A 144,179-nucleotide genomic window follows, 5' to 3' on the forward strand; every position below is an offset into this window, starting at 1 on the left:
CATGGCATGTTCAACTTTGACTACAAGGTAAGCCTTTATCAAGTGCTTTGGTGGTATATCTTAAACTCTTATTAATGCATAGCAAGTGAATAATATCTTGGCATGTTTTCACATTTACTTGAGTGTTTATGATTTTGAACATTATGTTCTTAATAGTTATCATAGGTATTAACATGTTTTATTTTTTTATGGCAGAAAAGCAGAGAGAAGTAAGATTAGTTTGTTGGCACATGAAGCTGATTGGTTGATTAATTCACTATTGAGTGATTCCATTGGTCCAGTGATGAGAGAGATTTCAGCTAATCATGTCAATGATTGGGCAACTTGAACTTTTGTTTCTGTTAATGAATATTAAAAGCTATCATATACTTTTATTTGACTGTGTAATTGTAATTATAATTGTTTGAGTGATTTCATTTGCATTGTTATTGTTTGAATTTTGTTAAATATAATGTTTGAATAGCTATTATTTAAGTGATTTCAGTTGCATTTTTATTGTTTGAATTTTATTGAATATAATATTTAAATTGTTATTGTTTGAGTAATTTCATTTGCATTGTTATTGTTTGAATTTTGTTGAATGTAATGTTTAAATTGTTATTGTTTAAGTGATTTCATTTGAATTGTTATTGTTGTATTGATATTGTTTCATATGCAAATTTTGTATGCAAAAAAAAATTATAGTCTACTAATATAAAATTTTATTTTTGCAGGTTTAATGCCTATAACGGTGACATTCTTGCATCGCCATTATAGGTCTTAAATCTGTCATAGCCTATAACAGTGACTATGAGGTTGCCGTTATAGCATATAACAGTGACTTCATGCATGCCATTATAGGCTATAACATAATTTAATTCTTGTCATTATCTTCTATAATGATGGCTATGAAGTCGTGTTAAAGTCTAATCACCATTATAGGTTCATCGCCGTTATAGGCTAAGTCATCGCTATTGGGATGTATCCTTTAACGACAACCTATAATTGTCGTTGTTATTACTCAATGGAGGCTAAAACTAGACAACCACTTTTTGTCGTTGTTATAAGTCTATAACGGCGACAAATAGAGCAATAGCGGCGACTTTCCTTGCCGTTATTGACCCTCATCCTTGTAGTGTTGACTAGAACAATTATTCATGATGCAATCATGTGCAGTCAGTTCAAGCAGTTGAAGACTAGGTTTGCATCAGACCCTTTTACATTGTGGGAGTGTGACTTTATTGCACCAGACCCATGCCCCCCTCCGCCCCCCAAAAAAACCTATAAAATTAATTAATAAGACGTTTCAACTAGACTCAGATCCAACTTACCAGGCTTATTTGCTCATCTATTTGGATATCTGCAATCTAGACCTACTGGACTCCTAATTTGTTTTGTCAATCCATCAATTAGACATTTCATCTCTAATAGTAATCCTTATTTAGTAGTCTGTCACTTGTTCAAGAACAGGGGAATTTTATTATCTGGAGGGTCAGACCTCCAGATTGGGTTGATCGAGTTAACTCTATGTAAAAGGAGGGGGGCCTTAATCCCCCAGCTCTGTTACGAAAAAAAAAATCAGACATTTCAGAATCACCGAATTAGTGAAGTACTATTTGGGTGAGTTGAGATCAAAGGAGCGGCCAAGTGCCATGGCTATTAGACACTGACCAATCACATGACAACATTGCATGGGGCTCACAGCTATAGAGTGCAAGCTCCACATGAAACACTGTCATGTGATTGGTTGTGTCAAAATTGGAGTTTGGAAGGTGGCAGGTAAAGCATTAATAATGAATTCTTGGACGCCATGGCAGCCATGGAAACTGGAAAGCATGGCATCATCCTGATATGGATACATCTTCCACATTTGTCTCTGGAACTTTAGACGACAGACTTTTTTATGGGAGTTGCCGATTATCTGAGTAGTAAACTGATAAATATTGATGCTTATACGGGAAACTCCGATAGAGTTTGGTTTGATTGAGATAAAAAAATTTATCTCATGGTTCTTAAAATATTATTTACGCCAAAGAGAGAATGAACTCTTAACCATTCAAAAAAATAGATATCCCATTTTCTGCTCCAAATCCCATCTGCTCCAGAAGAGCCCTCGGAGTATCCCATGCCAATGAGGAGTCGGTACTAATTATTAGAGTCCACCGCTGCCTGGAGTCATACCTAGGTTGAGACTTTGGTGGGATGCCCCTCCTGGAATCTCATTTAGGGTGGGATTGTGCATGTACTCTTACCTTTTTACCCCTTTAAGTTTCTATAAATAAGCATCTATAGCTACTTTATTCTTTAATGAGATTTATTGAGTTCAACCTCTAAACTTTGAGAGGGTGGTGTATGTTCGCCTCCGATGATTCATTGAATCCCACGTCTGTGTTCGGGGGATCGAATGAGCGCCACGTATTCATGCACATGGGGAGTTTTCTAGAAGGAGGGCATTTATGTCCGTTCGAGGAAGAGGAAGCGGATGGCGGTAAAGGGTACTTAAGTCTTTGTTGCGGCACCAAATTACGATGCAGTATGATGCGGACATACATCGGGATCCATGCCGGTCTGGATCTTATACGTGGCGCTATTTGGAACCCCCGAACATGAGATCTCAGTACCGGCCCTGTTCGGGGGGGGAACATATAACCTGCTTCGCTAAACTTTGTTCTTGGTTCTGGTTTGGTATGTACCTTTGAAGGAAAGACTTTTCTCCCTCACCCATCCATCTTCGTTCATCGTCGGCTTGTCAGAAATATGTTTCTCCCTTCCAGCCATTCCTTTTGCATTTGCAATGTTTTCCGAACCCATAATATGAGACGTCTCTCTCTCTCGTCTTGTCAAATTTTCCCTTGGTCGTGTCTGTTGCCCTAGGACACACCCTTATGATATGCCTCCTCCACGTCATCTCTGGCAGTGTCCCCTACCTAGGACACCCCTCTCAACCTGTCTCACCTGACCATATCCTCCACCTTTGGACACGTGCCCGACCTCATGCTTGTTGTCATTGTTGCAAGTCCTACTTGTCGAACATGCCTCGTTATTTGTGTTATTTATAGCATCAATGCAACCTACTGCTCAGGCCATGCCCAACCCTAGCTGATCGGATGTGGTTGCCTTTTGAGCTTTGATCCTTGCTCCACAAGCAGAAGCCACAAGACTAACCCCTTCGAGAATCATATCCCTACATTTGGTATCAGCTCAGTTCAATCCTACGAGCCACGCCGACCAACATACTATCGTGGTCGACACAACAAGGGCCTACACCATTCTCGCTTTCGCTCATGTATGATTCAATGCACGTGTTAAAATTCTGAATTATATTTCAATTTCATTGTATCAGATTTTATCGTGTAGAGTGTTAGTTCAGATCCAACGTTGATCTAACCTGAATCCGAAGGATTCCTTTTCATTTTTCATGCTCGTGATGTTTGTTGGGCCTCTAAAGAGCCGAACAATAGTATTGGTGACTCTATAGATGTGTGACTCAATTTTTTTTCAACCTGCACAGAGTTGAATATGTATTTTGATGCAACCTAGGCATTTTGGGGAGGGTTTGACCAACACAGGTGCTTGACCGTTGTTCTAGAACATGTTTGTCTTGTGTACGAGTGCCTCACATCTACTCAACCGGTTGCATGCATGACGCTACCGGTATCGTTATTGTAACTCTTTTTCGTATCACAAGTATATTCAACAAGGGCCCACACCCTTCTTATTTTTGTAATCTTGAAAACCCATGATATGACTCAGGCACATGAAATGTATGGTGAACTCCACATCGCGTTTGAAGCGAGATTTACTCGAATCGATGACAACTCGTTCAATTGGCCAAAGACATTGTTACACTCAACGAAAAGTTGGATGAGTGATTTCGGCAACTCCTTGTGCGTATCGATGGACGCAATAATGAGCGAGATAATCATAACATGGAATCTAGCTCGAGCAGCTAGGCCTCAAAGTCCACCAACGAACACTATCAGGCCCGCCAACCTTGACTGAAACTTTCTAAATTTGCAAGGGTCAGTAATATTTCAGGATTGGCAAGATGCCTAAGGAGGATCGGGTGGCCTTCACCTCGATTTACCTCGAGGAATAAGCTATCTGTTAGTATCACTAGTTGGAGTCCCAACTAGCGATGCCTACGTGAGAGGGCTTTTCCATAGCCCTAATGGTGCATTTTGGATAAGCTGCCTATGCAAATCACCATGTCTCATTGTCCAAGATCTGCAAATCGAGGCACAAGATGAAAGACCTATATTCTCGATACAAAGTTTTGAATTGGCATGTGTGGCAAAGGAAAAACTGTCACGGATGAACTCGCGCTAGACCCGGTCAGGTGGGACGTCCAGTCAAAGGTACATGCCCCATGAGAACCTGACCTTTAGCAGGACCATGTCCCGACCCACACAGGAGACTGCTCCTTCTCTGTGTAACGAACGGGCCATAGATCACTCAAAGCAGAAGGGGAGGGTGACATATGCACGACCTAAGTTTCAGGTGAAGTGGCTCTCTCACGAGAATATGGAGGAGCACCACAAGATGGGCCTCTATTACCACTATGATAAGGTATGGACTAGGGACCGCAAGTGTAAGGCCTTGAGTATGTACATGTGTGACAGTCAGGTCAAGGACGGTGAGGCCAGTGAGGTTGATTTGTCTAATTCGATTGAGAATGCCATGGAGGAGGTTATAGTGATATTGTACCATGTGCTAGCTGGTGTAGAGAAACCTCAAACGATAAGGGTAGCTAGTAGAATCGGTCAGTTGATTATTTCAGTGTTGATAGACACTGGATCGATGCACAACTTCATGTGTGCTCATACGACTAAACAAGCTAGGATGACACTGCAACACTCCTTTGAAGTGGTGGTAGGGAACAACAACAAGCTCAGATGCACTTCCCTTTCACTACAAGAAAAATGCTAATTAGCGACAAAAATTTGCGACAGATTTTTTCCATCACAAATTTGCGACGGATCAGCGAGCGAAAACTATTTGTCGCTAACATTTGAAATATTTGCAAAATTAGCGACGGAAATATTTTCTCGCTAAATCCATCGCTAATTAGCGATAGATTAGCGACAATTTTTTTCCGTCGCCAAAACACTACAAAAAAAGGTTGATTAGCGAGGGAATTTTTCCGTCCCTAATTCCGTCGCTAATTTTTTATTTAAACTGTCCCGCCTAAGGCACGAAATTTTCCCTCCCCCCCCCCCCCCCCCCCGTTCGAAATTTTTCCTCCCTCTATTTTCCCTCCCCCCGTTCGATTTAAACCATCCCCACCTTCCTCTGATGATGCGCAACGACCTCTCGCACCACGGAGGTTGACCTTCTCAGGCACCTCTCGCACCACGCGCAGCTTCTGCAGCGATCCCTCCGTCCCTGTCTCATCGTCCAGCCCGACGACACCTCCATCCTCCATTCTCAGGCACCTCTCGGTGGAGACTGCTCGGGCACCAACGACACCCCCATCCTTCGTGTCGTCGTCCAGCCTGACGCCTCCTGCAAGTTCTCCCCTGTCAACCCTGGCTACGCCGCCTGCCTTGACCGCTCCTCCCGACGGTGCCCCTCGGCAGTCTCCACCGCCAGTCCCGCCTCTCCCTCGCTGGATCTCGTCTCCACTACGACCCCTTCTCCCACTGTGATTGGCTCGCTGCAAAAGAGCGTCTCGACGTCGGAACGCGCCGGTTCTGTGCAAAAAAATTTGCTCCCTGTTGGAGAACGCGCCGACAGCGAGCAAAATTTTTTTTTTTAAATTTAACAACGGATTAGCGATGGATATTATTCATCGCTAATTTAAAATAGTGAAGGACTCACGATGGATCATATTCGTTGCTAATTCATCGCAAATTAGCGACAAAATTAGCGGCGGATAAGTTCTGGCACTAAGCGTCAAAAAAATTGTGATGAAAGTTATCCGTCGCTAAACTGTTTAGCGATGGATTAGCGTCGGATTAGCGACGGATTTAGGTCATTGCTAATACACAGATTTCTTGTAGTGTTTGTCCTAGGGTCTGTCTGGAGATCCATGGAATCATCCTAACTACAGATATATATGTACTGCTGATTAAGGTTGCAGTGGCTCCAGTATTTGGGTTCTGTTTGTTAGAACTTCAAGGACATGATGTTAGAGTTTGAGTACAGGGTCCATCATGTCTTGATCTGAGCTCCTCTCAAGACCTTCTTCCCTTGATGAGTCTAAACAACTCTTCAAGGTTGTTTGGGAGGGCGTCTCCACTACCATACGATCCCCATTGAGCTACAAGCCAAGCCCACAAATGTACGACTTTATAGGTATGTGCATACTTAGAAGCTAAAAATTGAGTGGTTTGTCAAGGAGATGCATTCTGACAGGTTCATTCAGGTTAGCAAGAGTCTGTATTCTTCTCTAGATCTGTTGGTGAAGAAGGATGGATCATAGAGGTTCTGCGTCAATTACCAGGCCCTTAATCAGATTATGATTAAGGACAAGTACTTAATTATGGTAATCAATGAGTTACTAGATGAACTCCATAAGTGCATTATTTTTTGAAGTTGGACCTATGGTTCGATTATTATCAGATTTGCAAGGTCCTAGAAGATGGCATTCCAGATGCACGATGACCACTATAAGTTCATGGTGATGCCTTTTAGTCTCACCAACGCTCCAACAACTTTTCAAGGCCTGTTGAATGATTCATTTTAGCCCTACCTATGGCAGCTCATACTAGTCTTCTTCGATGACATCCTGATCTATAACCCTTGGAAAGACCATATGTGTCGCCTGCAGATTGCTTTGGAGACCCTCATTGAGCATCGATTATATGCTAAGTGGACCAAGTGCAGCTTTGGTCAGTCTCGTGTCTATTACTTGGGACATGTTATTTCGAGTCAAGGTGTAGAGGTGGATCTCGAGAAAGTTGAGGTGATGCAGAGTTGGCCAGTACCCTAGTTGCTCAAGGGACTACAGGGATTTCTCAGCCTTACCAGATACTACAAAAAATGCATTCAAGGGTATGCTCAAATCGCCCATCCCCTGACGGCTCTCTTGAAGAAGTGCACCTTTCACTAGAGTCAGGAGGTTATCACGGCCTTTGAGTCTTTGAAAGAGGCCATGACTCAGGCACTTTTTTTGGCTCTACTGGATTTCATGAAGACTTTCATGGTTGACACTAACACATCTGGGCTCGGTATAAGGGTTGCTCTCATGCATCAGGAGCACCTTGTCATTTATTTCAGCAAGGTCATCACAGTTGAAAAGTGGGGCATGTCCACATACGAGGAGTTCATGGTCGTTGTCCTAGTTGTAGACAAGTGGCAATCATATCTAATTGATCGACACTTTATATTCTAGACAGACTATAGGAGTCTATATTCAAAGTATAGATTCAAAGGAGATAGGCTTCCAGACTCAATATTCAAAGAAATTTAGTGATGCATTGTGGGTGAATAGTAGTTTCTCTCGAGTTTGATTTGATGGCCCTTCTTATGTAGCAGTACTACGTGACTCCTACAATGGATCATGAGGGAGTCCAATGGACCTATCAACGTTTAAGTAGGGAGTTTGCGTAGAGGGGCATGAAGAATTAGGTTCGAGAGTTTGTAGGGCGATGTAATATGTGTCAGAGGGTCAAGTACGAGATCGCTTCTCCCACCAGATTGTTGCAGCCTCTTCCAGTATCGGACCACGTTTGGCAAGACATATCGATGGACTTCATTAATGGGATTCCCTCAATGCAGGGATCTACAATCATGGTTATGGTAGACTGCATGTCCAAGTATGGGCACTTCTTGGTTGTGATTCACTCGTACACTACCACGTCCAATGCAAAGTTGTTTGTACGAGAGGTGTTTTGCCTGCACGGGATGCCTCATACTATCGTCAATGATATAGACCTGGTATTCATCAGTACCTTTTGGGTGGAGTTCTTTCAGTAATATGGTACCAAGCTAGCCATGAGTACCGCGTATTATCCCCAGACAGATGAAAAAACAGAGGTACTGAGTTGGTGCTTGGAGGATTACCTTTATGCCTTTATATGTGACAGACCCAAGGCATGGGTGAGGCTCCTTCTCTGGGCTAAATGGTCCTACAACACAACCTATCGTTCCTCCATTCAAGCATCCTCATTCTAGGCTGTGTACAGATTTCCCACTTTGACCATAACCAACAATGTTGGTGGAGTTGTGTGGGCAAACGCAGTTGAGTCAGCCTTGCTAGAGAGAGACCACCCTCTATGCTTGTTGCGTAAGAATATGGCTGCTGCACAAGAACGGATGAAGCGAACATATGATCAAAGACATTGACCACAACAATTCCAAGTGGGTGACCTTGTACTCCTTAAGTTGTTGACCTACTAGCAAGAGATCGTATGACTAGTACAATAGCAAAAGCTAGCACCCCCGCTTCTACGAGTCTTTTCTCATTTTGGAGAAGGTCATGATAGTGGCTTATCGCTTTGACCTCCCTACAGAAACCCAAGGACACCATGTGTTCCATATCTTGTGCCTTAAGCCATATAAAAGAGAGTTGCCCGACGGATGTCTGGCTCTGCCCAACCTCGGGAACACCTCACCCCAGCCGATCAGGGTCCTTGGAAAGTGAATGCAGAGGAAGGATGGTCGCCTAGTTATGGAGATATTAGTCTAGTGGACCAGCAACAAAGTTGATAAAGCGACGTGAGAAGAGGATGATTAAATGGTTGAGGAATTTCTGCCTTGAGAAAAAGGTGTGTTTGGGAGTGGTGGATTGTTATGGACCTTTTTCTGCTTCGGGTCTGATCCACCCCACTATTGGATACGCCTCAGAGGAGCACCTTGAAGTATCCCTCACTAATGAGGACTTTGCACTAATTATCAAAGTCTACCCCAGCCTAGAGTTCTATCCATACTAAGACTCTGGCGGAAACCCAGCCCCCAGGGAATCTCATCTAGGGTAGGATTATGCATGTACCCTTACCTTTCTACCCCTCTATATTTTTTTAAATAGGCATGTATAGCTACTTTATTTCTTAATGAAATTTATTGAGTTCAACCTTTAAATTTTGTTCTTGATTCTGCTTTGGTGTGTTCCTCCTCTAAGAAAAAAACTTTTTCCCCTCACCCATCCATCCTCACTCATCGTCGGCCTCATTTTTCGAACCCACAAGATGAGAAGTCTCTCTCTCTCTCTCTCTCTCTCTCCCTATATATATATATATATATATATCGTTTTTTTCCTTGGCCATGCCCCATGCCCTGGGACACACCCTTACCATATGCCCCCTCCACGTTATCTTTGGTTATGTCCCCTACCTGGGACACGCCTCTCTCCCCCTCTCACCTGACTGTGTCATCCACCCTGAGACACTCACCCAGCCTAATGCCTGTTGTCGTTGCTGCATGTCCTACCTGCCAGACATGCCTCATTATTCGTGTTAGTTGCTGCAACAACGCAACCTGCTGCCTAGGCCATGCCCAGCCCTAGCCGATCAGGTGCGGTTGCCTTTTGAGCTTTAATCCGCGTTCCACAAGCATAGGCTGCAGGATCGACCCCTCCGAGAATTGGGTCTTGACATCACCTTTCCCGCCAGAACAACCAATTAAATTAGGTTCGATTGAAGCATGTGTTTACTTTTAAATAAATTAGAAAAAGCACATGTTTATGATAAAGAAATAAATTCTTTAATAAAATCACAAAATTATACAAATGCATTTTTAGTATGTCTAGGAGATCAAATTATAGATCTTGAGAAAAAATAACCCAATTAAATGAGTCAATAAATTTAGAAATTCAACAAATAACTGAATTAAAAAATAAAAATATATATAGAAAATCTAACAATATAGCCTGCTATGATTCAACCACCTATGGAGGTTATAGAAAATCTACAAGTGAATTTGTAGAAATACTTGAAGAAAAACTCAAGAGTTCACATCTTAGAGTAGTAGAAAATAAATTAGAAACTAATTCTAAAGATGATTCAGAAATAGAAAATCTTGATGAATTGGCCTAAATATATCAGCAAAAGTTTGATATAAATAGAGTTAGGAATGAACCTAAACCATTAGAAAAATATTACTATAAAAGACCTTATCCCCAGGACATTTTATACCGAGTCATTAATTGAAAACGCTCAATTAATTGATTTTTTATTGAATTTTTAAAATTCTTAGAATCTTTAAAACAAATGGACTATTCCATCAGACCAAATCAGATATTAAGATATATAATACAGGAATGTTTGTTTTGGAGTCACGTTTTGATATTAAAACTTTAGAGCAAGCAATCCAACTGTCTGGATTTTCCCACCCTTAGACTGTTAAGTTTAAAAGACTTACAATACTAATATGGAAAATATAAATTCCTTTATATAGGAATGATCCAAATAGCTTTTAAACCGTTAACCCAACTTGGACTCAATGCTAGCATAATGTAGGCATGTAAGGTGTATGGCTTTCTAACCTTCCATGGAAGCTATAATAGAAACCAGTCTATGCCATGGACCGATATACTTTAATGTTTCTCACAATCTAAATTTATCAGACTGATAAAAACCTTTTAGATGCAGTCTAGTTAGCTGTGCATATAGATGTGTATAATTTTTTATCAGACTTTATAGATGTGATTTACATGCATTTTTTAGTAGAAAGTAAGTTTTTGATCATGTGAATATGATGTACACAAGTTTTTTAAGATCTTCAAAATCAATGGCTCACAATGTACCAATTTTTCATGACTTAATAATCTTATTTTTATCTCTAAAAAACATGATTCAAAGCATGATTCCTATCAAACAATGTTGAACACATTTATGGGGTCTGATTGGGAAGATGTTTCATATACCTATGATTTCTAGAAGGTGAGAGAGAGAGAGGATCGATCAATCTTCTGTCTCAAACAGAGGGAGAGGTGGTTCGAGCATACCAAAGAGAGAGAGAGAGAGACTTGGAAATGGTGCCGGGTGGAAGAAAGATAAAAATGGAGGAAGCTTTTCTTGTGGCAGCCCTAAGATGAGAAGTGTTGTGGGTGAATGATTGCCCTAATTAAAATTCTCCCACCCACTAAGTGGAGGAATTTTTCCTATAAAAAAATCACACTTTTTTAAAAAAAAAAACTTTTTAAAAATTCTTTCATTTGGAATTGTTGGAAAAGTTGTCTTTTTTCCTTTCCTGCTTGCATTTTTCATGCATTTTCTTACTTTCAAACGTGCCCTAAAGGTAACAGGGAAAAGGGAAAAGAGAAAGAGAGGGTTTCAGAGAAAATCACATCAGGACTAAACAAACTCAAGACTCGATAAATCAACCCAAGATCAGATTAGATCTCAGATTTGGATTGCACATAGGATGCAACCTATGGAGACGGATTGTATGCAAGTTTTCTTTCACCCCATGTTCTCCTCATAGATTTATGCATGGGTGGCTATAATCAAACTGGTTCTGGATTCGCTACTAAGTATGCATGACAATTCATATTGAGCTGTTCCATTGGATCTGAAGTTCTTTTTGGATCTGGATTGTGGTTGTTCTGGATTGTCCCTACATCGTTCTCCCGTCTGGAGCGGATTCAGCCCTGTCAAATTGACTTGTTCATGCTAAGGGTATAGGTCACAAACATTGAAAATTGACGAGATTTGCCAATATTCAGAAAACTCAATGAGGACCTTAAAAAGATAATATTTGCGTTGACTCAATTCATTGAATCCCTACAGAAAATGCTCTGGATGCAAATAAACCATAACCAAACCACCCACAGAAAAACTAACATCATGACGACTCTAATCCACATGAGATTTATAAATAGCATAACTCTTTTCAAGCTTTTTTTTAACTTGGGTGTGGACTTCCTGCATGCATTCAACAATTTCTTGGGCTGCAGGCGTTTGGCATAAGAAAGCTTCTCGCTAAAGAAAGCTATCAGATGTAAATGCCACTGAAGCAAGCAGCGGCAGTTTTACGATGGCACTGTAGGTGCTGTCGCTGTTGGCAACAGTGGCAGTTTTTATGATCTACAGAGGCAAGTATAACTGCTACTGTAGGTACCCTATAGCAGCAGTTTCATAATTGTGTCATTACCCTACAGTGGCAATCTGCAACTGCCATTATAGGTCCTACCTGATGCCCGTTTTGGACTGACACTGTTACCAACAGGCAGTTTAAACTGCCGCTGTAGGTACCTTATAGCAGCTCTTACAAACTGCCACTGTTGACTACTCAGCATCAGACAAACGGTGACAGTTTGTAAACTGCCACTATTTCCACCTATACATTTTTTTAAAATAATTGTCTGTAAAAAAAATAATACATAAAAAAACACAAAAACATAATCTTCACAATTAAGACTGCTTCTAACTGAAACATGGTTGAGCTCTAATTTATATGTTGAGATTGGTTGGGACCTTCACTGCTGGATATAGGAGATTCTCTGCACAATCAAGAAAGTTACTGTGTTTGTCAACAAAATAATCTTCTAAAAGTGCAACATTGGGCCACTTTATTTAGCCCTGCATTTAGACTCACTGCCATAAGCATCACAAAGTAGAGACAGAAATAGCGAAGTCACAGTCTTTTGGTAGCAATATGGATATAAGTATATACTGATAAGGGAGCTAACCTATGAATAAGAAATCTAAAGATTTCATATGATGGCTTCTGAAATAAAAATGAACAATTTCTAAGAGAACTTTTAACAGACATTAATCCAGAGTTCAAGAATACAGGGAGAGCGAGAACATATTTCTGTCAGAAATCCCTCATAAAAACAGTTCTAGCATTATCATGGATAGTTGAAATTTTATTCCTGAACCTATATTATTCAGGAAAAATTGTGCCAAGGACTTGCATATGCTATGCCATAAGGAAGGATCTAATGCATACACAAAGGAGAGAAAGTCAGTGTATAACACAATATCCTATCTCCAAAAGAAGGTTTCATAACCTAAGTCACATGGACTCGGCTATAAGGTCGACGCACTCGCGTCGACACGCCCCGACACAGGTGCGGCTTCGGACACGGGGCGGACACGGTCAACCAAGTGTCATACTCGGTCAACGTACCAGAGCCGAGTCCGTTTATATTTTGGACTCGGTCAACTTTGACCGAATCTATTTTTGTCTATTTTTAGGGCAAAAGACGTATAAAAACTAAAAAAAAAATGATCTTTATATATATATATATATATATATATATATATATATATATATATATATATATATATAGTTGTGTCCCCGTGTTCAAAATTTTTGAAATTGCTCACCCGTACCCGTACCAGTACCCGCACCCATGTGACATAGTTCATAACACAGATAAGTGAATCAGAGCATATCTGAAGAGAGGTAATAGCCCACCTTATTCTCCTCCAAGTGAACTTGCCTCAACTTTTTGTAGTAGCATAATTCATAAGACCACCAACCTTCCTGTTGAACACGGAAATTATGAGAACCTGAACTCTGCTGACCATGCAAGCATGTGTAGCTTAGAAACAAAATAGCCACATTCAAAACACGTATATGCACAACAATTAATGTGTTTCTTCTATTTCTTCCATATTAAAAGAAAAAGAGAAAAAAACAGATGTCTAATAACTAGTTTCTTCATTGAAAAACAGCGGCCTGTCATCCAAGATCTTGAGCAAAAAGATAAAAGCATCCATGTGAGAGACAAGGGTAATAAAAACACAGAATGATCAACACATATTTGAGCTTTGCCATTCAGTAATGAATGATCCAAACATACTTGAACCTTGCCATTGGGTTCTCCACCAAAGTATGATGGCATACAATGGAAGCAACAGAGACGTCCCAGCCATGATAACCGCTAGTCCAATAATGTCCCGGTCCAAAATGCCAACTAACCATCTCCCCCAAGCAACAAGCAACACAACAGGAGAAACCACAATTATCCATGAAGAAAGTGACAAAATTCCACATAAGGCTCTTAACTGAGGGCCATATAGTACTTAAAGCCATTTCCTAGCAAAAACCCATCTGTAGATGCATAAAAAGAAGGTCAAAACTTTAGTGGGAACTATGTTTGTCACGGGCTTAGAAGCGAAGGCCTCCGCAACGTAGCTTCGGGAATTTGCAAACACTGAAAGCAGGCCTTTTAAGCGCACAAGCAATACACAGCACACGCGCACGAGCGGAAGCAAGAGTACGTGCATGCACAAACACAAAGACAGCAAAGAGACAAGGATGCAAAAAGCTTTTTTATAGATACTTGAAAGCAAAGTACATCAAGAGGGGAAGAGAGGGTCAGAATACACGGGGTTCTTAAGCCGTAAGGCCTTGTGGGGCACTCTAGAGTGCCAAAGAGGTATATACATCAGAGCAAAAAAGTAAAAAACATAGTGGTCCGAAACACGCTCCCCCGCCTAAGTTGGTGTTGTCCTCAACGCCAATTGTTCATGGTAGCCTTCTACAATATGTCGATGTTGAAACATGTTGCTGGCCTTCTCCCAGGTAGCTTCACATTCTGGCAATCCCTTCCACTGCACTAAGTACTTTTTGACTTCCCCTAGATAATTGTTAGAATGGTTTAGGATGACCTCTAGCTCTCTACCTGGTACACTGACTGTTGAGGGAGTCTGCTGCGGGATCGGAGCACATTGAGGCATGCTCCGTTGAGGATCTTCTTCATCTTCATGAAATGACTTCAGGTTACATATGTGGAATACCGGATGCACTTGAAAGTTTGTTGGCAAGTCCAGCCGGTACGCCAAGTTTCTCACACGTTTGATAATGGTGAAGGGACCATCATACTTGCGAATAAGGCCTCGGTGGTGGCCCCGAAAGATAGTTGTACGGTCGAAAAAGAGCTTGGCCAACACTTTGTCTCCAACACAAAATTTTGCTGGACGACGCTTCTCATCTGCCCATTTCTTCATGCGCTTGGTCGCCTTGTTTAGGTATGCCTTCGCCAACTCTGTTTGTTCTTGCCAGTTCTTGACGAACTGGTATGCATAAGATGCTTTTCCACGTCCTTGCGCAGCAAGGGAGTGCAGAGTCTGCGGCTGTTGTCCGGTTGTGACTTCAAATGGACTGTGGTCGGAGGACTCGCTCTTTTGAAGGTTGTAGCAGAATTAAGCTGCATCAAGTAAATCAATCCAAACCCTTTGGTTGGCACTGACAAAGTGCTGCAGGTATTCCTCTAGCATACTGTTTATTCTCTTTGTTCGTCCATCGGTTTGGGGGTGAAAACTTGTATTGAAATGCAAGTTTGTCCCCATTAAGCAAAACACTTTTCGTCAAAACTTGTGAGTAAAACGTGCATCACGGTCACTGACAATGCTCTCAGGAATTCCCCAATACTTGATTACATTTCGCACGAACAACTTCGCAGTATCTGTAACCGAACAGGTGGCAGGGGCAGGCATGAAGACAACATACTTTGAGAACCTATCCACAACCATGTAGATCAAACTACAACCTTGTGCTTTTGGTAAGCTCACAATGAAATTCATGGTTATGCACTCCCACGGATGACTTGGCATAGGTAGGGGCTCTAGTAGTCCACCGGGTCTCTGATTGATGGGCTTGTCTTGTTGGCAAATCAAGCAAGTCCGCACATAAGCATCTACATCATTGCACATTTGCGGCCTGTAGAACATGCGTTCTAACAACGCTAAGGTCCTTTGTTGCTCTGGGTGACCCGCCCAGGTAGTATCGTGACACTCGTGCATCAAGCGCCTCCTCAAGGTATCCTGTTGTAGAATATATAAACGGTCGCCCGCTGCGCGGAGCAAATCGTCCTCTAGCCAAAATCTTTGTGTCTTTCCTTCCTTCACCAATGTGATCAATTGTTGAGCCATCGGGTTACTTTTTGTAGCTTCTTGCACCTGTTCGAGAAGATCGCTCATCAATTGGCTTACACTACCGTCCCAAGTGAGCAAAGCTGCGAGTTCCGCCTTTCGACTCAAGGCATCAGCCACAACATTGGTCCTACCTGGCTTGTATTCGAGGGCCATATCGAATTCTGCCAAGAAATCCTGCCAGCGCGCTTGCCTTGAACTCAACTTCTTCTGAGTCTAAAAGTAGCTTGTCGCAACATTGTCAGTGCGCACAACGAACTATGACCCCAAAAGATAGTGCCTCCATGTGCAGAGACAGTGCACGACCGCCAACATCTTGCGCTCGTGCACAGTGTATCGATGCTCAACGTTGTTCAACTTTCTGCTTTCAAATGCGATATGATATTCTTCTTGGAGCAACACCCCACCAATAGTGAAGTCAGACACATCGGTCAGCACTTCAAACGGTTGTCGACAGTCGGGCAACTTTAGTACTGACTCCTCTGTCAGGGCATGCTTCAACCCATCAAAAGCCTTCTGACAGGCATCAGACCATAGTCATGGTATGTCTTTCTTCAACAGATCGGTGAGCGCCACAGCGATTTGCGAGTATCCCTTAATGAAGAGTCGGTAATAATTTTCAAGCCCCAAAAAGAAGCGTAACTCTGGAACCTTAGAGGGTGGCTCCCATGCTTGAATAGCCTCAATCTTTCTGTGGTCCATTTTGAGAGTGTCTCTTCCCATAATATGCCCAAGAAAATTGACTTTCTTTTGGCCGAATAGGCACTTTTCCCGCTTGACATACAGCTCGTGGCCATTCAGAGTCTGAAACACAATCTAAAGGTGCTGAACATGTTGCTCCATCGAGTCACTGTACACCACTATGTCATCCAGGTACACGACGATAAACTTGTCAAGGTGCTGGTAGAAGATCTTATTCATTAAGGTTGAAAAGGTAGCGGTCACATTCATCAAGCCAAATTGCATGACAAGGAATTTGAACACCCCATATCGCGTTACACAGGTAGTCTTTGGCTCATCCCCTTCTACAACTCTGACTTTCCAGTAGTTAGATCTCAAATCCAACTTAGAGAAGACCTTCGTCTTTCCATGTTGATCAAACAAGTCTACGATCAAAGGAAGCGGGTACTTGTTCTTCACAGTCATTTTATTCAGTGCCATATAGTTGACGCACAACCACTTCGACCCATCATGCCTTGCTTGAAACAACACGAGCACTCCAAAGGGAGCTTTGGATGGTTGGATGATCCCTGCTTTGAGCATATCATCCAATTGTTTGCGTAATTCTTCCAGCTCAAGAATTGTCATGCGATAAGGATCCATTGTGGGTGGTCATGCACCTAGTACTAGTTCAATCTGATGGTCTACATCACACCTCGGAGGTAGCTTCTTCGGCATCTCGACGGGCATAACATTGCCAAACTCCTTCAATACTGGCGCTAAGGCCTCTGGGACATCCACGGCTTCTTCTGACTCGTTTGTAGCATGGATTGTGACAAGAAAAGTCTTGTCATCGCTTTTCATGTCTTTCTTCAACTGGAGCGCAGACACCAAGCGCTCACAGGGCTTTTCTGCTATCACAGTAACCATGCAGGGTTGATTCTCACTCTCAAAGCTGACAACATTGAGGTGGGGCATCGGCGCTGCCTTGTTGCTTCTCAAGAATTCTATCCTGGGGATGACTTTAAAATCATCCATAGGTGCGACTGATAACATGATCCTTCCTGACCTGTTATGGATCCGCACTGGTGCATCACGAGCGACATCGTAAATGGCCTTAGCCTCTGAATTAACCGCTTTCATGCAGCTCTCTTTTCGTTCCCACTGTAATTCCAACTGTTCTGCTTCTTTACGCGAGATGAAGTTATGTGTGACACCAATGTCTATCAATGCCTTGGTAAGTCTTCTGTTGAGCAAAAGTTCCAAGTACATCAACTTTTTGCATATTGTCAGTTCCGCAACAGTTGTGACTTTTACTGCATTCATCATCTGCATTGCGCCAATTATTCGCGCCTCTGCAGGTTGATCCTCTTCCTCACACTGAACAACATTCGCAGCTTGGGGTGCGTGGTTATCTCCATTCCCTTGACTGCGGTTTCTGTTGGGACATGTATCCTGCCAATGATCCCCGTGGCAGATACAACAGTCACAGCGATGATAATTGTCGCCCTGAAAGTTATTCCAATTTTGGTTATTGTTTTGGCCATTTTATCGGCCATGATTCTGCTGGTTCCCTCGACCAACATTCTATCCTTGGTCATTCCTCCGATTGTCCCTTCGATTATTGCAATCATTTCCCTGTTGTCTGCCTTGAAATGCAGGGTTATTCCTATCAAGCTTAGCAAGTTTTTTTGCAACCACAAGCGCCTTAGCTAGCGTTGTAGGGTCATGCCAAATGAGTTCTTGGTTTGCCCATCCTTGCAGCCTGTTGCCAAAATAGAACAATCGATCATGATCATTCATTCTCTCAACTTCTAGTATTATCGAAGAGAATGCCTTGACATAGTCATGCACTAACCTTGTCTGTTTCAATGCCAGCAACCTTTTGCGGGTCATTTTCTCTTGATTTTTAGGTAGAAAGTAGTCTCGCAATTCTTTTTGGAGATCCTCCCACGAGACTATAGCAACCAATCCTCGTCGAACATCACTCAAGTGACGTCTCCACCAGAGAGTCGCTTCATTCGCAAAGTACATTGTTGTGGTCCGCAGCCTATCTACGTCCTCCTCTATCTTTGCAGCTTCTAAAAACTTGTCCATCTTATAGATAAAATTCTCGAGATCCTTTGAATCTCGCGTGCCTTTATACTTTGCGGGCTCAGGTAGCCTGTAACGTGGTCTATCCATGTATGTCGCAACACCGCCAGCGGGGGTAGTCCTCAACTGTCGCTCCAACTATTCATTTTTTCGTCGGACAACATCTAATTCAACAACCATAATGTTGAACCGACCCAACAGATCATCAAATCTGGTGAAAAAGTCCTCCACCAAGTAGTTAAGTTTAGTGGCAAGATTTTTCATCGAGTCTTCCATTCTCTCTACTGCAGTCTTGATCTCTGCATTGAGATCATTAAAAGTGACACAAGTTCCATTAACCAACTTTTTCATGTTGATCATTGTCCCAGTCAGCTCTGCAACATCGCGCGAGATGGCTGACACTCGATCATCGGCCATGAAATCTTCTTCAGCAGGAACCATACTGCCTGAAAAGGTCATGGCATTCTTCTTTAGTGCCATTGTTACTCTTAATGTTGACAAAGCTCTGATACCAACTTGTCACAAGCTTAGAAGCGAAGGCCCCCTCGACGTAGCTTCAAGAATTTGCAAATACCGAAAACAGGCATTTTAAGCGCACAAACAATACACAGCACACGCGCACGAGCGGAAGTAAGAGTACATGCATGCATAAACACAAAGAGAGCAAAGAGACAAGGATGCAAAAGCTTCTTTATAGATACTTGAAAGCAAAGTACATCAAGAGGGGAAGAGAGAGTCTGAATACACAGGGTTCTTAAGCCGTAAGGCCTTGTGGGGCACTCTAGAGTGCCAAAGAGGTATATACATCAGAGCAAAAAAGTGAAAAACGTGGTGATCCAGAACAATGTTAGTCTTATGAGAAAAACAAGTCCTATAAATCAAGCTAGTTAAAGGAGCATAAACATAGCTGATGATGTAGAATAAGAAAAAATTCTCATGTTGCTGAAATTGCCAAAGAAAATACTCATTACACACATGCACACACAAAATTGTGGAAGGGAGGGAGCCCTCCCACGAGAAGATTGGACCCAAAAAAATATATTTCCTATAGCAGAAGTCTCAAACTGCCGCTGTAGGTACCCTATAGCAGCTTCCCCAAATTGCCGCTTTTCGATCTATCAGTGGCAATTTTTCTGATTGGCCGCTGTACAAATTGCCGCTTTTTCCTTTTTTTGTAGTGTATTCTGGCTAAGAACAACGACAATTCCTACATATGATGCATCACACTCAACTTTGAATACCTTTGTCGACACAAAGGCATGTATCATCTTTTCTTTGATAGTGCAAAAAGCTTTCTCGGCTGCAGAGGTCCATTAGAATTGAGTATTCTTAAGGTACTTGGTAATCGGTGCTATGACAATACTAAAATTCCTAATAAAACGGTGATAGAAGGTGGTCATTACATGAAAACTATGAATCTCTCCAAAAGTTCAGGGAGTTTGTCAATCTACTATTGCTTGGACCTTTGAGGAGTTGGCCTTGACACCATCTATAGAAACCATAAATCTTAAAAAGACAAGGCTAGACGTCAAGAAAGCACACTTCTTGGGTATTAACATACAACTCCCAACACTTGCCTAAGATGAGTCACATGAACAATCTCAGATGGGCTAAAAACAAGAATATAATTGAAGTACACAACAAGTTTGCCCAAAAATGATCAAAGTACTTGAGTCGTCTGCATAGAGGCCTACTGGTTAGGGATGGTTTGGCAAGAGCATACCTGGTTTTTTTGCACTTCTCAAAGTGGATCGTATTCAGCATGTTCATATGGCATATTGTAAATACATGATTCAAGCAACAGAGCAAGATTGAAAAAAGTGTAAGCAGAATTCAAACTTGAGGGCAAGACTTCACCAACCAAGGAGAATGATGCAAGAGCCAGACTCCACCAGGTATACAGGATCCATCTTATTTATTTGTGTGTTTTTTTTTAATTGTCTTGTTGGACATTAGTTTTTGGATCTTGTTCAGATCTTAGTTGAGTTTCATATTTATCTCCTATCTATTTTAAGATTAGGGTTTCTAGGTATTTTTTATATTCTTTGCTATATATACTCATTGTAGAGGTGCAAAAAGGGAGATTGATGAATGATTTTTAGTTAATTTTCCTGTTTTTCATGGTTTCGTAGCTGCAATCGTCCCTGATGTATCAGAGCTGCAGCCGTGGCTACTTTTTATTGCCTAGTAAAGTGCACATCATAAGGGGTTTGTTCCTTTTGGAATCTTACATAGTATAAATAGATTTAGGAGATTTTGTTCAAACTTTGTAACCAGGCCCAGTAATTCAGTGGCCTATAATCTTGCAAAAATGGCTAGTCAATCTCTGGAGCGCTGGTGGAAAGATCGGCCTCCAGATTGGAACCCGCCTATGGAAGCCTTGTACAGAATTTTGAAAAAGTAATACACTGGGAGGGGTCTGCCTAACCCCAGCTTGCATATCGGGAAACAAAAAAAGAGAGTGCACATGATAAGCTTCAAAAGCGTGGTGAATCTTATGTTTCACGCAATTAACGTTTGTCTGAAGTCTCCTTTTATCAACAGCGATATGCTCTTGCTAGCCATCCAAGACCATTGGATTTGATTTTGTGACAAATAGCCGCACTTTTCTAATGGGACACTGAGCAACCTGAGGGTGACCTGGCTCCTGGTCAAATCTGTTTGGAGGCAGTTTTGGCTTGTGCATAAACCCTACCATCCTAAACCATTACGCTGACTCCACCAGAAGGGGTTAAAGACCTGGTTAGGAATAATTCTAGGAAGGCTGTCCAAGCTTGCTGACCAATACGAGCTGTAAGAGCGAGCACATCTTCGAGCATGGCCAACATTTTGGCTACCTTTTGCTTTTTCTTCTTTTATGGCTTTCTTGGTGCTCGTATGTTTGTAGGCCTTGGTTAAAAGGTTCTTTGGTGTGTGTGTGTGTGAGAGAGAGAGAGATTACGACTCATGAAAATCAACAAAATGTTGAACCCATGAACCGAACAATATAGAAAACAAAACAAAAACATAGAAAAATAAAAAGCTAAAGAAAAAGAAACTACAAACAGATAACAACAGACAACAAAGCCAAGCTCAACCAGGATCCGCTGGATTAGAAGAAACCACCAATGAGTAAGGGAATGAGAGGTCTCTAAGATGCATACGTAGAATCACATATACATCAACCAAAATTTTATGGACTAGATTATTAAGGACGACCGGAATTTGACGAAAAGTAGCATCATTGCCAGTCATCCAAACAGAGAGAGAGAGAGAGGAAAATCACTCAACATTCATGTTAACTGCTCGTGTTTGGCAAAACTTGATGATTTTAATTACCCACCATTCTAACTAGTGTTATTAAGCTCAAGAATTCCAAGCCCCTGTGACTTGTAAGTGTATGCTAAAGCATGACATCCCGCATCAACACTGACGAATTGTTGCCTCATAAGATGGGGGAAAGCAGGAAGGCAGAAATAACAGAGGAGAGACAAGTCATTCCAAGGATCTTAAATGGACTAAACGAGAGAGAAACAACACATCCAAATCCAAGGATTTTCCTTCCACGATTATTTCTTTGGACTTCTATATTAATATAATTCATTAATCACGTGAACAAGGCATTGCTTGTGGGAACCAAAATTCGGCTGTAGGCCCTAAGAAGCTGCAAGGAATTTTGTGGACGCAGTTTTCACTTATGATACCATAAAAGATGTTATTATCGATTTTACATGGAAATAAACATCAGAAGGACGATCGCTCCTTAGGTATATTAATTCATATACCTGTAGCCCTTACGGATATTTTTTCTCTTCCCTTATTTTCTGATGAATTGTTCAATGATGGCTATGCCCACTTTCTTTGACAGTCGCCAAAACCACTGTCCAGGCTTTTCTTGAAAATTTCAATATTCCCCACATGATGCTTTACTTTCAACCAACTGAAAATATACAATGACTGATTACTCGGTTCAGTGATATCTAAATGCATCAATATGATAAATTTGTATATTACAGGGGAAACTCCTTCTGGAGAGCATCAAGATTCCTTGAATTGCAAGCCTCTAACATGTCATTTCGAGAAGCACAGCTGTGAGAAGACAAAAAAGAACAGATAAGCCAAGTTGAATGTCCTTATAGGATACTTTGTGCAAATTTCAGTTTTCCTCTCATATAGGTGAAATCAGTAAATGTATTCATTTTAGCTTCTTTTGTAATTTATTATGCAAAAAAAAAAGAAGAAATCTACAAACCTAAGAGAAATCTGCAAATACTGCCATACATTTTCTGCCTTGGGATTCATTGACAGAGCACGGACATAATATTGAATTGATTCTTCATATCTCCCCTGAACATGCAGAAACAAAGAAGCCACTGAATGGAAAACAAGGTTCACTTCTCATTAACAATCAGTCAGAAAGAACACGGTTTGCTATATACATTTCAAGATAACATCGTGGAAATCAATGCTTAATGATATAACAGACCCACTCGAAATAAAGTTATCACCACATGCAGGATGCACGTAGCTTTCTATTTTCTAACATGAATGTGTCAGTGATAGTTGGGAATAGCCAATCACACAATGCAATAGATGTTCTCAAGATTACTGACACTCATTAAAGCACAAGTCATTTATGAGAGTAGGTCAAGGCCTACATATATGTCAAAGCTTTCGGGGTTAATTTTTAGTTCAAGTTATTGTTCTCATTGAACTTAATCCCCTTTCAGTTCTAACAGCCTATTCAACAGCAAGCTAAACCAATTCAGTAAAACCCGCAACCAGGTCATGGATCAGGCAGAACACCCAAAAGTTGAGATACCTGTGCCTATTACTGCCCACCCCCACCCCAACAGAGAGAGAGAGAGAGAGAGAGAGAGAGAGAGAGAGGGTAAAAACAAACTCCCACTTACACATCAGGCTACATGAGAAAGAATCAAGAATCATGGATGTGGGAAATGCAGCAGTGAATATAGAGATACAAGGTAATAAGTAAAACTGAAGTCTTAGGTACAGGGTTCCACGTTATCACCTAGACCAAAGGTTCAGATTTCCTGCAATAAATGGTGGATGGATTGACTATTACAAATTTTTGCAAGTCCAATTTTAATGGTAAGAAGATGCTAGTATTTAACATACAAAAGGTAGAAACATAGTATAAACTGTAAGGGGAGCGTAAACAATAACATTTCTTATGAGTGGATTTTCTCATCTGCTTTTCAAGTCATAATTTTGATCTAGAAAACTACTTTATGGAAGTATAACTGAAACAAAATGTTCTATGCACTTTTCTACATATCATGTCTCTTGCAAATTCGAAATTGCATTTTAACAATATTTGCAAAACTATGTAAAAGCAGCAAACCTGATTGGCAAAACTAATGCCCATATTTGCCCATGCACGAACATAGTTGGGCTTCAAATCTAATGCCTGCATGGAGCAGAAAAGGAAAGAAGGAATTAGATAGCTATACAAACTATAATACAAAATAAATTCGCAAAAAAAAAAATGTTCATAAGGATGATTTGGAAGACCAAATTCAACTGCTTGGAAGTTTGGAAACCTAAAAGCAAAGTTGATTTCCGATAAAATTGGCTAAACATAGCAAACCAATTAAAAGATCTGTTTTTAAGATCAACCATTGCAATGAATATAAGATCTTTTGCCAACTAAACACAGAAAACACTATGACCAAGATATCGAGTAACAAGAAGATTCAATCAGACATTGAATTATTTTTGGTCCAAGAAAAGAAAAGGTCGGCTTCCATGATTCCATCTATATCGAATCTTTCTTACATCATATTATATAGAAGGTCAACTCTGCAGTAGAAAGTAGGGCAGGTAAATGAGCCGAATGAACTGAACAGGGTATGTTTGGGCTTGTCTCATTCACCAGTAGATTGAGCTCATGACTCGGCTCATGTACATGTTTAGCCGAGCCCGAGCTCAGATCATCCCTGAATGAGAGGAGCCGAACACAAGCTGGTTCACCTAAAAAACACTCCATGTTATTTATACATGGAATATATTATTACACTTAAAAAATATATTTTTTATATATTACACTTGAGAGTTCATATTTTATGTATATATTCTCTATTGCATCCTTCTCTTCATATATATATTTTATGCATTCTTCTTTTTAAATATCACACTTACAATATATATTATAAACAAAAAAGATTTTTTTATCTATACAAGTTCTCGCGAGCTGAGCCAAGACGAACATCATATGTTCACGCTCAACTTGTTTAAGCTAAACAAGCTGCACATGGCTCGGCTCGCCATCTATACAAATCGATCATGAATGAGTTCATGGCAAGCCGAACCGAGCCATCACGAGCTGCTTAGTTAGTTTACCAGCCCTAGTGGGAAGGCTTGGCACCTCACAGCAATACTAAGTGTCACCATGATTACTTCATTATGATTAACAAAACTCTGGTCCTAGAAGATGTGAGTGAGGCTAGGTATTCACATTTCCACCTTGGATTCCATCTCTCTCCTGCATACGTATAAACCATGTGCAGGCAGCCAGAAAACTCATCAAACTCATGAGGGTTTGACAATGGAGAGAGAATAAAAAGATTGAGAAAGAGGCAGACCCAATATATATATATATATATATATATATATATATATATATATATATATATATATATATATATATATATATATATATATATATATATCTAGAGAGAGAGAGAGAGAGAGGAGTAGCTCCTAAACAGTTTGCCTAAATCATCCTAAATGCTTCTGAAAAACATAGTTGCAAAATATTTTTTGCTTAATCTTAACCTGTAGATGTGTTCATCAATGCTCATTCACTAAAAAACCATGCTTTGGATCAAATTTCATCGATGAGAAACCTCAATTTCTATTTCACCAAGTTTTGGTGCAATATAAGCCATTGATTTTTTATTGCTCTAAATGTGCATCTAAACATGAAAAATGTTTAATCTAATACTATGCTATAGAGAATACGCCGATGAGTTCGGATTAAGCAAACACCCGAGACTTTGTCCCTTTGATAGGAGATGAGATAAGACTGTTTAGGAGCTACTCTCTCTCTCTCTCTCTCTCTCTCTCTCTCTCTCTCTCTCTCTCTGTATATATATACACACTGATTCACGTCTGCATCTATGACGTGCATGCTGAAAAAACTTGTGTGGTTGCTCCAGCACTACCTACAGCTGTCCTAGATAAAGAATGAGAAAAGATGAAAAAAAGTGCTGAACACATCACTCTCCATCAAGATCCACTAGCATTTTTGTCCTTAGTCCTTACCATCCATATGATGTTATCTTGTCAAAAGCACCATGAGCTGCTTGGCAGACATACAAGAATGCCCTGGCAATACGTAGGCATCACCTAACACACCAAGCTTAAAAGAAAGAGAATGAGCACATGTACATGTGTGTGTGTCTATCTTCCCATCTTCCAGTAACATCAAGTTACTGAAGTTGAGAGAATATCTCGATCTGAGGACAACAAGAACAAAACCAGTTGCAACTAGATTTAGCAGTTATGAACCTATGGTACATTTGTATTCCAAGCCCAACCAAACCTCAGTTAGCAACTAGAACAGAAAAATGAATTTGAACATGAATGCCCAACTTCAGGCATAACCATGACAAACTTCGCACATTAGCAACATCCTTGTTAGCATTCTTATTCATGTACCGATGAACATTACATAACACAGTACACTTGTAAAGAAAATAAAATACTCAGAATGACAACTACTCATACTTTGATAAAAACAGCAAGAAACTGCCATGAATACATAGAACAGCTACCTGCTGATAAGCAAATAAGGCATCAGTACTCTGAACACTGTTTGCTTGAGTTGCACCAAGTTTGTTCCAGAGAGAATAATCACGTGGTTCCAGTTTTAGTGCTTTTTGGAAGGATGAGATAGCTTTGTCATATTCTCTAGATAAGTTATGTAGGACACCAAGAACTATATGGATGTCAGCATCCTCAGGAGACATTTGAACAGCTTCATTGAATAGCTTAGCTACCTGCAATCAGGATCATGTTTGGAATTAGCAATCAAAATCAAGAAGCCAAAACAATTATGTTCTATAGTAGATTATATATTCTACAATAACCACAATCCAATTAATAAGAAACATAATATGTTCTTTATTAATAAGAACACCCAATTCTCACCAGAGCATCCTCTTTATTATATATAGTTAAATTTAAGTAAAATTAAATTCACTTACATCATTATAATATAGTTTATCTATCTGCTCTGGTGGGATGAGAATCCTGTACTTTGGATGCTGTTGAAGCCACCTATATAGATATTTCAGTGCCGCTGCCTGTTCTAGCTCTGCAAAAATACCAAGAGCCTTAATATCAATGAATGAAACAACTAGGACATAGTAGCCAAAACTCTTACAATGTTACATAATGGTAAACTTTCAGAATAAAATAAATAGACCAAAACAAAAAGTCAGGGCCCTCATAATGGATAGTCATTGTAACGGTATATATACCTTGAATATCCAAACCAGAAAGAAAATATGGATAAGTCTGGAACACAAAAAGGAGAATGAGCATGATAAGAGGACTATGACAACATTTCTGGGGATATTCCAGAAGGTGTATGCTCGAGAAGGTGAATTCACACTTTCGCATGTTCGGGTGCACCATCAGACACCACAAGAGTCATCGGGAGATTATGTTCTCCCTGAGTTAGCAGAGGAGTGCGTTTTCTATGGAGAATCAGGGCACACCATGGATGTCTGCCTCCGCAAAGTCGAGCACGATGGCAGGATCACAATTTCGACTGCAGGCGAGCAACCACCACCTCCAGCAGACCCAGTGAGCAGTGTATCACCCACATACACGTCTGCGACTGATTCTTCAAGTTATAGTCTTGGCTCACCGGAATATACTCCGGTGACGCCCTCTACGAGCAAGAGACCTCCTATGGGGAGCCACCTCCCTTCACCCCTAAGCGCAGATTCAGGCGCATAGGCAATAGAAGGGAATATCTTAGGCAGTACTCTAGCCGTCCCTAAGGAGAGGTAGCACCTACCAAGTTTTTTTGGAGTCTGTGAACTCATTTATCATTACAGAATAGAACTTTTTGCTTGTGTACCAGCACTACTGGATTCGAAATAAATGACTTTCGTAATAAAGACCTATATTTTTGCCTTTGCTCCTATACTTATGTTTTCTTGTGCTTCTTCAATGTTTTTTACTATTAACCTTGGTTACTTTTTAAGGATGACAGGGAACTCAAGCAACAACATAGCTGATGAGTTGCGTGAGCAGAGGGGATTCATGATGGATACCCTCAACTCTTTGGCAGAGGCGATTCGTAGTCAGGGTCGCTCCGAGCAGGATCCGGGTTCCCTTATTGGGAATACACCAACCGCCACATATGAAAGGACACTACCCGAGAAGTGCAGTTCCCAGGTGCTGAGGTAATCCCTTAGGAGGCCTTCCGGAGGGCTTTCCTCGGAAACTACTTCCCTCCTCATGCGAGGGAAAAGAAGGTGGAATTTCTAGAGTTGTGCCAAGGCAGCTTAAGTTTAAACGAGTATATCGTCAAATTTCAACGGTTGGAGCGCTACTGTCCCCACCTGTTCAAAGATGATCATGAGCGGGCTAGGAAGTTCATTCGTGGATTGAAAGAAGGACTCAAGCATAGGGTTCTCACCAGCATGCCCGCGACTTTTTCTGCGGCTATAGAAGTTGTCACCCTACTGAACGAGGATTGGGAGCGTTCAAAGAGTGTACAGGCGAAAAAGCCACCTGTGACAGGTGATGATCAAAAGAGGACCTATTCCAACGGCCCAGGGCAGCAACCACCACTACCTGTGAAGACCGAGGGAGGGAAGAAACAGTTCCCTCCGGCAAAACACCAACAACAGCAGGGCCATCCACCGCCCAGTCAGCCGTCTAGAGATAGTTGCCCCAAGTGCAAGAGGCCTCACGTAGGACAATCTTGTCTGCGGGACACTGGCGAATGTTTGTACTGTGGCAAGATGGGTCATTTCATACGCGACTGCCGAAAGAAAGCAGCAGATGACCTCAAGCAAACCGGCAACGTATCTCAGCCTCCTCGACCACCTCATCAGCAGCAACGAGTACAACCAAGCAGTGTCAAGGAACAGGGTCGAGTTTATGCAACCACGGTCGAACAATTGACAAAAGGGGATCTCGTTCAAGGTATCATTCTTGTTGCTGGTCAAGCAGCTTTTGCACTCTTTGATTGTGGTGTCACCCACTCGTTTGTTTCAGAAAAAATTGTAGAACAATTGCACATAATTGTAAAACCACTTGACAATGCTTTAGATGTGTATAACCCCGTTGGGAAGAACACGGTTTGCATCACTTTCATACCTGAATTGGATGTAGTTGTGGCAGAGCGGCATTTGCCTGCTTGTGCCATCTTGCTTGAAATGACAGAATTTGACGTCATCCTAGGCATGGATTGGTTGCACAAGTATCATGCCAAGATATTTTGCCGTGATGGCAAGATCGTTTTATCACCTCCAGGATCTCCGAGAGTAGAATTCAGAATTCTCAGACCTGTACGAGCAAGTCGGATGATCTCGGCGCTAAAGGCGCAAAACTTCTTGCGGAAGGGATGCACTGCCTTTTTGGTTAGTGTTATCCAATCGGAACCAATGCCTATTCCCATCGGTGAGCTGGATGTTGTTTGCGATTATCCCGACGTTTTTCCTAAAGAGCTGTCGAGACTTCCGCCATCTCGTGAGGTAGAATTCAATATTGAATTGCTACCAAGTACGACTCCAATCTCTAAAGCACCTTACAGGATGGCGCCAACTGAGCTTGAAGAGCTCAAGAAGCAGTTGCAGGAGTTGTTGGATCAGGGATTCATTCGCCCCAGCGTATCTCCTTGGGGAGCTCCTGTGTTTTTCGTGAAGAAGAAGGACGGGACCTTGAGTATGTGCATCGACTATCGAATGCTCAACCAGGCCACGATAAAAAACAAGTACCCATTACCGCGTATCGAAGACTTGTTCGATCAGTTACAGAAGGCAAAAGTTTTCTCGAAAATCGATCTTAGGTCTGGATACCATCAACTCAGAATTAGGAATGATGATATTCCTAAGACGGCCTTTCGGACGAGATACGGACATTACGAGTTCACGGTCATGCCGTTCGGACTGACCAATGCCCTTGCAGCTTTCATGGACTTAATGAATAGGGTGTTCAAGCTATTTTTGGACACCTTCGTGATCGTGTTCATCGACGACATCTTGGTGTACTCAGAAAGTCGAGAACAACATCGGGAACACCTAACCATCGTGTTGGAGACCCTGCGAAAGGAACGTTTGTATGCCAAGTTCTCTAAATATGAATTTTGGCTCGAGGAAGTTATGTTTTTGGGACACGTTATTTCTAAAGAAGGAGTGTCTGTGGACCCTGCAAAGGTTGCGGCTGTACTCAATTGGCAGCTATGTCACATGGGTGCGGGTGCGGGTGCGGGTGCGACACGGGTGCGGCGCAATTTCAAAAATTTTGGACACGGGGACTCGGCTATATATATATATTAAAAAAAATAAAAATATATATATACATATAAGACTCGATCAAAGTTGTGCCCATTAGGGGACAGGTGATGAGTTGTGAAGGCATTCTGTACACTTTCTTCATACAGGAATAATTCACTTTTGGGCACTTTCTTCATACACTGTAATGATTCACTTTCTTCATACAGGAAAAAACCACAAAAACTTGAGTTGTGCCCATTCTGTACTTAAAACTTGAAAGTGTACAGGTTTTTTAGTTGTGATGGGTTTTTTTCCTTACAGCTGTAGCCCAAAAAATTAAAAAAAAAATCAAAAAAAAAAATCCAAAAAATGGACCAAAATGACCCTGGGTGCGTTGACCACACCCAGGGTCGGGTTGACCGAGTCCGAGCCGCACCCGTGTCCGTGCGTGTCGACGCGGGTGCGGCGACCTTGGAGCCGAGTCCGTGTGACATAGGTTGGCAGCAACCGAAGAACGCACGTGATATCAGGAGTTTTCTTGGACTAGCGGGTTACTACAAACGATTCATTCAGGATTTTTCAAAAATTGTATTACCCCTGACGAAGTTGCTGAAGAAAGCTGATTCTTATGGGACGAGAAGTGCGAGGCGAATTTTCAGTTATTGAAGGAGCGACTTATCAGTGCTCCTATTTTGACCTTACCTTCTGGTAAAGGCGGATTCGTGATTTATACTGATGCCTCTGGGTCAGGCTTAAGAGCCGTGTTGATGCAGAATGGGAAAGTGATCGCTTACGCCTCTCGGCAACTTAAAATTCACGAGAAGAATTACCCAACTCATGATTTAAAGTTAGCTGCAATTGTGTTCGCACTAAAGATTTAGCGACACTACTTGTATGGGGAGTAGTTTGAAGCATTCACCGATCATAAGAGCCTTAAGTATCTATTTTCGCAGAAAGATTTGAACATGAGGCAACGACGTTGGCTTGAATTCCTCAAGGATTACAACTTCACCCTCTCCTACCACCTAGGAAAGGCGAACGTCATAGCTGACGCCCTCAACCGCAAAGCACTGGAAGTTTCGATTAATGCCTTATTTGCTGGATGGAGGTTGGTCGAAGACCTAGCCTCTTGGGAACCTTTCGCAATCACTAAAGGTTCAATCGGGTTATCCCATCTTGTGGCTCAACCTGAGCTACTAGCTAGGATCATTAATGGGCAGAAGACAGACGTACGGTTCGAGAAGTTGAAGGCTCAAGCGATACTGGCAGATACACCTTTTCGTCTGAAGGAGGATGGAAGTATATGGCTGAAGGAGCGCCTTTGGGTTCCTGATGACCCGGTCTTACGAGATGAAATTCTTGCCGAAGCCCACAATTCTAGATACACCATTCACCCTGACGGCACGAAGATGTTCAGGGACCTACAACGGAGTTATTGGTGGAACGGTATGAAACGAGACGTGGCTGAGTATGTCTCAAAGTGTTTGACGTGCCAGCAGATCAAGATCGAACACCAGAGACCCGGTGGGGTCATGCAGCAGATAGAGATCCCTTTATGGAAGTGAAAAGATATCACCATGGACTTCATAGTCGGCCTATCGAGGACACGGAGGAAGCATGACGCGATTTGGGTGATTGTCGATAGACTCACCAAGTCTGCTCACTTCCTACCTATCCATCTCAACCAATCATTGGATAGTCTCGCCGATCTCTATGTTAGAGAGATTGTGATATTGCACGGTGTTCCGGTTTCGATTATCTCTGATCGTGATCCTAGATTCACTTCGAGGTTTTGGGGACAACTTCAACTGGCTTTGGGCACAAAATTGAAGTTCAGTACTGCGTTTCACCCTCAGACTCACGAGCAGTCAGAACGTACGATTCAGACCTTGGAAGACATGCTTCGAGCTTGTATGATGGACTGGAAGGGAGATTGGGATTCCCACATCAGTCTGGCGGAATTCGTGTATAACAACAGCTACCATGTGAGCATCAGGATGGCCCAATACGAAGCTTTGTATGGGAGGCCGTGTCGATCACCTGTTTACTGGGACGAGGTTGGCGAACAAAGATTAGAAGCACCTATAGTCTTGTAACACTATACTCAACAAGTGCAAATGATTCGGGAACGACTCTGTACCGCTTAGAGTTGGCAGAAAAGCTATGCAGATAGACGCCGACGAGAGCTTACCTTCGAAATTGGTGAAATGGTTTTTCTTAAGGTATCTCCGACGAAGAACGTATTTCGGTTCGGGAAGAAGGGAAAGCTAAGTCCTAGATACGTCGGACCGTTCGAAATCCTGGAGCGGATTGGAAAAGCAGCTTATCGAGTGGTGTTACCTCCTCAGTACGCTCAGATCCATAATGTTTTTCACGTATCCATGTTGAGGAAGTACGTTCACGATCCATCGCACATCATTCATTACGACGATATGGACATTAGAGGGGACTTGACATTCGAAAAAAAAACAGTGGAGATCGTAGATCGTCGTGACTAAGTGCTAAGATCAAAGACTATTTCCTTTGTAAAAGTTCGGTGGCAACATCATGGAATTGACGAATGTACTTGGGAACCTGAGAACGATATCAGGGAAAAATATTCTTACCTGTATTTTGATTCTTGAAGGCAATAAATATTTCGCGAACGAAATTCTTTTAAGAGGGGTAGGATGTAAAATCCACGTAAAAAAAATAGTATCAGACTCGGGCCTGCGATTTCTGATGGATTAGGGAAACCCACCGGGGTTTCCCCATTTACCCCCCCCCCCCCCCGAGCTCTTTAAGAGCATCGCAGGAGGGCAAGGGGAGGCACGCCTCCCTCTCGAGCCTCCTCCTCTTCGCTCTTCTCGCGCCGGCTCTCTCCTCCTTCCCTGCGCACTCCGCCAACGCCGATCGCCGCCGCCGATGCAACCACTGCCGACCGACGACGCCGACGGTCCTCTTCCCAGGTACGCCCTTATCCTCCCTCTTCACCTCCCTCTTTTCCCCCTTCTTAAGGGTTTTGCCGGGAGGTCGACAGGCGGCGCTCGGCCCCTGCCGCGCCCTCCCGCTCCCCCTGTGACCATCAGAGGGTCAACAGGGAGCCTACATGCCCTTGTCGTCTCCCCCTTTCCTCTTGGGGTTGTTAGAGAGCAGCAGGGGGGCAGTCTCCCCTGCGGCACCCCCCCCCCCCCCCCTCTCTTCCCTTTGGGCTATCGGATGACCGACGAGAGGTCGTCCGTCCCCCTGCACCCTCCTGCTCCCCCTGTGCCATGCTTTTCTTCTCTTTTTTTTGGGTTGTCGTTGCGACCCTGTCAGGCAGGGGCCGAGGCCCCTGCCATTAGTCGGTTCTTCAGGCAGGGGTCGAGGCCCCTGCCATCCCTTGTTTCGTTAGGCAGGGGCTAAGGTCCCTGCCATTTCCCTTTTCAGACGAGCAAGGGCCCCTGCCGTTTATAATTACGCCAGGCAGGGGCCGAGGCCCCTGCCATTTCCTGTTCTGTCAGGCAGGGGGCCCTACCATTATTCGTTCATCAGGCAGGGGCCTCGCCCCTGCCATTTCCTTGTTTGGTCAAGCAGGGGCCGCAACCCCTGTCGATTGTCGTTTTGTCTGGCAGGGACTGAGGCCCCTGCCATTCATTGGGTTGCAAGGGCCGAGGCCCCTATCATCCAGTTTTGTCAGGCAGGGACCAAAGTCCCTGCCATTTGTTACTCTTGTGAGGCAGGGACCGAGGCCCTTGTCGTTGGCTGTTGTGTATGGCAAGGGCCGAGGCCCCTCCCATTTATTGCTTTCTTCAGGCAGGGGCCGAGGCCCCTGTCGTTGGTTGTTTTGGCAGACAGGGGCTGAGGCCCCTACCATTCGCTGCTCTGTCTGGCAGGGATTGATGCCCCTGCCATCCGTTGTCTTGTCATTCGTGGTTTGGTCAGGTAAGGGCTGATGCCCCTACTGTTCGTCGTTTGGTCAGAGATCGTGGGCCACTACCGTTCTATTTCTTTTTCTATTATGCAGGAGCCTTGACCCTGCCACTCATCAGTTTTCGCCGACAGGACAGGTCTTACCATTGCCCTTCTGTTCTTTTGACAGCTATGTCATAATAACTCTCACACTTTTGCAGACTTCGCATCGAACCCCGCTTTGGCTCCGCGGCCTGAGCCTCGTATCATCTACACTCGGAGACGCACACAGTTGCACGACATCCCGAGGTAGGGGAAAGTCGCACGAAGGGTTTGTATGAATGAAATAAAATATAAAGATTCTGTGATAGAATAGTTTATTTGGCATACATGCTTACTTGTAGGATTACTTAACTTGTGATTTTTTGTTTTGTGTTTTCTCATCCTTATTCTTTTGAAATTGCATGCTTAATGTAAAACTCTATGGGTAGACTCATTTCTAGAGAGAAACCCACGACAATTGCTATTGTAACCGGACCTTAAGACATGTACGGTATAAGTTTTACGAGAGGTAATGAAGTACCCTGAAGTGGGCAATCAACCCCTTATAGATATCAATGAGATAATGTCGGCCTCCACAGGCCAATTGCTCAAAGAGCAATACATGTCATGTATGAACTAAAAGAATCATAAGACATTAATTGTTGCTCTCTCATCGTAGTTGTACTTTTAGAAAGGTACGACCGTACTTTTGAACAAGTACGTTCCATGTGTGTTACGATGTTTGGATGATGAGGTTGTAGCAACCTCGATACGTGCATTTAGCACAATGCTGAGATCACATAATGGTGACAACTCGCCTTCACAGGCAAGATGCTCAAGTGGGTCTAACAGACCAGAGCATGTAGAATGGGGCAGCGGTTAAGAAACCCCTGTCGTACTCATTCGACCTTCACGGTTCATCAAGGGAGAGGATGGATGGTACAAAAACTCCGATGGACAGGTTGTTAACAATCACTCCACGGGCAAAAGACTCGATTTCCCCAATCATCGGAGTTAGGGAAATTAGGATTACCATAAATTATCCTAGGTGGTAACTCTCAGGTACTTCTGCAGAAGTTGGATGCATACATGGGCCACGAATGCCTTTGGGGATTTACTGTCTTGGTCACTGACCATCCCCTTAGGAGCGGACTCAGTCAGTCATCCAGTTTAATAAAAACACCTGACATAATAAACCCCCAGATCGGTCTCGGCAGTTTCTACGTTTCACGTCTGTGCGTACCCACAGGCCAGTTAATATCAGAACTTAAAGGATATCTTTTTAAATAGTTGTAGATGATTGAGAGTTACACTGCTTGAAATGTTTCAAACAATAGCTCCTTATATATGTTACATTTGTTAGAATAGATTACAATTGTATTTGTTGTTTTAATACAATAAAATGCTTATCTCATGAATGTCCTGCCTTATTTTATTCTACTTATCTATTCGTGCACCTACTGGTTTGTTGTGAAACTGACCCATTTCATGGGTAGGTGATGAGTAGGACTTCACAAGCGGCCGATGGCATGGTACAACATGGCTCAAGATTTCTCTTTTTTCTGCTGGCATCTTGGCTCTGAGTTTTGGAGTTTTTCTTAAATTATTGAACTTTGGGAAATTGCTCATTTTGTAATAAACTGCAGATTTTATTAATAATCTATTACATTATTTCTTCAATTCCTTTTACGTAGTTGTTCATGTGAATGATGGTTTTTCAGCTAACGTACCCAGGATTGTTGACTTGTGCTCCTTTCTAAATGTCTTCTGTTGTCGCTTTTAAAAGTGAAAACTTTAAATCTTTGAAAGGTTTTTCGATAATGTTTTCGAAATCACAAGTTGAAATTTTGGGGCGTTACACCTTTAGTCCCTATTGAGGCATGCATGTTTTACGCATTCTATGATCAATAAAATATTATTTTTTATATTGTGAGTGTGTTATTGTGACTCTTGTGAGTACGCCTTTGTGGGTTGTGTTGTGATCTTTCCCTAGTAGGCATTGTGTTTGGCTCTTGGAGATATCATTACATGGTATCAAAGTCATTGGCTCTTGTTACCTTGTTCTTGCAATTGTAATCAAGAATCAGTGGTCTCTACTTTTTTAAGTGCTCATGTTGCTCGCGTTCAAAGTGCATGTGGTGCTCGTGTGTTGGTGGTGTCGTTTTTTTATCCTTGCATCTTTCATCTTTCATCCTTCTCTCTCTCTCTCTCTCTCTCTCTCTCTCTCTCTCTCTCTCTCTCTCTCTCTATATATATATATATATATATATATATATATATATATATATATATATATATAACATCTCCATGGCAAAAAAGGAGGTTGTCACCATCATCCCTATCAAGTTCGATGAAAACAATTACAACATGTGGGCCACGATGATCAAGCGATTCCTTGTGGGAAAAGAACTATGGCACTTAGTTGATGGTTCTACTATGAAACCTCAACTTTTACCAAAATTGTGAATGGAGTTGAAGAAGCTCTAAAGGATGTTGAAAAGGAGAAGGCTATGTGAAAGTCTTAAAAGAATGAGAAGTGAGTCATGCAAAGGTCCTCTCATAGTTCATGAATAGCATGGACCAAGATTCATGTGCTAATAATTTGAGTTTTGAGAGGGTCGATGAAGCATGCACTTTTTTAAAAGAGATGTGCACTCAAAAGGATGCCGCCTACTTGTGGGAGCTTAGAGACAAGATTCACTCATGCAAGTAAGGTGATCAAACCATTAGAGCATATTATGGAAAATTAAATAGGTTGTGGGATGAGATGGCTAGACATGATCCTATATGGGACACACCTAATGACTCAAAACAATGGAAGAAGTGTGTTCAAGAACAACTCTTTCAATTCAAGAAAGGATTGAGACCCGAATAATTGTGTATAGCCATCATATATCGTCATGTGACTCGTGAAACTCTCACTATATGAAGTTTTGGCAGAAGTCTGTGTTGAGAAGTAGGTTTTCACGTGTAGGGCAGTTTTGTCATTATTTAATATGTTGGGTCTCTTTTGGTTATTTTATTTGTGGCAAAGGGTATGAATGTAAATAGTCTAGTCTATTCTTTTGTCTAATCCCTATTTAAAGGAGATTAGACCTAATGGAAAGCATTCTTTTGCAGTCTTCAACATGGTATCAGAGCAGATTGCAGATCTGGGTGTCTGAACTGATCGAGTTTCTCCTCCTCCTTGGGCAGCAGCAACCTAGTTGCTCAAACCATCTGTAGCAACTAGGTTTATGCGTGGGAGCAGGAAGATTTTTCCTTTTCGGCCTGCATCTTGAATCTGATGCCAGATTCTTGGATCTGACATCAGGTTTTATTCATGGTGTGGACGTAGAGGAGAGATCTGCAGTCGACATCAGTGTGGAGGTCAGTCGATGGATGGAAGTATGTGATTTCTGCGTTGTGGTCATCTGGTATGTAAACAAAAAAAAAACAAAAAAAAAAATAAAGATTGCAGTCGTTGCTTGAAGTCGATCTGGTGTTGAATGTCCAGTTTTTTCTATCCAACTCTGCATTCAGATCTGGGTGTCGATCTGATGTTGAATGTCACAGTTTTTTTATGATCCAAGTCTGTGTTCAGATCTGGGTGATTCAAATCTACTTGTTGTCGTGGTTGTGGGTTTCATGTTGTGTGTCGCAACCTTTCTTTTTGTGATCTAAATCAGATCTGTTGTGTCGATGGAAGTGTTTGTGGGTGGTGGTTTTAAATCTGACAATGGAAGTTGGAGATCGTGTGGAAAATCAGATTTGATCAGCGTCTCTTAAATCTGATCAGATCTATTAGTGTTGGAGTTGTAGATCGGTGTTGGTCAGATACATAGTCGTTGGTGGACATCTCAGATCTGAGTTCATGGTCGTGTTTTAACCTATTTATAACTGGTTATTGGCTGCATTCTTTCACAGAAAAGTATTTTTTTTCTGCGGCAGACTGTGTTGTGTGGGAGTGACTGTGCAGTGGAACAAAGCTACTGTCCAATCTCATGGCTGAAACGCAGAAAACAGATTTGAAGAATGACTCAGTGATTGATTATAAAGATTTTGCAAATCCATTCTCCTTTGGACTATCCGTAAAGCTGGATGAGACCAACTATGCTAGATGGTCTCGTACGTTCATGATGTCTGTCTCAGGGCATCACAGAAAACATATTTTGCTAGAAAGTGAGCCTAAAGACAAAACGGGAAAGTATGCAACATGGGAAGAGGATAATGATATCGTCGTGTCATGGATTATGAACAGTGTGCAACATTCTATAGCTGATGGGCTAATTTATTACACAACTGCAAAACAAATGTGGGACAACTTGCAAGACACTTACTCACAAGAAACTAATGTGAGTCGCATTCTTCAAGTGGAGCAGGAAATTTAACAGTTGCAGTAAGGTGAGCAGACACTGGCCCAATATTACGCCTCTATAAAAGAGGCATTAGAGAGACTGAATGCATATAGACCATTGTGTTGTGATAAGCAGAGACTTCACCAGGAACACACCATGGTTGCACGGTTCCTTACTAGGTTGTCAGCTGAATTTTCAATTGCCAAAGTTCAGATGTTGACAAGTTCAGATGTTCCTACTCTAGCTGATGCATATAATCGGCTAAGCAGGCTTACCATGTCCATTCCTTCATCTCAATCTGAGTCTCAAACCTCGGCTCTTTCTGTTTCCTATAGTCGAGGTTGAGGTTCTATACCTAATCCATTGGGACGTGATCGTGGTCAAGGCACAGGAGGAAGAGGCAAGCTTCAGTGTACCTATTGTGGGAGATTTGGGCATTTAGAATATAGATGTTTGGATAAGCATGGTCGACCTCCTGCACCTCCCGCTAAAGTTACTCCTAAGGCTCAGGTTGTCAAACCAGATATAATTCCTCAGAGTCTCTTAGTGATTCAATCACACTTACTCGTGCTGAGTATGATGAGTTGTTGGCCTATCGTCCATCGAGCTTTCCCATGGCTGATGTTGCATGTTCCGTATGTGATGGATTGTTTTGTCAAGGTAGTAGGTGGATTATTGATTCTGGGGCATCCAGGCATTTATGTGAAAATTCATTAGATTTTTCCAGTTTGAATTATGTTGCTAATCATAAGAAGGTTGTTCTTGCTGATGGCAGTTCCTCACCCATTATTGGCCAGGGCAATATTTTTATTTCCCCGACTCTACAGTTGTCAAATGTTCTTCGTGCCCCTTCATTTCCTCAAAATTTGTTATTTGTTAGTCGTGTTGCCAAATAAATGAATTGTAGAGTAATATTTGACCCTGTTGGTTGGACATTTCAGGACTTGTTGACGGGGAAGAGGATTGGTGGAGGCTATGAGGAAGGTGGAGTCTATTATCTACACCAACCGGTTGGTTCTGTTTATTCGGTTGTTGAGTCTTCTTTCAATCCATTGTTATGGCATCATCGTCTTGGTCATCTTCCATCGCCTACACTGCGTTGAGTCATCTCCCATATCTCTCCTTTGACTACCTTGCAATGCGAGACATGTCAGGTTGAAAAGCATCACAGGAGTTCATTTTCGTCCAGTCAAAGTCCAAGTCACAAGATGTTTCATCTTCTTCATGTTGATGTTTGGGGTCCTAGTCGAGTTCCCAGTCGTTCTAAGTGTCGTTATTATTTAGTCATCGTGGATGACTTTTCCAGACTATCGTGGGTGTTTCCATTAAAGGAAACGTCTGAAGCTCCAATTGTTCTCAAATCCTTGATTATTGAAATAAAAACTCAGTTTGATTCCTATGTTAAAATTGTTCACACTGATAATGCTCTTGAATTCAAATCCTCTATATTACTTCAATTTTATAAAAATCTTGGCATCCAACCTCAGACTACATGTCCTCATACCTCGCAACAAAATGGCGTAGCTGAGCGCAGACATCGACAAATTCTAAATGTTTCTCGTTGCCTTATGATCCAGTCCAATATGCCTGCATCCTATTGGGGAGATGCAGTTCTAACTGCAGGATACATGATAAACCGTATGCCTTCGACCTCTGTGGGGGATCGAATTCCCATACAAATTCTTAGACCTGAAGCCCCCCTTTTTTGAATCTCTCCAAAGGTATTTGGCTGTGTTTGCTTTGTACACAAACTTGGTCCCAACCGCGACAAATTGTCCGCTCAGTCTATCAAATGTGTTTTTGTTGGGTATCCCAAGAACCAAAAAGCATATCGCTGTTATGATCCCATCACCCAGAAAGAGTATGTTAGAGCAGATGTTTCCTTCTTTGAGTCTATTCCTTACTTTTCAAGTACTTCTCCTCGGATACATGCTAATCAAGGTGACGCATTTCCTCTACCTGTTCCTCCCTTTCCCTTAGAGTATGTCTCTCCTGAGTCTATTGTTCTGTGTCAGAGTGAATTACGTTACCAGAATCCTCCTGTGGTGTACACACGTCGTGCTCCACCTGACTCTATGCCTGCTCCATCACCTTCTCCCATGGTGAGTGTACCCGACTCTACTGACTTGCCTATTGTTGATGATGATTTACCTATTGTCCTCTGGAAGGGTAAGAGGCAGTGCACACTTCACCCTATTTCTCAGTTTGTTTTAGAGGCCAGACTTGGACATATGAAGACTTTTATATTAGCACTATCTGCATCATCAGTTCCTCTTAATCACCATCAAGCTCTGTTGGATCCTAGATGGATGACCACCATGCAGGAAGAAATGGATGTCCTACTCTCTCGTGGCACTTGGGAATTAGTTGATCCACCTTCTGAGGTTGACATTGTTGGTTATAAGTGGGTCTATACTATTAAGTATAACTCCGATGGCTCAATTGAACGGTTTAAAGAGCGCCTGGTGGCTAAAGGCTATACTCAAACATATGACGTGGACTTCTTTGAGACATTCTCTCTTGTGGCTCGCCTTGGGACTATTCGTCTTATTTTGTCAGTTGCATTGCACCATGGGTGGCGTCTGTGTCAGCTCGATGTGAAGAATGCCCTTTTATATGAAGATTTGCAAGAGACTGATTACATGCAGTAGCCTCCGGGGTTTGAAGTTCAAGGGGAGTGTCAGAAGGTATGCAGGTTGAAAAAGGCAATCTATGGTCTTAAACAGAGTCCACGTGCGTAGTTCTCCAAATTGTTTGAGGTAGTGGTAGCCTTTGGCTTTGCACGGTCAGCCTCTGATCATTCGTTGTTTATTAAAAAGACTTGTGCAAGGATTGTTGTTATGGTAGTATATGTTGATATTATAGTCACAGAAAGCAATGACAAAGACATTTTTGAGACAAAGGCTCATCTTCAAAAACACTTTGTGACTAAAGATTTGGGGCCTCTCAGATATTTTTTGGGCATATAGGTTGCTAGAAGTAAAGAAGGATTGGTTTTGTCACAGCGTAAGTATGTCTTGGACCTACTGAGCGTAAGTATGTCTTAGACCTGTTGAAGGAGACAAGAATGTTAGGGGCAAAACCTACAAGGATTCCTATGGACCCTAAGGCTCGTCTATTTGATGAAAAATCAGATTTTGTGGACAGTAGCAGTTATCGCTCCTTGGTTGGTAAGTTGTTGTATGTAACTCTAACCAGACCTGATATATCCTTAGCTGTGAGCAAGGTAAGTCAGTTTATGGACAAGCCTACAAAGGCTCACTGAGAGGCCACAATGATGATTCTAAAATATCTAAAGTCTTCCCACGGTAAAGGACTATTGTTTAAACAGAATTCATCTTTAGATATTGTTGGCTATTCAGATGCAGATTATGCCGGGTCTATTGATGATAGGAAGTCAACTACTGAATTTTGTGTGTTTGTTGGAGGGAACTTGGTCATTTAAAGAAGTAAGAAGCAAACTGTTGCCAGGTCGAGTGTTGAGTCAGAATATCGAGCTATGGCTCAAACTGCTGCAGAAATGGTGTGGATTAAGTCTGTGTTGACTGATCTCCAAGAGACACTTTCCTTGCCAATGTTGATAATGTGTGACAATAAAGCCGCTACTTACATTGCCAACAACCTGATATTTCATGAAAGGACAAAGCATATTGAAGTGGATTGTCATTATGTGCGTGATCTAGTACATACTGGGTATATTTGTACAAAGCACATATCTTCAAAAGATCAAGTTGTTGATGTCTTCACCAAGGCTCTAGCTAGTTCTGGTTTTTCCAGGTGTTTATGACAAGCTGAGCATGATTGACATTTATGCTCCAGCTTGAGGGGGAGTGTTGAGAAGTAGGTTTTCACGTGTAGGGCAGTTTTTTCATTATTTAATATGTTGGGTCTCTTTTGGTTATTTTATTTGTGGCAAAGGGTATGAATGTAAATAGTCTAGTCTATTCTTTTGTCTAATCCCTATTTAAAGGAGATTAGACCTAATGGAAAGCATTCTTTTGCCGTCTTCAACATTATGTATGGAGGAAACAAGGCTCAAGTCATATATGGAGCCAAAAGAACCCAAGGAAACAATCTTAGTTGTATCTAGAACCGGCTCCAATATTAAAAGCCTACAAGCCTCCATGCTTCAACAAATTCCAACAAGATAGTGATAGGAAGAAAAAGATTATTTGTTATTTTTGTAGAAAACCGAAGCACATCAAACCATATTGCCCTAAGTTGAAGGTGGACAAAAAGAGTGTACCTTTGGTTCCTTCCCAAGGACAAAAGAATGGATTTGATGATGGTTTCAAAAGCATCAAATCTCTCTCTTTGTCTCAATTGGCGGAAGCTCTACAACCACTTATCAAAGCTTCAGCCACCACCACTGGTGCCACAATCACTACTTATTCCCTTCCCAGTATGAATTCTTGGCTCTTGGATTCAGGGGCATCTTTTCACATGACCCCAAATGGTAATCTTATTTTTTATTGTCGCACCAATGCATGACTCTTTTGTCACTACGACCGATGGAACTTCTTTACACATAAAAGGTATAAGAAATATTGATAAAACTCTTGAAAATTCTAAAAAGTTTCTGGTTTCAAATGTTAAGCATATTTCAAAATTAAATTTAAACCATCTTTTAGTTTCTTAAATTTTTTACCATGGGTGTGATGTTTTCTTCTAATTGAATGGTTGTTAGGTGCAAGATCGCCGGTCAACGAAGCTGATTGGGCAAAGCCATAGAGAAGTAAGCCTCTGCTCCATGGACTTTATTGAACTATCCAAAAAATTTTGTAATATTTTCATACAATGATTTTGAAGTTTGTGCAATCGTAGAATGCCATTGCGGTTGAAGGGAAAGTTTTATAGGACGACAATTAGGCTCGCTTTACTATATGGTACGGAATGTTGGGCTGCCAAGAGATATCATATTCAAAAAATGAGTGTAGCTGAGATGCGTATACTTAGATGGATATGTGGAATACAATAAAAGATAAGATTCGAAACGAGGAGATACGTAAGAAGGTAGGTGGTGCATCCATTGAAAATAAGATGAGAGAATCGTTTACAGTGGTTTGGACATATTCGGCGAAGGCCTAATGATGCTCCAGTTAGAAGGATGGAGAAATGGGAAAATATATTAGTTAAAAGAGGTCGGGGTAGGCCTAAGAAGACTTGGATGGAGATGATAGGAAAGGATATGAATGCTTTGAACCTCACCGAGGACATGGCATTGGATAGAAATGATTGGAGGAGAATGATTCATGTGGAAGACCCAGAATGATTTTCTTTTTTAGTTCATATCGTCGACCCCAATTGTTTTGGGATGAAGGCGTAATTGTTGTTTGTTGTTGTTGATTTTGAAGTTTGGCATAAACGATTAGGTCACCCATGCGTATCTAAAGTTTCATATTTTCCTCATTTGGAAAATTTTTGTAATGATGAAAATCTTAATTGTATTGATTGCATATTTGGAAAAATGAAATCTCTTCCATTTGTTAAACGCAATCTCATTTCTTCTCGAACTTTTGAATTGCTGCATTCAGATGTTTGGAGTTCCGCCTTCATTGCCTCCAACGGAGGTTTCTCTTATTATGTTATATTGTTGATGATTTTTTTAGATATACTTGGATTTATTTTCTTAGGCATAAGTCAAAAGCTTTCCACTACTTTAAAAAAATTTATGCTACGATAAATCAATTTAATTCTAACATATATATTTTTTGAAGCGGTTCAAGGGAAAGTATGCTTCAAATGATTTCAAAATTACCTTGATTTAAATGGTATTTCTCATCAAAGATCTGGCCCTAGCACCCCTCAACAAAAAGGTTTAGCAAAACGAAAACATCAACACATTATAAAAATTGTTAAGGCCCTTTTGATTTCAAACAATGTACCAAAATATTTGTGGGTGTGAGGCTGCCCTTACAGTTGTTTATCTCATAAACAGAATAACATCCTCTTAAAAAACATCCTCCATGTTGAAAATTTATTTGGTACTCAACAAGATTATAATAGGTTTAGAGTTTTTTTGTTGTAAATGTTTTGTTTTGAATGAAAAAAGGGACAAACTTTCACTAAATGTCATTCCTTATGTTTTTATTGGCTATGCTGAAAATAAAAAAAGATTTAAGTGTTATGATGTTAAAAATAATAAATTATATGTTTTAAGAAATGATTATTTTGTTGAAAAAGAAAGCTATTTTGACAATAGTATGTCTAAGAAAGATAATAAATATTCATTTCTTTTGGATTTATTGCTTAAATAAAGTATTGATGATGATATTGATGTGCTTGATGAAAATGAGAATGTTACTAATTTGGAACCTTAAGTGGATATTCATGATAACAATAATAAAATGTCATCATAGAAGTTAACCTCTTATCCTCACTTATTCTAAAAGAACCACTGAGAACCAACCTAGTGTTTTAGAAGGATTTTCCCAAATAGAACAAGATGAAACTACCAACCTTAGGAGATCTACTAGGATTTCAAGACCTAATAGATTTGTATCCTATGAATCCTTCTCTCCACAATATAAAACATTTATAGCCCACATATATTTCTACTTTGAACCCAAGACTTGTAGTCAAACTAAGGATCATCGAGAGTCAATAGAAGCCATGAAGATAAAACTGAAAGCCTTAGAAAAATCTAAAATTTGAAATAATGTGAAATTACCAAATGAAAAAAAAAACCAATAGGATATAGAAGGGTATATAAAGTTATAACCAAAAGCGATGAGACATTAGAAAGACATAAAGTCAAATTAGTTGCCAAAGATATGCTCAAGAATTCCAAATAGATTATGAAGAAACCTTTGCCCCTATATTGAGAATGACTACCGCTAAGACTCTCATAGCACTAGCTTCCATTAAAGGTTGACCTATATTTCAAATGGATGTGAAAAATATCTTTTTAAATAGAGATTTGAAAGAATAAATATACATGGACCCGCCTCCAAGTCTTAAGGTTTCACCTGGTTACATTCTCTAAGGAAAGCTTTATATGGTTTAAAAGAGACTTCTAAAGCCTGGTATGATAGATTCAGTAATGTCAAGTTAAATCTTGGATATAGATTGTGTTATACTATCACAACTTTATTTGTCAAGGCATCTGATGCATGTACCATTATTGTACTTTTGTATGTAACGACATGATTATAACTGGTGGAGACAATCTGGGAGTTAGTCATATTAACAATATTCTTAAAAATAGCTTTGAAATGACAAATCTTGGATTTCTTACATATTTTCTTGGTACTGAGGTCACATACCTTGTGGGTATTTATTGACCCAAAATAAATTTGGAACTGAGACCATTGACAGGATCGGAATTACTGACAAGAAAAAAGTCGACACTCTAGAAGTGATTAATGCAAAAATGAAAATTGGTAATGGAATGTCTCTGGAGGATCCCACACTATACCGTTAGATTATTGGAGCTCTCACATACTTTTCTATTACACAGCTGAGAGCAGATCCTGTCAAACGATGGGTGAGATTAGCAATCTCACCCAACGTTTACAACCATAAACCCCACCCTTATTTATTGTAGCTCAGTACAAGTGGGACCCACAGAGTGGTGGGGTTTATGGTTGTAAATGTTGGGTGAGATTAGCAATCCCACCCAGCGTTTAACAGGATCCACTATCCACCCAACCTGACATTTTTCATTCAGTTCATAATGCAAGCTAATTCCAACACTCACCAACTACTATGCACATGAGTGCAATTATGAGGATAATTAGATATATTCAAAAAACTACTTCTAAAGGAATTTTTTATCATCTTCCTCCTCTTTTGATTTAGTTGTGTACTCTTCTTCGGATTGGAGAGGGGATCCTAGTGATCATCACTCAACTAGTAGTTTTTTTGTGTTTCTAGATGACTTGCTTGTGTCGTAGAAGTGCAAAAAGAAACAAAAAGTTTTTCTTTCATGAACGGAAGTTTAGCACCGAGCAATGACTACCACTACATCAGAAGTTATATGGTTGAGACGACTACTTGAAGATATAAGAGTACATCTAATGACGCCCTCAAAGCTTTGTTGTGGTAACAAGAGCATCATTTACATTGTCGACAACTGTACGTTTCATAAGAGGGGACTAAGCACATTGAAATTGATTGTCATTATGTTTGAGAGGAGTACTTGAAGAATACTACATCATTGCCTTATGCAAGCTCTGAATATCAATTGGTGGACTTCTTCACCAAGGTGCTACCTCCTAGATTTTATTTTCACCTTGACAAACTTTCGGTGATATCACTGTAAGTTTGAGGGGGAGTGTTAAAAGATGTATGTTTATGCACATGCGTATATATCTTTATTAGATTGCAGTTAGGATTTATTTGTTTTTTGTATTTTATTTTAGTGACCAAGGGTATGCTGGTCATTTTGATCAGCTAGCTGTTGGGGCCTCCCAACAGCTAGATATTCTAGTTGTTGGGAGCTCCCCAACGGCTACTTGGTCTCTCTCCCTTCTTTCTATCTTGTATAAATATGGGACCTTTGGTACCTATTGAGGCATGCATGTTTTATGCATTCTATGATCTATAAAATATTTATTTTTTATATTGAGTGTGTGCTATTGTGACTCTTGTGAGTACCCCCTTGTGTGTTGTGTTGTGATCTTTCCTAGTAGTGATTGTGTTTGGCTCTTGGAGATATCATTACATGGTCTTCCACTAGCAGTTGAATGATTTGGGGCTTTTACAAGTTTCATTCCATTAGAGTTTTTTGTTCATACATTTACACTATTTTTTGATAAACCATTTCGACCTTAGTTTTGTTTTAAATTCAAAAAATTGTAAGCTATCACTCTCTACTAGCAATATCATTTTGCTCACCAATCAAAGCAGACTATCCATTCTTCACACATGACAATAATGTAACTTTTCCAAGCATAAAAAATATGGTAAGGAAAACATCTTACCATTAGTGTGACTCACACCAAGAGCAAGAAGTACTTCCAAGTTATTTGGATCAACTTCCATTGCGCGCATCATTGACGCGATAGCCTGCAAAGATAGTAGTCAATGTTATCCATAGAAAACTTTCTGAAAGATTTAGAAAGGGCAACCGAAGCTAACTTTGACATCCACTCCATTCATTTCATACTTGGTGATAGAAAATGGCGCATTGTTTCACCAATTAGTTAGAAAATGATGAGAAAAATGGCATCTAGTAATCAGATTTCTTAGAATGGCAAGAAACAAGACAACTCTGACACTCAGAAATACTCTTTCTGCAAGAGAACTCACATTTAGACTAAGCATCTCTAAAAGTCAAAAAGAAATGCAGCCTTATATTGCAGCACAACAGGTTTAGTAAATGATCTAGCCCTGACTTAGCGCCACAATGTTCAAGAGAGTAATGAAAAGCAGGCTGAATGTAAATTTAGACATTGATTTAGTCTACTCGATCATAGCTTGTAACCTTAAATAACATCAGATAAATATTTCTATTCATTTTCTTGCAACGAGTTCCGAGCATTTCAAATTCACATAGAACTTTACAAACAATACAGAACATTTGAAACAGAATAATTTTGATGATCATACACTTGGCACATTCCTCACTAATGCTAGCCATGAAATGGTACAGATCCTACAAATTATTATTTTATTTCTCTGACATTGGTAAATCAGATAGCTGGTTTCCCTTCAGTAGCTTTGTTCATGAAGTCTTGGATTAAGTTGATTGTTGATATTTGAATTTTTAATCAGTTTAGTTTTGTACATCTATCAATTTTGAAATTCAAATGCTAAATAACAACCAATTGCTCAAGCTGACATGCAACCATGAGTTGTTTTTCTTGATCTAGATCCAATTTTGGGCAGTTTATTATGTTCATTGATGTTTTCCCTTTGTATTTCATTATTTTCCTGTATTTTTTATATTGTTTTGGGTTTTACAGCTTTGAACCACTTTGACACCTGGACGACCATGTTGATTCAAGATCAACAGTATGACGGTGAAAACACTATGAATTAAAAACTTCACTAAGAATTTACCTGTTGATCATCATCATTTTCTGCATGTGTTATTCCAAGCAATCTCCAACCTTCAGCATTGTCAGGATTCTTCAAAACCTCAGCTTCCAAAGCAAGCACAGCTTCACTTAGAAGACCTTTGCGGAATAGCTCCTGGCCTTCTTTCAGTGGATTAGGATGCCCAACATAAGGATTTTGGTCAGAAAAAACATAGATTGTTCTTGAGGAATCTGAGTGCTGCTGACCAGCCGCAACTTTTTCTTCTACAAACCTGCATATGCATGTAGAAAGGTATTATGAAATGCTGTGTTCTGATAAATTTTTTAATGTAGGACAAAAAAATTATAAGAAAAAAAATCTAATGAAGACAAGGAAATGTGAACTGATGAAATGCACAATCTTTATGAGATACATAGCATGAGTAACGGCCATTTACAATAGCAACTTAGACATGTCAAGGAGAAACAAAAGCAAATTTTCAGAAGACTTCCAATCACTTTCATGTTAAAGTTAATGAGGCAGTTAATCACATAAAAACAATTTTCATCACTATATTGAGGAGAATTGGCAGTTTTATGTTATTGTGTGTTTGACAGTCTTGCATAATCTTGACAAATTTTATACTCCACAAGATAACAAGAAATTTGCCATAACTATCTCATGCATAATACACAGTACAATATTTTTCTATTAGTTTACTTATACATGCGGACTTTGGAGACATTTATATTATAAAAACATAAACTAAAGTTATCAATATATTAAAAATATACATTTGGTTTTACAATAAAATCCATAATAACCTAGATGTCAGACTCGCACAACTGGCACCCATAAATTACAAAAGTTCCAGCCAACTCTTTATAAAGCACATTCGGCCTTGGAAAAGAAAGGCAACAAAGAAACGACATTGCATCCTTTCATCTCATGCTTAAAGGGCTTCATGTGAAGCTTCTTTCATTAAAAAAAAAAACGTGCAACAGTGAGGAGTGGAACAATGAATATATATATATATATAATGTTTGCTACCCTTGTGGGTAAGGAACCCCTTAGTAAAAACCTGTAATTTTTTAATTTTTTAATTTTTTTATTTTTCTGCACATCTGACGCTCCAGATGTGATCTACATGTGTGGTTAGTAGAATTTGGTGCTTGGATCATGTTATTCCAACGTGCATATAAGTTTTTTGTAGGGGTTCAAAAAATTAATAGCTTATAACGTACCAATTTTCAACCCTCATAAAATCATATTTTTACATTGAAAAAACATGATCAAGGACTCTATTCCTACTATTTTAACCATGCTGAACACATACAAGGGGTTAGATTTGGTCAAAACAACCCCCCACTATGAGTTTCAACTATGTGGTTCCTAGCACACGAGGGTACCAAATACTTTCCCATATATATATATATATATATATATATAGGTGTGTGAAAGTATTTGGTATAGTAATGTGCATCTTTCAGACCATTTATCTCCGAAATTGTCCCAAGCCCCTTTAAAAAAAATACATGCATGTGTTTTTCGTAAAAATTCAAATCCATAGATGTGAACTCAATGCTTTGTTTAGTATAAAACATTCATTAGTTTAAACATTTTTGACGTTTAGATGTATTTAGCTCCACAAAAAAACCAATGGTATATATTGCACCAAAAACTTGATTAACTAAAAATTAAGAACTCTTATTAAATTAATTCAATACATAGCATAGTCTTTAGCAAATAAAAAATAATAAACACCTCTACAGGCTTAGATTATGCAAAAAACTCATGCAAGTATGTTTTTTAAAGAGGTCTAAGACAGTCTCGAAGATAAATGGTCTGGAAGCTATATATATATATATATATATATATATATATATATATATATATATATATATATATATATATAGGTAAGGGAGACCATCCAACCAAAGAAAGGTCCAAAATCTACAACCCATGATAATCAACAACATTCTGTCTCTAACGATCAAGTTTTTCATCGATCGGACTTTACATAACGAATTTTTATCATTCATTTAGTGAGCGACATGTTTTGGATTATGAATTTTCGATGTTTAGATGCATTTTTTAAAGCGCTAAAAATCAACGGCCCACAATGCTTTGTATTGTAACGTTTTAAATGCATTGAGAGCCATCAATTTTTTACGTTTCGAAAAACATGGCTATATGTCGTAAAGTCTTCGTGTAAAGCATACTTCTTACTAAATAAATTATAAAGAACAAATATGTGAGGTCTGATCTATGAAATGCTCAAGCATTGGAGGAGAGTTGTTCAATCATTGTTGGTTGTAGATTTTGGACCTTTCTTTGGTTGGACAGTTTTATATATATATAGGTTTATCCAACATTAAACTAGTTGTATTTAACAATAATTACATTCAACCATATTAAACTGATTAAAGTACCCTTAAAATAATGGCATTTTTTTAAATGCATGATTACTTTTTTGGGCATTATAAGTTTTTTAAACTTTAGAGGGAAATGAAAAGTCAAACACCTTTTCCAAAAAGGTAACTTTATGAATCTATCAAAGTTACCCTTTTTACCTCAAAAAATAAGCATATATTTTTCAAAATGTAATTCTTTTAAGGGTATTTTAGTCATTTTAAAAAGGTTGAATCCATCTAATGTTAAATACAACTAGTTTAATCCTATATATATATATAAGTCCCAATGTTTTGGAAGTACACTGAAACCTAGATGACTGAAGCCCCTTTTATAGCCAATAGCAAATTTTTTTAAAATTTCAAGAAAAATTAATGGGATATTATTTTGTTCTATTGATTTACTCCAAGCAAGTTTCAATTTAATATGGCCAATGAAGGTGGTTAAGCATTTCCCTCAATATGTTTAATTTGCTTTTAAGTGTATCTTACTTGTCCATTCCCCAACAATTTCAAGGAGCAAGAAGCTCCTTAATTGTAGAATTTATTAGGTTTCATTGAGCCTTGAGACTCTCGCACCATTTCCTTTTTAACGAGTCTCACAATTCATGGATACTCTCTCTCTCTCTCATACAATGTTGTGAATAGCGTCGAGGCATGGCAAGGCGTAAGGCATAAGCTTCACAAAAAATATCAAAGAATTGACCAAATAAAAAAACAAAAATAAAGATACAGCATTTATGTAATATTAATGAATAATTGGTTATTTTAATAAACAATCTTCAAGAAAATCACAATAACTAGCAAGAACCACTCTACATATTTGTATAAAGAACAACATAATGTTATACACCACACACAGTGATACATAGTAAACACAATTACATGATAAATAATAGTAAAAGCAAACTAGTCACACAAAAAATATTAGACTCAATACTTGAAGTTTTGCCTCAAAACTAGGCTTTTACAAACCTGTTTTGTCAAAACCTGGGTTATCAAGTGTTCTGGTGACCAAAAACATCAATTTCAAGTTTTTGGTCTCAAAAATAAAAAAGAGGCTGGCTATTTTCAGGCCAGGCTGGTGTTGCCTTCACTGGGCTACACCGGCCTGACCATTTTCTGGCCGGTGGCTGCCAAAAAATGGCCAGGCAAATGAAAAAACAAAAAGAAAAGGTTACCGTTAAACACAAAGAAAGGATGGCCAGCTGGGGGAATGGTCGGGCCCGTATCGCCCGGCAACGACAAATGTTAAAAAAATAAACATAATAGTTTCTGGCCATTTTCAGGCCGATGGCTGGCCATCAAAAAAATTTTAAACATAAAAAAACAATGTTTTCCGACCACTTCCCAGTCAGTGGCGGGACCGTATGAGAGTCGAGAAGGTTTATAGGGAAGAAGGGGAAGGGGTTGAGAAACAGCCCCCCACCCCCCATAAACCAGGTTGAAAAAAGAGAAGGTGGGGCCTGTTTTGCAAAACTGGATTGAAAGCCTAGTTTTGCCCCAAACCAGGTTGGCCCAAAACCTGGTTTAACATCCCAAACCAGGTGAAAACCTGGTTTTGGGTGTCATCCAAACGGCACCTTAATGTTTTGAAAAATCAATTACTAGTAAAGAACTTTAATTGCATGCTTTATCATGTCAACATAATGATTAGATACCAACATATGTTAGCCTATGTCACAGGGATTCGGCTAGCAGGGTGCCGCACTCGCGCCGGGGGGAACCCCCGGACCCCCCTTATATATATATATACCCTTGCCGCACCCCCACACCCGGGTTTTTTGGAAGTGTCGAATCCCCGCACCCGCTGTAACGCCCCAAAATTTCAAACTTGCGAACCTTTTAGAAAACAGGCAAGAGACTAGAAAAAATCTCTTTCCTCCAGAGTTTGTTCATAAAATCAGCGGAAGACTATTCTTTTGTTAATTCAGAAGGCAGGCTGACAACTTTGAGCACGTTAGCTAAAAGAACCAAAACTCACAAAATTCGGATATCCCAAGAAAAATCCGTTACAAACCCAAAACATCCAGAACGCGAGCTAAGAGCAGAAAGAAGAAGTCTTGAAGTCATCTTGTCATCGCCCGTGGTGTACCTAATCATCACCTCTACCCATAGAATGGGTTAGTTTCGCGAAAAACTAGTAGGTGCACAAGAGAGACTACAAGAAACCGAATTAAGTACATTTAATTTAGTATGCTAAGCAGTTTAAAGCAGATATGTAGTTAAACAGGTAAGTCGTGCAAGCGGTAAGCAGTGCAAGCAGGTAAGCGGTGCAAGCGGTAAGCAGTGCAAGCGATAAGTGGTGCAAGCAGGTAAGCAGTTCAAAGCAAGCAGTGCAACTGTCAAAACGTAGCAAGACGATTCATTTGATCGTAAGCTGTGGACTACTGCGCAACAAGCTTGTTTTCGTTCCTAGAACAGGGTTTCTGCATTTAATCATTATCAGGATATCGTTTGTCGCTCTCACTACTTCTAACAAGCGCTTTGTCCTGAACCACCTTAAACTATTTTGATCTCTCAAGGCCTTACGTGGCCAACTGTCACCGGTTATGACTCACTAAGGCATCATACTTTCTCAGAAAAAGCTCACCCTTCTATAGAAGGTCCAAACATGATCTAAAATCAAATAAAGATTTGATTCACACATCAGGGTTCAGCATGTAATCATGTTAAAATAGAAAGCCAAAACTATAGATTCATAGTTGGCTATCTAAAACAATCTCAGAAGATCATCACAGCTCACCATAACTTTTTATGATAAGCAAAAACACAAGTTCCACGTCGGATCGCTAGGTCAGGGAAAAAGTATGACCTCACAAGGAATTACCGCCCTAGATGGTATACCTGGTCTTAGACCATACACTTCATCACAGGAGTTCACCGTCTTTGCGGCTACCCGCTCGTGGACAGTGTGCATCCTCACAGAGGTTCTACCACTCTAGCCAGGTCACCTAGTCTTGATCGTCGCTCTAGATGGTATACCTGGTCTTGAACCATACACTTCCTCACAGGAGTTCACCGTCTTTGCGGCTACCCGTTCGTGGACAGTGTACATCCTCACAGAGAAACCTTTGGAAACCCCGTCCCCAACAAATGCCATATCCAATGAAAATCATTGTGATACACGCATCAACACAAACGACCACTCTCAGGGTCGATAGCCACTATTACAATCAACAAGATCAACGCCGGATCACCTGGTTTGGGAAATGTATAACTTCATAAGGAATTCCGCCCTAGATGGTATATCTGGTCTTGGACCATACACTTCCTCACAGGAGTTCACCCTCTTTGCGGCTACCCGTTCGTGGACAGTGTATATCCTCACATAGAATCTACCACTCTAGCCGGTTACCTGGTGTTGATCATACACGCCCTCGCAGATAATCCTTTAAAGATCAGGTCCTCAACAAATACCATACTCAGTGATACATGCATCAATACAATCGACTGCTCTGAACCATCGACCGCTCTTGGGGTCAGTAGCCACCAATATGGGCACAAGCATGTATATCAGCAATATGCATCGTATCACTTCACAAGGTAAAACAAAACACAAGATCACCCATTCCTCCAATAAATTTTCATGCCCCATGAACATATTATCGCATACTCTCAACATTTCTTATCACTTAGGCACATCAATCATATCACACAGAAGCATATAATATTACGCATTGAATTATTGTCACAAGGAACATTGCAATCCTCAAATAGGACCTCAAAGCATGCGTAAACAACACATGGGAACACGCAGATATGGCAATCCAACTGATTCTATAGGCGAAGAGTAACTAACTTTATCCGACAGCCAAACAAAAAACTGAATAAGACAAGCACTCATAACAATGCTCGCAAGTCATTCATAAGTTATACATGATAAGCAATCATACGGCAGCAGTTATCTCACAATATGTAAGCAACTTATAAGACAAGCGGCCACATCAATCCTAGTTGCCACCAGTTCGAAGATTACGAGTTGTATGTAATCACATCAATCATAAGAGATGCAAGCCAACAAGTGCTACGTTACAACAAGCACCAAGCAGTTCGACCAAGGAGTAAAGCAAGTCACATGCTAATATGTAGCAACTGGCATAATGTTATTATTATAAGCACTTAACTAGTATGAGAAGCTAGTTATTACTCAGCAAAGAACTGTGTAAGCAGTTTAACCAAATAGAGTAACGCCTTGATAGGCGTGCATAGCTCAACGAGTAGCATACTGAACTATCGAGCAAGCGAGCAATCAACCAGTGTGAATAGACTTTATGTTTCGATATTACTGACCTGCGGGTACGCGCAAGCAAAACGTAGAAACAACTGAGACTAGTTTGGGCGTCTGTTATTTTATGTATTTTCAATAACCCGAATAGCTAGTTGAGTTCGCTCCTAAAGGAACGGTTTTAGCCGAGAGAGGATTCCCCAAAGGCAGGTAAGCAGTGCCACGGATGCATCCAACTTCTGCAGAAGTGTTGAGCTAACTATTGTAGCCTCTTTTTCCTAACTCCAATGACTGGGGAGGCCGGATCATTGCCCGTGGAGTTGTTAACAACCTGTCCATTGGAGTTTTGTACTGCTTTATCCTCTCCCTTGACAGACAACAAGAAGCGAATGGGTGCGTTAGGGGTTGCTTAACTAACGACTCATTCTATGTTGTAGTCACTCGAGCATCTTGCCTGTGAAGACGAATCAGTCACCATTTAAGTGATTACAGCATTGTGCATTTAACACTATTCGAGGTCGCACGACTGTCTCATCCGATCATCGCAGTACTAGCGTGTAGTGCACGACTACAAGTACTCTAGGATGAAAGGGATATAGCTCCTCAATAGGAGCCTCAACAGGAGTGTTTCACAAAGATGTAATGTTTATCAAACTTTACTTTTGACATTCTTTATCTTTTAAAACAGCCAGCAGCTTGTGCCAACACTTTGCATGCAATTTTCTAGAATCTCATCCGCTATCGGGGTATCTACATGCCTCGCATGACTCGATACCGGCCTCGATAGACGGGATACGGGTTTCTCAACAGAACCCCCGCTAAGAAGTCCGCTCGAACCCCAATTCGGGATCACCCGAGATATGCCGAATAGACGAACAGAATCAACCAATCACATCCTTCCAAATGCTTTGATTTGAGCAGTCTTTGATGCTTTTCCGCAGCTCCCTAAATCTAAAGTCTACTATGCAGGAACTGCGTACACGAAGAGCCAGGATCTTTGCGAGGTATCCCTCTCCTTAGACGAGGATGTATCGCTAGCTCCCGACTGAACTCTTGTCGCAAGAGGGAGAGTGGTAGATGTTTCTTGCATCCTCCACGAGGATGCCTCAAAAGCGTATGCAATGAGCGAAAACCTGAGCGTCATCTGCAATAGCAAGGCAGTAACAACACATATGCAAAAGCAAGAGCCTAGGCGCAAAGCGTGACGGCAAAGTAAAGACTGTAAGCAGGAGTGCAACGCAAAACCTTTGCGCAATGCGCGACAGCAAAGTAAAGACTGTAAGCAGGAGTGCAACGCAAAACCTTTGCGCAATGCGCGACGGCAAAGTAAAGACTAACAGAAAGTAAAGGACAATGATCGCAAATCCGCGTCCTTGAGTTAAATGTGTACTCGTATAAATATATATATTTCTATATATATATATATATAATATATATATTTATTTAATGATCATTTTTAGTTAATTAAACTTAATTCAATTGTCCAAGTCTTCCGTGCAATCTTTCCCTACCTTGGAGAGTTGCGAGCTTGCTGGCGTTTGCGGGTGTAAACAATTGACGGCTCGAGTCGCGGAGCGCGAGCGGGATCCGTCATACGAACTGCAAAAGCGACAGTCTTAGCACGCTAACACCAAAAATAGAAAGTCAAGGACACTGTCGTTGTCCTGACGTGAAGGAAGCAGAGGCAGGGGCATCGTGCCCCTGCGTCGTACCTACTATCAGCACAAGAAGTAGGGGCAGGGGTTGCGAGCCCCTGCTAACCTGCTGTCAGCAAACAACGAGGAGGCAGGGGGTTGCACCCCTTCCCTCATAAAGCGAGGGCAGGCAGGGCTGCTCCCCTGCCTGACAAAGTAGAAGAGAGGCAGGGGGCTTCGCCCCTGCCTGTCAAACATGCACGGAGGCAGGGGCTTGGCCCCTGCCTGAAGAAATGTAAAGATGTAGGGGGTGAAGCCCCCGCCTGATGCCAGAGAAGAGCGAGGCGAGGGGGCTTGCCCCTACCTGTCGAAAAACAGCAGAGGCAGGGGCATGAAGAGGCATAGGGAGGGGGCTCGACCCCTCCCCTGCCGCAACAAGGAACAGGGAGGGGCTCGACCCCCTCCCCTGTCAAAACAAAGAGCAGGGAGAGGGCTCATCCCCTCCCCTACCGTAACAGGGAGGAGGCTCAGCCCCTCCCCTTCCGGAAAAGAAGCAGGGAGGGGTTGGGCCCCTCCCCTGCTAAAGGTGGAGCAGGGAGGGGAGCTTGACCCCTCCCCTGCTGTAACAGGGAGCAGGGAGGGGGCTCGACCCCTCCCCTGCCGTAACAGGAGGCAGGGAGGGGGCTCAACCCCTCCCCTGCCGTAACAAGAAGCAGGGAGGGGGCTCGACCCCCTCCTCTACCTACAAGGGTGCAGGGAGGGACTGGACCCCTCCCCTACAACCAAAGGGCACCGGGAGGGGGCTCGGCCCATCCCTTACTAAACACGGCGCAGGGAGGGGCTCGGCCCCTCCCTCGCTGAAAAGAGTCGCAGGGAGGGGGCTTTGCCCCTCCCCTATGATTTAGGGCAGCAGGGAGGCAGCTCGACCCCCTCCCTGCGCAACGGAAAGGTTAGGGAGAAAGAGAGGAGATCGAGGGAGAGACGAGAGAGCAAAGAGGGGAAAAGGGCGTACCTGGGGAGGTTGCCGGAGAGGAGTTCACCGGAGAAAGGAAGTCGCCGGAAGGAGGGGGTCGTCGGTGGCGGTGCTCGGCAACGCAGAGGAGAGAGAGACAAGAGGGAGAGAGGCGGTGAGGGGGGGTTCGTAACCCTTCTCCTGCCTGCCTCGCCGTCTCTTAATGACAGCGAGAGGTGGTGGCCTCGGGTCCGGGTCCGAATCCGGTCCGAATCTAAATAATTTTTTTTTTGTGTTTTACACCCGCACCCATGTGACATAGATGTTAGCATTTAATTTAAGAATGATTTCTACACGAAACTTTGACCCATTGTTAGTGGGTCCATATATGTTAAATGACAGTACAAGAGATTGGAGGAGACTTTTTGCATTTGTAATTATATAATGTCATAGAGATAAATGGTTACACATTATATAAATATTGTGTAAATGTTGAGAAACTTTATCCTTCGCCCCTTCAAAGTACTTGACATATAATAGATAATTATTAGGGTAACTTTTGCTTATTTGCTTTTTTTTCCTATGTTTAGTGCATTCTAGTTGTCTAGCCTATTTACTCAAAGAATGGGAGTTATGTGCAAAGTGTTAAAATATGTAATCTCATGTGGAATCTCATAGACATGTAATGTTTTATCTCCTTTCTAGTTAGGATTTTTAGTTTAATTAGTTCTAGTTGAAATACAACTAGGATTAGCCAAACCAGTCCCTCATTGGACTGATTTGGCCTTTACCTTTTTGACTAGTCAAAAAGGTACCTTTTTTACCAAGTCAAAAAGGTAAATCCAAAGGAGTTGTTGGACCCCCAAACGGCTCTAATAGAGCTGTTGGGGAGTCCAACAGCTCCCTTAAGGCTCCTCTCTACCTCTCTATAAATATGGGGCTATTCCCCTTGTAAATCTATCTCTTGTGTGGGATTTTTATCCCAACTCATTAAAGTTATTTATTTTTCATGTTGTATACACTTTGTCAACCCTTGTGGTTCTTGTGGTGTATTTGTGAGAACTTGTTGAGAGACATTTGTTGCAGTGCATTTTTCACTTTCTTACATGGTATCAGAGCCATTGGTGGACGTGCATTGGGAAGTGTGTCATTCAAGTATTTCTTCAAGAAAGTGAAGGCTCTTTAAAGAATTGATTGTGTAGCCGTGAAAAGCTTGGAAGGCTACCCACTCTTGTTTTCGTGGTAAAAATACTTCTTCTTTTTTATTTGTATCTTTTTTCTCATTTCTTTCTCAAGATAGTAAAATGGATGACAATGATAATGTCACCATTAAGCCCATAAAATTAAACGATTCAAATTATATAACATGGGCTTCTATCATGAAGCACCTCCTTTGGGGAAAAGGTTTATGGGGCTTAGTTGATGGAACCAACGAGAAACCTCAACTAACTCTCACCAAAGAAGGAGATAAAGAAGTACCTCTTTCGGAAGTTGAAAAAAATAAAGCTATCTTCGCGTATGAGAAAAATTGGAAAGAATGGAGAATGGGTCATACCAAGATCATGTCTTGGCTAATCTCTAGTGTGGATATAAAGAAGTGTTCAAGTCTCGCAAAATTTGAACACGCCAATGATGTATGGGAGTATCTTAAGAGAATGTATTCTCTTAAAGATATTGCTCACATTTATAATTTGCAAGAAAAAGTTTGAAATATGGTACAAGGGGAGAAGAGTATTAGGGAGTACTATAATAGCTTATCCGAGTTATGGGAAGAGTTGGCTCTTCTTGAACCAAAGTGGCATTGCCCACAAGATATTGATCTTCGCCAAAATCAAGTAAATGTGGAGCATTCTTTCAATTTATCAATGAGTTGAGACCCGAATTTGAAACAACCAAGTCCGATCTTCTACATCGGGGAAAGGTTCCCTCTATTGAAGATACAATTGAAGAGCTAAGTATGGAAGAAAATAGACTCAAGAAACGAGTCGCCAAGAGTGATGATGATACAGTTCTAGTTGTATCAAGACCAGGCAATCACATTCGCACATACAAACTGCCACATGTTGGAAGGACAAATAATGAAAGACAAGGAGGTGATTTTGAAAGAAGAAAAGTTATTTGTTATTACTGTCATGAACCAGGACACGTTAAAACTTATTGTCCAAAGTTGAAAAAACCTTATAAGAAGAAGGTAGCTATTGTGGAATCAACGAAAGAATCAAATAAGACATTAATTGGAAACATGTCTCTAACTCAGTTGGTGGAGGCTCTACAACCTCTTCTTAAAGGAACTTCTTCCTTTGCTGGAGCTGTTGTTTCTTCTGTTGGCATCTCCGATCCAGGTAAACCCCTATGGCTTCTTGACTCTGGTGCTTCCTTTCACATGACACCAAATTTAAAATTATTGTCGCACTGTTATAACTCAAGTGGATTGAGTGTTTTTACTGCGAATGTAACAGCCCTTAAGATAAAAGGAATAGAAAATTTCGAAAATAACTCTCAAAACTCAAAAGGATTTTGTGTTCCAAAAATTAGATATATCCCTAAACTTAATCTAAACCTCTTATTTGTTTCTCAATTAATTGTGTTGAGAATAAGTGGTTTTAAGTAAAGTAATTTTATAGTAAGATGCTTTTTGCAATTTTACGTTTATAATGGGGCTTTCTTGTAATTATGTTTTAAGCCTCTCTCTATTTAACATAGAGAGAGGCCCTAATAACATTACGATGCTCTCGATCTTCTGTGCAGCTTTCTCTCTCTCTCTCTCTCTCTCTCTCTCTCTCTCTCTCTTCTCGTCTCCCTCTAGGGCTCGGTCCATCTTCTACATGGTATCAGAGCTTGGCCGATCGTGGAAGCGTGATCGACTGTGACGTTGGTATCGACTGTGACGTGGGTGCGTGATCGAGTGAGATCAAAGCACAGTCGATCGTGGAGGCTTTCTTGAGCGTGATCAAACCTCGATCCAATGTGTAGTTTTTCTAATCAGGTCAGCGATTTAAATTATTTTTTTTTAAAGATCTGATGACAGATCTGGGCATGCTGCTGGTCGTGGATGCCTGCTGTGGATTTTGTATCGTTGGTAGTTCCTGCCGTGATTCTGGTAACTACCCACGCTGGGAGTTTGATTGCTGTTAGGCGTGTGCTTGCTGTTGGTGATTCTACATATAGTTGGGGCCTTGTTGTGTTTTCTTTCGTGAAGATCTTGATATCGTGGATGATTGCTGTTGGGAGTTTTCCTGCTGTTGGTGGTTCTACATATGGTTGGGGCCCTATTTTTTTAATTTGCGTGAGATCTTGATATCGTGGACATCGGTACAGTGTGCACTGACCCACGTCAGTTTCTGTGGGTTACTATCTTTGCCTTCTAACCTGCTGAGAATGTTTAAAAGAAATCAGTGCTTCTATCTCAGCCGTGATACCCTGATTTTTGGGTCCTGAGTGTTTTTTTTTGTGGTGTCATGTCATGACTTCTTTTTTTTGTTTTGGAAACAGCACTCCAACACGTAGTGGTGTTATGAAGTTCTGTTAGTCGTGATTCACTGATGTGCTGAAATTTTGTTTTCTGTTTGTGGGCTGCTGCTCACTACTGTCGTGAGGTTTGTTTTGTTTTGTTCGTGTGGGAACAGTTGCTGATTGTATTATCAGTTGGTGTGTGAGTGTAACACACGGTTATCCCTGTTTCTGATTGGAGGCTGTCTATTTGTTTTGAAATTAGAAGTATGGCTGAAACTTCGAAATGTGATTCAAAATTGGAAAATATTGGAGAACATAAGGCATTTGCCAATCCATTTTCGTACGGCTCGTCTGTTAGGTTGAATGAGACTAACTATGCCAGGTGGTCCAGAACATTTATGATGTCGGTATCTGGACATCGTCGAAAACATATCTTGTTGGAAGTGGAACCCACTGAAAAGGTGGGAAAATATGTTACCTAGGATGAAGATAATGACATAGTTATGTCATGGATTATGAATAGTGTCGAACCCCATATTGCAGATGGTTTAATTTACTATAATACAGCTAAACAGATGTGGGACAATCTCCGAGATACATACTCACAAGAGACTAATGGGAGTCGTATCCTACAAGTCGAACAAGAAATATATAATTTACAGCAGGGAGATCAAACCTTGGCCCAGTACTATGCCTCTGTAAAAGCTGCGTTTGAAAGACTTAATGCTCACAGACCCCTCTGTTGTTCGAAACAAAAGGATCATCAAGAACAAACTATGGTTGCCAGGTTTCTTACAGGTTTATCTTCAGATTTCTCTGTTGCCAAAGTCCAAATGCTGACTGGTTCGGATGTACCTACTCTTGCTGAGGCATATAATCGTTTGAGCAGACTTGCGATATCTCTTCCACATTCTCAGCCTGTGACTCAGTCATCTGCCTTGGTTGTCTCATCTGGTTATGGACGTGGAAATCTTCAGAACATCAGAGGACGAGGTCGTGGACGAGGTATGGGCGGCAGAGGAAAGCTTCAATGTACATTCTGTGGAAAATCTGGACATTTAGAAGATCGTTGCTGGGATAAGCATGGTCGACCAACCTCCTCTTCATCAAAGTCATATGCTCCTAAAGCACATGTTACTACTCTCGAGGCAACAAAGGCACAGGAAAATATCTCTGCAAGTGACAGTAGTATCACCCTCAGTCGTGCTGAGTACGATGAGCTGATAGCTCTTCGTCCTTTGAGTTCTACCTCTCCTATTGCTGGTGTTGCCTATTCAACCGGAAATCTTCTTCATCCGACTGACAGTAAGTGGATTATTGATTCTGGTGCATCCAGACATTTGTGTGAAAATTCACTTGTCTTTTCAGAACTAAAGGGTATTAAGGCCCAGCTTGGAGTCTCATTAGCCGATGGGAGCACCTCCCCGGTTGTTGGTCAGGGAAATATTTCTATATCCTCCTCATTACAGTTGAAAAATGCTCTTCATGCTCCAAAATTTCCTCAAAGTTTACTTTCTGTTAGCTGCCTTGTAAAAGAACAAAACTGTAGAGTAATATTTGATCCAATGGGTTGTCATTTTCAGGATTTGCTGACGGGGAAGAAGATTGGTGGAGGCTATGAAGAAAATGGAATTTACTACCTACATCATCCAATGGGTATTGTTCATGCTGCAGTGGAACATTCATTCAGTCCTGCTCAGTGGCATCGTCGTCTTGGTCATCCTTCATTGTCAAAGCTCCGTTTGGTCTTTCCTCAGATTTCTTCCACCACATCCTTCCAGTGTGAAGCATGTCAGCTGGGCAAGCATCATCGAAGTTCGTTTCCTTCAAGTCAGAGTCAGTCTAGTAATAAAGTCTTTGAACTTCTTCATGCAGATGTATGGGGTCCTAGTAAGATTCCTACTAGGACTCAGTGTCGATACTATTTAGTTATTGTTGATGATTTCTCTAAGTTGTCATGGGTGTTTTTACTAAAGGAACAATCTGAAGTTCCCAGTATTATCAAATCTTTAATTCTTGAAATAAAAACTCAGTTTGAATCTAGTGTCAAGATTGTTCGCACTGATAATGCACTCGAGTTTAAATCACACAATTTGTTACAGTTTTACCAAGATAATGGCATCCAACCACAAACTTCTTGTGCCTATTCATCTCAACAGAATGGGGTGGCTGAGCGAAAACATCGTCACCTACTTGATGTTGCCAGGACCATTATGATTCAATCCAATGTTCATGCGTTATACTGGGGAGATGCAATTACAACTGCTTGCTATCTGATCAACCGCATGCCTTCCTTTTCTGTGGGTGATCAAATTCCAATTCATATCCTAAAACCCAATACCCCCCTCTTCTCCCTCTCGCCCAAAGTATTTGGATGTGTTTGTTTTGTACACAAACTTGGTCCTGACCGTGATAAATTAGCTGCTCAAGCTACAAAATGCATATTTATCGGTTATCCCAAAAATCAAAAGGGATATCGATGTTATGATCCTACTTCTCGCCGAGAGTATGTCAGTGCGGATGTATCTTTCTTGGAATCCACTCCATATTACTCTAGTACCGGTTCCCCGCTGCAGGTTGATCACACTGAATCTTGTCCATTACCTATACCTCCTTTTCCTTTGGAATCCGTGCCCTCATTCCCGAACCACACTTCATCCTCTTCCCGATTTCATAATCCTCCATTGGTATATGTGCGTAGAGTTTCACCTCCACAAGCGCCTCCATCTTCTTCTTCCTTTGAGGTACGTTCTACTGACAATAGTGATCTTCATGATGATAACAGGCCGATTGCTCTACGAAAGGGGATACGACAATGTACATTATATCCCATTTCTCAGTTTGTCTCCGAAGCTAGAATTGGAAATCAGATGAAATCTTTTATTTCAGCTTTATCTGCTGAAACTATTCCTTTGAACTATCAGCAGGCAGAGCTTGATTCTCGATGGAAGCTGGCTATGCAAGAAGAAATGGATGCCTTACTATCTCAGCATACATGGGATCTAGTTGATTCCCCAGCGGATGCTGACATTGTTGGATGTAAATGGGTATATACTATCAAATACAAATCGGATGGTTCACTTGAAAGGTACAAGGCCAGATTAGTAGCCAAAGGGTATACTCAGACATATGGTATTGATTTCTTTGAAACCTTTTCTCCGGTTGCACGGATGGGTACCATTCGTCTTGTTCTCTCAGTAGTTGTTCAGCATGGTTGGAGCTTGTCCCAATTAGATGTGAAAAATGCATTTCTATATGAGGACTTATCTGAGACTGTCTACATGCAACAACCTCCAGGATTCGAGGTTGAGGGGGAGTGTCAGAAGGTGTGTAGATTGAAAAAGGCGATTTATGGCTTGAAACAAAGTCCCCGTGCATGGTTTCAAAAATTGTTTGAAGTGATGTCACGTTTTGGCTTTAATAGGTCAGCAGCAGATCATACACTATTTATAAAGAAAACTAGCTCTGGCATAGTTGTTATGGTGGTATATGTGGATGACATCATTCTTACAGGCGATGATGTGAAAGCTATTGAAGCCACAAAGGCTCATCTTCAAAAACACTTTGTTACAAAAGATCTTGGTTCACTCAGGTATTTTCTGGGTATAGAAGTTGCCAGGAGCCGTGAAGGGATGGTTTTGTCCCAACGGAAGTATGTTCTTGACTTATTAAAGGAAACAGGAATGTTGGGAGCTAAACCAGCAAATATTTCCATGGACCATAAAGTTCAGTTGTTTGAAGAAGGGTCAAAACTAGTTGATAGCAAAAGCTATCGCTCCCTAGTAGGGAAACTACTGTATGTAACTGTGACCAGGCCGGATATTGCTTTAGCAGTAAGTAAAGTTAGTCAGTTTATGGACAAACCAACTGAGGTACACTGGAATGCAGCTATTATGATTCTCAGATATCTAAAATCTTCCCCTGGAAAGGGGTTATTGTTCAGGAAAGGTGGACCTCTAGAGATAGTGGCCTATTCTGATGCTGACTATGCAGGATCTGTAGTGGATAGAAAATCTACCACAGGATTTTGTGTGTTCTTGGGAGACAACTTGATCTCTTGGAGAAGTAAGAAACACAATGTGGTTTCTAGGTCGAGTGCAGAATCAGAATATCGGGCTATGGCCCAAACAGCTGCTGAATTGATGTGGGTTCGTACTGTTCTTCTTGATCTTCAGGTGAAGGTTTCCTCTCCCATGACCATGATGTGCGATAACAAAGCTGCAACATATATAGCGAACAATCCTGTATTTCATGAGAGAACAAAGCACATTGAAGTTGATTGTCACTATGTAAGGGATATGGTTCAAGCTGGTCATATCACTACCAAGTATCTAAAGTCGGAAGACCAAGTTGCAGATATGTTCACAAAACCTCTTGCCAGACCAAATTTCTCAAAATGTTGTGACAAGCTGAGCATGATTGATATCTATGCTCCAGCTTGAGGGGGAGTGTTGAGAATAAGTGGTTTTAAGTAAAGTAATTTTATAGTAAGATGCTTTTTGCAATTTTACGTTTATAATGGGGCTTTCTTGTAATTATGTTTTAAGCCTCTCTCTATTTAACATAGAGAGAGGCCCTAATAACATTACGATGCTCTCGATTTTCTGTGCAGCTTTCTCTCTCTCTCTCTCTCTCTCTCTCTCTCTCTCTCTCTCTCTCTCTCTCTCTCTCTCTCTTCTCGTCTCCCTCTAGGGCTCGGTCCATCTTCTACAAATTGATCATGGGTGTAATGTTTTATTCTCTTCTCATGATTGTCGAGTACAGGATCATCAGTCAGAAAAGCTGATTGGGGAAGGCCATAGAGAAGGAGGCTTGTATTACATGGACTTTTTGGAATTACCCAAGAAAACATTATGCTGCAATAAAACATTATGCTGCAATGTTCAGAAAGTATGCTTGAATCTTTTACACCAAAGATTTGGTCACCCTTGTATATCCAAGCTTCAGTATTTTCCAAACATGGAAAATTTTTGTAATTTTGAAACTTTCACTTATGAAAAATGTATTCTTGGAAAAATGAAACGACTACCATTTCAAGAAAGAACTTTTGTCTCCACTCGACCACTTGAATTAATTCATTCTGATGTTTGGGGTCCTGCACCGGTTATGTCAAAATGTGGTTTTCTATACTATGTAATTTTTGTAGATGACTTTACACGATATACCTGGATTTACTTTCTCAAACACAAATCTAAAGTGTTCTCTTTTTTTTTAAATATTTTATAATTTGGTCAAAAATCAATTTAAGAATGATATTTCAATATTTCGCACTAATTCAGTGGGAGAATTTTTATCAACTGAATTTAACGAATATTTGAACTCTCAAGGAATTTCACATAAAAAAAAATTGTCCATATACCCCTAAACAGAATGGGTTAGCTGAGAGAAAATACAGACACATTATAGAAACAACTAGAACACTACTTATCACACATAAGTTCCTAGAGTTTTTTGGGCCGAAGCTATTTTGATTGTTGTTTATCTTATTAATAGGATGCCCTCATCCTCGATAAACAATATCTCTCCCACTGAAAAGCTTTATAAACAAAGTCTTGATTATTCTAGACTGAGGGTGTTTGGGTGCAAGTGCTTTGTTTTTACGAATAAGAATGATAAATTCTCTTCCCGTGCTGCCCTCTGTGCTGTTTTAGGATATGCCAGTCATAAAAAAGGATACAAGTATTTTTACCCTAAAAACAATAAGTTATATGTTTCAAGGAATGCATCCTTTCTAGAAAATGAAAGTTTTTTTGAAAACAAAACCTCTACTGAAATAGATGAGTATTCCTTCTTGTTGGATCTAATTCCAAGGGATAGTGAAAGAGAAATTGATCTAGATGATCAGATGGATGTGATTGATTCTGATCCTGTTAGCAATAGTCAAGATTGTATTCAATACTCTAGACGAAGAAACTTAGAAAGACAGTGTGCCCTGGATAAATACACAAGGGAACTAGAATTTGCATCTTTATCTAGAAAATCCACTAGGATCACAAGGGTTCCTAAAAAGTTTGTGTCATACGAGTCTTTTTCACCAAAACATCAAGCCTTCATTGCCCTAATTCATTCTTACGAAGAACCTCCCAGTTATGATATAGCCAAGGATCAACCAGAATGGGTCAAGGCTATTAGAATGTGGAATATGGATTGGATATGGATCCGATATCAGATTCATATCCATTCACGAGTTTTGCTTTAGTTGTATTATAATGTAAGTATGTGGTTCAAAATGAAAGACCTTGGGGAGCTGAGATACTTTCTTGGAGTAGAGGTAGACAGACAAGGTGATAAAATGTCATTAACTCAACATAAATACACTCTTGATCTTCTGGCTAAAGCAGGAATGACAGATTGTAAACCTCTACCCACACCCAGTGTTGTTAACCAAAGGCTCAATATTTGTGATGGTGAGTTATATCCTGATGCAGTCAAGTATCGGAGTTTAGTAGGTATGCTATAATACCTTACCTTCACTAGACCAGACATTGTGTATTCTATCAATCAAGTATCTCAATTCATGCATGAACCAAAGACTGGTCACATGGATGTTGTCAAACGCATCCTTCGCTATCTAAAAGGAACGGTGGGTGATGGACTCACATATACTCAACCTTCATGGAAATCACCAAAACATGACATACTGGCCTATACAAATGCAAACTGAGTAGGGGATCCAGATGAGAGAAGGTTTGTTTCAGGATGCTGTGTTTTCATTAGGAGAAATCTTGTCTCATGGAGTAGCAGAAAACAGAAGGCTGTGGCAAGATCTAGCACAGAGGCAGAGTATAGATCTATGGCAGCTACCACAGCAGAAGTGACCTGGATTAGGCATCTTCTTACAGAGATGGGAGAGGATATCTCAAATTCGACACTTATGTGTGATAATAGAAGTGTTATACAAATTGCATTCAATCCTGTTCATCACAGTCGGACTAAACATATTGAAATCGATCAACATTTCATCAGACAAAAGATAGCCGACAAAGAGATTGAACCAGTTTATGTGCCTTCAGAAGACCAAGTTGCCGATATGTTTACAAAAGGTCTTACAAGTCACCGTTCCTGGTATCTGAAGAACAAGTTGCACATGGTTCAACCCCATGCACAACTTGAGGGAGGGTATTAGAATGTGGAATATGGATTGGATATGGATCCGATATCGGATCCATATCCATTCACGAGTTTTGCTTTAGTTGTATTATAATGTAACATGCGTTACTTATAAGGGGCACTTTTGTCCTTATAAAAGATAATTGTAACCCTATACTAATGAAGCACTAGTGCAGCAACCAAGACAGTTTTGGGCTGCCAATTTCTCAAGAAGAGTTCTCTCTCTCTCTCTCTCTCTCTCTCTCTCTCTCTCTCTCTCTCTCTCTCTCTCTCTCGTGTTTTCACAAAGGCAATGGAAGTTGAATTAGAAGCCTTAGAAAAGGCAAATACATGGACCATTCAAGACCATCCTCCAAACAACAAGAAACCTATTGGTTGTCACTGGGTGTACAAGGTGAAAACCAAGAGTGATGGCACTCTTGAAAGATTCAAGGCCCGGTTGGTGGCAAAAGGTTATTCCCAAGAGTATGGAATAGACTATGAAGAGACATTTGCCCTAGTAGCTAGAATGATCACTGTTAGAATCCTAATCGCTCTTACATCAATAAAGGGATGGCATATCTTTCAAATGGATGTTAAAAATATTTTTCTAAATGGAACTTTAGCTGAAGAAGTATACATGGACCCACCACCAGGAATGAATGTGCCTAAAGAAGGCTTTGTATGGTCTCAAGTAAGCTCCAAAAGCTTGGTATGACAGGTTTAGTAAGGTTATGTTTGATTTTGGTTTTCGTTTTTGTCTTACTGACACAGCTTTGTTTGTTAAGAATTCTGATGCAGGTATTATCATCCTTCTACTCAATGTTGACAACATGATCATCACTGGAAGTGATAAACAGGGAGTTTATGATATTAAGAAATTTCTCAAAACACATTTTGAAATGACTGATTTGGGTTTTTTGAAATATTTTCTTGATATAGAAGTTGCTTACTCACCTAGAGGTTACTTGCTAACTCAATCTAAGTTTGCATTAGATATTGTTGCCAGATCAGGTATTTCAGATGAAAGACATGTTGATACCCTGAGATTGTGAATGTCAAAATGAAGATTGATGATGGAGATCCACTCGACAATCCAACTCCGTATAGGCAACTTGTTAGGGCTCTATCGTATCTATCTATCATAAGACCTGACATTGCATATGTTGTCCATACAACCAGTCAATTTCAGCATGCCCCTATTGTTCATATGGGCGTAGTTTTGCGTATTATTAGATATATTAAAAATTTTATTTCTCGAGGCTTATTTTTATCTACTTCCTCTAACTTAGAATTGTTTGCTTATACTGATGCAGATTGGGGTGGTGATCCAAATGACCGCCACTCAACTACAGGTTTTTGTGTCTTCTTAGGAGAATCCTTGGTGTCTTGGTGATGTAAGAAGCAATAAAAGGTCTCTCTCTCATCAACTGGAACTGAATATAGGGCAATGGCCACAACTACTATGGAATTAATCTAGCTTCGACGTCTACTTTCCGATATGGGAGTTGAAAGTCCAAAAGCATCAAATCTGTGTTGTGACAACAAAAGCTCTATCTATATTGCAAGCAATCGGACATTTCATGAACGCACCAAGCATATAAAAATGGATTGCCATTATGTTCGAGAGGAATTTTTGCGCGGCACCATCAATCTTCCCTATGTTGCTTCAGAATATCAGTTGACTGATTTCTTCACCAAGCCTCTCGCTGCTCCTAGGTTTCACTTTCTCTTAGGCAAACTTTCGGTTATCCAACCGTAAGTTTGAGAGGGAGTGTTAAAATATGTAATCTCATAGACATGTAATGTTTTATCTCCTTTCTAGTTAGGATTTTTAGTTTAATTAGTTCTAGTTGAAATAGAACTAGGATTAGCCAAACCACTCCCTCATTGGACAAATTTGGCCTTTACCTTTTTGACTAGTCAAAAAGGAACCTTTTTGACGTCAAAAAGGTAAATCCAAAGGAGCCGTTGGACCCCCCAACAGCTCTAATAGAGTTGTTGGGGAGTCCAACAGCTCCCTTAAGGCTCCACTCTATCTCTCTATAAATATGGGGCTATTCCCCTTGTAAATCTCTCTCTTGTGTGGGATTTTTATCCCAACTCAATAAAGTTATTTATTTTTTATGTTGTATACCCTTTTCAGGTAGTGTGTATTTTTGAATTCTCTTTGTGAACCCTTGTGGTTCTTGTGGTGTATTTGTGAGAACTTTTTGAGAGACATTTGTTGTAGTGCATTTTTCACTTTCTTACACAAAGTACTTGTTTATCCTGTGCACATTTGTTATTATAACGAGATCTTTTGTTTTTTAAAGGACTTCAATTTAAGTAAAAGAGAATACTTTTGAAAGTGCCGACTAGATTATTTTTAAGCCTCTTAAAGAGGCTTAGGCATCTTTGGTAAGTAAAGAAGCATAAGCCTCTGAGGCAGGAAGAGACATGAGACATGAGACATTTAATGAAACAAGCCTCAGCTATCGCCTTTTAATAACCATGCATATGAAGAAAACAACTTGAAGCTAAATCAGTTCCATCATCATGGTTTTGTTGTCAAAAATAACAAACCAAGAAGGAAAAGTAATATAACTAATAAAGTTATACATACAGAATATGAGATGCAATGACAAATTCCCAGTTATTAGAACATCACAAAATGCAGTACCAAGAAGTCCTGTGATTACATTTGTTTTACTTTTTTCCCTTTCTAAGATAATGGGCAACCTAGAAAATGGAATGTGTGATTGCAACTCAACTTAATAGAACTACATCAGTATACCCATGAATTGTAGTCAAAATTAAGATTGGACTTACTTATCATATGCATCAGCCCAGTTATCCGCCCTAGTGTCAAAAGCTCCCTCAGTGACCTCACGACTGAATTCTTCTGCCCAATCATGAAGGTTCAGCTTGGAGAACTCATCCACCCACTGATCATTTGCACCACCATTCTGGTTGTGCTCCTTAGCAAACTCGTTCGCCCATGTATATGTGCCAGTTTGAAGCTGAAACGTGCACATTATCAGGTAACTCAGAGGTATGCATGAACGCTCAGTCACACATCCACACACACACACCGCACATGCACGCTCAAAGGACACACACACAACACACTGGAAACAATAAAATGGTGTTGTTCCATTTAACATTTTGATGCTAATCTGATAATATTCCTTGATAATAGAAAAAACATTACTGGCATGCAATGAACAGATGGGTTGATAATATTACCTAATTTAAAGAATAGCTCAATTTTGCTAGCCCTATGTTGTAATTCATGCATACATGTTCCATATTGAAAATTTTCAAATAAGACAAGCTCAATAGATATAGTTGACCAATATTCATGACAGAACCCCTTGACATTTTCTAATCATTCTAAATTACAAGAGAATTCCAATTGACAGAGTCTTTGACACTGCATACTTTGATAGGGGCTTCTCTTTCCCTTATTTTAGGTGAGGGACAACGTTCAGGAAATAGGAAATAATATAAAGGTAAACTGTTGTCATATCTCATAAGAAGTGAGCTTGAACTGTTAAGTTATGGAGGTCTTCAAATATCACCAACAAAGTCCACCAAGTTTATACAAATGTGGACAATCACCGGGAACCCACTATGAAGTTCACTCACAAACCCACAAAAGGGCACATTCACAAAACCCACACAAGGGTGCACAAGAGTATACAAATAATAATATTTTATTGTGGTGCATATGCAAGAAGCATTACAGAGAGAGGGGGGGTTCATGTTAAAAATATATATACATATGTATATATATACATACATATATATATACATGTCTATATATATATATAAATTATGTAATTCATTTGTAATACCCAGTAGGGGTATTTTTGTCTTTTTACGTAGTTGTTTATAGAAACAACTATTTTTTAATTAGGTTACTTTATCTCTTTATTTTTTTGTATTTTTTTTTAAATCCCCTTTTTTATTACATGCATTGGGGGTCCCACATAGAGTCGTTGGGGGCTCCCAACATCTCTATGAGGAGCCCCAAATGGCTTTCTGATGCAGGGCAGGACCCGATTGGATCTGTACCACATGACTCAAGCATGGCACGGACGCCCGATCTCCCACAAAGGACAGACGATCGGACCCACGTGTCTGATCCAATCGCAGGTACGGTGCCGCGACGCAGGGACGTACCCTTGCGTACCTACTCCAAACGTGAACCAGTTAGGACATCTCAGAGCCAACAGCCGACTGAAGCCGACCCGGATTGCAACTCGGGTCCAGGGCTGGACCCGTGACCCGGATCCAGCAACAACCTTTAAAAACCTTATCCTAGAGTTGCGTGAGGGGCAGAGAATATTGATTTCTTGGCAGCAGTTGTATCGTTTCAGCAGTTCCTTTCTTTACCTATTGTCTTATTCCATTTGCATTGCTTGTTCAATTTGTTTTTTTTTATCATTCAGCCATTATTATTTGTTCATTGAGTTCATTATTGCAATAAAAGAAAAAACAGGCCCTACCGATTATCGGTGGGCATTCTTCTCCATCTCTACGCATCACAAGACCATAAGGGTCGGGTGTGAACACCCCAAATTTTCCCAAAAATCCAAAAATCCCCTTTTTACCCCTGGGCCCGTTCTCTGAATAAACTAGGTCAATTTCTGATCAAATTTCCATTCATTTTCTCAGATTCGGTGGAATCCAGACTCAATTTTTATATCTAGCCCAATCTTGGACCTAAATCGGATATCCGGATTCAATTCTGATCCCGGATCCCTTATTCTTCAAAAAATAAAAATAAAAATCAATTTCTTCGGAGCCGCTCTCAAATTCTATATTTAAATTCAATATTTCCTCAAAATATCGGACCCAGAACCATTTTGAAACCCCATTTCTGAAATTCTTTTCCTCAAAAACCTCATTTTAGAAAAATCTTAAAGTCTTAAAACAAAAATTTTGTAAAAATGCTTCAAAAACCTCATTTGGATCCCGCTTGTTAAAATCCTTACATTTTCGGGTCTTTCCTTCAAAAATTCGGAAAATTAGTTTGCCCTCCTTTTCTGAAACCCCTTTTAGCTAAAACCCCTTTTGAAAAACTCCTTTTCTGAAAACCTTCTTTTGTAAAATTTTGAAAGATATAGGGGACCTCCATTGTAAAATTCCAACGGCCTTCCGTTGCGAGAAAAGCCGCAGGGCGAGAGAGGCGATGGCCCTCCACCCTCTCCCAATCACGAGCTCTCTTTCTTCCTCTCCCGTTCATCTCCAACAGCCTCCCCTTCCCGATTCTTCCTCCTCCCTCTATAAAAAGAGGCACAGGGGAAGGGGTCATCCATCGCCTTTCACCTCCCCATGTTCAACACTTCTCCTCTTCTCCTTCATGACCGCTTCTTCACCCCACCATTGCCTCTTCTTCTCGATTCTTCTTCGACTTCCCATCGTCTTCTCCCCTCTTTTAGCAATAGAAGATCTCCCACAGTAGAACGAAGAAAGTGCTTCCCCTCTCCTTCTCTCCCTGGCGCCTCTCCCTTTGAAGAGTTGAAGTCGGTTGTCTCTCAACAGCATCGCAGCCTCTTTTCCCTTATGTTCTTCCTGTCTTCATCCTCTGCAACCGGTGAATAAATTCAACAGGGAATAAAGGAGAATTCCCTCTTCCAAGTCGAGTAAGCCACAGTAAGTCATTATCCTCCTCTACTGTTATATTCTCTCTGGGAGTCTACCTCTGTCTTTCTCTTCTTTTAGATTTTCTTTCTCGTTTTCCATCCCTTTTCTGCTGAAGCAACATACGCAACGTCAATTTGCTCATAAGCAATATCGACTTGCGTTTTGCAATAAAACTTTAGGCCCTTCGATTGGCTATATTTTCTCTTGTACATTCGCTGGTTTATATTTTTTAAATTTTTTTTTTTGCAATTCCGCCATACATGGTAAGCAGACACCCCCTGTTTTGTTTAATTATTTTAAAGTTTCTTTCATCATTTTCGCACTTCGTCTTCACTTTCTTTGATTGTCATTTCGATTGCAATTTCTTTTGCTTATTTCAGAGACTCCCCTCTGATGATCTGTTTCAACCATTTTTTTTATTGAGGATCGACGATGCCTCGCAATGGCATCGCCGATTCATCTGAGTTTTGAATTTTAATTCCATCTCTACATTTATTTTGCAGTTTCCCTTTGATTCTTTTGATTCCTCATCGTTCTCATTAGCGCACCATGGACGGCATTGGGTTGTCTGTAGCAATCCCAACGCATCCCTGTGCGATATCAAATGAAATCTCCCGATTCAGACATTTTATCTCGCTTTAGTAGCAAAATTTTCGCTGGTTCGGATTTCTTATTATCATCGGCATCTCATGACTCATACGATTCCTCATCTTTATTTCATTTTATATATTTCCTTTTCCTTTCTTCTTAAGTTCTGTAAAGCGTTTTATTTAATGGATAGTTTCTTTTATCACTTGTTTTCTGTATCTGCAAGATTAATTTCCTGTTTTCGATGCAATATTATCACTGTCATATTTATTTTTATTCTCTTTCTTTCTTTCCCTCTGATTTCGCTAATCCTGTAATGCATTTTGTTTAACGGATCTTTTAGCATCCAGTTGATAGCCTTCTATTTTTGTTCAATACTGCATCTACATTGGGTTTTAACATTATTAGAATCACTCTCTTTGTTAAATCCCTGACCACTGTTGAATCCTTTAAGCAGAGGATCTCTTTACTATTACTGAGGTGAAGTCTTATAAATGTAATCGAGGTTTGATTGAATCTATTACCTCTGAAAGTAATTTGATGCTTACCCAATTGAATAATCTCATGTATTCCCATTGGCATTTGGTCTCACCATGGAAGCCAACCCTTGAATCCGCTACGAGGATCGTTCTCATCTCCATCATGGAACCTTCTGCTATCTACCGTGAAGTCCATCATCTTCAACATCATTACAACAATTAATGTATTATTTGATCACTCAACTATGCCAGGATCTCTATAATATGGGCGTGAATGGTGGCTAATGGTACCACGAAGACCCAATCAGCTGGAGTCATCCCATATGCAGGGTTTGATCAGCTAAGACCTTTGCATTTCTGCAATCGTGTATATATTATAAGTATCGTTGTTGCATCGTGTTTTCATTTTTTCTGTTATTCCCAGTTTTGTGTATGTATCTTGTAAAGTCTTGCACATTGCTATAGCATATTTGGTTGTAAAGCATCACCTTACGATATCATGAGTTAAAATCTCTGCATCTTGTGCAAATCACAACACAGTATTTCATCTATGCATCGTGTTATCCTATGTCCATCTGTATGTCTTTGCATCTTTTGTTAAAATATAGTATGTGTATGGATCTGGATCCAGATCCATACGCACGTTAAATAGAACACGCAAAATGATGTTTCATTAATGGCAATATTGTAATATCATCCCATTGTATTCTTACTTATGTTTATATAAGAATTAGGGCTTGGAGGTCGTGCGTGTTCTGCCACCCCAGCTTTGTGCTTCTCTCTTTCTTTCTGTTTCCTGTGCAGGTGAGGCGTGAAGCAAACCTATCTCACTTGTTTTCTTATATGGTATCAAAGCTACGGCTGTGGAACCCTACCAGCCACACATTCAACGAGATCTGAAAAAGGCAGCCGTGAAGAAGACTCCTTCATCCTGTTCTTCGGCTGCGTCTCTTCCTTCTTTCTTCAACATCGTCTGTCAAGACTTCTTCAACATCGGCATCTCTTCTTCTTCACCATCGTATGTCAACACCGTCTGTCAATATCTTCTTCAACATCAGTTGCATCTCCTTCTTCTTCTTCAACATCATCATCTGACTGTATCTCCTTCTTCGATATCACTTCTTTTATCCCCAACTGCACTTACTGTGATCTATTTAACGTGCGTTAATATTTTCCTAAGTCTATGCTGGCATCGACTTCTTCTAAAATCTTCAACGTCATTATCTGACTGTATCTCCTTCTTTGATATCACTTCTTTTATCCCCAACTGCACTTATTGTGTTCTATTTAACGTGCGTTAATATTTTCCTAAGTCTATGCTGTGAATACTCCTTGATTCATACTATTTTGTTTATTTCTCATTGCCATAGTTTAGCATTCACCATCGTATCAGATTTTCTCGAATTTGTCTTGATGTTTTCCATCATTTTCAATCAGCAGTGAAATCAGAGTTTTTTGTGCAATGCCTATAGGCAAACTGTAACAGATTACATTCTCATTCTCAAAAAAAAAAAAAGGAATTCCCTTTCAAGGTATTGGTTGCACAAGTACATATTCTTATTGCAGCCATGCTGATTGATTAAGTGATCTCAACTCAGTTTGTTTTCTTCAATCTTTTTTGTTCGCCTATTCATTGTTGCCATTGATATGGATTCATACTCGTCATCCAGTCCCTCTTATGAAACAAAGGGCAGAAGAAAATGAATCAGCTCGTTCTCATTCAGTTTTGGCTATGGAGACTTCTGTAGGTTTTGGACGAGGAAATGCAAGGCATCAAGGGGGCAGAGGCCGAGGCCGCTTTGGACAGGGAGGATGTGGTATCTTACATACACCTAATATTTCGGGTGTCTCTAATGCAGGGAATCATAGAAAAGTGCCCACTTGTTTCTTATGTAACAAAAGAGGACATGTGAAAGCTGATTGTTGGTTTAAGCTACAGAATAGAGGAAAAATAAACAAAATTGAAAATAAAACTTCTATTGTGGACATGAAAGCGCCATCTACAGATGTGCAACAACTTTTGTTATCAGCATTGTCACATATGACGATCAAGCAAAATGAGCAAGGCGAGTGGTACGTTGATTCTGGTGCTGCCACTCATGTCACGGGTAATGCAAGTAAGTTATCTCACTTATTGCCTTATTTTGAAAAAGGTAGTATAGTTACGGGAGATGGAACTTATCACTCCATTAGCCATACTGGCAGTGCACATATCCCTATGTCAAAGTCCTCACTTCATTTGTTTGATGTCCTCCTTGCCCCTAATATTAAAAAGAACATTGTTTCTATGGCTAAACTTGTTGATGATATGAATTTTTCCGTCGAATTTACTCCCTCTTCTGTTTATGTTAAGGATCTACGAACGAAGGAGACGTTCGCTAAGGGGGAGCATCAAGGAAACATGTACGTCTTCAAGGAAATTCCCTCAGTGTCTTCGTCTTCAGTCTCAGTTCTCCAGTTGAAGTCGTTCAAGCATTCTTCAGTGTCTTCGCCTTCAGAGCCTATGTTTTTTCCTTCATTGAAAGTTTTTAATTCATCATATCATTGTAATAAGCCAAACATTTGGCACAGTCGCTTGGGACATTGTAGTCGGGGCTTTGTTGAAAATCTTGTTCATTTTTAGAAAGTAATAAATGTTCCTCATGTGAACTCTGCAAAAGTCATGTTCTTCCGTTTCATATCATTAATAAAAGAGCTTCAAGGCCATTTGAGATTATTTGTTCCGATGTTTGGAAACCTGCACCTATTCATTCTCTTTCTGGTAGTCGTTACTATGTTATCTTTGTTGATTCTTATTCCCGTTATACTTGGATATATTTCTTGAAACATAAGCATGAAGTTTTCCAAATATTTCGAGAATTTCATTCGATGGTCAAAACCAAGTTTTTCTGTGATAGTGTGCATTTACAATGTGATGGTGGAGGAGAATATTCATCGAACGAGTTTATTGCCTTTCTTCGGGATAAAGGAATAAGTCGACAGGTTTCTTGCCCTCATACCCCTCAACAAAATGGGGTTGCGGATAGGAAACACAGGCATATTGTCGAGAGTGCGATGAGCATGTTACATGATAGCAATGTGCCCGTTAGTCTCTGGACAGAAGTTTTTCACACATCTGTTCATGTCATAAATCGTCTTCCTATGGCACTTCTGGATCGGAAATCTCCCTATTATACTTTATTTGGGCAACATCCCTCTTATGATGAGCTGCGTGTTTTTGGTTGTGTATGTTACGTACATATTGATTCATCACTGCGAAATAAGTTTCAGGATAAGGCCGCTAAGTGCAGATTTGTTGGGTATGCGGATGAATACAAAAGCTATCGATGTTATGACCCTACTACAAAACGTATTAGGACCTCCAGAAATGTTGTTTTTGATGAACAAAATTTTCAGATCAATGATTCTGATGAGTTGCCATCTCGAGAATTAAAGGTATATGATCCATGGATGAGCGCAGATCTTGTTGCTAATACAGGAGAATCATGTCAGGCGAATTGTCCTTCCTTCGGCTTGAGTAGAGAGTTGGATGACTCACAGATGCATGTTGAACCATCTCCAGTTGAGCCACCTCCAGTAGAACGCTTTTCTGGACAGATATACACTAGGAGGGACAAAAATACAGGGTCGAGGAATGTGGAAAGCATCACCGATGATCCGGCTCAAAGGTTGTCACGTATTAGGCATCCTATTCAACGATGGGTGAGTTATGAGACCTTTTCCCTTGACTTCCAGTTGTTTATGTCTCAACTCACAAAACAGGAGGAACCCACTTGTTTTAATCAAGCCCTTCAATCTCGTCATTGGACTGAAGCTATGAATGAAGAAATTGAAGCACTTCATGAGTGCCAGACTTGGGAAATAGTACCTCGACCGGAAGGAAAGAATGTTGTTGGCTCAAAATGGGTTTATAAAACAAAGTATAAACCCGAAGGTAGTATTGACCGATATAAGGCGCGACTTGTTGCTCGAGGGTTCACACAACAATATGGTGAAGATTACGATGAGACCTTTAGTCTGGTAGTCAAAATGGGTACAATTCGTGTCATCATATCCCTAGCAGTCGATCGAGAATGGAGGCTTAGCCAGATGGATGTTAAAAATGCATTCTTGCATGGAACTTTAAAGGAGGAAGTATATAGGAGCAACCACCTGGATATGCCGAGAAGGATCCTACTGCCTGGGTGTGCAAACTAAGGAAATCTCTGTATGGGTTGAAACAGGCGTCTCATTCTTGGTTTGAAAGTTTCTCTATGCAAATCCAAGGCTATGGTTTTAGAAGATGCTCTCTGGATCACTCGCTCTTTATTTATCAAAAGACAGACATCGTTATACTTCTTATATATATTGATGACATTGTGATCACTGGGAGTTCAGATAACCATGTGCAAGACGTGAAGCGATTTTTAATGAAAACTTTCAAGATGAAAGATTTAGGGGAGTTGAGACTTGGTGTGGAAGTTGACAGACAACAGGACACATTGACACTCATGCAACAAAAATACACTCTTGATCTTCTGAAAAGAGCCGGGATGACGAATTGCAAACCAGTCAGCACTCCCAGTGTATTACATCAAAGGCTGAGCTCTGAAAATGGCCATCTTTGTGTCAACCCTACAACGTATAGAAGCCTTGTGGGGATGCTGCAGTATTTGACCTTTACCAGACCTGATATAGTTTATGTTGTTAATCAGGTATCCCAGTTTATGCATGCTCCAACGGAAGGTCATATGGAAGTAGTGATGTGCATTCTACGCTATTTAAACGGAACTATAGGAGACGGACTTGTTTATCACAAGAACAATAACCTACATAAAGGGCATGAACTCATCACTTATACAGACGCAGATTGGGCAGGAGATCCAGATGAGAGACGGTCTGTCTCTGGATATTGTGTATATATTAGACACAATTTAGTGTCCTTGAGCAGCAGAAAACAAAAGGCAGTGGCACAACCAAGTACAGAGGCTGAATACAGGTCGATGGCTGCAGGCACGGCAGAAGCTATATGGATTAGATACTTATTGAGTGACCTTGGGGAGACAATTATTCGATCATTTCTCAGCTACACCAAAAACAAATATCAGATCTGAATATGATATGATTTAACATCACCACGTCAACCCACATGATCAGCAACCCACGTCAATACAGAGACCGTTGATTGCCAGCACCACAACGATATTAACAGCAGCAGCTCACGACCACAACAGATCAGATCTGATCACAGCATCTTTAACATGCCTGCAATGGAGAGATCTGGTCCACACCATGCAACGGGCTCTAAATCACCACCAACTGCAACATCGTCAACGCCAAGACTTCAACACCCAGATATCAACCTGCTGCTCCAACGATCCATCTTCAGTAGATTTCCAAACTGCTCCCAGATTTGGCTTCAAATCTGAGTCACGACCTCTAGTCAATAGTCATGACTAGGTCTGACTGCAAATCTGTCGCCAGGTCTGATCTTCACACAAAAGGACCGAACTCTGATCAGCAGAGAAGGATGTTGATCTCCTCCGACTAAGATGATGCTAGAACTCAGGCACCCAAGGTCGCACGCTGCTCTGATACCATGTTGAAGCTTTAATGAAGCACACAGGAACCGAGAGAGAGAGAGAGAGAGAGGGAAAGTCACATTTTCATATTAGGGTTTAATCTCTACTTAAATAGAGATTAAACTTGAGCACCAAATTACAAAATAACCCCCACACAATATATAATAATACGTAAACCCAAAATGCCCTTATAGGCATGTCTCAACAAAACAGAAGATCAGTTGGCTGACCTGTTTACTAAGGGCTTGACTAAGCGAAGGTTTTGACATTTAAAGTCCAAGTTGTCCATGGTAATTACCATGTACAACTTGAGGGAGGTTATTGAGATGTGACCCTGGTCCGAATCTGGACAATCCATATTGGATCCTAGATCCAGATAGCCAAGTTGTTATGTATTACTTTCTTCTATTCCTGTTTTACCCCTCTTGTATGCTTTAGTATATGTTATCGATCTGGGGTTTTTTGTAAATCATTTGTATTTGCAACTGAATCATATATATATATATATATATATATATACACACACGAGTCGCACAATATTCCCACATAGGGAAGACGTGAATTCAAAAAATCCCTCAACTCCTATGTCACATGGGTGCGAGTGCGGGTGCGAGGATTCGGCACTTCCAAAAAACCCGGGTGCGGGGGTGCGACAGGGGCAAAAATGTAATATATATATATATATATATATATATATATATATATATATAATCTATATGTATGAATGTATGGTAGCTATTAAGGTCCATGACATTTATGCCCAACTTACTTTTTACCATTTTTTATCTTATATGGTTGTCCCCAAAGATGAAAGTGATGAGTTGTGGAGCCTGATTCATTGTTTTTGCCCTTGCAGGAAGGGGGGTACGGGAGCAGAAAAAAATAAAAAATTTAAATCCAAAAAAATGGACAAAAATGACCCTGGGTGCGGTCAACGCACCCAGGGTCGGGTTGACCGCACCCGGTGCCGCACCCGCGTCGAGTCGCGTCGACGAGGGTGCGGCACCCTGCTAGCCGAATCCCTGTGACATAGCTCAACTCTACTCCTCCATTCTTGTCTTTTCTTATGTTGGGTATGCTGAAATTGAAGATACCTCAAATCTGATAAAAGCATCTTTAGTTCCATTCCAGATTCAGCCTTATTCAATTAAATTACAATCACATACATGAATGTTATAGGTAAAATCTAGATGTTACTTTGATTTATTATAGTTCAAGTTTTATAACAAACTACGTCCATATTTGTAGCTTGACCAAAGGGTTTTTTTATACAATATTGAACTAGGCCAAGTTTGACTCTTTATGGGCTTGGACCTTTTCATGGTAACTGGTTCAGGATTCAGATAAGATCGAATTTGATCAATTTGGACATCCAATAATCACAGACAAAGATCCATAATGGATTTGGAGGTCCCACCAAGTAGCAGTAGCAATAATCTTTTTTGCATATTAATGATAGTATAAGTACATAAATGAACAAAAGTCTCTTATAATATGAGAAGTCGCAACAAAAGAATAATGTTGATTTCCTGAAGACATGAGCTTCCATGTATTCAATTTCCTTTTCCAAGAATTTTAATCCTTCAACAGCGAGCATGACTCTTTCAAGAAACAAACTTTAGCTTGTGACTAGTCACCATCTATATATCTGCTTACTTATAGCTTACAGATCACATGAAGAGAAACTACTATAAGTTTCAGTGTGTAAGAAACTAATGATATTTCTATACGGTTTGGAGAGATATAAGAGGCAATAATCTTTAGCACTGCCAATTTGGTGCATTACATATTCCACAGACTACAGTCATCTTGTTTGGGGCTGAAAATTTCCATCTAAGGAGCCTAAGTATTCCATATTCCTAATATTTGCATATTCACTTTGGCATATACTAACAGGAGTTTTTTTTCAAGTAAAATTTATTGTAGACAGATGCATTACATATTTATAGGTGCTGGAAAATCAAGGCAGCATATGTATAAGACCTAGTTTGAGTAGAATACATGCAAAAAATATGTTTCAATTTTTTTTAATCATTTTTCTTAACTAAATGGGAGAGGGTGATTGAGTCTAGGTTGAGGAAGGTTGTCATGATATCGGAGAATCAGTTTGGTTTTATGCCTGGAAGATCAACTATGGAAGCTATACATCTTCTTAGACAACTTATTGAAAGATATAGAGAGAGGAACAAAGATTTGCATATGGTTTTTATTGATTTAGAAAAGGCATACGATAGAGTACCTAGGGACGTTCTTTGGTGGACAATAATGAAGAAAGGTGTTTCTCTCAAGTACATTAGTATAATTAAAGATATGTATGAAGGAGTAGTAACCAATGTCCGCACTTGTGGAGGGGTGACAACCAATTTTCCGATAACGGTTGGGTTACATCAAGGATCTGCTTTAAGCCCTTTCCTATTTGCGATAGTGATGGATGAGCTTACGAGATCAATTCAAGAAAATGTACCGTGGTGTATGTTGTTTGCTGATGATATTGTTTTGATTGATGAGTCTAGAGCTGGGGTTAATGCTAAGTTAGAATTATGGAGACAGACATTAGAAGCTAGAGGTTTTAAGTTGAGTAAGAGTAAGACGGAATATATGGAATGTCGGTTTAGTAAGCAACGAAGTAGTGATGGGAGTGTAGTGAAGCTCGGTGAGCAAGAAATACCGGTGAATGGTTATTTCAAATATTTGGGATCCATCATTCAAAAGTATGGAGAAATTGATGGGGATGTAAATCATAGGATAAAGGTTGGGTGGATGAAATGGAAAAGTGCAACTGGAGTGTTGTGCGATCGTAGAATGCCATTGCGGTTGAAGGGAAAGTTTTATAGGACGACTATTAGACCCACTTTACTATATGGTTCGGAATGTTGGGCTGCCAAGAGACATCATATTCAAAAAATGAGTGTAGCTGAGATGCGGATGCTTAGATGGATGTGTGGAAATACAATAAAAGATAAGATTCGGAACGAGGAGATACGTAAGAAGGTAGGTGTTGCACCCATTGAAAATAAGATGCGAGAGAATCGTTTACGGTGGTTTGGACATATTCGGCGAAGGCCTAATGATGCTCCAGTTAGAAGGTTGGAGAAATGGGAAAATATATTAGTTAAAAGAGGTCGGGGTAGGCCTAGGAAGACTTGGATGGAGATGATAGGAAAAGATATGAATGCTTTGAACCTCACCGAGGACATGGCATTGGATAGAAATGATTGGAGGAAAAGGATTCATGTGGAAGACCCCAAATGAATTTCTTTTTTGGTTCATATCGCTGACCCCAATGGTTTTGGGATGAAGGCGTAGTTGTTGTTGTTGTTGTTGTTGTTCTTAACTAAATGCAGTCCCATTTTTTTATACGTAATAAATTTGTGAAAATACACTTACATCACTTGCAAACTGATTGGTCCAAGAATTCATGGTCGCATCATACTGTTGATGGTACTCCTCTGCCCAATCGTTAGAAAGAGATGATGTTGCTGGCTTGACTTGATTGTCGTCAACAATTAACTCCCCACGACTCATCTTTGACACAAATTGAAGGAACTTTGAATTCTGCTCCCATATTTGAACGTGAGAATGTGTACAAACCATATAACAATAAAATTGGGAAAGTAAGAATAGGCTTATAAAGTTGACAATTCAGGAAAAAATAAACAACGTTGATTATCCAGCAAGAGTAAAATGGAAGGGAATAATATCAGACCAGGCTGTAGCAAGAAGAATGCCAACACATTTACTTTTCGGCAATATAACCATAAGTCTTACAGGTAAAAATTTAATGAAAATCCCTTTCAAACTAGAGAGGAGACAACACATTATACAAATGAAATTTTGTATGCAGCCATCATTTCCTTTTGATCTTTTTCCCCCCTTCTTGGCAGTCCACTGTAAATTGAGTCTTAGGGGATAAACCTTAAAAGAGAAAAAAGAAAAAAAAAAGAAAACTTGGCAAACTTCTCATGTGATTGTTATGAAAACTTTATAATATATATATATATATATATATATATATATATATATATATATATATATTCTGTTCTGGCATGAAAATTCCTTTTATTTCTTTCAAAGTTTTATTAAAAGAGCATTCACCTATATTACAGGCCACCAAAATAAAGGTTCACAAAGAACAAGATAGAATAAACAAATTTCAACCTAAGAACATGCCACCTTTACCATCCTTCATTAGACTCCAACTGAAAAAGCATCCATCAAAGGATAATATTACAGAGTACAAAACAAACAATACAAGTGCCTATTCATATAACCAAAGGAGAACCATAAAATTAAGCGATAATAAAATAGCAAGACCGCAATGGAAGTCTAAATGTTATCTCCAAAACATGCCTGAAATCTTGGATCTTCATTTTGTGCTAATGAATGTGCGAGCATGCGAGACTGTTCCATTGCCGCTAAGTTTGACATGCTTGTACCTGCTATTTGACTGCTTGATGCCATTTGTTGTTCCTGAAATGAAATTAAGAAAAAAGAATAATAAAAATGGCATCATACATTCATCTGAAACAATCTTCAACTTACAGATAAAAATGTTCCAAAAAATAAACAAGCACATAAACATGCATGTAGATAAGTGCATAATCCGATCCCCTTCCCCATCCCAAACCATGCATGCCTATGTAACACACTCTTCTAACAGGACACCGCACCGGCATCGCACCCGCATCCATGCGGGTACAACACTTGGACATGGCTTCCTTTATATCAAGTGAAGTCAACCACACTGAGGTCCATTTCTGTCCAAAAGTAGATTCAATTAACCCTTACCAAGTCCAGTTTTATATATATATATATATATATATATATATATATATATATATATATATATATATATATATATATATATATATATACACGTAATGTTAACTTAAAACTGTTAAAAATTATATATATATACCCTCCCCACACCCCCGCACCCAAGTTTTTTAAAGTGCCGCATCACCGCATCCGCACCTGCACCTATGTGACATAGATGCATGCAATGCACACACACATACAGAAATGCACATACATGCCATGCACACAGATACACAGACAGGGAGAAGGAATTGACACCAACTTGAGCAAAGGAGAAATGAATGCCTTTCGCAACATAGACAGATAATTTCAAAATTATTGAAAAAATTTTACAAGCCCACATGCAAGTTGTATTTTCCCATTCTCTCAATCAGATTGCCACAGCAACAATCAGCAGGTGAAAATACTATTTCCTATAGCTGGTCCTACATTACTTTAGTTTTTAGTTTTCTAGATACACCTCATCACATAATGTTTTGACAGAAAAACAGATGAAGAGAAAGGTCAACTCGGTATATGAAACAACCTGCTCAAACTGAGAGATCCAACTGTCCACACCATGTTGTTTCTCAAAAGCATCCGCCCAAGATTCAGATTGTGATCTGCTCTGCGTGTACTCATCAACCCATCTATGAGCAGCATGTGCAGTTGCATAGTTTGGGGCACCTTGAGATTCAGTCCAATACTCTTCCAATTCAGGGTACCTTCCACGTTGATGCCCCTTAGCCCGCAAATCATTATCAATGTCTAAAGAATGTAACAGTGTTGTTACCTGGGAATGAAACCATTTGTATTATATTACAGGCAAATAAATTAGAAGATATGGAAGGCCTACAAGGACAGAATAACATAAGCAACATAAAAGCTTATGCAACCAAAACTGCAACTTAAAACCATGTTAATTTGTAGACCTGGGCATTAATATAATCATCACTCTTATCAGCAAAAAAATGCCGTGCCATTATGCTGCTGCGATCCAATATACATCGTTTATCAGATTCAGACAAACCCAAAACTGGAAGCGCTACTGGATGAAAAGGAATACCAGCTCGACCACTATCCACAAAAGAATGCAGAAAGCTGGACAAAATGCTTTGTGGAGGACCTGTAAAAAGGGTAGCAACAGACAAAAAGTCAATTCAGAACCTACAAGAAAGAACAAATAAGAAATGTGATGGCATGGCAGTGTAGTGCCAATGTGGCAATAACATAAAGGAGTTTCCTTTTCAAATAAAATTCTTTCAACAGATGATGGATGTCTGACATTTGATTAGATTAAACTATAAAATCAATCAATTCATGAGCCATTTTTGCATGTAACAAACATTTACAGGTTCCTTGTAATTTATTATCAAATCGGGGTTAGACCCTAACATATGGATAGTGTATGGATAAGAGATACAAAATTATTGATGGCAGAAGCTTCCTTTATCTCAGAAATTAAATGCTTCAATTAGATAACGACATTGCAAAATATATTGAATAAAAAGATATAATATAATCAGAAATGTTTTGCAACAAAAATGAAATTTCTAATCCTAGTAACAAGTGAAACACGCGTTATCATGAAGACAAATAAATGTGAAGTTTATGAATAAGAGAAGAAGAGATTAGTATCATAATTGGTCTGACCTTCCAAAGTGGATTGTGGGAAAGGACTAACATTATTGTAAATCTGCTCAAACTCAGCAAACTGGGGTTGACTTTCTCTGACTTGACTGTGAGGAAATGGATGAATGTGTGCACGATGAATCTCATTCCAGGCTTCACCAAGACCGCCATGCTCCGCAGAGTGGTAACTTTGAAGAAACTCTGATATCTGAAGGAAGGAAATGTGTCAAAAATTTTCTAACAAGATTCTTCCAAAAGAGCATGAAAGAACAGGATCAAACCTGAGTGTCTGGGAACTCATTTTTATCTTCTGAACCTGGAAGAGTTAACAAGGGAGCTTCAGTGCTGAAGTTGCCAGCATTGAAGCCGGTAACTGTTGTTCCTGGTAGCTCCTTTAACCTTTCCTGTAACAAAATATGATTGACCAAATAACTATAGATAGAACTTCTTTGCATATGCATGATTAGCAAAATAGGCCTAGCATAAGATAGAGCAGAAAACATTAGAAGAAATTTTACTAAAAGTCATCGATAGATTGCAATGCTTATTTGCTCAAAGCCATGTTTTTGGTGGAATGCTCAGTGCATACAATAGGGGAATCAAAACTTAATTAGGAATTTTTCATAGATAATATATGTCAATCATTTGTCAAAGAGACACACGATATTATGAGAAGCCTCATATAGGACTTTTTAGTGGATAAACACATACCTTCAATATGAACAAATCAACTATAATGAGAGTGTAGAAGGGTATGTGATCAATAGTTTTACACTAGATATCTCATAAACATTTTAACATAACTTTCTTAAAGACTTACCTTTCATATAAAAGGTATTCTTATAAACAAAATTAGATATAAAATATAAGTTCATAACTCCAATGGTTATAAATTTTTACCGATCCATTAAAGCATGTTTTGAGCAATCATATATTTAATTTTTCGAAAAAACAAGTTCACTGGTATTAAAAATTTTCAAAGAAAGACATACGAAAAGGTATAATATACGAAAAGAATTCAATGGAATGTTAATAATCTAAACTCATAATGACAAAGAGAACACATATGCAAAACATATCTAATTCTTCATAATGCACGACACTTAAAGGAATGGAATGCATACCGAATAACTTTAAGAAAGAAAAGAGTGAGAGAAATGAAAACTTCACCATTTTTCTTTAAAATTTCTTGAATAGCATGCTTCCCGGATGCAACAAAGAACAACTTGATCCCAACCAAACTCTGATACCATGTAAGGAAGCGACTTTGAATACATTAGGTTCAATAATGAACCAATAAACCAAGGTTTTAAAACTCGTGACTCGGAACTCGACTCGTTCTTTATTGACTCGTGACTCGGCGGGTCAACTTGGTGACTCGGACCGGGTTTTGTTAACTTTTGATTTTAAAAGAAAAACAATATATAATTTGTCTGAAACCATGTTTTTGAGTAAACATAGTCTCCAAATGTCTGTAAGAATATAAAAACAACTGCAAAGAGCTATAGAGGTTTGCTTGAATAATTGAATTTGATATTTATACAAGCACTTTGACTAATTCATGACTTGAATTAGAGGATTAGGTCACCATGAGTTCAATCTGCTACTATCTAAGGTTCCTAAAATGGCCAATCATATATGCTAGCTTGTTTTAAAAGTTTTAATTCCCTCTCTAACAAATCCATAAATGTAAAACAGGGATATATGTGCATATTGAAAGTTTACAGAATGCCCAATATCAACATAAATAAGCAATTTTCTCTCATGTATAAAACTATGCAGGAAATATATTAATGGCACAACTATAAAAAGACTACTAATATTTGAATATGTACAATGCTTGTTCACATAACAAATGGATGATGAAACCTAAATGTGACTTCCCATAGGCACAGTTGACCTTCCATATATAGTAAGAATCATTTCTTTAAAATATTTTGCTAGAATAAGTTGATAACACAGGGTGAACAGTAGTTTGAACAACATGGCGATTTTATTCTATGGATTTAAATGCTTTTTTATCTTTAAATGCTTTTTATTTTCTTTTTTATACAAAATCTGGGGGTAACCCTTGTTAAAATATATGTACTTATATATTTCGAAACTGTAATTTGAAACTCAAAAAACAAATTTCAAACATCCCAAAACTCGCCCGAGTCAAGCCGAGTCAGGCCGAGTTTTGGTAAACCGAGTTTGCCTTGCCGGGTTGACTCGCTGGAGGGGCGAGCCAAGCCGAGTCAGTCGAGTCAACGAGTTGACTCGGCGAGTTTTAAAACACTGGTAAAAACCCTTATTCTACAAGAGGGAGAGCCCTCAAATATATAGAGGGAGAACAAATGAGAGAGAGGGGCCATTGGGGCTCCCTTCTAGTCGTTGGGGCCCCAACGGTCAACGACTAGAAGGGTGGGGCCCCCAATGGTCCTTCTATTTTGTAATAAAAAGAAAAAAAAAAGAAAGAAATAAAAATAAGAAAAATAAAATGTAAAAAATACAACCATATTTCAATTGAAATATGTGTAAAAGAAAAAAGACAAAAATACCCTTATCGGGTTTTACAATGATATGTCAATATATATATATATATATATATATATATATATTTGTATTTGTATTTGTATATGTATAGAGATATATATGTACATATATACATAGTATATATGTACATATCTCTCTATATATATGAATATATATATATATATGAAAAGTTACATTTTAACAATGTTGGTGTTCAGTTTGTTGTTTCTTCTGTAGAGAGATCTTCAGAGCAGTCAGGTGGTGATCAACTCCAACTTTTAGAGAAGATGCAGCATATTCTTTAATCGCAACTCCTTGCTCAGTCGGTTATTGCTCCCTCTTCCTTTGGTCCTTCCCTTTCCTCTAGTATTGTCATTGCAGGTATCTCAGATTATGCTACTGAGCAATTGATAGATTGAAGTGTCTCATACCATACGAGGGCTCGTGAATCTAATTTAACCAATTGTCAACCTTGCAATGGTATTTTTCGCACTACAAATGGTTTCTCTATGTCAATTTCAAAAATAGGTTGCATTTCTTCAAACTCCTATCCTGATTGTAAATTGAATATTTTTAAGTCTATCATGTTCCATCATTCGCCATGAATCTTATTTTTGCAATCAAAATTACTAAATACAATTGTAATGTCACATTTTCTCCTATTGATTGTGTTATGCAAGATCAGCTATCTGTGAAGAGGATTGGGATTGGCTATAGAAGAGGAGATTTATATTACTTGGATTGGATGGATATAAGCAAGCAGAGGAATTTTGGAGCTGGTCCGAGTGGAGTTGTGGTGGATGAGTCAGTTTTGTGGTAACAGAGACTGACACATTTTCAGCTCTAGGTTGCAATAGTTGATAACCTTGGAAAATCTGGTAGATCAGAGTTAGTAGTGTCTAAGTGTGTTGAAGAGTGTGAAATTTGTAGATTGGCAAAAGATCATGCCTTGTCATTTGAGATGAGAGATAGAGGGTCTGAGAGCCCTTTTGAGCTTGTATATTCAGATGTTTGGGATCCTTCACCCATTTTATCTAAGGGTGATTTTTTCATATTTTTTATTTTTATAAATGATTGCACAAGGTTTATATGGGTTTATTTCACAAAGAATAAAAAAAAACATTTTGCAATCTTCAAGAAATTTTATGTGATGATTGAGACTCAGCTTGTTGTTAAGATTAAATTGTTTCGTACTAATTCAGGTGGAGAGCATGATAGTGATGTGTTTAAAAAAAATTTGCATAAAAAGGAAATTGAACATTAAAAAACATTTCTATATACTCCTAAGCAAAATGGTCTAACAGAGAAGAAAGCACACATATTTTAAAGACTATTAGAACATTGCTCTTTGGTGGATGTATTTCTAGAGACTTTTAGGGGATGTAGTGTGCATGGCAATATATTAGATCAATCGGATGCCATAAGGGACACTTAAAGGTATATCTCCATTCTAAAAGTTGTCTAAAACGGTTCTAAATTATAAGATGACGAAAGTCTTTGGATGTACCCATTTTGTACTATTGCCTAGTAGATATAGGATCAAGCTCTCACCAAGATTTGTGAAGTGTTTCAACTTTGAGTTCTCTCATGGGAAAAAGGTGTATAAATGTTATGACCCATTTAAGCGAAGAGTTTGGATATCAAGATTTTTTTCATGACACACCTTACTTTAGAAAATGGGACCTTAAGGAGAAAGAGGTTATTGATCTTTTTTCTTGATACCATTCCCTAAAAAAAGAGTAGTTGAAAAGAGTGTGGAGGTTAAGGAAAGGTAGTTCTTGAGAGGAGCAACATATTTTGAAAAACCTATGTCAAAAGAGAAGAGTGTAGTAGAAATTCCATTTTTGGATTGAATAGAGATGGAGGAGGTAGGGAACATAGAGGCCAATTTTGATCATTTTTCAACTGATCCAGAGTCATCTTCAACTCCACCTCCCGAAGTACGTAGAAGCTCCAGAGTATATGTTTCTCCCAATCAGTTTGTGTCTTATGATTCCTTTTCTCCTCAACGTCATACCTATTTAGCTCTAAGTTTCTCCTACGTTGAGCCTAACTCTTATGCAAAGGCCTCTTCTAAAGAGGAATTGTGGCATGCTATGGTTGAGGAGTTGAGTGCACTTGAGAGGATGCATGTTTGGGATCTTGTGGAGCTCCCACCAAGGAAGAATGTTTTGGATGCAAATGGGTCTACAAGATTGGAGAGACATTTGCCTAGTAGCCCACATGACTACCATAAGGACATTGCTTATTGTTGTTGTGATAAGACAATGGAGTCTTTAGCAATTGGATGTGAAAAATGTATTTTTTAATGGTGACTTGGATGAGGTGTATATGAAACTACCACTTTGATATTTAGATGCTCAAAGCAAGGTGTGCAAGTTGAGGCGAGCTTGATATGAGCTCAAACAAGCACCTTGTGCTTGGTTTGAGAAGTTTAGTACTATTGTGTAGTCACTTGGGTTTGAGCATAGTCATCATGATCTTGCTCTGTTTGTGGACCCCTTTGCTCAAGGGGAGTGTATATTGCTCATGTACGTTGATGATATGATTATTACAATAGATAATATGCATAAAATAGTTGATACCAAAAGCAAGCTAGTTGGTATCTTTGAAATGAAAGATCTATGATATGGGTCTTGAGATTGCTCACTCCAAAAAGAGGGCTCTTGTCACAGCATAAATATGCAACAGATCTTGAGCGTGTGAGCGCCAATGAGCAAGTTGTTGATATGTTTACTAAGAGTATGGCTTCTTCACACTTTCATCCCTTCCAGTTCCTTTTCAAACTTAGGATGATTTCTTTAGCATCATCTCAAGTTTAAGGGATAGTCTTGAGAAGTGTAATATGCTAGTGTATCATATGCAATGTTACTTTTGTGCTACCCTCTTCTTATTAAACATAGATTATTTAATGAGGGCATTTTTGTACTTTAGTAGGAGGAAGAGAGTCAACAGTTTTTGTCCTGTAGAGTAATAATAACTGCAAGAAGTTTTCTTTCTATTGTTTTAGCTAATGAAGTTTCTTCTAGAGTTTTCTCTCACTCTTCTTTGTACATTGCTCTTTTTTCCCTAATCTCTTGTTTTGATAGCTTGCATGGATTAAAGAGTACTATCTCCTTTTGTCCCGTCTATGTAGTCTAGTTACAAGGGAATTGAAACAAGGTACTTTTCACCTTTTAGCTTTTCTCTTACCTTGCACATGGACAAATACCAGCCACCAATTGGATTACAGATGATCAAAATCGATTCATCTCCATTTGAAACCATGGGACGTTTTAATGGCAGTCCTCTAAATTATGGAAATCAAAGACTACAACAGGTACCCTTTGGGAATGATCCATTAGTTTTCTCATGGTATCTGCTATAGCATTGTCACTGCAATTATTTGTTGAGGTTCAAAATGACTATGATCAAAGCTCAAGGTAATGATGGATGTTCACAACAACTAGGTTTTTCTACGCACTTGGAATACCTCATAAACCTATGAGTCAGCAGATTATTTTCCAGAACAAATTATTGCTTTTACACTTCCAAGAGGCCTCTCAATTGAGGGGGTTGTGATTTCGGGGCCCGTGCCTAGGATCACGCTATGTCGGATCTGATATTGATGCGATTAGGGAAAGCATACAATCACAATATCACCAGCAAAGAAGCAAACAACCACGAGACACAAGAATTTTAAGTGGTTTGGAAAAACCGCCAAAATCCATGGGGGGAGTATCGAGAGCCTTTATTAATCACTGATATAAGAGAGCATAAATAAAGTCATAAACGGAAACACTCGCACCTATTGTTCGACCCACCAAGAGGATCGATGTGTGCAGCCAAGACCTTTCACTCTGTCACCAAGAAGAATTCAACGTATCGTTCTCTCTCTCTCTCCTTTAACCACTTCTCTCAATACCAAAGAGAAGCCCAAACCTAAAGACCCACGATAGAGCTGAATTCCTCTCTCTATCAACAACTCCCAAAGGCCAAGAGCCAAGAGCTAAAAGGAGAGAACCCCATCTCTCCTTTCTATTTCTTTTTCTATTTCTTTTTCTATTTCAATCACCCAATGAAACCTCATATGTTTCCTTTTGGCTCTCATACCCATCTCATATGGGTTATCATAAAAACAAAGAGTCCAAAGAAGACTCTTATGTGGCACATGTGGATCCCACGTGGACTCATTCAAGCCCCAACTCAACAGGTGGGGGGTCTATGGTGCAAAATGTGTGGAGTTGGTAAATATCCTCCAAGGAACTCATCATCGATGAGCTTTTTTCCCAACCTGTTCAGTTTTTTTATTCCAACATATATTCATTTGTATTTCCCACAGAAAGGTTACTCCTTCAAAGCATACTCGGAGCAAGTGACTTCATGAAGTTGCCTATTTCCTTTTAATTATCCTGACATAATCATTTCCATGTATCCTCTTGTCTTTTATGATGGCATTATCACAGGGAGCTCAGTAAGAAAGTTCTTCGTTTGCTTCCATGTGTGCTACAGCCGACTGCCTCTACACAACTGACCTGGGATCATGGTTGCAAGTTGTTTTGACTCAATCTGACTCCACATGCGTGCACGAACGTGCATGCACACACACATATGGAATTCAGATACAATTAGCAATATCCCCAAGAATTCAGCTACTTTCTTTACGAAATCGTGATTGGAGACTGATAACTTCGAGGGTTCCTGATGTTTTTGGTAGCATGTGCTGCTACAGTGCAGCGAAAAAATCGCAAGTCCAGCTTCTCATCGAGCGCATCGAAAAAGTTCGATTATTTATTGGAACGGAAAGTAAGTAACTTGCTTGATTAGTATTCGCATGTCAACAGAAGATGGTTCAGTTGCAAAAAAACAGCCACAGCGGAAATCATGCAATTCGTTGGCATTTGCGGTAGAAACAAAGATCGAAGCGAGGGGAGAAGAGGATACAGATTCTGCCGGAAGACCCACAACGATCCACGTATCAAAAAATAAGCAAGAGCCGCAGGAGGATTTTGCCCCCCCAAAAAAAAGAGAAAATACTCGTGGGAAGAAGAAAAAAAGGGGAAACGTCGTTAATGAGAGCGAGCAGGTTCGGGGGCGCACCTGAGTTTTGGAGGAGGACCCAAGAATAGAGTTGGCGAGGGCGCCGAGCGGATTGGAAGAAGTGGAGGCAGAGCCTGGGACGGCACAGGCGGCTCCGCCCGTTACTAGTTCCCTCATTGCCATCCCTCCGATCGATGATGCTTCGCGGGAATTTTCCTTCTCTTTTCCTCGGGGAATTCCGACTTCCGAGCGTCAGACGCCGAGGAGAATGGATGATGATGAACGATGAAGCTTGACCTCTCACGGATACTCCCGCTCGCTCAGGCTTTTATAGGGCCTTATAACCCCTGGTGACCCCAAAGCCTGACTTGACGCCCTGCCCCCCCCTGGCTGAATGGAACGAGGTTGAAAAGGTAGCCGCCCAACTTTTGCCTTATTTACGAATATCAGCGCAAACCTTAAAACTTTACAAATAGACCCTTGTTTTTTGCAAATTAATTCTCAAAACACACGCCTGTCCAGGCTGTCCTGACTCTTAACTCTGGTCAAAACCTGGTTAGCTAGCATAAATCAACATTTTTACCACCCTCGAGGCCATTTTACCGTTCTCTTCTCTTCTTCCATGAGTTAAAAAAGAGAGATCTAACACGCTTGCCCAGCCAATACTAGATCGCCATCAAAGCAAAGCCGGTCCACCATACCATGATAGAGTCGTTTTCTCTTTCCCTTCTCGCTCTCCTTCTCTAGGGTTTAGAGTTGGGACAGGCAATGTTTGAGAATTAGGTGGTAAACCTAGATCGCTCTTTGTAATATTTCAAAGGTTGGGCAGTACCATTAATAGGGCAATAGTTGGTCGAGTGTTTGTAAATTGTTCATTTTTAACAAGGCGAGTGGAATTCTTGACATTTTGTGAAGATCCTTGATGGATGAGAGTTCATCTTCAAAGATTTAATATCTACCAAAGGCTTCACTTACGTATCAATAGGCTTTTTTTTTAATTATGATGCAGGGCATCTGGAAGATAAGTTTCGTGAAAGATATATCATCGGACCGAACGTGCGAGCGCGATCCATCACCAATATAGGATAGAAATTTTGATATTTTTGAACTTTTGGATTTCTTTATATTATTTTTTATTCAAAAATATTATTTATTAGAATTTAAATTTTGTTTTTTTGTTTTTTTAATTTAAAAAAAAGATTTTTCTGAATCTGAATAAATATTCATATATGGCCCCACCCCCTCTCTCTCTTTTTGCAACATTGACCCTTCATAAAATAGGATTAAAAGATTCGATTAGCTTTAAGCTATTCCTTTACCATGTATGCATATTCTCCTCCGTTACCTTCTCCCTCTTCCCCAATGCATACAACAATCTCATCTTTTCACCCTCACTCACCTCTATCCTCTTCCCCTCTCACGTAACTATTGAGTCTTGTTGCAAGAAGGAGAGACTGAACTCCCATATTTGTTGAGATTCTCATATATGTTCATAGTTTTTAAGGTTTAACTTCATTTTATTATAGATTTATTTGTCATTTTAATAGTAAAACTTTTTGTCTCTGATTGCATTAAAAGAAAATATTTTTTGTGGGCAACAAAGACAAATAAATCAATTGAGCTGCTGAAATTTAAATGGTGTTTTACTTTCAAATTAGCACTTGTTAGTCCTTATTATATGTTTGAATTATCATTTGATGGTTTAACAGAAAATCATTTTGTTTTTTGTTTGTGTTAGTTGATAAATTTTTTAATTGCTCGTAGATTAATTAGATTTTTTTAAGATTTTGTTAGCATTATCCAAAGACAAATTATTAAATACTCTCTTCTTGATTAAATCATGTGTAAAGAAAATCTTTTGTGAATTTTAGATTTTCTTTTACATAGTCCTTTTGCAAGAGTAAACAGTAAAGATCCTTGCAAACAAAACAAAATTCATTTTACCTCTTTTTTGTACTTTTAAAAAATCCATAGGTATTTAAAAAAACAGTCAACAAAAGGTAATCTCATAACCCTCCAGCTTGATTATTTTGATAATAAAAAGGGTGCTTCATTGTATCGTTCTTCTTGAATTTTATAAAAATACTTTACAGTTTGAATGTTTCATTCAATGTATTTATTGTTGAATATCTTTTCAACTATTATGGTGATTCAACTGACAAGGCAACAGTTTCGAAGACGAAGCCTTTTGACTTGGCAGAACTGATTCTATGCATCTTGAAGACACGTTCAAAGAAGATATATCATCAAAATTGAATGCACGAGGGCGATCCATCACCAACATAATATGAAAATTTTGGTATTTTCGAACTTCTAGATTTTTGGATATTAATTTTTATCCAAAAATGTTATTCATAGGAACTTACCTCGATAAGTCATGTGGTGAGGTGTGTGAGTGTAGCGAGATCAAACCGAATCGAGGAAGAGAAGGTCGCAGCATAACTCGAATCAAGGGCAAGAGAGTCGGCTCACGTGAATCGGGTAATGGGTTAGCTAGAAAATCGGGTCAGTAGAGCTGAACTGGGTAGGAAAAATAGAACCAAGTCGACTTAGGAAAACAGGGAACCGACATGCCAAAAAGGGAGAACTAGGTCGGCTAGGGAAGTCAGAGAACCGGGATAGCAAAGGGGAGCCAGGTCGGCTAGGGAGAACGGGGGGCTGGTGGTGCTGTTGGAGGGGGCTGAAGGGAGTGAAGGAGGGAGGAATGAGTGAGGTGGGGGCAAAGACTCCCTTTTATAGGGGAGGAGAGTGGCAAAAGGGTAGTCAAGTGTAAGCATGGGGCTTACACTTGGCAAATCCCATGCAACCCATGGGCCCAAAACTATGTACTGGTTGGGTATGGGTTATGGATCTGAGTCTTGGTGTGAGACCCAGAACTGGTCTATTTTAGGGATCCAACAAGACCTAATTCTGGTTTGGTTGCATTTCAACTCGGAGTTGGGATCTAGTTTTTACTAACTAAATCTCTCTATTTTTCTTAATTTGTATTTAACTTCTTTTTAAAAATAATAATTTATAAAATATTTGACTTGACATAAATGTTTATATATAATTGATTGAGCTTAGTCAACAAGGATATGGAGAACCATGACCCCTCAGGTCTCTGGATCCCCGAAAACTTTTGAAGTTATCATTTTAACATTGATATTATTAGGCATGTTTTGAGTTCATACGAACTCCAATTTTGATGGAATCACTTGCACTCTCTTCAAAATTTTGATGTGAATACAACCGTGTACTCGAACAACATCAAATAAGTCACCAAAAATATCCCTTATATTGATATAGAAATGCCAAAAAATTGTCAGTTATTACAACATGAGTCACTTTGACACATTTTTTACATTTTCCTCTTCAAACCTCATTTCTAAGTCTATTCGTTCATTTTTTAGATGAAATCCACCCTAAAAGTTAAGGCTTTTGGTAGTTCCAAACTCTAGAAGTGTAATTCACCTCAAATCTCGCCCATTTTCATTCTAAGCAACTTTTTTTTGGCCTTTAACCCTTAAAATTGAATCCTAGAAAGGTGATTTACCCTAAGACTTCTCATTTCCATCCTACATTCATTTTTTGGCCTCTAACCCTTAAAATTGAGTCGTAGAAGTGTGATTTATCCTAAAGCTGCCAATTTCCATCATACATAAACATTTTTTTGGTCTCTTACCCTCAATATAGTACCCTAGAGGTTTGATTGAAGGTGTATGGAACATGGCTATATCAAGAGTCCGGACATAGGATCAGTGTACATGGGTTTATAAAGAAAATAGGTTGCCTAACCAGTGTAACTATTGTAAAAGAGAAATTTGTGGAGGCATTTTGAGGATAAAGCACCATTTTGCTGGCACAATGCTGCATGCAATTCTTGACAGCTGTCAAATATTGAATGAGCTATTGAAAGAGAACTAGAAAAAGAGAGTGAGAAAACAGGAGTCGGCAAAAATGGGGGTTGAGACATGTCCTAGCCAAGAACGGGTCATCTATTTTGCTATTTTAAGTGTTATTAAATTAGCTTCATGTCACCGTTTTGTGGGAAGAAATCATGCATCCATCAAGTCTTGGAACATGTTTTCTAGCTTTCCAAATATTTGGATTCTAGGAGAAAGAACAATAGTTAATTCAGCCATCAAGGGATTTTGGGTCTCTGCCATAACCTTATATTCGTGAAACTGTGTTTATGTGTCTCTAGCCAATTGGATCTCCATGTTTTGTCATTTCTATGAAATAAAAGTCCAACATGAATACCTTGTGCTTGGTTGATGGACAAGTTTAAAGAAAAAAATGAAGTATATTATGATTGTGGTGACTCCTCGTCGGGCAAAGTTTTGGACTTTAGAATAAAAAATAGTTTGAATAATTGAAGAGTAAAGGAAACAGCCAATGCTCAGTAGAAAGAATTCAATAATCGGTTGTTACTATTGCAAGTTTTTTTTGGTGAAATAGTTTGCTAGTTCACCATATTAAACAAAAGCTGTTAGACTGCATTCATGCGCTTTGGGTGAAAAGTCTTGAACTTGCATGGAGGAACAACCCTCAAGCAAAGAATTCCAAAATCATTAGTTATGTTTCATCTATTGGAAGGGTTGATTGTCCCTGTTCATCAAATTCTTCTTAACAATTTTTTTGCTAATTTCATAATGAGGTAATGGAGATGCCTATTTGATAGCATTCCAAGGAAGCAACCATGACAAATATTTAAACTGAGACAAACTCAGCTCTTACTTTTCTTGCTAATTTCATACTGAGGTAATGGAGATGCCTATTTGATAGCATTCCAAGGAAGCAACCATGACAAAATATTTACATACATGTGCAAGTTATAATTCAGCTCTTACTTATCTATTGTCACATTTTTCTTTTAACCTGTGCAGTATGTTAAGTAGAGGTGGTCAACCTCCACTAACCACATGAGTTCTAGGAAAGGCCATCATGACCACCAATCCTCGTGACATATAACTTTTTTTTAAGAATACATGGTTCTTTTATGACCATCCATGGGTTGGCTATCCAACATTTAGATCATTTCCAAATTGCTTATATTGCTCACCAATAGTAAGTTTTTTGCCATACTACTAATTAATTTAACTTTAAGAGTTGATTCATTATTAATTTGTTCATCGACTCATTGATGTAAGTTATCCATCTCAATATCTATATTAATAATAATTTTCAAGTGTATTCATATTTAAAATCAACACTAGTGGACCCTTATTTGGACTCAAATTAAAATTTTAGTCATATTGTATGTAATTTACATTTGTAAGCTTTAAATATATCAAACCACGCTTAATCAATTCTTAAACTATGACAAACACTCTCACTTTTCATGTGCATTATGAAAAGCATAAATATGCTTTTTATTAAACATGCAATCAGAATTATATACACTTACTTTCTCAAAGTGAATCACTATTTGACCATATCAACTTTGGACCCATGTATCCAGATCAAACCATTATATTTTATTATCCAAAATCATGAACAAAAGTCATGCATTAAGCATTTAAAGCATGTCAATAATGTTCAATCATGTTTCCATCCAAATTATTCATTTAAGAAACATATCAAAAGGAATCACTAACCATCATAATTCTACTCTCACTTTTCGATATATAATAAAAAACTTGAATATATTTCTTTTCAGACATGCACATTTAGAGTCATGATCTAATTACAAAAAGTGATCACTACATCATATATCAACTTTGAATTTATATACCCAAATTCAATCTTTATCTAAACACATGAGTACATGTTATACAATATTCAAAATATGTTGAAACCATGCAATCATATTCTCATGCAATTAGCTCATTTTGGAAGCATTCTAGGTAGAAAAAATATTGCTTTCACTTTTATAATAGTTGATATGATTTAAGGGAGCATTTTAGGATTCAATCATGTCATGCACTTTCAAGCATAAAACCAGGGCTTTTTAAATTCATAATATTTTAAAAAGTAACACTGGGGGCTCAACACGCATTAGTGTTATTTTAATTTTAAAGCCTTAATGTTTAGTCTAATTTGAATTTATATATTGTTGATCATTTCATAATCTAAATCTGGATGAGATAATCAAGATCTACAAAAAAAAAATCAAGATAATCATGTTTAGTCTTAAAAAAAAGAATCATTCATGTCCTAACCTGATATAGTGTGGATCCTTGATTTTTTAAAGCAAAAATGTAATTTTTTTGACTAAAATTTTGTTTAGAAAGTGGATCTGACATTCGAATCCAAATTTGAGAAGAGTGTGGGGAATAGTTCATCAACACCTTGAGCCTTTCTTCCTCCATTGAGTAGGGATCAAACAAATCAGGGATGTCAGATCGTTATTGTTGAAGCTGTGTTACAAAGAAGAAGGCATGCCTCATACACGAATTTTTAGGAAAAATGAATTCGGTGGTGAGAACCACTAAAACTTAGAAAACAATAAATATGCAAAACTTAGAATAATTTAAACTTATAAAATGCATAAAATAATTTAAATAAGCAACGAAATAAACAAAGCAAACTTACCATGGGCTTAGGTAGTTCTCTCTACGATCATTGAGTGAGGGAGAGCACAAACCACTTCGACTATGTTAGAGCTCCATAAGGGGTAAGTCGGGTGATCTTGACCTTAGGCTAGGTTGGGTAGGCTCGGTAGGTTAGGCTGTGAAAGAATTTCTACAAAGTGGTGTCGCTTGAGAGTTTGATTCCAAATCCTTTAAATAGGAAAAATGACTCTCCTATTTATAGGTTTTGAAATAGATCTGAATATGTTCCTACGTATCCAAAATTTGAAACAAGAACTAGAGTTGAAATCAAAAGAATTCAAACATAAGGTTAAGATTTGATCTTAGAGAAGTGTTTAGGGGATAGGATTTGGTTTTAATAAATGTCATTAAGAGAGGGGATGTCTTCGGCTGTAAAAAATGGGTTTGAGAACACATTTCTGAAGCTTGTCGACATCCAAAATGTGGGTCATTTTAAAAGGGTAATAACGATAAATGGGTGAGTAATAATGATTTGTTGTTATTGCTTCATAATAATGACAAATGTTGATAACAAAATATGTTGGAAAAAGGTAATAACGATACATTAATTATCGTTATTAGCTTTAGGTCAAAAGTAATAGTGACATATTAATTACCATTATTACTTTATGTCAAAAGTAATAACGACAAATGATTTGTCATTAAAAGACTGGACAAAAATGTCCAATAGGTCAACTTGTTTCGGTCATAACTTCCTATCCAGATATTTGTTTAAGGTGATTTTTGATGCATTTTAAAGCTAGCATCTTCAACTTAAATTCATATTTGGAGTAAAAAACCAGATTTGATTGATTTAGTGGTCAAAAACTCAGTCAAATTAGGACTTACTTGAAAAATAATTTTTTACCTAAAAAAGAGGTTTTTACTAAACAAGTAATCTTGTTTTGATCATAACTTTTCACTCTAATGTTTTATTGACCTTATTTTTTATTTGTTAAAAAGATGAAAACATCTAGTTTAATTGTTATTTTGAACAAAAACCTTGAGAATGTCATTTTAAAGACCAAAAATATAGTTGAAGTTTGCAAAACTTTGAAATGGGTCAAAAACATTGGATTTTGGTACGAGACTCATGACATGAAATAACTTGGCCAAAATTTGTCTGTCTACATATAACTCTTAAATAAATAAACTATGTTTTATTTCAATATATATACCATGAAGTTGTTGAAATAAACTAGGATCCTAATCTTATTCAACCACATAATATTTATGAATTAGGCAATTTTAAGAGCTATTTGACATGAGACTATTCATATAACATATTTTTACATATATAATAGTCAGAGACTATGACTCCATGATTATATTTATCAATTATTATACTCTTATGATGAACTTTGACAAAAAATGTTTTACTTTTCAAATTCTTAACGGTAAAAAATATGCATAATGAAACATAATAAACCTTGTACAATACGATAAACCTGTCTTGTAGCAATACTATGTGTATTATCATACACATCATAAGAACTTTCACACAAAGATCAAACAATATATTGCACATATATCAACATGTATACAATTTGAAGTAATCACCATATTACAATTATTATGCATCTAAGTCCAATCATATATCTATATTCAGATTCATTATGTCCAGGATAAAAATCTAACTCTAACAATAATTAAATTCACAATAAACCATAATTAATCACTAACTTTATGTTCACATTAGTGACATTATGGTCACATCGCCATTCTCTCACTTTCTCATAAAGAGTATTTATTTAGTGCTACTTTAAGTATAATTTTTAATATCCAATATTAAATAAATAAAAATATGTGCAATTATGCTCTATTCAAATGATAACACTTTAATAAATTAAATAATGTGCACATGTAACAACCCATCATCATATATTGACCAAAAATATCTCGCTTTACGCATTTTCAAAGACCATCAAATAATATCATTTTTTATCAAATAAGACAAAATTAGTAATTTTTATGCTAAAGCATTTTTTCATATAGTTTTGTCATACAAATTTACTTTTTTGCAATTTTATGATCATTTTCAAGTTCTAACACCCTTTTTCTAAAATAAAAAGTTACAAACATTAATGTTTAAATGAGTCATTATGCATTTCACAGTCAAATGTGAAACTCCAAACCTTTTTCTGAATTTTCAAAAAAATGTCTCTGTTCTGTAATTTGAGAAATTCAGAACACTAACATACACACATAACCCAATATTAAACAAAGTTCAGGTACCAGAATATGGTATTCTATAACTGAACTATCAAAATACAATATTCAATAACAAGATGCATCAAACAACAATTTTTAGAAGCACTATTCTGAAAGTATTATGCAACTAGGGTACTGTATTGTGAATAGCATACTGGCATACAAGTCATAATTATAATAAGTTTTAAACACTGTTTTGATATTTTCAGAACCATCAAACAGAAAATTATAAAAGTATACCTACCTTATATACAAACAATAACATGCATAAAGTAAATGTAACAGATTCACACAAAAGAGATAAAAACAAGGGTTCTTATGCCCTTTATTTTCCTTCCTTCACGTCGTTAACGAGAGAACCCAAAGATCGCTGCCTCTTGCAAACCTTAAGACCCAAACCAAGAGAGTTGGGAATGCACTTCACCAACTCAAAACGAATGAGCTGGTGCTCTATCAATCGGACGGCGTCTATGGCTCACCTTGATATTCGTTGTCCGGCGGAGCAAATGCGCAGCAGAAGGTAGAAACGTTCAGACCTCTTCTCTTTGTAAGGATGGTTCACGCACCATTACTGGCAGAGTGTCCTGGCCGATGCTGAGCTAAAATCAGAGGATTAAAACTGTCTCCCTCACTCTGCGTACTCACTTCCTCTCCTTTTCTGTTGTATACAGAGAAGAGAACAAGTTTCCCTTTGTTGGCACTCTTCTTTTCTTTTTTAAGTAGCGACAAGGAGATCTCCGGCAAAAATATGATCAAGTAAACCCTTTTACTTTTAATTTTTATTTATGATTTTTCTCTTTTATTTAAGTGCACAAAGCATCACTCACATCCTTCATAAATTTGGGTGTTCTTTGCAACCCTGTTGATTCTCAACGTGAACCGTGAATAAGGGGTTTGAATTTGGTGGATGATCCTCAACTACCAAAAAAAAAACGGAGAGGGAGCATCTGCACCCAATTGACACATCGTTTGAATGCCTCAAAGAGGCAACTAACAATGAACATGGATACGTGTATCCGGATAGCGCTCCTGATTTCTGTATATGTGCAGACACATCGCGTAGCAGCGATACAAATGAGCAGCACCCAGTAGGTTGAAGTAGAATGTGTGACTCAAGCACAACAACAACAACAAACACGAGCAGTGACGAGGTCGTGCCATCTTGAAACCCTGCAGGGTTGATGCAGTAACACAACAATAACGGTTGGTCTCATTGGATTAATGAACGTGGCTTTGATACTGTTGGATCATTTTTCGGATCAAGCAGTTTCACAATCATAATCATGATATAAATTAATATGCAGTAGAATACAAATCATGATTTTCAGCGGATCGAAACAGAAATAGAGAGCAAGCATATCGATTTTCGCATACAATCAAAATCCAGACAACAGCATACGAACAAACAGATGCAAAGAACATAATGAAAACAACAAAAACATGTTTAGATTATGTAATAGGCTAAGACGTATCAAAGTACTTTCCTTAGAGAAGATCCGCCCCCACATACAGTGCAATCAGGGTCCGACGTCCTTCACTCAGGATACAATAGCCACGACGATCAGAACGGTGCACTCCGACGGATCGGCCTTCGAAAACAGCTTCTACGAACCAATGTTGCAGAACAACCCTTTTCGGGATAACTCAGGAGAGAAAGAAAGCAACAGGGAAAAGAGAAAACCGCAGAGTTTCAGAAACCAGAGCGTTTGTCTCAGCATATCCGTAACCCCAGCCTTGACCACGCTTTTATAACCCACGAACGGTTATAAAGCGTGGAAGGGACCCGTTACAGAATTCGAGGAGACGAGACCCGTTAACGGGCACGAACTCCGAGGAGTCAGGAGTCGTGACCCGTTATCATTTTTCATAACCCGTATCCATAAAAACTTTGGGTAAAAAGATATTTTGGTCTTGATTGGATATGGCTTGGATATGGCCCTAAAAGGCCAGTTACCCAACCCAACCAGACCCGACAGGCGGGCACGCACACGCGTGTATGTGGTAGTCATCCCACCCTCTTGTTCTCAAGAACAAGTGTAAGAGTTTACATGTGGGTTATAAACCCCACAACAAACTCTAACACAATCAATATGAGACTATTCAAAACTAAACCTTTTCAAAAAAAAGGTAAAAACAACCCAAGTTTCTTCTTGGAATTTCTCTCCCCTCCCTTCTTGCACCTAACAGATACCACTGTTGGAACCTTTGGGTTCCAGAAACTCATTTAGGGTGTGAAAATTTAAGGTGAGGCAAGTGCGCTAGAAGGAAGAATTAAACCTCTTTGGTGTGAGTTTACAAAAATTTTTGAATAGGGAAAGATGAAATGTAGGGATCTCCATCTTTAGCTTGATGGAAAGGTAAAGTACAGACAATCTGATTTTCGTAGCCTAAATTGCACAGTTAAAATACTTGAATAAGATTAAAAGTATAAAAGTATCCCTTCTTAAAACAGTAAAATTTAAAATGAAATAACGAATCTAATTAAATGATACGGAGAATCACTTTTTTTTTGGACTTAAGGATCATTTAGCTTTTAGGCTCTTTTTTAGTAGGATAACACTTTCATGTAGGTACGATTGTTGAAAATACATAAGTATAACAGCTTGAAAGAGAGGAGTATGACAAAGTGATATCTCGTTCTCTCTAGGACTAACGTTCTAATGGAGAAATTTCAGATTATCATACTCTAAAGAGTCTACCTATTTATAGAATTTGAAATGAGATATAAAATCACTAGATTTTTTGGATTTAAATTCTGATCAAATGAAACTGAGTTTATCCTTAATGGGGATAGAGCTCAATCTAGAAGAATCTTTCGCTCTTAAAAAATGTGGGGTTGAGTTAAAAACAGGCGAGGATAATTCAAGTGGTTTATCTCTTAGTTCGGGTTATGGGATGCTTAAGTGTTTGCCCGTCCCAAGGTGGGATGGCCAAACCAAGGGTTGTCCCACAAGCCAAGGGGCCATCACAAGGTGGGACGACCATGCCAAGGGGCCGTCACAAGGTAGGACAAGGCGGGTTCAGACGAGACAATCCAGCCAAAGGGTCATCCTAAGGTGGGACCAAGCCGATCCAAATGGGACAGCCTGATCAAGGGGCTATCTCATAGTGGGACAACCAAACTTGGTTGGCCGTCCCAAGGTGAGAACAATCGGGACTGTGCAGGGTGACCTAACCAAGGGGTCATAACCCTAGGTGGGACAACCATCCTTGGCTAGGACTAGCCGGTCCCAGCCCGAACAAGGGCGAGACGACCCAACCTTGGGACCAGCCAGTCCCGGCCTGGATGGGGTGGGACGGCCCAGCCAAGGGGCCTTCCCAAGGGAGGGCTGTCATCCTTGGTTGGCCATCCCTAGCTGGGACAACTTGGTCCCAAGGGCTGGACAAGGCGGATGAGGAGGACAACTCAACCTATGGTTGTCCCATGGTGGGATGGCTAGGACAGGTAGTTGTGACAAGTTGGGAAAAAGCAGGATGGCCGAGATGGGACTTGACGGCATTGCGTAGTGTCATCCCCAAGGACCAAACAACACATATTGTGCTATCCCCAAAACTGGACGGACCGATTGTGGCATTTTTAGTAAAAATCAGGTGCCTACAGTGTGTCATCATGCTCTATTTTTGAGTTATTCCATCCAACTTCTCCTTGGTCGTGATTATAAGAATCCCTTACGCAGCTCTTCATTTTATTTTTTTTTATTTTTTTATTTGTTATTTTTTCATATATGTGATAGAAGAGATTTACCATATTTTATAGAGAAGCATGCCCCCACTCTTCAATAACCACTCCCTCTACCTGCACACCAAGGATCAGCTACCTTGGTGTTCATCCAATACTTAGATCCAAAGTATCAGAGTGCAACCTTCTCCTCCGGCGATCGATCTCACTGTGTGGAGAGAGGGAGGGAAGGACGTGCAAAGCAGAGAGAGAGAGAGAGTGTTCCCCAAAAGACGAAAAAGTTTTTGTCTTTTGGGTATCTTGTTTGTTTGTTTTTAAAGATTTTGAACTCGTTAAGAATGCAATTCGGTTAACGAGAGACTGGGCGAGTCACGTGGCTCACATCGATGAAACTCATTCAATGAATGACCCGATCGGATTCCCATTATCAAGCAGGATTTTGACTGCCTGTTTTTTTAATACCCATTTACAAGTTGTTACTACAATGGCGTTTAGCCACCGTGTTTCACTTAACCGACTAGTTTAATGTTATGATAAGTTTATTCATTTTCATTCCATAATGTTTTATTTGAAACATGCTAAATTTCATGAACTCAACTTAGCATTAGTACGAGTCACAAGAATACGAGAACTGGAAACATGCAAACTAATGTATGAACCACAGTTTTCATAGTTTTTCTTTTTGTTCTTTTCTCTTAAAAGTTAAAACCAACCGTACGGGTGTGATCTCCGTGCTTGGGTGTAGAGAAAAAAAATGTGTGATAGTCGGGGGGGGGGGTTTTCGAGGGCAGCGCCCCTGAAAAAAAATTGAGATAAAATAAAAAATGGGTATAATTATTAATAAAAATCTATTTGATATGGACAAATCAAACTATTTGCTGCAATCAGAGCTGGGCTAGGACTGGCCTGGGCTACAAAAATGGATAAAAATCTATTTCATATGGAATCAAGGATGGGCTAGGACTGAGTTTTTTTTAAATAAAAAAAAAATTAACTGTTTCGGGAGGCAGGACTGAGCTATAACCCAGTCCTGCGCCCCCCCCCCCCTAGCTACGCCTTTGCGTATAACCATTCACCGTCGTGAATCAAGGTGTCGGCTAAGCATACAGTCACGTGTTTCTCGCTTGTACATTCCTTGCTGGGTTTCAAAGGATGGGAATCCAATGCCCTCACACCAACATCGTCGACGTCCCTTATGCAGCCATTCACCATGATGCCCGACCAACCATGGTTTTGGGCCAGCCGTGCCAGATTGCCTCCAACCAAGGCGCACCAGCACCCTCCCTTCCCCTTTAGTTTCCAGGATCTCCCTCACCAGGACCTTCAGCGTCAGGATTGGGCCAGAAAATGTGATGCGCCTGCCATAGGCTTTGAAAATCGGTTGCAAGACTCTAAGATCGCCCTTTGCCAAATGCTCAGCATTTGCGTCACAGAGATCAGCAGTTGCTAACTTAGCACACGTCATGTTCCTCTCCAACAGTCACAGGTTCACATCCCACTGGCGGTGATGGAATAAAACCATCAATACAAGAAAAACTCTAATTAGAGACAAAAATTTACGACAAATTTTTTTCATCGCACATTTGCGATGGATTAGCTAGAGAAAAATATTTGGCGCTAACATTCAAATTATTTACAGAATTAGCAATAGAAAAAATTCCGTCGTGAATTAACGACGGATTCACGACGAAACAATTGTCTCAAACTCTGTCACAACTTCGCGACAGCTTAGCAGTAGAAATTTTTTGTCACTACTCTGTCGCACATTTGCGATGAAATTTCGCCATCATGAATCCGTCGCTAAATTCTCCATAAATCCCTAATGCGAGCCCCTTTTCCCTTTCTGTTTCATTTGTCGCCCGCCCGCTGCCCGTCGACCTCTCATCGCCCGCCCACCCGCCACCCGTCGACCTCACGTCGCCTGCACGCTGCCCAGCAACCTCCTGTCGCCTGTCGACCTCCTCTCTCTTTCCCCTCTCGTTCTCTCTCGTTGCTCCCCCTCTGTGTTTTCCTGTGAGCCTCGTCTGACGACCTTCTCTTTCGTTCCCCTCTTGTTGCTCCCCCTCTGGTTGTCGGAGGGTCGACCACCCCAGCCCGCCCGTAGGTAACCCTCCCCCTTTCCCCTATGTTGGAGCCTCCCCCTTCACCCTATGGTTGTCGGAAGACCAGTAGAGGCTCGACAGCCCCTGTCAGGCCCTCCTCACCCCTCTATAGTCATCGGGGGCTGGCAGAGGCCCTGATCGCCTCTGCCAGGCCCTCCCCTTGCCCCGATCTTTGGTAGGATAGGGGGCTTCGCCCTTGTTCTTTCGAATGCCGACAGCCCCCCCTGTCCTCTTGACTTCTCCTGCAGTGGGGCTTTGCCCCGCTATCGGAGAATGATCGACAAGGAGAGAAGCCCTCTGCCCTTTTGTTTTCCCTGGCAGTGGGTGGCTTCGCACCTCTGTCCTCGATAATTTCAACAGGGAGCAAAGCCCCCATGCTCCTTGTCTGTTTTCCCGGTAGGGGGCGGATCCCCCTATCAGAAAATTTTGCCTCAGCAGGGCGCGAGACTCCTCTACCTCATGATTGAGAAAAAAAATGTGTGATAGTCGGGGGTTCGAGGGCAGCGCCCCTGAAAAAAATTTTGAGATAAAATAAAAAATGGGTATAATTATTAATAAAAATCTATTTGATATGGACAAATCAAACTATTTGCTGCAATCAGAGCTGGGCTAGGACTGGCCTGGGCTACAAAAATGGATAAAAATCTATTTCATATGGAATCAAGGATGGGCTAGGACTGGGTTTTTTTTAAATAAAAAAAAATTAACTGTTTCGGGAGGCAGGACTGAGCTATAACCCAGTCCTGCGCCCCCCCCCCCTAGCTACGCCTTTGCGTATAACCATTCACCGTCGTGAATCAAGGTGTCGGCTAAGCATACAGTCACGTGTTTCTCGCTTGTACATTCCTTGCTGGGTTTCAAAGGATGGGAATCCAATGCCCTCACACACACCAACATCGTCGACGTCCCTTATGCAGCCATTCACCATGATGCCCGACCAACCATGGTTTTGGGCCAGCCGTGCCAGATTGCCTCCAACCAAGGCGCACCAGCACCCTCCCTTCCCCTTTAGTTTCCAGGATCTCCCTCACCAGGACCTTCAGCGTCAGGATTGGGCCAGAAAATGTGATGCGCCTGCCATAGGCTTTGAAAATTGGTTGCAAGACTCTAAGATCGCCCTTTGCCAAATGCTCAGCATTTGCGTCATAGAGATCAGCAGTTGCTAACTTAGCACACATCATGTTCCTCTCCAGCAGTCACAGGTTCACATCCCACTGGCGGTGATGGAATAAAACCATCAATACAAGAAAAACTCTAATTAGAGACAAAAATTTACAACAATTTTTTTTCATCGCACATTTGCGATGGATTAGCTAGAGAAAAATATTTGGCGCTAACATTCAAATTATTTACAGAATTAGCAATAGAAAAAATTTCGTCGTGAATTAACGACGGATTCGCGATGAAACAATTCTGTCTCAAACTCCGTCACAACTTCGCGATGGCTTAGCTGCAGAAATTTTTTGTCACTACTCTGTCGCACATTTGCGATGAAATTTCGCTGTCATGAATCCGTCGCTAAATTCTCCATAAATCCCTAATGCAAGCCCCTTTTCCCTTTATGTTTCATCTGTCACCCGCCCGCTGCCCGTCGACCTCTCATCGCCTGCCCACCCATCGACCTCACGTTGCCTGCCCGCTGCCCAACAACCTCCTGTCACCCATCGACCTCCTCTCTCTTTCCCCTCTCATTCTCTCTCGTTGCTCCCCCTCTGTGTTTTCCTGTGAGCCTCGTCTGACGACCTTCTCTTTCGTTCCCCTCTCGTTCTCTCTCTCGTTGCTCCCCCTCTGGTTGTCGGAGGGCCGACGACCCCAGCCCACCCGCAGGTAACCCTCCCTCTCTCCCCTATGTTGGAGCCTCCCCCTTTCCCCTATGTTGGAGCCTCCCCCTTCCCCCTATGGTTGTCGGAAGACCAGTAGAGGCTCGACAACCCCTGTCAGGCCCTCCTCACCCCTCTATAGTCTGCGGGGGCTGGCAGAGGCCCCGGTCGCCTCTGCCAGGCCCTCCCTTTGCCCCGATCTCTGGCAGGATAGGGGGCTTCACCCTTGTTCTTTCGAATGCCGATAGGCCCCCCTTGTCCTCTTGACTTCTCTTGCAGTGGGGCTTTGCCCCGCTATCGGAGAATGATCAACAAGAAGAGAAGCCCCCTGCCCTTTTGTTTTCCCTGGCAGTGGGTGGCTTCGCCCCCTGTCCTCGATAATTTCGACAGGGAGCAAAGCCCCCATGCTCCTTGTTTGTTTTCCCGGTAGGGGGCAGATCCCCCTATCAGAAAATTTTGCCTCAGCAGGGCGTGAGACTCCTCTACCTCATGATTGATTTTCGGCAGAGGGCTCGACCCCTGCCTCCCTATGCTTCCCTTCGGAGGGTCCCACCCCCTGCCTCCTGTGAATGTTCCGGCAGGAGGTGGGACCCTTTCTTGACCTTACTACCTTACTATCGGCAGGGGCAGAGCCTTTACTTGTCTCGCTTTCAGCAGAAGACTGTGTCTTCCTGTCTGGGCTCATTTTCGATAGGGGGCGTCACCCTCCTTGTCATCGGCTAATAAACTTCATTTTAACACAGTGTCTCATGCAGATTCTGCAATGGATCCCGCTTATGCCCTGCAACGCATGGTAAATAAGTGACAAAAATAATGCAAATCGGGTAAATACCCGTGGTGAGTAAGTGATGCATGTGCATCATAGGTTATTTAATTTCTTGGATGCAACACTTTTTTATTCACACACTCACTTAGTTGTTGATATCTAGGACTACTTTGATGGAGTTCGGAGATCATGCTGAGCATGATTTTAATGTATGAAAATAGAAGTGTTTTTATTTTTGGAGTTCAGATTTCAGGCTAATCATGGTAGTAGTTAGCGGGATATTGAAGTGTGTTTGTTGCAGGTACATGTTTGACATTGTTTTGATATAAATGATTTGAATGTATTACAATGTTTGATGTGATTGTATTCATGCTTGCATGAAGTTACTTTCAATTTGATTATGACTTTCATGTGAAATTGTATCATGAAAACATGCTTTAAATGAATGTATCGTGTTATGAATGAGTTTGCACATGAAAATGAATAATAAGTTATCAATGCTGCAAATGAATGGTTTTGCACATGAAAATATTAAGTTATCAATGCATGCATCATAGTTCTTGTGATTGAATGACATTATATATATATATATATATATATATATATATATATATATATATATATATATATATATATATATATATATATATATATATGTGTGTGTGTGTGTGTGTGTGTGTGTGTGTGATATATATCAAATCATTACATCTACCATGAAGGCATAATAAAATTGATATTTTCTTCATCATAGCATTCTGATGATTCTCTTTTAACTGCTTAGGATAATATCAGTAACATCATAGGACAAAATGACTGCAAACCGTGAATGGATGTACCGTAGGATAGTTGACAATGTGGTATCACTTAAATATATGAATGGTGTTGACAATTTTATTAAATTTACAATGGCAAGTGTTAGTACAGTGGATCCCACAGGTCAGATTAGGTACTCCTGCACGATATGCAAGAATAATCGATTTGTAGAACCTCATGACGTTAGACATTATCTATACATGAAGGTTTTTGTGAGTGATTATCATAATTGAACGTTTCATGGTGAAGAATTTAGGAACAATTTTGACGCATGGGTGGATGTGGTGCACGATAATCCATATGTGGATTTGATATTTGATGTCACAATACCACAACTAGGTTCTGCTATGGGTCCTAGTGATGTATCAACTGGAGTAGAGGAAGAAGCAGCAAACGATGCAGCTAGTAGATTTTATGATTTACTTAAAGATGCTAATAAGCCACTTTGAAATGGTTGCGAGAGTCACACTATCTTGTCTGCAATTCTTCAATTATATGGGTTGAGAAGCCATGATTGTCATGTCATTATGAAACGGTTGATACCCCTAGTATTCCATGATATGTTAAATAAACCTATATGGGGGGTATTATCCGAGTTGAATAGATTTTTTAGAACATTATGCACATCGAAAGTCATAGTATCCGAGGTAAAGAATCTTGAGGATTCTGTCGTCACTACTATTTGTCAGCTAGAGAAGATATTTCCTTCAACATTTTTCGATGTTATGGATTATGTGATCATACATTTGCTATATGAACTAAGGGTTGGTGGTCCTGTGCAATATTGATGAATGTACCCATTTGAAAGACATATATTTTTATATTTTTTTCTTCAATGCTATTGAAAATTTTATTGTAATTTGAAATGTATATTGTTGACAGATGCATGTTTGACCTAAAAAAAAGGTTCGAAATAAAGCAAGAGTAGAGGGTTCTATTTGTGAGGCGTACACTGTAGAAGAAATTTTAAATTTCTCATCTATGTACTTTGAACCTCACATTCTAACACGTTACACATGCCCACCTCGTAATGATGATGAAGAACATTTTACTGTAGCTGACAAACTATCGATATTTCAACCACTTAGGCATGCCTTTGACAGTTACCGGTCAAGACTCTTGGAAGATCGAGAGAAAAACACAGTACAAATCTATATCATTTTTAATTGCTCAACGATCGACCCATACATCGAGTAAGTATACTTAATATGTAACACTAAGTTCTATACGTGCATACATGGTTCACTAATATAAGTATTTGTTAAGTATAAACAATTTGATCTGGAGTTGCGAAGAGAACTTTCACATCTCATTGATGTAAAAGTATAAAGAACGTGAAAATAAGTTTGTGGCATGGTTGAAAGAGTTGGTAAAGACGATGATATATATTCTTTTCGTGTAAACAATAATAAGTTACTTAATTGGTCATGATCATAGTCATTGTTTATGCTTGTAAGTCCGCCATGGTGTTATTAAAGATCAAGGAATATATGATTTACAAAATGGTCTGACCAAAGTTGTGTAATGTTATAACGGATACATCATAAATGGTTATCGATTCCATACAAAAGACTACGATGTGAACAAGTTAACGATGAATAGTGGCGTGTGCGTCAAGGGCAACAACTACGGTGAAAATGAACATGACTACTACGGTGTTATAGAAGAAATAATGAAGTTGACTTACTTAGGCATAAATAATATGGTAACTTTATTCAAGTGTCATTGGTTTGATCCCACAACAACAAGAGTCGACAAAGCCTCAAGCATTGTGGAGGTGAATCATAAATCAAGATTTTGAACATATGAACCATTCATATTAGTCTCGCAAGCTTAACAAGTTTACTATACTTCATATCCGAGTACAAGAAAGTCACATAAAAATGAATGATGGGCAGTTTGCAAGGTGAAGTCTAAACTATACCCCGAGTATGATCTGTTATAGGAAGACAAGTTAACTAAAGAGAATAATTACTATCAATCAAATGATATGTATGACTTTTCTTATGGTCACGATGTCGCACATGGTATACATGTCATATTATGTTATATAATCATTTCTCATAGTTAATGTGTTTCATATTTAATTTTTTGTTATAGTCATGTCTACTAACTTTCTGAAATTATTTGTAGGTTTCGAATCGCTTCGCGACTATGATGGAGGAGCAGGATGCGAGGAAGGTTTGGCAGAAGGTGGATGCCAGTCGATTTGCAAACATGTTGCACAATATAAAGACTGCAACAAAAAAAACATCTGGCGGGATAGGTGATCCACTGCAGTGGAAGGGCCATGACCCTCCTACTATCATGTCAGATGTTTGGGATGCAATGTGCGATAAGTGGGCGAGGCATGAATTTTGAAGTCGCTCAGCGAAGACTGCACAAAACTGAGCGAAGATGCTCGATGCCCATCTATACACAAGTGGATCTAGGACTTTTGGGAGCTACTTGAAGAAAATGGTAACTCATCAATATATATATATTGTCAAATTTATAAGTATTATTGCATACTTGTTAAATAATTTTTTTATCATTTAACTTCGTAGGAAGCAGAAAAAGAAGGCATTATGCCATACAAGGATGTGTTTGTTGAAACACATAAACGTAAGACCACGAGAGAGTTTGTATCAGAGAAGGCGAGAACGACAACGATATGTATTTATTGTATTAATAAACATTGTAATATACAAGTTATAATAAATATTTTAATTCTTAATTATTAATCCACATTATAATCATTATTTTGTAGAAGTCATACGAGCAACAGATGTTAGAACGATATGGCGATGACTCCACTCAACATCCGCCTTTTGATCCTGCAGCATGGGTGACTACAACAGGTGAACCCAAAAAGGGTCATGTGTTCGGGTTTGGGAGTAATATGAATACCTCCCCAGTCGTTACCTCTTCCAGTCACAACACTCAGAGTTCTCTCGCAAGCATTAGCTCTAAGCATCCGACTGACCCGCCTAATTCTTGGGATGGTGTCCGTCAGCTTGTTAAGGACACAATGCATGACTATTTACATAAAGCAATTTCCGACGTCCGTAATGAGTTCTGCAGCTTTTTTCGGGGCAGGAAAACTTCGTCTGCAGGTGCCTGTCAGGTATGAAAGTTTCATGTCATTTGTTTCATATCATTAGATTTCAAGCTAGTATATGCATGATTTCATCACATATGAGCATGATTTCATCACTATGAAAGTTTTTGACTGCGTTATAACACATATATGCATGATTTCATCACTATGAAAGTTTTTTTACTACGTTAGAATACATATAAGAATGATTCCATCACTATGAAAGTTTTTTCACTACCTTAGAACACATATATGCATGATTGAATCACTATGAGAGTTTTTTGACAACCTTATAATATATATTTGCATGATTAAATCATTATGAATTTTTTTCTGTCAGCCTTAGAACACATATGAATTCTGTTAATATCCTTCACTTTATTGCTAGCTAGACTATGTGTACTTTACTCATGTTACTTTGATTGCCTTAGCTTAGGTGCATTGTATATAATTTATTTCATTATATTTTGTTTATCAATACTATCTTTTCTTTTCTCTTGTAGGATGCTGGAGATAATCAACGTAGAGGAGTTAAAGAGGCAGATCGAGACAATGAAGAAGATGACGCACAGAATCTTGGTGATGATTAGATTCATGTGTTGAATTATTATACCTTCTTGTTGTTTCAAAAGGAACTCTTTGTAAATGTTCACCTGTAAATAATTAGAACTTGGCGATGATTATAGTGGATCGATAAATTGTTTGTAGTTGCTTTGTATATGTATTTTTTATGTGTACTTTATTTTTTATTCACATGATATATAAATTGTATCACAATAATTTTTTTCTCGATATTTATATTTCAAATATATATATTTTTAAAATTTTTTATTATTTTTTACGACAAATTAGCAACGAATTTTATTCGTCGTTAATTAGTATCAGCCTTTAATTTAGCGACGGATCAGGAACATATATTTAACCATCGCAAAACTGAATCGACTGATGTTGTGTGATAAGTTTTAATCCGTCGCAATTCTGCCACTATAATAACAACAAAATTAACGACGGATTCATATCTGTCGTAAACTCAAATCCCTGCATATTAACGACGGTCTTGCGATAAATCATAGCATTCGTTAATTCATCTCATTTTAATGACAAAAGTAGCGACAAATATGTTTCGTCGCTAATTAACAACTAAAAATTTACGATGAAAGTTAGCTGTCGCTAAACTCTACCGAAGGATTGACAGTGAATTAACGACGAAATACGACCATCCCTAATCTACAAATTTCTAGTAATGCATCGTTAACAAGTGCAGGCAAACGCCTGCCTCTCTCTCGCGCGCAATCCCAAGAGGTGCAGGGAGAAGCTCATCTCAAACAACGCAGTATCATTATTGCAACATTAATAACACTGAGAAAACAACAAAAACAAAAAGATATATAGGGTGAGTACCTTCACGGGATGACGTACATTGGAATGAGGTTTGAAACCTAATTACTCGGCCTTCTCATAACAGGGTTGTTTACTCCCATTGCTTTTTACAGTCCAGATTCATATCCCATATTTTGCATTCACACCTCATTTATTTTATGGTTAACCAAAATAGTACCTGCAGACTGCAGTCAGCTCCTTTCATGGCTTCATCACATTAAAATAAATCATGGCGTGTGACTACTGAAAAAGTCAACCTTACCCTTTAAAATAGAATCAGTCTTTCCCTCTTCCTCACATCCCCATTTCTCTCCTATGGTATTGCACGACTGCCCATCTTCTTCCATGTTCATTCGCGGATGCAAGTCAGAGTCAGATCGTGCAAGAGACCCAAACAGGGATCTGAAATATTTGCAGTAGTTCCAAATAGGAGTTTAAATTCAATTGAGATGGATTAATGTAGGATTGAACTTGCACCCAAAATGCAAATCGTACTATTGGATCCGGTAGAATACAACTAAAAAGAATCATTTTACACGTAAAAACTACAAAGAACTGAATTTAATCTGGACCCAAATATAGAGGTTGAAAAAATATGGATCTGATTCCAAACCGACTCTAAAACCAATATGAATAAGTAAATTTCAAACCAACCCTTGTACACATCGGGATCTTATTTAAAAATCCACATCCAAAAAATAAAGTTTCAGATTTTGATCATATATCCGACTGCAGCTGGTCCATTTGCATCTCAAATCATATGTATAGATCAAATCCATTGTAAGGTTAGACAAGATCCAAATCAAATTTGATCCAGATAATGTGTATCAGAATCTTAGTAGAGTTTGGAACCATTTTTGTTAAGTGTAGTTGGATCTGGGCCAAAGTTAGAGAGAAATATATTTGGATTTGGGTCAAACAAGTCACAAGCGGCCATTTTAGCTTTTCCTCATAAAAAGACAATGGGTTTTATTTACTCCAACCTACTGTGTCACGGGTTGGATTTGGTTCGGATCCAGGTGAAACCAGACTTGGACCAGATTTTCGGGTATGGTATTAGGTCCGAACCAAGGTTACCAAACTAAGAAGCGAAAGCAGGAAACAATACGGGAAGTGGAAGCGAGAAGCGAAGTATTTTAAAATGTATAGGAAGCGGGAAGCGAAGTATCAATTTAAAAGTAAAATATTAAAAAAATAAAGCAATATGGTAATTGAATAGGAATCAAACAAGAAACAAATAAAAACTAAAATAAAATTTATGATTCTTATATTTCATGATTTTTTCAATAAAAGAATTACCTTTTTGTTAAAATCTAACGATGATGGTTACTAATTTTAAAAAAGCACATGAAAAGTGAGTGAAAGCGTGAGAGAAAATATATGAGAAACATGAAAAGAAATGCGAGAAAAGCATATAGGAAGCATAGACCATGTGTGTGAAAAGCATAGAAGAAGCGTGAGGGAATCGAGATTCCCATGAAGTTTCGTAAGTGACAAGTATCGCGCTTCCGAAGCAAGTTTTTGGAAAGCGAGCTTCCCACCTACCTAAGAAGCTTCCGGTAATTCTAGTCCGGACACAAGTCTAATCGGGTCCACTATAAAAAAACCATACCTGGACCCGACAAAAACTACATGAACCAAACCCGAACCATACCCGGTAAAACTATATTTATATAATTTTTACATTGAAAAATTGCGGGTCTTAATCGGAAACTCAGGTCAGGTCCTGGTCGGGTATAAAATTTCAGAAACTATACCTGACTCCATGTATTGATCAGACCTTCAGGTCTGAACCCCGGTCTTAATTGGGTCTTCTTATTTATCACCATACCCGGACCCTATAGGGTTTGGTTTGGGTCCGGTCCAGGTAAACCAGGCCCGTTGACACCCCTACTCAAACCTGTATCTCGTCGGCTCTCCAAAAACATCATAATATCGAGTCTGCATGACCTGATCTATATCCAATCCATTTGCATCCTAATTTGCAGTATTTGACTAGACTCAACTCCTAAATCTCAGGTGTTGGTTGCGACTCGTAGGATGCCTTGGATGTTGAACCCGTTGATAACCCTAATTGAATGGAGAGAGTAGGGATGCAAACAGATAGGATTTCGGATCTCAAAATACATTGGATAGATGGATCAGTTTGGATCTGGGACAAATTTTGCAAATTTAGGCTTCCTCAATCCCACCTGTTTGCAACCCTGAGAGATAGATTGGGGTAAAATTGACCTAAACTGTTTTTTTGTTAATTATTATCCATAATTAAAGAGGGGGTAGTAATCGTAGGTATGAGATTTGTATTACTTAAAATAAAATTAGGTATGCTTTTGCATTGTAAAAATTTTCAGGCATAAATCTGAATTTAAGAAAAATACTGGGTATGTTTTTGTGAATAGCCTTTCATGTTATTACGCGAGTCTTTATAGGGAGAAAAATAGGAAGGGAGAATGATTCAACGTTGGTTAGCGATGTTGGAATCTATGTCAATATAGAAGTGATCTGCCCAAATCTGGAGCAAGATTTTCTGTTACAGCCTTTCCAAGATGTGATGAGTTACATTAAATTTCATTCATCATTACCTTATTATAACTGTTATAAATTAAAATTTTCAATGGTCAGGTTTGTTTGGGATACCTGACCTAGCCCAAACCTGAAAAACGTAGTATGTACATCAAAAAATTTTACCCTAACATTATGTGGGTAGACTAAAACCCGACCCAAGTAACACCTGGATCAGGTTTGATATATAATTTTGGCTGGATATCCCATCTGTGCGAATCGGTTGACCTTTTTTTTATAGACAAGCTGTGGTTAGATAGACCCGTAGCATTGGGTTTTGAACTTGCAACTTCCCAACACAAGGTGGCGTGCACTGACTGCTCCTACCAGACAAAACGACTTAATTTCGGAGTTCTCATAGGCGACCTAAGTATTTTATATGTAATTTTCAGTATAGATATAAGTTTTAAATTACAAGGGTGGATTTAGGATTCATATTCTTCCCCTGATATAATCCGGATTGGGCACCAAACCTGACAAATTGTCATTTGGGCAGGTTCAGATAAACCCTGATTCGACATATATAAACGTTTCCCATTGACAACCCTAATTTGGATCGTAATAAGTGATGCCCACTGAAGCAACACTGTTTGTATGGAAACCGTTGTTTTGAGCCTCTCTCTCTCTCTCATGCAGAGGCAAAGTGGGACAAATCTATGTCTGAAGGGTCCATTTGGATCGTGTTTTAATTTAGGTTTTTTTGTATTTGGGTTTTGTTAAGAATTAGATCCTTTTTATGTAACAAATCTATCTCATGTCCAAAATAGGATTAGGGTTTTCTTTTTCTATAAAAACTTGTTATGTGGGGGGATTAGGGAGATGAATGGTTGAACCTTATTATTTTTCATTATTTTTTCTCCTTGGATGTTCGTGCGTAGTAGGATAACATAGAGATTATTAATTTGTTACTTAGGTCAGCTTTATTAATTTGTTTTAAATTTGATCGATCAATGCTTTTACGATAAGTTGATAGAATTAGTGAAAAGGTTCAGTAATGAACAGTTGGAGGGAGATCATAATAGAACAAATTTTGTAGATACACATGGAGAAAGGAATGGGGAAGCATGAGCTGTAAAGCTGGCCCAACATGATTTTGTACAAAGATTGATTATCATGACATGATTTTATTATATCAATGACTAGAGAGGTGAGTAGGTTTAAGAGTAAGTCACTACAAGAAATTTCATCTTTACTGCGCGCCATTTACGCCAGTAAAGACTGGACTAGCTAGTAAAAGCTTTTACTGGCACTTTCAATACGTGAGTAAGTGCACCATAGTAGGTCTTGCTGTAAGGCTTTTATTGGTGCTACCTTGCAGCGCCAGTAAAGGCTTTTTTTATTGGCGCTAAATTAGCACCAGTAAAGAGATTTTTCTGCATTTCATTTTTTGACAAAAAATTTATTTTTTAGGGCAAAAAATTATGTCAGTAAAGATGTTATTTCTAATGCATTTTTTGTGCCAGTGAAGCCCACTTTATTGGCGCATTTTTTTGCCAGTAAAGCCCACTTTATTGGCGCATTTTTTTGCCAGTAAAGCCCAATTTACTCGCACAAAAAATAGTTTAAAAAAAAAATAAAACAAAGGTTCAACACACACACACACAGAGACAAACAAATTTTAGAAACAAAATCTGCCACTTTGTCGACTTCTAGAACAACTACACAAAAAACAAATTTTATCTTACCCATCAACATGCATTGTGCATATGTTCTTAGATGGAGTGTCATAGGAAGTTATATTACCAAGCAAACAAAACAGATATACAAATAAATGGTTTTACTGTCAAAAAGTTGAAACACATGTTCCATAGAACAGCTAATTGAACACACAACTTATTTAGTGACAAGCTTTAAATGTAGGGAGGAAAAAGGAAGAAAAAATGTTGATATATGATGCAGAAAAAATCAACCAAATCACTTAACGTGTTCTTATATGCTAGTAAACCAAGGCTTGAAAAGTTGTCAAACCCACAAGAATAACACGCTTATTCCCAGATATTTTCCAAGGCACTGAACTTGTTTCCTACAACCAAATGGATCAAAGTCAAATATATATATATATATTATTAGGAGAATGTGACAAAGAAGAATTTAATGAAAATTTGAAAAATGAATTTGATTAGCATGTGTTAACTTCAACATTTGATGATTATCATGCCTGACAATTCCAACATATCTTGAGCCCCAAAACAAAAAAGGTGTCTTTTTTTTTAAATACATTTTTTCCTAACCCTACATGTAGTGCCTGAAAGAATCAGGTTTGAGTTGTATAAGGAAGTCAAGTCTTCTCCCATAATGCACATTTCTGAGGAGTCAAAGTTTTGTCTCCACTATAGCATCAAGACTTTCAGCCAAGCAACAAGAGCAAAATGCAAGACATGGACATGAGGAAAAAAAAAACTTACCTTTATCAAACAAATACAAAAGTGTGCAACATATTAAAGTGAGAATCTGAATCATCAAGTAGACAACCAAATATATACGGCTAGAATATCATGATCGACAATATACTTGATGGCATTAATTACATAGGCAACCTTGCAAGTTCAGCTCCTGTATTTGTGTTAAAGCTATTTATCAATAAGGTTGTGGCTGTCCCACTGGGGTATGTGAGCTTGTAGTCCAATACCATTATCTGTGATCTTCAATTCAAAAATTAGCCAATAACAATTTTGTGAAAACTGATAAAAAAATCATGCGTACATAACCAAAAGATCTACCTCAACAACTGCATTACCATATGCATAAAAGACTTTAACAAAGTCTATAAGTACCACAAAATAAGAAAAAAAAAAGTGTACCTTGCGCAATGGGACAAGACTGAATAGCCCAAGAAAACTAACAACAGAAAGTCAATCATCCAGCCCAACGATGGGTTCTTTATGCCTTCCACTCTGTTACCAGGATTGCCATCTCCAATCAATCTGTATGTCCTTTTATCCATCGCAATCATATACGAACCAAAAACCCCTCATATGAAGAGACGTAAATGAGATCAAACATACACACAATTTGACGATTCACAATCGGTAATCAATTTGTTCACAAATAATATCATATTCAAATCATAGTAGGAACAACATTATAGCATAGGGTTACATGATTGTTCTGAGTATATGCTACAGGAGAAAACTTCTTATCAACATTACACCTTCATAATCTCTGTATCTCAATGCCTCTTTTTCTCAAGTTCATATACTCAATTCCTCTTTTTCTCAAGTTCATATAAGTAACGACCCGATCTGGGGCCTCTCGAGACCGGGTTCGTAGACGTTAGTTTAAAAAAAAAAATTACTCTAATAATCTCAAAACAACCTCAAAACTATGTCATTTTTTTTCATTTAATAATTGAAGCTTCATACATCCATTTACAATGACATGACCATCCAAATACAAAAGCAGAATAAAAGAGTAGAGACGAAGCATACTTCTAATGTGGCAGAGTCGCAGTTTGTTACTAAGTTCTGTGAGTGACAACAGTTCTTGAACCTACAGTTGTAACCAAATGAAGGAGGTGGGTCTACAACTCAGTAAGATTTCATATACAAATAAACACGAAAGTTACAATTGTAGTAAGCGCTAAGCTCCTACTCTTAGTTTAGCTTGCTAAATATGTACACATGTTATTTATGAGTTTTACACCATTTTTACCGTATCTCTCACATTATTCTCAAACACATACTTTACTCTAATCGGCTATTCCGGACATAGCCTCCTCAAACGTAGCAACCCATGTAGACAACTCAGAGTCTACGACGTTGGCCAAATATATGAACCACTCACAACAACGTAGTCCAAACTAACCCAGACTACAAACACAGGTGTTGCAATTGTAAGTCGGGAGCTCAAGAACTCAATCAATAGCTAGCATAAGAGTCATGATGGCTATACCTGCCCCCAATGTGTCTCAAAGAGTTATATCTGCCCTCAAGGTGTCTCAGGGAGATATATCTGCCTTCAAGGTGTTTCAAGGAGCTATACCTGCCCCAAAGGTTTTGTGGTTTATGTTACATCCTACATGTGTCTAGTGGGCAATGTTTTAACCCCCAAGGGTCACCTAGGAATGTCTCAGATATTCTCAAGTTACTCACAAGGTACATACCTCAATATTTACCCCAGTCTATGCTTCCTAGTAGAGTTTTTCATCATATTCTGTGTGGTCATCCTATACACTACTTTCTCTCAATATTCACATCTTGAAGTCAGTGCATTATACAATCATGAATGCATGTTTACTAACCACTTTTTAACACATGTTCATATGTCTGAACTATTAAGGATGTCAACCCACTACAGATTAATTTATGATACTTACAATACCCCTCTCAAGGCATAAGCTTGATATTCTCCAGGGTAATACATACCATGAGACTCTGAAACTCTACCCTCAATTCTCATATAATGCATCAATCTCTTACATGCAATCATGTCATGCCATATTTATTTCATAAATAAGAAAATACGCATGATTAGGTTTAAACATCACACTTAAACTTTATAGGTTCATAAACATGCAAAACAATGTCTATTCATAATAAACAAAATTAGCATACTTAAAGCACTTGGAATCACATTGAAAGATGCCTAAACTAGCTAGCATGTATTTTAATCAACTAAAGAGGAATTTACAAATGTTTACTTACCTAGAACACTTAAATTTCAATTCTCAGTCTCATGCAACCTTTAATCTAAAATCAACGAATATCTCGTATCATCGTTAAAATTACTAAAATATCTATAGACTTAAATGTCAAACTCTGACTCCATTCTTTCAGAGTTTGTTCTCATATTCCCTATTAATGGATTCTACTCAAGCAGTAGAATCTAAAGACTCAATAATCTCTTGAATCCGACTTCGGGGTACCAAGTTATACCTTATTTACTATGTAGGTACACCAAGGGTAAAATGGTCTTTTTGCTCTTTTGACCAATCATAGTGACATCTATGTCATCTCTATACTATGTTACTTTCAGATCCTCATATATACTAATTTTAAAATGGATCACTTAGGTTTTTTACCAAAGTTTAATTGGATCTTGAATCCGGTATTCCCGATCCAAACCTACTTGCAATGGTTTGTCTCGATCTTGATCGAGCCCATTCACCAGAAGAGATCAGATTTGTTGTATTCTAACTGATTCATTCTCAATAAAACTTGACTCAACTCGATTCGATAAGACCGAGTGAGTCTGTCCACTAAACATCAACTCGACTCAGTCAATCAAAAAACATAGACCCAGCTTGGTCTGTCTAGACCGAGCCAGTCTATCAGAACTATAGACCTGATCAAACCGAGACTGTCTATAAAAAATGTATAGACCCCGACTCGTCTGTCCAGATCGAGTTGGTTTGCTAAGCAAACAAACCTGACTCGGTCTATTCAGATCGAGTTGATTTGTCAAATTACATAGCCTCACACTACAACAAAGTAGTAGATTAGCGACGACCACATTCCGTCGCTAATCCATCGCTAACATGGTTAACGACGGATTAGCGAGAACGAGGCGACAGTATGCTTACGTCGCGAATATTTCGACGCTAACTGGCGACGGAATTATTCCGTCGCCAGGTCCGTCGCTAATTGCGATGGAATAACGAGCGCTATATTTCGTCGCCAATCCGCCGGTACTAAACGGCGACCACGGCTTGGCGACGGATTTAATTCTGTCGCTATGCCGTCGCTAGATTAATATGAATAGCGACGGATGGTTCCGTTGCTAATCCGTTGCAAACACGAAAAAAATTTAAAAAAAAATTATTTGAAAATTAATTACCGAGAACTGTACAATTTCTATTTCCTATACAATTTATATTTCCTGTAAATAAAAAACAAACCACACAAAAAAATTCATATAACAAGTATCTACAACAATTAATCGTTCCACCTTAAAATTAAGAAGTTTAATTATTTACAATTCAACAATTACAATTAGGAAAAATAAAAAAAATAGAACTTCTTCAACACAGTCCTCTAATCATCGCCAAGATTTTGTGCGTCTTCTTGTTCATTGTCTTTATCTGTCCCTTCAGCTCCACTACCCTGATTATCGCTAGCAGCCTACACAAGAAAAGAACAATCAGTATTGATAAACAAAATATAATGAAATAAATTACACACTATATGTGATTCTATCATGTGCTCATGTGTGATCTAAGGCAATAAAAAAACTCTATATGTGATTCTATCATGCTCATATGTGTGCTAAGGCAGTCAAAAAAATGAATATGTGATTATAGCATGTTCATATGTGTTCTAAGGCATCTAAAAAAACTCTATATGTGATTCTACCATGCTCAGATGTGCTTTAAGGCAGGCAAAAAACTATATATGTGATTTGATCATGCTCGTATGTGTGCTAAGGTAGTAAAAAAATTGAATATGTGAATATAGCATGCTCATATGTGCTCTAAGGCAGGCAAAGCCAAAAATTTTATATGTGATTCTATCATAAATGATATATAACATGTTCATATGTGTTCTAAGGCAGTAAAAAAACTCTATATGTTATTATACCATGCTCATATGTGTGCTAAGGCAGTAAAAAAACTGAATATGTGATTATAATATGCTCATATGTGTTCTTAGGCAGTCAAAAAAATGAATATGTGATTATAGCATGCTCATATGTGTTCTAATGCAGTCAAAAAAACTTTATATGTGATTCTATCATGCTCATATGTGCTCTAAGGCAGACAAAAAGTTATATATATATATATGATTCTATCATGCTCATATGTGTGCTAAGGCAGTCAAAAAATTAAATATGTGATTATAGCATGTTCATATGTGTTCTAAGGCATCTAAAAAAACTCTATATGTGATTCTACCATGCTCAGATGTGCTTTAAGGCAGGCAAAAAACTATATATGTGATTCGATCATGCTCGTATGTGTGCTAAGGGAGTAAAAAAATTGAATATGTGAATATAACATGCTCATATGTGCTCTAAGGCAGGCAAAGCAACTTTATATGTGATTCTATCATGCTCATATGTGTGCTAAGGCAGTAAAAAAATTGAATATGTGATTATAACATGTTCATATGTGTTCTAAGGCATCTAGAAAAACTCTATATGTGATTCTACCATGCTCAGATGTGCTTTAAGACAGTCAAAAAAACTATATATGTGATTATACCTGAGAGGGACATGGAATCGAAGATCCCCTATCCTGAACAGCGGCCTTGATCTCATTTCGGAGAAAGGGGGCGACGGTGTATTGGAAGTAGTTATTCAGTGATTCATTAATGATCTCGCGTACATCATCACCGGAAAGAATAGTCGGCTGCTTGGAGCTTATGTCGGCGCAAGAAGTCGGTGAGCCGTAACTGGAAGAACCAATAACTGGTGAAGTGTTCATATTACTCCCAAACCCGAACACGCGACCTTTTTTGGGTTCACCTGCTGCAGTCACCCATGCTGTAGGATCAAATGATGGATGCTGAGTAGCGTCTTCGCCATATCGCTCTACCATCTGTTGCTCATATGCCTCCTACAAAATAATGTTTAAAGTATTCATTAATAATTAATGATAACATTATGATAACTTGCATATATATTGCAATGATTATTAATAGAATTAATACATACCGTTGTCGTTCTCGCCTTCTCTGATACGAAGACTCCCGTGGTCTTCCGTTTATGTGTTTCTACAAACACATCCTTATATGGTACACTGCCTCCTTTTTCTGCTTCCTGCGAAGTTAAATGACAAAAGATTTAGTACACAAGTTTGCAACAATACTTATAAAATTAGTATTATATATTGATGAGTTACCATTTTCTTTAGGTGACTCCCAAATGTCTTAGATCCACCTGTGTGTAGATGGGCTTCGGGCATCTTCGATCGATTTTGTGAAGCCTTCGCAGAGCGATTTTTAAATGCATCTCCCGCCCACTTATCGCACATTTCATCCCAGTAATCTCTCCTGATAGTAATAGGACCATGACCCTTCCACAGTAATGGATCATCTACTACGCCAGATGCTTTTTTTGCTGCAGTCTTCATAGTGTGCAGCATGTCTGCAAATCGATTGGCAGCCACCTTCTGCCACACCTTCCTCGCATCATTTTCTTCCACCGTAGTTGCGAAGCGATTCGAAGCCTACAAATATTTTCAGAAAGTTAGTAGACATTGCTTAAATAAATTAAATATGAAACATATTAACTATGAGGAACAACTGTATACCATGAATGAGGACCACAATCTGTCTAACACCTCCTTTGGGTACTCTTTCCATTGAGCAACTGGTCCTGGTAGATATTGAAGAAGTGAATTTCTAATCTCCCGTACTACTTCTTGTGGCTCAAACCTCGTGCTGCACATGAATTGTTACACAGTAAATATCAATATAAAATATTTAAAAGATATGCAATAATTGAAAACAAAATACTTACGGTCGATTATCGATATACACTATTCGAATGAGTCTTCTTGTGCCAGCCTAAGAAGACCCTGTTTCCTGTGTTGGCTGTTGACTTGTGTGATGAACTGGTGTAGGTGGGTGGTGTACAGGCACAACATCATCTGTAAAAAAATACATTAGAAATTCTCAGAATGTGCATTTGAACTAATCAAGCATCTAATTAGTTATATGATATACCTATCACAGGAGCCCGTAAAGATGAAGGTTGAGCCTGGCTACTACTGAATGAACGACCACTATAACCTCCACGAACCATATTCTAACAAATAACATATGTCATACAATATATTCAAATAATTCATATCAAGTATTACAATACATTCAAGTCATTCACATCAAGCATTGCAATGCATTCAAATAATTCAAATCATTGACATCAAGTATTGCACTAATTCAAATCATTCGTTAATTGCATAAATTATAATACATTCAGATAATTGAAATCATTCACATCAAGTATTACAATGCATTCAAGTCATTCACATCAAGCATTGCAATGCATTCAAATAATTCAAATCATTGACATCAAGTATTGCACTAATTCAAATCATTCGTTAATTGCATAAATTATAATACATTCAGATAATTGAAATCATTCACATCAAGTATTACAATGCATTCGAATCATTCATATCAAGTATTACAATACATTCAAATAAAATTTTTAATCATTCACACCAAGTATTGCAATACAACTCACATCAAGTATTACAATGCATTTAAATAGAGGTTTGTAGTATAAGATTTTGCTCACTAGCTTGAGAATTCTTCCTCGTCACTAGTTTGACTTTCTTCTTTTTCTTCTTCTTCTTCTTCTTCTTCTTCTTCTTCTTCATTGTTTGCCCATCCACTTGGTACATCATTTGGATCACATTCCTCTATGAATGTTTCATCAGCCAATGGAGATATGACATGCATATCATGCGCAACATCGTGACCATAAGCGAAGTCACAGACATCATCTGATTGATAGTAATCACTGTCTTCAGCTAACTCATCTTCCTGTAACTGATCATACTCGGGGTATAGTTTGGATTTCACCTTGCAAACTGCCCACCATTCATTTCTATCTGACTTTTTTATACTCGGATATGAAGTATAATAAACTTGTTGAGCTTGCGAGGCTAATATGAATGGTTCATATGTTCCAAACCTTGATTTATGATTCACCTCCACAATGCCTGAAGCTTTGTCGAGTCTTGTTGCAGTTGGATCAAACCAATGACACTTGAATATCGTAACCCTATTATTCATGCCTAAGTAAGTCAACTCCATTATTTCCTCTATAACACCGTAGTAATCATGTTCATTTTCACCGTAGCTGCTACCCTTGACACACACACCACTATTTATAGTTGATTTGTTTATACCGTAGTCTTTTGTATGGAATCGATAACCATTTACGATATACCCGTTGTAGCATTGCACAACTTTGGTCGGACCATTTTCTAAATCACATATTCCTTGATCTTTAACATCACCATTGCGAACCTACGCACAAACATAAACAATGATTGTGATCACGATCAATTAAGTAACTTAGTGTTGTTTATAAGTACAAAATTGATGTTAGCTTCTTTACCAACTGTTTCAACCACTTCACAAACTTAGTTTCACGTTCTTTTTGTACTTCTGTATCAGTGAGATGTGAAACTTCATTTTCCAACTCCAGATCAAATCGTCTGCAAACCACAAATACTTATATTACCGAGTCATGTATCCACATATAGAACATAAAAGGATTTATAATTGAGTTGCATATACATATACTTACTCGATGTATGGGTCGATCGCTGAGCAATTAAAAAGAATATAGATGTGTGCTGCATCTTGCTCTCGATCTGTCAATAGCCTTGATCGGCAACTACCAAATGCATGCCCAAGTGGTTGAAATATCGACAGCTTGTCAGCTACAGTTACTTGTTCTCCATCATCGTTACGGGGCGGGCATGTGTAACGTGTTGGAATATGAGGTTCGAAGTACATAGATAAGAAATTTGAAATCTCTTCTAAAGTGTACGCCTCACAAATAGAGCCTTCTACTCTTGCTTTATTACAAACCTTTTTTTTTAGGTCGAACATGCATCTGACAAGAATATACATTTCAAATTTTAAATATCTGTCATTAAAGAGACAAATATAAAAAAACATATACCTTTCAAATGGGTACATCCATCGATATTGCACAGGGCCACCAACCCTTAGTTCATATGGCAGATGTATGATCAAATGTTCCATAACATCGAAAAATGCTGGCGGAAATATCTTTTCTAACAGACAAACAGTGGTGATGACAGAGTCCTCGAGATTCTTTACATCTGATACAACGACCTTCGATGCGCACAATGTTCTGAAAAATCCGCTCAACTCAGACAATACCCCCCATATAGGTTTGTCTAACATATCATGGAATGCTAGGGGTATCAATCGTTGCATAAAGATATGACAATCATGGCTCTTCAACCCATATAACTGTCCATCGTCAATCTTCACAGCCCGAGCAATGTTAGAGACATATCTATTTGGAAATCTCAGTTGTCTCAACCATTGACATACATGTTTTATTTGATCAGGTCCGAGCACGTACTTCGCCTTTGGTTTCAGTACTTTGCCATTATACTCTTTGAGTTCCAATTTTGGTCTTTTACATATTAATTTTAAATCCATACGGGCCTTCGGATTATCCTTCGTTTTTCCTTTAATATTCATTACTGTATTGAACACATTATCAAACACATTTTTCTCTACATGCATCACATCCAAATTATGTCGTATCAATAGGGTCGGTCAATACGGTAGTTCCCAAAAAATAGATTTTTTCGTCCAATTGTAATCCTTCCCAAATCCACGGAAGGGTGTAGGACTGCGGGCATCTGTTAATACATCTGAAAAGTATCGCAATCTTCTTAGAATCTCTATGCCAGACAATCTTGAGGATGGACCTTCCGTTTCAGTTGTGCCTGTTGTAAATGCATTCTTTTAACGTCGGAACGGATGATCGCTGGGTAGAAATCGACGATGGCAATCAAACCAGCAAAGCTTCCTTTCATGCCTCAATCTAAAAGCTTTGGAATCCTCCATGCAGTACGGACAAGCCAACCTCCCATGTGTGCTCCAACCAGATAACATACCATATGCAGGGAAGTCACTGATTGTCCATAGAACAGCGGCCTTCATGTTGAAATTTTGTTTTTTGTGGGCATCATACGTGGTAACACCGTCATCCCACAGTACTTTTAATTCATCAATCAATGACCTTAGATATACATCAAGATTTTGGCCAGGTGAGGTCGGACCAGGGATCAACAGAGACAAGAAAAGATTTGGACGTTTCATACACAAGCTTGGTGGAAGGTTGTATGGAGTTACAAATACTGACTAGCATGAGTATGGAGTTGATCTACCCCCAAATGGATTAAATCCATCTGTACATAGACCGAGTCTAACATTTCGCACTTCCATTGCGAAGTTCTGATGAGTACGATCAAAGTGCGTCCAAGTTTCAGCGTCAACAGGATGCGTGATCTTGTTTTCATCGTGTCGAACTTTATTTGCATGCCATCTCATGTGTTTAGCTGTCCTTGAAGACATATACAATCGCTGCAATCTAGGAGTGATAGGAAAGTAGCGGAGCGACTTGTATGAAACTTCCTTTGATCTCGTGCTACCATTGCCTCTTGTCTTTGGCTTGAACCGAGGATGCCCACATGACGGGCATGATATGTCGTTTTTCTGCTCCTTGAAATACAACACGCAGTGATTTGGACAAGCATCAATCTTTTTGTAACCCATACCTAGAGCTTTGACCATAACTTTCGCACGATAGAAATTTTGTGGCAATTTCTCATCTTTAGGCAACATACTCTTCACAATCATGCACAAACGGTCAAAACATGATTGACTCAAATTATACTCGGACTTCAAATTCATTAGTTGAAGAACTGCAGACAAGATAGTGTGACTCTCACAACCGTTCCAAAGTGGCTCATCAGCATCTCTAAGTAAATCATAAAATCTACTAGCTGCATCGTTTGGTGATTCTACATCACTAGAACTCATAGCATAACCCAGTTCTGTTCCTGCAACATCAAATATCAAATTCGTATATGGATTATCGTGCACCACATTCACCCGTGCATCAAAATCGTTTCTAAATTCTTCTCCATGAAACATCCAGTTCTGATAATCACTCACAAAACCCTTCCTGTATAGGTGATGTCTAACGTCATGAGGTTCTACAAATCGATTATTCTTACAAATCTTGCAGGGACACCTAATCCGACCTGTGGGATCTACCGTACTGACACTTGCCGTTGCAAATTCAATAAAACTATCGACACCATCCATATATTCATGCGATAACTCATTGTCCACTAACCTACGGTACATCCATTCACGGTTTGCAGTCATTCTGTCGTATGATGTTACGAATAGTATCCTAACCAGTTAAAAGAGAACCATCATAATGCTATGATGAACAAAATATCAAATTTATCATGCAATATATGATGTCATACAATCACAAGAATTATGATGCATGCATTGATAACTTAATATTTTCATGTGCAAACTATTCATGACACGATACATTCATTTGAAGCATGCTTTCAGTATACAATTTCACATGAAAGACATAATCAAATTGAAAGTAACTACATGTAAGCATGGATACAATCACATCAAATATTACAATACATCGAAATAATTCATATCAAACAAATGTCAAACATGTACCTGCAGCAAACACACTTCAATATCCCGCTAACTACTACCATGCCTAGCATGAAATCCGTACTCCAAAAATAAGAACACTTCTATTCTCATATATTAAAATCATGCTCAGCATGATCTCCGAACTCTAACAAAGCAGTCCTAGATATCAACAACTAAGTGAGTGTGTGAACAATAAAGTGTTACATTCAATAAATTAAATAACATGTGATGCGCTTGCATCACTTACTCACAACGGGTATTTACCCGATTTGCATTGTTTTTGTCACTTACTTACCACGGGTGGCGGGGCACAAGCGAGTTCCGTTGAGAAATCTGCAAAAAACACTGTGTTAAAATGAATATTGAAGCTAATTAGGGAAACACAAACACTTATGCAATGCAAAAAACAACTAAACTGTTGATGATATATCTAATGATGAAATGCGATGAAATAAAGTGAAAAAGAAGCATTGATAATATATTTTTTTAAACTAGCGTCTTCCCCTAAAAAAAAGGGAGAAAAATTATAAGTGCACTCCAAACCTTGTTTTTGAAGCTTGAACATCAAATTGTAGTGAGAACTCGATGAAAAAACTAAAGGCTAATTTTTCAAATTGCTCCCATGTTTTCAGTATAATTCAAAATTGCACCAATGTTACAAAACTTTTCGTAAATGCACCTAAACTTTGTTATGGTTAATAGAAAAAGCCCATGGGCATTTTTTACAATAAATTTATGGCAAAATCTCAAATATAGCCTCTAAAAGTTTAGTAATATCACTTTTTATTTCTGTTTTCCTCTAAAGCTTAAACTCTCTTTTTTGAACTAATTTGCCATGGCATGGGGGTTGATGACGATGTAAAGATTGATTTTTTTGAACCAATTTGAACCAATTTGCCATGGCATGGAGGCATAAACAAAACATTGGCATTTTCTGAAGATTGCAATTTGTGAGGCGAAGAAGAAGAAGAAGAAGACAAAATGGATCAAGTATATGAAAATTAAATGGAAAAACAAACACAAAATGGATCAAGTATATGAAAATTAAATGGAAAATAGGAGAGAAAATTTTAACATTTATGGCGATTTAGAATATGGGACAAGTTCTAGCCATTGGTGCAGCTGATGCATCTCTAGGTTTCCTAGACATGGCAATCAGCAAAAAAATGATTTCATTAAAACTAAACAGATAAACAAGCAAATAAAGACCATTAATGGTGAGCATTAGCAGGTTCTGAACAAATCTTGAATTCATGACGAAGCACAATAAAATAGAGCCCACTTCCCTTCTCAATACAACAAAACGCTAAATAAATGCATGTCAAACGATAATCTATTCCACTCCTTAATAATCAACAAAACATATCAATATGAGAAAGGTCCCCCTAACCATCCACTGAAGTTTTATTCATTCTACTCCACCATATGCACAACCATGACCAAATGGTCCAGTCTTTAGGATAAAAAGGATCTACTATTGACACTACAGTCACCAACATAAAACGGGAATTTCTACATCAAAACTTTCTAATCAGTTTTGACTAGAGATATGAAACAACCTACAAATTGGACTGAAGGTACATGAACCAAACAGTCATTACACTTAGAAGCCTTTACTCACAGCGCACTTGCTAACCCTATGATATCCCACTATCCCAGTGCACCAACACATTATTTATGACACAACGGACCACCAACGCAAATAACATGGCATACAACATACTGGGCATTCCAACTAGGATATATAAACCTAGTGAGCAAGAAACAATCATAATATTCAACAATGAAGAATCCTCTTCCTACAATTCCCACGATGGAATACCTTGACCTGCCCTTTGCAAGATGAGGAAGAAGAAGAAGAAGAAGAAGAAGAAGAAGAAGAAGAAGAAGAAGAAGAAGAAGAAGAAGAAGAAGATGCAAGTGATTACCTGTGCGTCGTCGGGCGGTGGCGGGAGGCTGACGGGGAGCGGCAGCTGGCGAGCGGCGGCTGACGAGCGGTGGACGGGGAGCGGCGGCTGGCGAGCGACAGCGGCAGGACGGTGGCGAGAGCCGATGGGCGACGGGAGGGAGAGGGCGGCGGGCGGGAGCAATACAGCGAAACAGGAAAAGAGAAAGAGGGATGGGATTAGGGATTTACGCGACATTTAGCGATGGCTTAGCGACGGAAAAATTCCGTCGCTAAGCCGTCGCTAAATCAAAATACCAAAATACCAAAAAAGCGATGGAATATATTCTGTCGCTACGCTGTCGCTAATTAGCGACGACAGAGTTCCCTCTCTAAATCCATCGCTAAAATGGTGTTCTTGTAATAAAAATTAGCGACAAAAAATTGCAGTCGCTAATCCGTCGCTAAGTAGCGACACATTAGCGATAAAAGTTGTTTCCTCGCTAATCCGTCGCGAATTAGCGACAGATTCTATCTCTAGCTAATCTGTCGCTAATTAGCGACGGAAAAAATCCGTCGCAAATTTCTGTCGCTAATTAACAATTTCCTTGTAGTGTCAACTCAGTCTGTGCAGACCAAGTCAGTCCATCAAAATTTTCTATAGTTTGGCTCGATCTGCGCGGACCTGGTTGGTCTGAGTCAAGCCCAAACTGACCAGCATGGCCAACTTGGTCTGTAGAAAACGCAGACAGAGTCTGCCCTGCACCATTTCTGCAACAATTTTGGCAACACCATTGTTGTTGAATTGCTACAGTTTCTGTAGACAGGACGGTGCCACTGACGATCGCCAATCGCCGACGACTATTGACCCTCCTCTTTTTCTTTTTTATTCCACTGTTTTTTTTGTGCTTGTCAACGATGAGGGCAGCAGCCGAACCTCCTGCCTCTTCGCGACAGGTGGTCAGTTTCTCCCTGCATCTATGCAAGTCATCGACAACCTCATGGTTGCCGGTGACCTCTGCTTTGAACAAAAAATGAGAGAGAGAGAGGAACTTATCTAGTGGTTGGCAGCTGTGACACCTCCTCTTCTCCTTCCCCCGTTCTCTCTGCTTTTCTCCCTCTCTCTAGGTGATCAAATGGGAAAGGGAGGAGCCCCGCCCCCCCCCCCCCCCCCCCCCCCCCCATGGCTTTTGTAGCCATGGGTGGGGGCATCAGTTACCCCTCCCTTTTCACAAGTTTTTAAAAATTGGGGGAAACCGTTCTCCCCTCCCTTTGTCACTCTCCATCATAAAAATGGGGGAACCGTTTCCCGACCCCCTTCCTCTCCCGCAATCAAGGAGGCAGTAGTTTTCCCTCCTCTCGTAACCACCCTATGATGAAAACAGTGTTACAATGCCCCCTCCCCCCCCCCTCTTACAAGGAGATTCGTCCTGAATCTTTCTAAAAAATAATTGGGAAAATTGTGCGTGCATATCTACCTCATTCTCCCATGTAGCTTCATCCTTATTGTGATGATTCCATCTCACCAAGACCATCAAAACAACCTTGTTTCTGAGCTTGTACTTCTTAAATTCAAATACCTCGATTAGTTTCTCCCGAATACTTAAGTCTTCTTGGATATCCATCACTGATTCCATTGTTTTCAGTATATGTGAAGGATCTGGCACACACTTTCTTAACATGGATACATGAAATACATTATGTATCTTGGAAAGAGATGGAGGTAATGCCAACTGATAGGTTGTAGACCCTATCTTTTTCAAAATTTTAAACAACCCAATATATCTTGGACTTAATTTTCCCTTCTTTCTGAACCTCATTACCCCTTTAAACGGTGATATCTTCAAAAAGATGTGTTCACCTTGCTCGAATTCCAACTCTTGTCACCTCTTATCTGCATAACTTTTCTGATAACTCTAAGCCACTTGGAGCCTTTCACGGATGAACTTGATCTGCTCCTCTATTTGTCGAACCAACTTAGGTCCTAAGGTTTTTCTTTTACCATCTTGGTCTCAATATAGAAGTGTTCCACAATGTCTCCCATATAAGGCTCCGTAGGGAGCCATCTTAATATTGGCTTGGAAACTGTTATTATAGGTAAATTCAATTAGCAGCAAAATTTTATGTTAAGAGTTGTGATACTCCAGTGTACAAGCTCACAACATATCCTCCAGTATCTGGATGGTTCTTTCTGACTGCCCATCTGTCAGAGGGTAAAAAGTTGTACACATTTTCAACTAAGTTTGCATTACTTCTTGAAAGTTTTGCCAAAACTTGGAGGTAAATTTTAAATTTTTATTAGAAACAATGGAGTCTGGCACTTCATGCAATCTCACTATCTCTTTAATAAAGAAACGAGCCAACTGTTCGAAGGAATACATTATTTTGCATGCTAAAAAATATGCAGATTTTGTCAGTCTATCGATAATCACCCAAATTGTATTTAATCCTTCTCTGGTCTTAGGGAATTCTGTGACAAAATCCATTGTTATATATGCCCACTTCCATACAGGGATTGGTAGCAGTTGTAATGGTCCACCTGATCTCTAATGCTCAATCTTTACTTGTTGACATACCAGGCATCTACTGACAAAATCAGCAACATCCCTTTTTATTCCATTCCACTAAAAGTTGCCATTTAAGTTTATACATATTCATACTGTTAGGGTGAATGGAATACCTGGAATGATGTGCCTCGACAAGCAATTATTTTCTAAGTTCCTCATCCTTGGGAATACATACGCGTTCTCGAAATCGTAGCATACCTTGGTCATTTACTTTAAAATTTAGATCTTCACCATTAATTACTATCGACCTGATTCCTTCTAATTCTTGATCTAAGAGTTGCTTCTCCTTGATTTTGTCCCAAATTTCTGACCCTAAGATTGTCTAGACAAACATCAGTCGACCCAAAAGACATTGCATTTCTGCTTTTTGCTCTGCAATGCCCACCAACAGATTTGATATGGATAGTCTCTTGACTGATTTTGCTTTTTGACTGAGTGCATTAGCCACTACATTAGCTTTCTCTGTGTGATAACTTAGTTCAAAGTCATAATCTTTTAGTAATTATAGCTTTCACTTTTGTCTCATATTCAATTCTTTTTGAGAAAATAAATATTTTAAACTTTGATGGTTAGTGAATACCTCAAATTGTTCTCCATATAAGCAGTGTTGCCAAATTTTGAGTGCGAACACTATTGCAGCCAGCTCCAGGTCATGAGTTGAGTAGTTCATCTCATACACTTTTAGTTGTCGAGATGCGTATGTGATAACCCTGTGTGATCATCGCAAAAATTTTCCTCTTGTATTCCTTCTCTTTTCCTTTCCAACCTCTATTTTCTCCTTTTTGAAAGGGAAAATAAAAGACATAAAAGAAGAGAGAAGAGAAAAGAAAGAAGAGAGAGAAGAACTCTTTCGCGAAGGTCTCACTTGACCTTAATTTTGAAAAGATTTAAAAGATTACTCGCCTCCGTTTTGAAATATTTGCAGGAAAACAGGAGAGACGTGATTCGCTCGTCGGTACGAGGTTTGACTGTTCTTGGTGCCTTTACCAGGGGTAATCGAACCAAGCATCGAATTTATGCCTTTTGCTTTGCTAAAATATTATCTAAGAATTTATTCTAAGTTTAAGGATGCACAAAGAATCATGCTTGTGTAAATGCAAAAGATGTATGCTCTTTTGAGAAGAATTTGGAAATTTTATCGAAGTGATTATGAAATTATGAAGAATATGATGAAGAAATGGTTTTTGAAAGTTGAAGACGGACTTGGAGAAGTTATATTTTATAACTTAAGATTTAAAATAGATCTTGAGTTTTGAAATAATCAAAGATTGAGATGAACCTAAATTTTAAAGAAGGGAGTTTAAGAAATAAGAATTGAAAGTTGAATATGGACTTCAAAAATTGATCTAGAATTGAGAGTCAAGATGGAATTTGAAGATAGAGTGAAACTCTAGATTTAAAATTTGAAAAAAAAAGGTAGAAGAAATCTAGATGGGATTTGGAATTTAGAATTGGGTGTGAAATCTGGAATCCACGACGAAATTGGATTCGAAATCTGGAATCTGAGATGGAATTGGATCTAGAATCCAAGATGTGATTTGAAAAGTAGAATTGGATCTAAAATCTAGAGTCCTAGATGGAGTTGGATCCGAAGTCTGGAATCCAAGATGGAGTTGAATCCGAACTAAAATATGGAATTAGAAGATGGATCTTGGATTTTGGAAATCCAGATGAGATTTGAAAATGGATCAGAATTTTGGAGATCTAGATAAGATTCGAAGATGGTTCTGGGCCTTATGCATATAGATGAGTTTTGAGAATAGAATTGGTTTTTGGAAATCCAGATGAAACCTGGAATTGGATCTGAGAGATCTAAATTGACTTTTGAAATTTGAAAGGAAGGACAAAGAATGAAACTTGAATCAAGACATGAATCTGAAATTTGCAAAGTTAAATTGGACTTTGAATTTTGATTTGAAATGTTGAATTGAATTTGAATTTGAATTTGAATTCTGAAGATGAATTTAGAATTTCAAAGTTGAATTGAACTTTGAAATTTGATTTGAATGAGAAATTGAATTTTTGAATATAAAAATAAATTTGAAATTTCAAAGTCAAATTGGACTTTGAAATTGAATTTTAAAATGAGATAGAATTGAGAAAAAAAATTTGAATTTATAAATGAGAATTGATTTAAGAAATGAAGAAGGTATTTGAGGAATTATCTCAAAATCACTTGGATTTTGAAAAAAAGAATTTTGATGTAATTCTATCCTAAATGATGAATGAATTAAAGAATTTTGAAATTGAATTTTGAAAAGCATATTTCATTCTTTAAGTAAATTAAAATAAGATTGAAGATATAATACATCATTGACTATGACCATCGAATGTATTATATAATAATCATATTTAAATTCAAGTGAAGAATAAAATATATTTTTGGTGCATTTATAGAGTTTAAAATGAAATTAACTCTCAATATACCCTGACTATGGCCATTGATATATATTTTGAGTTAATTTTAAGTTAAACTCTGATAAAAGAAGAAAATATAAAAAAATATAATGATTTTGAAAGGAGATCCAGTGTGGATCCAGTGTTATTCCATAAAAGATGAAAATCATAAGTTTTGTTCACACCTTGACTATGGCCATTGATGCAAATCGTCAACTTAGGATTTAATCACCTTTTATTAGAATGGTGCACGTGTCATTCACATATTTTTAAAATGAAAGAGAAGATGATATGAAACAAACAATTTATGACATTTGTATGCTCATACATTCTAATCTAGTACTGAAAGGAGAAATTTCTCATTAATAGCCAAGTATTATAATTTTGAATTGAATTGAAATAAAGAATTCCTAAACTAAGAAAGGAAAACACTATTTTCTATATATTCATGCGAAAACAGAGTTAGTACAAAATAGCAAAGTACAAAATATAAAGAAGAATTGAAGGCATTGTATTTAATACTAAAGACCTACTTGAAAAATGCCTATTCTAATGAAGAGAATGTACCAAATGCAATGCCCAAACTAAGGAGAAAAGTACATGAAGATATATATGTCAAAGGCTCATTTTGGATGAGAAAATATACATGAGATGTGTATATGCCAGTTGGTGAAATGTTCATGCTGATGCCTAACTGAACTGGAGATTCATGTGGGATGGATGATGCAGTGAGGTAGGCTAAGTGAAAGAAGGCATGGTAAGAGGCTGTAGGAAATGGTCTTGTTGTTATGTGATGCAGCGGGTGGTAAATGGTTGTTGGTAGTGAAGGTGGTAAGTGTATCGGGGAACGATGTTGGGTAAAGTAGCAGTGAAGGGTTACTGCAATTGCAGGCAAAGAGATATAGGGATGTAGATGGTAATGATGATGTGATCACAGGTGCAGCCTGTATATAGTAGATATGATGGTTAGGTATGAGAATGGGAGTAAAAGATGTTGATGAAGATAGGGGTGTGGCTATGAAGTGGGCTAAATGGAGGAAAGTGTGGCTGGGATGTGCGTGTGACATGTATGGAGTGAGGAAAGTGACTGTAGAGTGAGTGAAGATATAGGTTGCAGGGCATAAACAAAGGGTGAATATGGTAAGGTAGATGGCTAGTAATGGGGAAAGAAAGTGGGAAGGTATGTATAGAATGCAGCATAGTACTGCTAGTGGTGTGAATGGGTTTTGTGAGGTGTTGGTGTGCTACTTGGATGGTACTGTTGGTAAGTTACAGGTTACAGAGGAATGTAGCAGAAAAAGTAGAGGTGGATATTGTGCTTATGAAACTCAGAAAAATCACAGCAAGAGTAGTGTGAAGGTGGAGTGATTGGGTGCAATACAACATGCTGTTGTATGTTTGCTGACAACAACGTGGTGAAGAAATTCATTGATATATGTTTCTATAAATAACAAAACAAATATAGAATGTTCATGGTAACCAAAATCAATAGGAGAAAAAAAGGCAAACTATACTATATGTAAAACAGAATAATGTGTTACCTCATTTTTATCATTTTCCATCAATTTATCTACCAGATGGGAGCCAATAAACCCAACTCCACCAATCACCAATATTCACAATTTGGGCTGTCATTACTAATGACATGAGATTATGGAAAATAAAGTTGAGACAAAGAAACAAAAAGTGTTCAGAAAAGGTAACCACACGGTCCCACCAAATAACCAGAAATTGTTGCAACAACTCAGCCTAGACCAGAGATTTTGGCATTAACTTAATGAGAAATTTCAAAATTAAGCAAGTATCAGTGTCAATTCTAGAAAACTAAAGATATTACAGGTGCCACTAACAAATCTCAACATTCAACAACCATTTTTGCAGGAAGAAATTACCATAAGGAATAGGTGTCAAAATCATTGTCATGCAGACAAGCACCATGCTCCCATAACAAAAACAAAAAACAAAAAACAAAAAACAAAAAACAAAACAAATAGATCAAAATTCAGCAACTTCTCTGTCGATGCATAATTAAATTATTGCATACCATGTATCACTAGGCATTTACAAATCCAAAATCAAGCTGTAAAGAGACTAAAAATGTAGCAGACCACACGATACGATAACAAATCGGAAAAAGATATTGTGAAATGATCATACCTGACAAAATTTGGGACTGCGCAAGGGTGATGGCATCAGAGGTGGCTTTGAAGCCATTTGTTGTGAAGCATGATTTTCGCTACCATTGGCGACCATTTCTGAAAATCTTGTCGACCAATTGAAATCTGAGGAATCACTGGAAACGATCTAAAAGGATTTGCAGGAGGAGTCAGTTGCATAATTGTAGCATTCTGGTTGACAGTTCGCTGCCCAAGGGTGTTTTGATCAAAAGCATTTGATATCCCTCCCAAAACCACTACAAGCAGCGGGTTGCGTCTGGCCAAAGTCGTTGAAGGAGAAAGCTCCAGATGTCTGAGCAAGTGCAATGGGTTGAAAACTAGTTGTAAGTGATGTAATTTGACCCAATCCAACTGATGGCATAGAATTGATGGTGAATAAATTTGTCCCAAATCCAGTTGATGATGTACTGCATGGATTAGTCTCCAAATGTTGGAGTTGATGTTGGTGCTGTCGTTGAACCAAAAAGTGAAGGAGAAGATGAACCAAATGCAGGTGCGCTTGATACTCCAAATGGAGAAGTAGAAATAGCTCCAAATGCAGGTGTTGATGATGCCTCAGTTAGTTACAAAGCTCTATCATGCGTAAGTTATTTGAAGAGAATGGTTTGGACCCCCATCAAAATTACAAAAAGACACACCATGCACATGCTGAGTAATACCTTGAATAAGTTTATATAGTAAAATTTTGTGAAATACTAACAGCCATGGATAACCCTCCAGGAGCAAAATCACCAGTAACAAATATTCATTAAAAACCTTAAACATGAGAAGAAAGGCAATGGTGGGCGATCATACCTCCTTCAATTGTGTAAATGTAGATAATGGGGAACAAAGACAAAGATATAGAAATTTTATGCAAGGAAACCACATGTATAGGAATGTGCTTACAGTGATCACATACCTGACGAAGTGAATACACACAGTGAACGTGCTTACACCCCATATAGCGCTGGGATCAACAATACTTTTGGAATGCACTTGAGCATGACGCATGGCTTGGTAGATCAAATTCATTATTCAGACCTTTTCGTTTGAAGTTGCAGGTAGTAACAAATTTTGTCTTAAGGACCCCTCTGTGTGGAGCTTTGGGACTGTACTGATCCCAAAAATCAAATTTGGCTCCCTTGTCCCATGGGAGCAAGATACGTCATTGCATTGGCAGTTCCTGTAGCCGCATTAACGAGTACACGACGCCCTGCTATAATGATAGGAATTGTTAGAGCCTGGATAAGAATTGAAATTGTGGAACCCATTAAGTTGTTAGGACATGAACTGTGCCTTTAGATCAGATATACCTGTAAAGAGGAATAAGATGGGCATACAGGAAATGACAATAATGAAATACGAGGGATGAAAATCAGAAAATCGATGGCATAAGCAGACAAATAAAAGAAAGAAAGACAATCAAAATGAAGGATGTAAACAGTAAAACAAAATCAAATATACGTTGGAATATACAGATCGACGATAGGATTGAATTGAAATAGAATGATGATGGATTGCAAACGAAATATATAAAAGAAACAAAATCAGAAGAAATTGTGGGAACATGAATGTTTCGTTGATGTTGCAATGGATGGGTCGATTCTGCTATATACAGGTCGATCCCACCGTTAATGCTTTATAAAATAAATAAAAAAAACAAAAAAAAATGAAAGGATGAGAGATCTAGGTAAGGGGATGTAGCATGAACAACTCTAATTGTAGAAGGGGATGGTCTTCATAGTAAATCCAATGGAGGGGTTCATGGTGAAATCATATGCAAAGCAAATGGATTTCACCGTGAACTGGATTCAAGCGAATGCTGAATCATATTGGCGGCTGATGGATATTAAAGGATCATTGAAGCATAACAATATAGGTAAACAACTGAAAAATCACATCAAATGGAAATCTATAAGTCAGGGAGGGCGTCAAATGTTGTGGAAGTATAATACGGCAAAATGTAATTAATATTGATGAGATACAGTAAAACATATGGATGAAACGTAATTAGGAGAACAACCAAATGCAAACTAAAACGGGAAATTGAATGCAAATTGGAAATTAAAATCGGCTACAATAAAAAAGATGTGAATAATAATAACAAAAAGTCAAAGTGTATCAATCCATGAAAAGAAATGTAGCCAACGATGGTGCCAACATTTTATTGCAGGATGCATGCCGATGTTGTCATAAGCAGATCGACATTGCATCATTTTGCTTTAAACAGAGAGGTGATAAAAGTAAAATTTAGGAGGAAGCACGAGCGAAAATACTCATCTCTGTGGAATTTCTGTCGTAACGTCAACCCTCTTCAATCGATGAAAAAAAAAACCCAGAGGAGTCTAGAGAAGGAAAAGGGGAAGGAGGAGGAGAGAGGAAGGATCATATGCAAGAAGGGTGGAGGGGTGAAAGCGGTCCCCGATCCCTTCCCCCTGTATCTTGTTTATAAAAGGAGAAGAAGCATCAAGAAGGATTTTTTTTTTCAAAAAACCTGAGAAATTTTAATAAAAATCAAAGAAACGACTTTTTTATAAGAAATTTTCTAAAAAGGGGTTTTACTAAAAAACGATTTTTATAAAAAGGGGCTTACTCGATCAATTTTTTTGTATTTCTCTTTTCTCTTTTCTTATTTTTATTTTTTTGCTCTTTTCTTTGTGTTTTCTATTTTTTTTTTATGTTTTTGAAATAAAAGCTTTAAAAACTAGAGATTTTAAACTAATTTTGTGAAATATTTACAAAGGCAGTGTCTCCTGAGGACTCGGGCTTTTATTTTTGGATCTTTTCTCAGAAAATGGGTTTGGATCCGATTCAAATCAAAAACTGGGTCAGAGATAAAACTTTGAGTCCGAATTCTAGCGAATCCAAGGAATGAATGAAATTTTGGTTAAAAATTGTCCCGATTACTCAGAAGACGGAAGTTAGGGGCAAAAAGGG

The 144,179-nt window shown here is 39.0% G+C and overlaps 1 protein-coding gene across 3 annotated transcripts; it reads right to left on the reverse strand.

Annotated features, from left to right (window-relative positions):
• Positions 1-22,146: 22,146 nt before the first annotated feature.
• LOC149812578 (peroxisome biogenesis protein 5-like) lies at positions 22,147-94,554 on the reverse strand. Of its 3 annotated transcripts, none has more exons than XM_089991943.1 (15): positions 94,229-94,554; positions 86,917-87,039; positions 86,657-86,843; positions 85,936-86,129; positions 85,551-85,796; positions 84,557-84,676; positions 83,594-83,761; positions 70,756-70,946; positions 48,220-48,469; positions 47,139-47,223; positions 26,714-26,823; positions 26,282-26,506; positions 23,848-23,913; positions 22,735-22,829; positions 22,147-22,571 (listed from the first exon to the last, which is right to left on the reverse strand). In XM_089991943.1, exons 1-15 carry the CDS (start codon positions 94,349-94,351, stop codon positions 22,493-22,495), a joined length of 2,262 nt encoding a protein of 753 aa, XP_089848069.1. In that variant the 5' UTR covers positions 94,352-94,554; the 3' UTR covers positions 22,147-22,492. The 3 variants fall into 3 exon arrangements, with proteins under 3 accessions (XP_089848069.1, XP_089848070.1, XP_089848071.1); XM_089991944.1 differs by having other exon boundaries at positions 22,735-22,855; positions 94,229-94,552; XM_089991945.1 differs by lacking the exon at positions 83,594-83,761 and having other exon boundaries at positions 94,229-94,552.
• Positions 94,555-144,179: the final 49,625 nt, after the last annotated feature.

This window comes from Nuphar pumila, chromosome 16, assembly GCF_984573655.1.
Source record: "Nuphar pumila chromosome 16, dmNupPumi1.hap1.1, whole genome shotgun sequence".
Classification (NCBI taxonomy): Eukaryota; Viridiplantae; Streptophyta; class Magnoliopsida; order Nymphaeales; family Nymphaeaceae; genus Nuphar; species Nuphar pumila.

Coding starts and splice junctions, on each gene's coding strand:
- LOC149812578 (XM_089991943.1), bottom strand. CDS start 94,351: ATGGCAATGAGGGAACTAGTAACGGGCGGAGCCGCCTGTGCCGTCCCA. Junction 84,677..85,550: donor GGATCTCTCAGTTTGAGCAG/GTTGTTTCATAT, acceptor ATTTCATTTCAG/GAACAACAAATGGCATCAAG. Junction 83,762..84,556: donor ATGAAGATCCAAGATTTCAG/GCATGTTTTGGA, acceptor ATATGGGAGCAG/AATTCAAAGTTCCTTCAATT.